Source organism: Anopheles cruzii, chromosome 3, assembly GCF_943734635.1.
Source record: "Anopheles cruzii chromosome 3, idAnoCruzAS_RS32_06, whole genome shotgun sequence".
In the NCBI taxonomy this organism is placed as follows: domain Eukaryota; kingdom Metazoa; phylum Arthropoda; class Insecta; order Diptera; family Culicidae; genus Anopheles; species Anopheles cruzii.
In genome coordinates this window covers 68,710,773-68,832,668 of record NC_069145.1, presented here as the reverse complement: position 1 = coordinate 68,832,668, position 121,896 = coordinate 68,710,773, and the positions used below count along the sequence as shown (strand labels likewise).

Sequence of the window (121,896 nt, the reverse complement as noted above, 5' to 3'; positions counted from 1 at the left end):
AGAACGCATAGTCAGGCTCGGAAATTCAAAGTCAAGTTCGAAAGTCAGTTCGATTCAAGTAGATTCAGAGTAGTTGAATTTCAAAAATTCAAACGGAGTAAAAAGAAAATTCATTCCGGTAGAAACGGTCGATTCGGAGACGTTGCTGCTCGCGAGCGAGCGATCAGGTGCTTTCCGGTTCCGCTCACGTGTATTACAGTTCTCGCGCGCTGTAACCCGTTCATCCTAGAGTGAATCGTGCGTGCGTCAGGTGCAACGCGGCCCGAGGTGGGTAGGGATCCCTGGATGCCGACGGAACGGCGAACGGGGAAAAAGGATGCTCCGTCCGTGCACCTTTATAGTTTTTATATTCGAGGCGTCGTCAGTTTTTCCGCCGCGCTCCGGTGGGTGGGCCAGAAAGTGAAACATAAAAAGATAGAAAAGAGGCTCCGTCTGTTCTCTTCTGTGAATCGCGAACGTTCTCGGGCTCTCGGTGTTTCAGCCGGTGATTACACCTTCCGACCGGCGGCCGGAAAAAGCGGAGCAGAGAAAAAGCGGAAAACCTGCCTCCGGGGTTCCGTTCTTCTCGGAAATCGTGCAAATTACCAGCGAACAGTCCCGAACGCCGGGCACGATCGATTGAAAGTTTTTCCTTCGGCTTTAGTTTTTTTTTATTTTCATCCCGCTTTAGGTGGCCTTTTTTTAGAATGCTCGCCGTCGCAGTTTTGTTTCCTCCTTTTAAACGTTCAACTTTTTAATTTGGAAGCCTTGGCTGGTGTCCGACCACTCCGGCACGGTCTTCGGGTACTCCACCCGGGGGCGATCGCGTTTGCGGGAGTTTTCCGGCTAATGGTGGCGGCGCTTTTTCGGGAACCATCACCGGTTGGGAGTATCAAAAGGATTCTGCCAGTGTTCGTCCGTGGAAGCCTGGTAGGGGCTGTAACTAGGGATTACATTTTTTATCCCCGTTTTTGTTGGCTTGGAAGTTTGTGTGGAAAATTCTCTACCGAGAACTGCGTTCATGGAAACCTCCCCGAATGTGGAGCCGGGTTGGAGAGCTTTTGCACGTTGCTCTAGAGTCTGTGTTGAGATAGACTTGATTTTTAATTGAGAGAAAATTTGGAAAACAAACAACAACTCCACTGCCAACAGTGGAGCCGTGCGGTTGCCGAAGCCGCCATTCCTTTTTTCTTGCATTATTTTAATTTTTGTGCTTCACCCTCCCGTTATCTATTGCAGGTCACGGTGCGTCGCCGGCCTAAGGAGAAGTACCGAAATCGATGTAAGAAAGGTGATCAAACAAACAAAGGAAGCAAATTTGCAAAAGTGAAAGTGCTGCGAGGCAACGAGGAGTCCTTCCGAGAAGTGGCATTCTTCGGAAACCATCCCCACGGCCGGGGATTGTAGTAGGAGGAAAGAAAAAGGGTTGCGGTCCCGAGTGCGTGCGTGGTGGTGCCCGGGTCACCCCCGGGGTGCGCCTCCAGGGGTGGTGGCCGTCCGTTTCTAGAGTTTTCACTAGTTCCGGTGTGGTGCGTTCGTTCGGTTGGCCGGTTCTTTTCGGGTGGCGGTCCGGTTGCTGTTTGTCTTGTTCCACGTGGCGATCACGCCCCGAACGGCAGTGCCTATGTGTGACCAGGGCGGGAAGCGGAAGAAAAAGGAAAAATTCCAGTACAACAAATCGATCATGGCCGCCACGAGCGTGGTGGTCCTCGATCGGGGCAACAACACGACCTGCACCATCAATTTGCATGGTAAGTGAAGAATTTCAATCTAACTGACGCAGGATTTCCACGGAAGCAGCTTGCCGGTCGATGTGATACCTAAGAAGAAGTAGAAGGGTTCGGAGATTTATATTTCTTGTTGGATTGTTTTTGCTGCCGATTATGGGGGTTTTAATTGTAAAATTCGTTAAATGAGGTTCAAGTAATTCTCCGTGAATACTTCAGTTCCAAGTCTAGTCTAGTTCGCGTTCTAGTGTCTGATGCAAGAAGGAAAAAAGTTATACCTTAGGCCAAGTGCCGGATACTATCGCTTTGAACAGCCTACAGACCACAGCCCCAGCGGCAGTTCTGCCACGTCGTTTCGATCCGGAAACTGCTCGCCTTCGGCGAGTTAACCTACTTGCGTCCCCGCTGCGTCTTACTGCGTTGGCCACACAGAGTCCCCGTCTGGGTTCTATTGCCACCGCCAAACGAGGTCGTCGTATGCACACACTCATCGGCGGCGGTGGCGGTTGCATTAATAATGAAATCGACGAAAAAAAGGACAGATTCCGAATGGATCCACATCTGGGGGCTTACATACGTCTGTCTGTGTGGTCGAGAAGTAGAAAAAAAATAAGAACACGAGCACAAACAACTAGCTTCAGTAACGCGTGTGTCGGTTTTTTCCCAATCGCCTCCAAATAACCGTCTGCTCCAGCAGCAGCCGATCGACCGTGGGCCGGGTAGCTACTATTTGCCTACCCTATGCTCCGGCGGGAAATCCGGAGCGCTCCGGCTGTCTGGCGGCAGGCGCACGTGGAGACGATGTCTGTGGCAGTGTTTGCAGTTCAACCGTGAACCGCATATTTTAGGGGACATCCCTCTTCCGAAAGCCCTTCCCTTTTCTTGCAGTTGTTTCATTTTCTAAGTATGGCCTGTCTGATGTCCAGTGGCCAAGTTTATATCTTCTTATTGAATAGCTTAAGAATCCTAAACAACACCGCTCAATCTAGTTTAGTTAATGCCAAACATAACAGTGGTGCTGATTTCTTCGGTTGGTGCGATCGTTTCGCGAAGCCCTTACCGTCAACCACCTCCGAGAGGCGCGTGATGCGTTAGTCATTGCACAAGACACCTTAGGCAGGTGGGGGGACTCACATTCACTTACGACACGAGCCTTAAGGTCCGTCCGCTCGCGGTCCAAAGTGCCCGAACCACCTTCACGGTGGGATGCTTACCTTGAAGGCGTGTGAATCGATTTCCTCTCGGTGGTGTGCCGCACGAAAATTGAACCGCCACGAACGTGGTGCACGCGAAGTGATTGCATTAGAAACGAGCAGCGAAACGGTACTGATGATGATGGCGGCGTCCGCAAGTGTTGGTCGCTCGGTGATGGTTAGCCTAAGGTTTTTGGTGCGCTCTTGATGCATCGTGGACAAAATAATAGTCAATAGTGGACAACATTAAAGAGAAACGATTTTTACTAGATTTACATGACCAAAAGTTGTAAGAGGCCGGCTAAGAATCGCTGGCCTCCGGGCGTACTCTGCGCCCCAGGTGCGTGGATGCTCGTGGGCATTCGTCTGGAGGTCGTTCCGTCTTCGAGTGCCGATCGCAGTCTTCTAGTGAACCAAAAAAAAACATCGAACGGAGTTTAGTTCGATGTTTTTTAAGAAAGGCAACTTACCATAAAAATGTTGCACTCGTTAGTTTATTATTTTACTTTGTCAGCATATGGGAGGGTAATTAAAAATATTGTTCCTTTTTGCGTCTAAAATGCACTATTATATAATAACGTTTGCTGAAAGTGCTGAAAAATACGCCAATACGCCAATAGCAATAGCAACACTTAGTAGAGGCCCTTTCGGGTTATGCCCTTGTTTATTACTGCCGACGGTTCACAAAATATTTGGCAGCCCACAATTTGCCGCCAACGCACCAATAAAGCGACACATCCGGTTTGCAAGCTCAGCATCAGCGGCGATCCCTCAGGGTCGGCACGCATTTGGTGGTTAACTCACCTCATTTTCGCTGACCCCAACCAGCAGGTTTGGCGTTTTTCGGAAGCCCCTTTGGCCGTTTTTCATGTGCTGTAATTTTGGTGTTTTTTTTGTTACCTCATCGATCGCGATCGGCTATGCTGTGGGGTTCGATCCTATCGGGCCCATGGCCACCGGGACGCGCCGGAATCGGGGTTTATTTTGAACTGTGCCAATAAAACCACAATAAGCAGCAGGAACAATGAAACGGGAAAAAAAACCACAAAATCGGGCCTCATCCAACGGGTGCATCTTTTTACGCGGCCGCCCCGTGCGCGGTGTCATGTTTTCAGTTCCGCGTGTCGAGTTTGCGATTCGCAAAGCTCAATGAAATGGCCTGTTGTTTGTTTTATTCTTTCTTGAGGGTGAAACAAAACAAAAAAAATATCGATGAATTATGCGAGTGACAAGATAATTGGCTCCTCCGGCTGCGAAACGTGGTCTACGGTCGGTCGGTCGGTTTTGCGCCGATCGGCAGTTGTTTGAAAACTTTTCGATGTACTGTATCGAATGATCGTACATCTGACTTTTTTTTGTACCTTCGATTCATACTTTTTTTCCTGGCAAGGCTGGCAGTTGGCAGCACACGACGCACTACAGGTGGCGGCATAGCGTTACAAAAAGTGTGTGTTGTTTTTTTTGACGCACCCGCGTTAGTTGTTATGCTTAGTACGGCGTTGTGCTGCGATAACGCTGGTGCAGGCTTTTTCGCGGTTTTTGGGCGTTTCAATTTGTGCCCAAAATTGGATAGTGTCACCCGAGCCGGGGGGGGTTGTATCGCGTGTTTCGGGTTTCCACGGAGTACTTCCTCGGAGTCCTTTCGTAGTCCCAAATGCGTAAACTATTCCCAAGTCGATCGCGCGGGTTGATGACCAACAACGTTGTTGACAGGAATCGGTTGGCTCGGTAGATTCGCGATCTGCGTGGTTGCGTTGCGTTGAACTAGAAACTCGGTGTTTGTGCGAATTTGTCCGTTCGGCTTCTATCACACTTTGGCCCCTTGAGCCCGAAGGTTGAGATCGCTTATCAGCTGGTGGATGGTGCATGCTGTTATCAGGAACGGTCGTCTCCGGTGTGGCATAATCAAGGGGCCGCGTTGCAAACAGTGTTTTACCAGCTGAAGTAGTCTGGTATTTGTTATGCACTCTTGCTGTGCTATAAAATTGAATCTTATTTAACGTGAAGATGATTTCAATTTAATTAATGTTCAGTTATGGCACTGTTTTTCGCCATTCATAAAACCAGAGGACTCAGAGTTGCATCTTCGCTATCTCTGGCTCCGCGTGGCTACATGATTAACGGCACCCGGAATTACTTCCGATAATGCAAACACGTAGAAGCAAATCAGCTTCTTTGACCACAGGATTTCATTTTTTTCTGCCCATACATCCGTACGATCACTTTGACCCACGAATGAGGGCGCGTGTCACTTCTTGTCCGGTCAGGCTAGATCCGGACTTTTTTTCTGTTCGAATCGACGGATTTTTGGGGTGCTCGAAACGTGACTATGGCCACACTTATGGCACGAACCATGTGGCGTGCATCGGTCGCTTATCAATGTCGGTTCACAGTTGAATATGCTGCTTGATTACGCTTTCGGGAGGGTGACATTGAAAGTGTGTTCCATGAACGGCATGTAATATTCATCTCATATTGACAACGCTATGGCTGATTGTTTCAACACAACTGAAGCGGCTGTTGGTGAAGTCATAAGACTAAACCGAGTTAAGCAACAGCGTGGGGAAGTTTTCGTGGGTTTGATTGATTATTAGCAAATGTTTGAGCAGTAGCTTGTCGAGGCAGCACCGAAATGGCCAAGCTCTTCTTTGGCAAACTGAGATAAGCAAACTTGGCGACACTGGAGTTGCTCATTGCAGCAAGTTGTGAAATAGGTTGGCCATGTAAGCTTCTCGTTATGCTCATGCTCCCTTTATTGATTATCATTGACTTTAAATGTTCTACGAATTGGTTGGCTGAAAAGAAGTCAACTACAGTATGCAGTTCGGGTGCTATTAGTTGTGGTTGTCAGTGATTAACGGAGAACTTGTCGATCCTTTGGTCGGTTGAGCACGTGGTTTTGTTTAGACGTCAATTTGATTGCGTGAATGTACAATTTCACTAAACGCACCCGGATTCGGACTCCGCGGAAAGGTTACCGGAAAGGTTTGCCAAAAAATGGGACTCTTTCTGTTCGGCGCAGTCTTCCGTTCATCGTCGTTCGCGGTCGACCAGCATCTTTTCTTTCTAATTTCGGTGCAAAATTCGCTTCTTCCTTCTTCCTTCTTTTTCCGGCGGTCTGCGAGACCCGCAGGGCGTTCCATTTCTTTGCGTGCACGATAGGGAAAAAAAACTTGGCCGCGCAAAAAACTTTCCAGCCATTCGGTGATGGAGTTCCGACGGGTGCCGTTGGAAGGTTGTGGGGTACGCTTTTTTTTGCTTCTTCGTACTCCTTTCGCCTATGCTTGAGAAGCGGGTGGTGGCGGTGGTGCACTTTCGCCGCCGCGCAAAGTTCGCGTTTTGCGCGGCAACCACCTCGCGGACCTCCACCCCGAGACACGGGGGACGGGGTTTCGGGTTCCACAGCCTCGGGGAGCCGCCAAACCGTGCGGGGTGAGCAGGATAAATTAGTTGGACCCGAATTCGGGGACCCTCGTTTTGCAAGTTTTTCACCAATCTCGTCCGCGCCCGCGATCCGCGCGTGCTGCCGTCCAACCCCCACGACCCTTGGGCGATACGGAAAAAATTAGGCAGAACGCCACAAGACTCCCGCCGCCGCCGCCGCCGCCGGAGCCTGCCTTCCTCTCCCGACCCTCCGGACTGTGGTTAATAATTTCGCCAACTTTCACGCAGCTGCCGCACCGCGCCGCCGATTTCTATGGTCAGTCCGCTGTTCCGGGAGGTAGCACCGCTTTTTTGCCCCACGCCTCGCCAATGCTCAACCTCACTGTTTCGGTTGAATGATCATTGAGTGAGCAAAAAGAAAAAGCAACAAAAATGGCACAGAACGGCGCGTCCGGCCCATCATCCCCCGATCGCCCGTGAGACCCAGCACACCTCCGGGCCGAGCCGATACCTTTTCTGGAAAGATGTTGTTTTTTAGAAAATGGCCACGGGCGGGTGTGTGGAACAAGAATCGAATCGGCCGCCGTGCCGTGCCGTGGAGTGGAAAAAAGAACTCCAAAAATTGGCACACATTTCGGAACCGCAAGACACACTCTCAGAGGGGTCCATCCCGAACCTGCCGGGACCGAAGGCGAATAGGCGCGAGGGCCAAGCAAAACAAACATACTGACCGGCCTGACCTGGCCGAGCAGGTTTTTTTCGGGTGCAAATTTTAATCGTCCCCTAGAGTTTGGCGCGCTTCGAAGGTTGTCATAGGAGAGCGTTCTGGTCCCAAGCCCCGGCCCCCCGTAAGGGGTAAGAAGGAAGCAAGCTTTTGGCGGTTCGCAATTTTCGTTTTATCCTTCGGCCGCTTTCGCTAACGGTACGGAGGCCATAAATTGTGGGCTTTGGCTTGGGCCATGGACGGTGCATCGTTTGCATCCTCTTGACGGGTTTGCCGAATCGATTTCTAGGCTAATTCGGGTTTGGATGTGACCAGCGCTCACCTCCGTTCTCTGATTTACTGAACTAAAGCATAGTAGAAGAGGTTTTGAGCTATATTTAGGACAGCTGTTTGTTAAGGACGTTTGACGGTTTCGGGAGTATCGGCTCCACCTTAATTCTTTAAGTTATTCCCGAGTTCTCTAGTCTCTTAATTATTAACCATCAATAGCGGGCACAATCGTTCCCGTTGGCAGAGTAGTCGAAAACGCTCGTCGTTGTTATGCAGGTGGCCATTTGCGCCTGTAAAAACACACCGTTACAGAAAGCCACAGAGATTTACATTGTCTTTGGTGCTCTTCGACCGTTTTGGTGCTTGGCACCTTAAAAAGGACTATTTAGGACCCCAAATCTAATCTTCTCGCGACTAGTGACAAAGTATGCGACTTGTCGTGACGTAGCACAGACACACTCCCCGAAATGACGCGAAACGGTGCATGTCAAACACGGAGCGCGTGTTGCTGGATCGTCACCGATCGCGTTTGGCATTGAAAAAAGCCAGCGGCGCAGCGATCGTGCCCGCGGTGACCGCGGCCTATTGTTGCCCTTCGGCGACCCTCGATCGCTCGTGCGCTGGTGTTGGTGGCTTGCGGTGACGATCGAGAGAGATACAGTAGAGTCGATTGGCCGTGTCGCCGTGGCCGTGTAGTAGTAACACGGCGCGCTCTGCAGGCTACGAACTACGATCGTGCGACGCGATGGGGTTCACCTCGCCCCAACAACACACTTGATCCAAGGCGCGACTACCGACCGTCAGCGCCAAGACGCGATCCGTATGTGCACGGGGTAAACAGAAGGGGGGCGGCACCGGTGCCGGATGAAGACGGATTAGCAAACGGCACACAATTTGACGCTGGTATGGTGGCTGCTGCTCTCGGCGACGCGATGAAGTGGGGGAAAAAGTGAAGGTGTTTTTTGGCTATTTGCTCTCGGTAATGTTTGCCCGGCACGGGGCAGTTTACAACACCTCTCGCCCCTCGAAGACTGAACGATGATTAACAATTGAAAAGTACGCAATTGGCTGCCGGCGGCGATCGAATATGTATGCGAGGCTTGGTGAGTGGCTGCAGTGGGGGGGTACCGGTGACACTGCTGCGCATTTGCCGCGAATGATGGACACTCTGGAAGACAGCATCTCGACGATGAAATATCTTGAAATGTTCGTTTTAGTTAAAATATCTCTTCACAAATGTTTTTGTAAAATTAACCTCCAATTAACCTTAAGGATAGTACTTTGCGTAGTAGAGTCCCAGAAAGGCATCCCGAAAATTATAATTGTCGTCGAACTAGTCTGCACTGTAGTCTGCAACTCCTTACGCAATTCTGTTTACAGGAAGATTCCCTCAAAGCCTTAGACATTGGCCGAGCTAGGGAAGGACGGCGTTGCAAAATGCACGCACAGATGAGTTCTTTTGTTGGTCTTGCAACCTCATCAACACCGACGCATGTCAACGGCGACACCGCCCGGTGACAGGCAGCAGGAGCGCAACGGACACGCATCGCTTGCGCCTCGTCGCGTGCACTGCAAATACGATCTGTTGTTTGCCACACACCGCACAACGATCAACGAGCTCCGCAGTGAAAATGTGGCTTTTGAAGGTCGTTCCGTTCGCTTGCGTCCGTGCATTGGTTCGTTGTTTTTTTTAACCACCACCACCACCCATCTACATGGAGCATGTCATTGGGCAAACGCAGTTTTCGGCGCAGGCTCTAGGAGATTTGGCACACGAATTCGACCGCTGCTGTGGAGGAACGGCCACACTAACCACACCGATGCATGGGGTTCGTGTGGGTTTCGAGTCGTGGCCTCCCCGCATCATAGGGGTCTGCCTTCGGATCACATGAGATGCAGGTGGAACTCGCTTACTTTTGGTCTTCGCTAATTTGAAAAGTGCTGGGAACGAGGGAAGGTCAGCCGTTGTAATATGTCATGTCAAATAGAATGTGTTTCATGTTTCACCCTATGAACTTTACACGATGACTTGAGTGGGTTAATAGTTCAATCGTCCAATTGAGAAGTAACAGAAACAGGAATGGCGAATTGAACCATCAAAAAGAGAACCGAGAAAGCAGAACCACAGCCGATTACTTAATGAGTTAATTATTGGCGGCCACATTCCAGCCTCTCTGACGTTCCATCGAGTAATGCATTTTCCGGATACGTTTCATTTGACACAGCCACCCAAAGCAAAGGGTGCAACGCTTGGAATGCCCGGGTCCTGCTTCATCCTGCCAATGCCACTCCGATGGGGACCAAGTTGAGCGGCATTAATGAATTAATTATGCTGCGGCGTCTTCCATTCTTCGTGGTGTTACATTCGTTTTTCAAGGTTTTTTTCGTGTGTTTGTGTGCACTTCTCTCACGGCTCGGCTAACGCCACTGTTTTTAATTGTTCCGGATGGTGGAAGGCTTGGTGTTGATTGAAGACGACATTGTGACATCACCCAGTATAGCCCGGCGTACGGGTTTTTGGTGTTTTTGATTTCGTAAACGATGCGAGCTGCGAACGAAACACGGTGACTGCTTCCGGTCGGTCCTTTACGATCGTGGCAGATCGTTTGGGTTGATCGTTTTCATTTCTTAACGCCAGCTCTGTTGGAACGGAAGTTCCGCATACTTCCGGATTCTTCGACCAACTTAGGCAGGCACACTATTGAACAATTATATTTAAATTTTTTGTTATCGTTAGCGTCATTTTCAGATTTTCCTTTCAAATAGTAATGTTGTGCTTCTTTCTTTCAGGGGCTACCGTGGTGTCCTGGCGAGTAAACAATCAGGAGCAACTGTTTGTCAGGTAAGCGATGGGAAGTTTCAGCTTTTTGTCCCCTAAGCTGCTAGCCGGGATCTCAAAGCTCAAAGCATAGGAGATTTTTAAGTAAAACTGAACCGAAATACTATCCTTTATGAGACGCCATTTTCACTTAAGCGATTGTCTCTTTTCTTTTTGTCGAGCTGTGTCACTATTACTTCAAATAGATGCGTTAAATACCGGTCTCGTTTTTAGTAGTGCTCCGGCCTGGGCTTGGCTAGCGAAAGCTTAGTGGAACAAAAAAGTATCCAACATGCACATCCGCATTCGACACCCCGTGGCACACGGACACGCCATGGGCGGACATTTCGAGGTGGTTTTAATTATTCTAATGGGTTCCGAGCGCCATCCGCGGGTCCGCCGAAAAACCGCTTTCTCCACAGACCGCAGACCGCGTGGAGTGGAGTAGTAGGTAGGACCTTCGGACCGGCCATGGACTGATTTGCCAACCGGAAGTTTTGTTCCTGCAACGCTGTTGTATGTTTCGTTTTGTCTCGTTTTTGTAGTCTTCAAGAATTGGGTGGATCGCCGTTTTTTTCTGGGTTTCGTTACTCCACCCATAAAGATTCGGAACGGCTGACCCAAGACTGTCAAGCGGTGGCTTTTTTGTGGGTGGATGACAATTTTCGCTGGAATGTCCACATCTGGGCGTTGGGTGCGTTTGTTTGTTTTCATGTTAACACACTCGGCACATTTTTGTTTTGCGTTTTGCGGAAGTCGCGGCTCCTGTGCCAAACATTCCAGGCCACCACACACGCAATTTTCCGGAACCGTCAGACCGAAATTTATCAAGAAGTCCGTGTCATGTTCGTGGCGAGGCGAGATGATCTTGCGATCTGCGTTTAGGCCCTGCCTTCATTAAAGGTTTTGGGATTGTTGATGGGCATGGATGGATGGACATCAAATTGAAATCAAATTTGCTGCCAATTTGTCTATCATATCGTAGCCGTGGAATGAAATGACCACAAATTTAAACTAAGAAGCCTTCGAATCAGTTTCGTGTTCATAATTTGCTCAGCGATCGATCGAAACAACGGGGAAATAAATCAATAGATTAACTGCAGCGCGAAGCCCAGCGATGAGAGGCACAATGCAGTAAACTAAATGTTTAATATACTAGTTCTGTCTCCTTATTCGTCCTCGTATCTCTATTCTCGCTCTCTCTCACTCTCGTTCTCGCGGTTCAAAATTTCGCTCAATTTTTCTAGCCTCATGCATATGTGTTGGTGGACTGGCCACAAAAAAGTGAGAAACAACAGAAAAACTCGCACATCGAGTTATGTATCGCTATTTATGCTTCCCGGGTGCCAACGGTGGCCACCACAGCGCGCGGGGCACGCACTCTCGCAGGACACGCAGCCCCACAACCGAGCCGAGACCGATACAGGAGGGGAATGGGGAAATTAGTTAGAGAGAAATGGGACACACACACGCACCGCCGGGTGGCTGTGGGTGGCGTGATTTTTCATCCGCTTTCCACGACTCGCGCGCCCGCACCCCTTTGCGTGTGTGTCCCTTTCGTTTTTTTTTCACCGTCCCGGAACCAAAAGGATTCGGATTGCGGACCACCAGCCCCGGGAGAGATATTCATCGTCAGCAGAGCGACCTCGGGCGGGCGGGGAGGGTCCTAGTCGGATGCCGGAAGCGATGAAGGGATGAAACAGTATCCGGTGGCCATTGCCTGGCCGTGTTGCGTACGGTCGTCCCCCGCTTTTTTCGTCCTCTACCGTCCGTTGGGGAGATAGTCATTGGTGTTCTAACCACACGAATGGGGCCGACTGTTGGGTTGGGTGGATCTGGTTCTCTGGATGGCGCTCTGGACGTTGAACTGTGCCAAATGATCGCACGGTTGATGTAGTTCCCGCTCATGTTTCGTGTGCCCAGCAGCCGCCGGCCCCCCCAGTGCCTTGTGCCGTGCATATTTCAGCGTATGTAAACTTTGAGTTTAGCAGCCGCTCTGTGCCAGGCTGCGGTATCCGTGGTTACTATTTTTTCCTGCTCCTGCCGGTTTAGGGATGGGTGGGTTTTTTTGTGTCCCTGCCTGGCCTGATCGGGTTCGGGTTGGTTTGGTCACTCTGCACCTCCTCCGGTTCCGGGCATAGGGCTTCCGGGCGGGCTCGAGGACACGATTGTTTTATGGGACAAAAAAAGGCGGAGGCAGGCAGCATTCTCTGGTCCGGCTCGGTTGGAGTATTAAAAACAAAGGCAGACCAGAATTGCATTCCACGGAAATGGCTTTCCCAATCATGATGCGAATTCAAATCACGATTCGCATCCCGTGTGCCGTGGGTCCGTAGTGTGGCCGGACGGACACGGACTGGTAAAAAATAATGAAAAATTGCCCAAATCTTTTATCGTGCTGCACTTTTGGAGCGGTGAACGCCAAGACTGGTCTGGTGCGCCCAGTGAGTGTGATGCTAGTAATCTGTATTCCACTATTTAAGCTAGTTTTAGCAGTACACAAATGTAGTAAATCATTTAAAAGTACATAATCAATTTGAAATTCTAATTTATTTCCCCAAATGTTCCACTGGAATGGCTCAAGCGATGCACATGCAATTTATGCAGATTTAATTTGCTTTCCATTAAAATACATTTCATGTACGGCACTAATAGCGGCAAGTTTTTGTTTCTGCCATTCTTTCGCCTACCATCGTCACTATTTTTTCACCCGCAACACTCTAGCGACATAAGTGTGGCGAACCGCGCACCGGGTCCATGTTTCACCGGGTGGGTTCACCGGGGTTATGTGCATTGTTTCCTGATCCTTTTTTTTCATGCCGGAGAGCTAACCTTTTTTTTGTTGCTGCCCCGTGGGAGCTTGCACACGGCACAAATACTAAAACCGCGACGCAGGACGCACCGCGGGTAACGGTCAGCGATAAAGGCTCCGGGTGCGGCATGTGTGTGATACGTGATTAAATAGATTTTGATTGTGGTTGACGTGCATATATTTACTAACGTCCGCACACAGTTCCAGGGGTCCAATCAGCTATGTTAAAACTGTATTTTTTTTGTTTTGGCGAACACTATATCGGCAAAAAAATGTGAACACCACCATTTTGGTTGCACCCGTGGCAAGCAGCAGTCAGCGTCAGCGAAAGAGAGAGAGAGAGAGAACGCTGGAATGTTTTTTTGTAATGCTCAGGATAGTTTTTGAAGCATAGTTTCAGGATAAAGTTGTTCATAACATATTGATTTTATTCCCATGGTTGGTGGTGCACTGGTCACCGGTGCTGTCCGCCGGCACTGGCTCGGGGTGATGATTTGATGCTGATTGGTGGGATATAAGGTCTGATTACATTACTCATTAAAATTACCATGATTGTTTTTTGTGAATAAATAATGCTGTTGAAATTGTTCCGGGAAGGATTCACACGGATATTGATTAAAAATTGCCAAAGTCGTGTTTGACGGATTGTCAGAGATGGAAAGATAGGACTAGTAAGTCCTATACTGTTACGTGATACACTTTTCAAACTATGATTTACTAAATATTGAATTTCGCTTTATGCTTCAAACGGTGTGACGATGCTTGAAGCCAATTAAAGGTCTATTCTCAATTTCCAACGATCCGAGTTTAGTGCGATTCTCTGTAAGGGGAATCCGGCCAGAACTACGCTGACGTTCGAAGGCTTTGGCTGCATTATCGAAGTGTAACCGCTTTTAGAGCCATTACCCGAAATAGTTGAGTTAGTTTTTCGCTGCCACTCGTTTTATTACTTCAAAAACGATAGCCAAGTTTGCAAACTTTAAATAAATCCGGAAAGCGGACACACTCTAACCTGGCGCGCTGCGCCTGCTTCCGAGTCCAGTAAAGCGTGCAGAGAAAACTGCGTCCCGATGGGACTTGCAGAAACACTGCGCCAACGAGGACGGCCAACCAACCGGGGAGGAAGCTGTGAGTGAAACTGCAGTAGAATTGGAGCGAAAGGAGAACGCCATCACGTCCGCCACCGTCGCCGTGCGCACACCGTCTCACGATGTCCACTGGCGGAGTGTAAAACGCGGCCATAAAAACCGGGCGCTGCCGGGAGCCCTGGTTCGGCCGCAACCGACCACCTCCAGCCTGGGAGCTTTCAACGTGCTGAAAAGAGGAAGCATTTTTCTGTGTGCCCACTCGGTCCGGGTTTCCATGGTTTGGCCAATTTTTTGCTCTCCTTCTTCCCATTCTTCCCAAGTTCCCGGTACGCGTGTTCCTTCGGCGGTGGGAAATGAGCTGAAAGCACCAGGACGAGGCCCGCCGGCCTCGTAGCTAGCGCGCTACGGGCAGAGAAACTAGCGTCATAACGATGGCCAAATGAAAAAAAACTCGGGACTATGAGCGAAAAAGGACACACAGGACCCAACCCAACGTGAAACGCGTTGGCTCGGGCGAACGGGCGACGCACGTTGCAGCGGGTCGCTTGTGGGGCCTACGAGTGGTGGAGTCCCGCAGCCGCCAGGTCTGTCATCGTTGAGCGTTTTTCCCATTTTCTCGATTCCCTCGCAACTTTGGGCGCCATTTAAGTTTCCATTTTCTGCAACAACTTCGCCGTCATTTTTTCGCCGCCCGTCGCACCGCTCGCTTCATTTTGCGTGGCGCAGGTCCTTCGGGCTCGACGCGACGCAGGGTTCGGGCCTTTGAAGCCGCCCGCCGTCGCATAGTGGCAGCGCACCGGCCCGGTTCGTTCGGTATCAGCGTTTTGGCATTTTTTCGGATTTTTCTCGTTAGTGCGCAAAGCGGAAGAAGAATGCAAACGCTGTGTGCGGGATGAAAAATGCAACTCGCAGGAAAACTTTAGATGAAATCGAGTTTTTGTACCTCACGGATCGTGCCGCGGCCCTGCCGAAAGTTTTCGGGGCTGCTAAGGCTTGTTGGCGCCCAACCGGCGTGTGCTGCTGAGGTGCGTTCGGGAACCACGCCGTTGGTAGACACATGGCAGGTTCCAAAATCGACATTTCAGAGTGCATTTGTGTCGAAGTTTTGTGAAGAATTCAGCTTAATTAGTAATAGGAAAATAAATAATCGAACGACAACCGATTTTTAACCGATTATCTTACTGTAATGTTGCCTGCACTGTAAAGCCTTTCTAAACTATTTCATCAAAATACGGTCGTTATCACCTTCAAACTTGAATGACTTCGTCTCGTGGACGTTTTTTGCTAGCTAGCATACCAGGTGTGCCTTCTGAGTGGCGGCAACATGACGCGTGTCGCCATTTTTTTCTTCCTTTACTCCGCGGCGATCGGTAACCTTCGGTGTGGCAGAAACTGGCGACGTGCGTTCTGTTTCACAAAAGTTGAAATTGATTTTTCGTTCTTTGTCGTTGCTCCTGCCGCCAAAATGCAAACATTTCTGGAAGCCGGTTTTCGCGCCAGACAGAAGCCCGATCTCGTCTCTCGGAACGGAGGCGGAGCAATGTGGTCCTGATCGAAAGATATCATAAAATGTCGGGTGAGATTAGAAGTTTCCAGAACCGCGTGAAAAGGGCGGTTTTTTTTGCGAGCGCCAGCTCGTATTGAAGCAGTTCCTCGATAATACCGAGAAACCGATGGAGTCACCTGGTGCTTCACGATGTAGAACTGCGTTGCACATGGCTGCGAGTCTTCTTCCCTTTTCTACGAGTTGTGACTAATGTCTAATGGCTTAGTGCAAACGCAAGACATGTGATTGCGTATAGTGTATTAAAAGCATACAAATATGTGTTTATTATTCTTTCTACGAAATTTTTGTTCCGATACCTGCGAAGAAAACTTACTTCGCCCTGGTGCCTGAGGTGGTAAGTTTGCCACGTTCTACCACCGCTGAACGATTCATAGCCGAGGACCAGGAGCATATCGTTACGGACGCCTCGTTGCCGTGTCTCTAGTCGCAAGCTAAGTCAACACCGTGTTTGAAACGTATGCTTCAAAGGAACCACAAATTACGCTATGACGGTGATGATGATGTTGATGGCCACCGGGGGGCTAGTTATTGGTTTGATACGTCACTGCCGCTCGACTCGTTGATGACGGTGCAGAAAAGCTACGCGCCGAAGGTCCGATGATGAACGATGGTCGATTGTGCAACGGTGACCAAGGGCGCACCAAGCGTTTGCGGATAATTCGTTTCTATTTTATTGTAAACTCCATTCTTTTATGGCATTTAGAAGCCTTGCACCTTATATGAAAAATATGAAATTCACAAATGAGCACCATTTTATGAACCATTATTTCCGGCCAATTGAGCTGGTTAGGAAGGGCTTGTTGTCGGTAAATTGCAATCTACAGGCTACAGGTATTGGCCAACCGGTACAGGCCTTGGTCCTCAAAGGACGGACGAGTTAATTTCTTCTGGTCCAACTGATCCTCAAGTGGCCCTGGCGATGGCGAGTCACCGCTCTAACGATGTCAGCTCGGGCTTTAGCCTCTCTCCGTTTGCTTTCGAAAATTCTCGGTAGAGAGAAAACAGGACGAACGTCGTCGTGATGATGCAACGGGGCGAGCTACCGGTTGGGCGACTCCGGGAAAACTTTTGCGCGCCACCGACGAGTGCGGCCTGGCGAAAAAATCCTGAAAGACGGTTCGTTACGAGTTTCGTGGCGTTGCCCGCGGTGGCAAGCGCACAAGAAGCGCATCCTTGCGACAACACCGTGATGGCTGCATTTTTTTCGGCTTCTTCGTTGATGTCCTCGACAGTTTTAGGAGCGTCGTAAGGTTGCCGCCACATCACACGCCGGCGGCCAGAACCGATGAGCTTCGCGTAGCGAGTGTAGACTGCAAGAGGTTCCCAGGTCAAGGTGGTGGGTCACTGCTGTGGCGCAGGCCGTGCCACCGGAAGCGACGTGCATGCGGGAGGCCAGAAATGTGGGACATAAAGGGGGTGGGCATCAACCACGCTGGTGGTGGCGGTGGCGGCGTCTGGGTTGAAGAAGGCTTCCATTGCGTTAGAAATGCCGGTGGCGAACCACCAGACGAACGCAAGACCCGCGGAGAAAGGATAAACGAAGGAGCCCGAGAAGCAGACCAAGAAAGGGCGAAAAAAAACGGGTACATAAAAGGACAGGCAGGCCAAAAAAGTTTCGCATAACACCACGAGCTACTGCGGAAGCTCCGATCGAAAGTTGCGAGCGAGCATCCGAGAATGGGCCACGATCTAGATGCGGAGTTTGTGTGGCCCGCGGAAAAAAGGAGCTCCAACATGGCGACGTCCCGTGTCCTTTCCTTTCTGCTCCAGCTGCTGCGGCCGTCGCCCCAGCCGAAAGAAGTACCGCGCGCGACGAGTCAAGAACTTTTGGGCGACCAACATAAAACAAAAAGCGCAAAAACAAAACCGCCACAAGAGCCAGCCCGCTTTAGATGGGTCCCTGTTTTAGCGAACGGGCTAACGAAGGAGCGCCCCCAAAGCGCGACGCTTTGCCACCTAAAGGATGTAAGGAGCGGTTCTGTTCTCTTTTGCGTCGGGTCGTTCCCTTTTTTTGTCGCCCCTTCGGTGCGTTCGGACGGATATTTTGCAACATCGGTCGATGCTGCGCTTTCGGGTACCGAAAGCGGGTGACGCTCGGGCGGCAGCGGACGGCCGCCTTTTCTCTTCGGGGCCCGTTTTTGTTTTGTTCCGCTCGCTTTGTTCGCCCGCGGACTGCACGTGGACTTTGGTGAAAAACGGAACCGCTTTGTTGTGCTGCTTCGTGTTTTTTGTTTGGTGTGGCATCCTTTGAGACGATCGTTTGTCTTCGGATGATAGATCGTTCGACTTTTTTTTTCTTCGGCCCATACTCCAATTTCTTTTACTTAATTTTTGTTCGAAAATTGTCTTATCCTTAAACCATCTTGGTTTGCTGGTTATGTTTGGTCGCTTCCTTCTTTTTCACTTGTTTTAGACACTGTTATGGGTGCACTTTTGTTTACAATTCAGTTTTTAACTTTTTTGCTACTTATGAGTCTATTATATGGAGCATAAAAAATCCTAATAATTACAGACCTTTGCGCCCTCGCATGTTCCTCGAAATCGATAAACATCGCCCTCTGATCGGACACTCGCACAGGATCGACTTTCGTAATTAACGTCCCTGCTTTTTCAGGAGTGCCCTTTGTTGTTCCACTCTGCAAAAGAAAATGCCCTCAACACTATTTGCATTAAACACTTTCAAGCAGACAACAATGCGTTTCCCCAAAAAAGGCCCCCGATCTGATATCTGCCGACGGTGCCGGGAAAAATGGGTCGATGGAAACGGTTCTTCCTTTCTTCCATTTCTGGGGGACGAAAATCCAATTCCCTATGGGAAAGTCAGTCGAAGTGTGAGGTGTGTGTGTGTGTGTGTGTATCCAAGTATTTAAGACTTAATGTTGCCTTAATGATTAATGTTGCACTTGCGCTTCGCGAAGTGAAGGTCCAGTGTGGTCCAGCGGAAAGGGCGGAGTGAGGAAAAAAAGCCGACGCCGACCGACCGACGATTTGTGAAGCGTGGATCCCTTTGAAGGCGACATTACGGGGTCGGGTCCGGATAAAAAAAAGCCTGCTAATTAAATATTAAACATTAACATTTTCCTTCCCGGGAATCGGGTGTAACTTATTTGTAGCTTTTTGTACATGTTTCGGTGTATCTTAAGTTATTTGTTCTTTTTTATTCCTAGGTCGGGCCGGGGCCGGGCGTAGTTTGATTGCGACCGGGACGCGCGATGGTCCGACTTTTCTGCCGTTTGAATAATTACTTAGCCGAAGGAGCAAAAACGAACGAAGGGGACTAATAGCTTGTTGCACCGCGCACATCTTTTGGGCGATGGGTCGGTCACTCAAGAAACAGAAAGGACTGAAATTTAAATGCAAAAACAACAAACTGAACCGTGTTAAATCCTCATTCGACACAGTACTCGCTCGGCCCGCTTGTACTCCAAAAGATAAGAATCCTTTTTTACAGGGCGAAAGTGCATCCATTTGATCTTTCTCCATGCTTCGCAACAATGTATGCAACGACTCCAGCCGTATAATTGTGGCCAGTTTTGCGAATTGATTCGTTTTTGTTGGTGTCGCTTGCCACCATCAAAAGTGCGGAGGTCGTTTTAATGCAATGAAGCTTCTCTCCGCATGGAGGCTCGAGTGCGGTATGCTGCTGCTGCGTCCACCCGTGCCCGAGAACGTCCAGCTGTCTGTCAATCAATCAATAGTAGCTTTCGGAGAGCCTAAGGGACTTTTTTTTGCCCTGTTATGTCTATCGGTCCGGTGCGCAAAGCGGACTTATGCTGCACCCTTATGCTGCTGCTGTCGCCGCTACGGAATGGCATTTCATTCAGCGTTCTGTGTGTACCTTAATGGAGCGGCGACCTCTCTTCCCGGGTGCGTTTCGAATAAAAACTTCCAGCGTTCGGTGCTTCTTTTTTGTCGTGAGCTTAAAATTAAAACCGTAGATTGATGTTTGCGCGCCATTCCCAAAAAATTCTATGCGCACCACCGCCTTCCATCGTCCTCTGCGGACCGACCCCAAATAGGGTTTTGGCAGGAGGAACAGCGATTTTGGGTACAACACCACCACGCCAGGCTTCGAGAACTGATTGGGCAAACGGCAATCGAACGGCTCTTTCGGCGTCCTTCTGCCTTTTCTTTCTAAGATGGTGGCCGCCGCCACAGTCACGTTGACAATGCCCTCTCTCGGTGGTGTTGGACGGTCCATCGTCTGCTGAGACACACGGAACCAATGTTCCGTTGGTGCGTAGCGTCTTCCGACTGTTTGACGTTATAATTGGGCCAATCGCAGTGTGATGCTCGGTTGTTGCTGGGCTTTGGATTCGGATGAAGTAATTCGGAATTTTTTGGCAAACGGCAAGCCATAAAAAGAGGTATTTTTAGTCTTCATCTCTCTCTCTCATGCTCCTTGTTTGCTCCTTTTCGGTCGATCGTTGGATGGCCTCTGTTTGGGAGTCGAACGTTGAAGCTTTTGAAGGCTTTCAATCGATTGCTAAATGAATGAATGACACGATTGACGGTCGATGGGAGGATGTGGTTGATGTGTATAAATAAAAGCACGTTGCCATGTGGGCAAGTGATTGCGTGGGAAACTTTTATCCACAAAACCTTCGTCGACGTCGCTTTGAACGCTACTTCGTATACGGTTGTTAACAATTGAACGTTGCGTAGGGTTGTTAACCTGATGCGTATGGTTGTTAACAATTGAACGATTTTAACGTTAACAATAGAAAGCATCCGTGGATTTGTATAGCAAACAAAGGCACAAGGCTACCTTGTTTTCCACAACAGGATAGTTAAATTGCATTGTTCTTTTTTATTATTCGAATATTTTAGTTCATTGAGTATTGAGGATTGCAGTTAAATATCTTGTTTCAATTTAACTAAAGTATTCTCTTTGTTGTGCCATTTCGCGCACGTGTCCTTATGGAGACGCCTGATACTTGATGCATTTGTTTGTCACGTCCTCGGTGCTCCGTTTTCCCATGGAAATTGTGGGACGATGAACTTAGGGCTGAATTGTCCACCGGGGACTTGAGACGTCGGCTGCGCCCAGACGGTGGGCCCAACAACAGCCTCCGTTAGCACGATGTGTTGATTCGAAACTCAGCTGGTTGTAATTCGCCGCTGCCGCCGCGCCATCGTGCAAGATGATACTTTTCGTGGAAATTGCCGCCGCGTCGAGAGCGCACACATACACACACACACACACAAACTGTTGATTGTCCGCGAACACGTGGCGACCACGTCGTCCTGCAAAAGGATTGCACCGTGTTGTGGCCTTTGTGTTGCGTGTTCGATCGTTTTCGTGCGAAAGCCGGTCGGTACTTTCACCAACCACCGCCCACCGGCTTCAGGCTGCGTCACAGTTTTCTACGAATCCCGGCGGACGTTCCGTGCGCGAAAATTTGATAAAGAAAAACCAGCATTTTAGTCTTTCGCTGGAATCGGCGCTTGGTGCCAGCACCTTTTTTGTGCATCTTTCTTGGGATTTTATTTTTTCATCAATCCTTTGACACGGCCTTAGCCGGTACTGTTCGGCGAATGAATAAAGAAACGACAGCTCCGAACAACTTCATCGAGTGAAGCGGTTCACGTGAAAAAGAGAGTCCGGTAGTTTTTCACACGTGTCCGCGTGTTCAAAAACTACGGAAGATTACAGCCAAACACACGGACGGCACCAGGAGTCTTTCATTTGCTGGGTTTCCCCCTGTTGGGGTTTAGGAAACGGCCCCTTTAAAATTTCTTCTCTTAATTGCTCCCTCAATATCCTTGTCGCCAAATTTTTACAACACCCGAACGGGTACCTTCTTGGAATCCACGAACGGTGGCCAAAAGGCCGAGAAAAGAATCGTCTAGCAAGTGAACATAATTCTGCGTTCCTCCCGAGTTCCGATTTACATGGCCACAGTGAAAGCCATGCTTCCGGCTTTTCGATTTTTCGTCTTCCTGCCCTTCATAAGTGTGGCGCCCCCGCGGAGTATGCTTCTGGGGCGCTCCCGCTTGACCGACATTTGCCGGTGCCGGTAGTGAATCACACAGTTTGTCCGGCTCAAAATAGAAACAAAACGAAGCACCACACACACACATACACACACACGGACGCGCAAAAAGACCCGCCGGAAGAGAGAGAGCGAGAGAGTCCGCGGGCTTAAATCGCGACAGAATTCCCATTCAAGGTCGTCGCCCACAAACGGTGGACGCGAGACGCGGTTGTTTTGCATTTGTTTGCGTATTGACGGCGGCGTCTTCGGAGACACGACGCCCATTTTGAAATGGTTTTATTTTGAGCACAATTCTTCCAACGATCGGTCTTGTTCTTCTCCCTCGCGTCAACTGGGGCGCGTTCCCACGACGGCACACAGAGGCACAATCGTTTTCGGTTTCGCGCTTTTTGCGCGGTCTCTTCGTGCTGCTCGTCCTTTTTGGGTTCCCGCCAGCTTCCAGCTCAGTGGTGTAGTACCGTTAGGTGATTTTGTTTTCGCTTTCCTTGCACCTTCCGAAAGAGCGCGTAGGAGCGAGGCGAAGCTTCTTGGCGTTCCTTTTGCTGTTGTGGTCCTATTTTAAGACAAGCTTCACCGTTCGGTTTTGTTTTCTTGACTTTGCTTGGCTCGTTATTGTTTTAGATCTATTGCCTTTGAAGCAAGGAGATGAAAATCAAACGACAACGTTCTAAAATATTACGAAAACCAAGCGAACATTTAATTACTTCGTTTTCTCTAGGACTTGAACAAAGCTATTAGGGAAGTTATAAAAAATATTGATGACTTATTAAACTTTTCGGTTAATTTCGATTTGATTCTTCTGGGGGCAGTCTGATCGCACCGGAGGCGGCTGAAATGAATGTCTGCATCATGAATCATCGGTGTGCATATCCGTTTCCGCACTTCGACCCACAAGGAAGTTGTTTTTAGACGCAAACACATACACTCACACACACTACTGTACACCGCCGTGGGCTGTCAAGTTTTTGTTTATGTTCCCGCCTCCTGTGAGGGGCTCATCAAACGCTGACGTTTCTCTCGCGTGATCGCGCATCGCAGCATCAGCAGCAGTCGTCAGGCCGTGGTCGATATTCGCTCCACACGGATTGCTGCACGCTTTTCGCGATTATCCTTGGCCGGGGGAAAGGCCAACAAACTCCCGGCGGCTCCAGCAGAGCGGGATCGAGACTTTTTTTACGGTCCGCAGACATCCATCCGCCGTCGGCGTGGCGGTTGAGTCTTTGCTCTTCCGGCGGTGCCGGTTTGTGTGTGTGTGTGTTGTGGCCACTGTCATCCTGGTCCTGGTGTGCTGCTTCTGTCCTGGCGGTAGGAAGCACTGTGGCGCGATTCGCGACCCGCCATACTGTCATTTCCATGAGGAGCGTCCCAACCAGTCTTATGCTGTGTCCGTTGGATGCTTTTATGGGTTCAAAAAATGTGAACAGACAGAGAGAATGAAAGAGAGAGAGGTGTGGCTCAGGAACCCGGGGCAGGACCTGCCGTAGTTGTAATCATAAAAAGCTAAACAAAAACCGAATCATCAGCATCTCCACAGCATCAGCGGCAGCAACACGACGATGTTCGTTCGCCAATGCCCGTCTTCCCGGCCGTTGGCCACGTCGACCGCTTCCTCACTTCCCGGTTCTGTGGCCGCCGGTTGGAGTCCGCGTTCGCCGCGGCATACGAAGTGCTGTTTCCCGCCGTTTCCAAAGACCAGCATAGCTTCGTGTAGCTCTCTCCTTCTCTCACACCGATCGGATCGGTTCCGTTAGGGAGGTTTTTGCTCTCCACGCGCATTTGTCTCCTCCGGCCAGTTGATGGCGAATGAGCTTCGGGAGCTTTTTGCGTGCACGCCCGTTAGAGTCCTGGCACGGGAATGGAGCAGACACAGCCAGACGGAATGGCCGGGTGAGACTGGCGGAGATTTCGCTGTCGGTGTGTGTGTGTCGCCACCAACGCCATTGTGCCGGTCTTTAGCTGGCTATCCCTTCGGCAGCCGGGATCCTTGTGTGGGTCAGTTTGCGTCGTGTGCGACTCTTGCTAGAGAAGGGACCTGCGATTGGCGCGAACGGCGGCGGCGGCGGCGACGGCGGTCGGTTAACGTCAAAGCGGAGATGAATGATGCAACGTTCGGTTAAAACAAAAGTCAGTTTTTTATTTCGTGGCAGGACAACACGCGGAAGAAAATTTGATTAAATAATCTTTTCATCAGTCTTTAGGCTTCTTACCTGTCTTTCAAGGACATTCTTCCTTCTAAGTCATCGAGTATGCTTTGTGATTATTCGTTAACAGCTCTTGTCGTTGTTTTAAAATTTCATCTTTTAAGGTATAAAAGGTATCTGTTCAAATGTTAAGGATTCAAAGTTACATATTCATATTACAAAGTTCATATTACAAGCAAGCTTAACTTTAAATAAAAATAAAGTGCTGTAAGATAGTTTATGGTTCAAATGCTGTAAAACAAAATACTGTCTAAGATTTTCAATAATTTTGAAAATGCTAATCGAAGACGATAGAGATCGTTTGGTCGTTGGACAGTTTATAGCTTCATATACATCTGTGTCTATTATTATTTTAAGCGTCTCAGGAATAAACGGTCATTTTATCGAGCCCAATTCTACGGCCCTCTGTAATCGGTAGAAGCAGAATTTGATGCTTTCGCGGCGTAGAGTTTCTCACTCTACAGTGGCCGGCGGCGACAGCGGCATCGTTAGGATCCGACGTTTTTCTGTCTATTTACTACATAATTCGATCCTTTCGGTTTCTCTCCTTCTTGCACTCTAGCTCCGTCCTTTGCTCTCCTCATTTCACCAACGTCCCTTTGAAACACTCGGCTTGCGGAACTCACGGAACGCTAGACAGAGGAACGGAACGAAAAAATGCCCGTGTTTCAGCGGAGAAGCTCAGACCACTTTTTTCGGCTTCTCGCGCGCGGCATTCGCCTTCTGCTGCTGTTGCTGCACCCCAAAAAACGCGTATCCTTCGCCCGAAACCCGGCTTCCGCTTTCGTTATCTTTGGGGCCCGACACCAACACCAAGCCGGGTCCGAGCACGGTCGGGGAAAAGCCCATCGGAGAGAGAAGGTCCTCTATTGCGCATGAGCCACCTTTTCGTGTCTCCGGCTTCTGCACCCACCGGCTGCGGCGGCGGCCGATGTTTGTTTTTTCATGCAGCCCTTTTGGCATTCATTTTCTCCACACAATATCGGCGGGCGCCGCCGGCCACCGGAAGAGGTCGGGTGGGTGGGATGAATTTTTGTGTTTTTATGCACGTGGTGATCCCCCGGCCCCCGGTTCCGGGACCGGACACCCGCTATCCGGTCGCGCCTGGTCCTTTTCAGTGGCGGCGACTAGAGGCGAGAGCGACACAGAAGCGTTACGTGTAAGGCTGATAAATTAGCGGAGGTTTCGTCGTGCGTTTTCATGCTTTCATGAGGCATTTGGTTGAATTCTTTTCGTTAAATCCGGGTCGTCGTTGGCATCTATGGCATCCCTCGCCAATAATGTGCTACTCAGAACAATAATGTAATCGCTCTGTTAGACATTTAGTCTATTTCTAATCTATTTAATAGACAAAACTAAATTACCATTTTTATTTCTCATTTACGTGGACTTTAAAAGATTAAAAAATAAAATGAACCAATCCAAAAAGGGAACCACAATAATGCTGTTCTGAATCTACTAGAAGCAGAAGGAATCGTTCGATGGCTTTAATAATGTGCTGGTCAGAGAAATTTTCCGTGTTGAATAACTGAACCTTTTGAGCTCGAAATGTTAAGCATCGTTGCATGTATAAGTAAATTAAAATATAACAGTATATTTTGCTCTTTTCAAAGATTTATTCGGTGTCAGTGCCGTAGTGAGTTGGGTATTCTCACGCGATGGAAGCATCTCATCTGATTCTCATCATGGATCCATCTGATCGTCGCCTTGCTCAATAAACGATGGCGTTGCTGCAACAGAGTTATGTGGGTTGCATCGTTTGAGCGTGATCAGTGATCATTACCAATACACAATACACACTACACATACACATTCAACATTGGTTCGAATGCATTGCGCGCTTTCTACGATCGGTCCCGGCAAAACCGAATCCAATTCTGCTTGGTTGTGTTGTTTTTCTTTCAACCCACTCCGTAACTCGGTCACTCTCGGAACGTATCAATCCGGTCCCGGGCACGGGGTGGGCAGGGCACGGTCATTACTCACCCGATCCCCGATTGACTCGTGGGCCGGCGCCCCCCCGTCCCCCCCCCGTCCCCCGCCCCGACCGAGGCATTTGTTTTTCAACGCAGGCGACGCAGGCAAGACCCCGGACAAAATCGGGCCAGCGCAAAAACGGAACGAAACGACGGAAAGAGCAAAAAAAAAGTCAAGTCGAGACCCGAATGAAACGGCGGTCCCAGTTGCTGCGGAGATGAAGTTTGCCTCGACGGAAGAAGGGTAGGGTGCCACACCAGAAAGGGGCGGCGAAGGCAGACTCTGGCGTCACCGGCGGCGGCGGCTGTTGCGTGCAGAAAAACGCTTCCCATCCCCGCCGGTGGCCTGCCTCTCGCGTGGCGCCGCCGCGGCCAGCTTCTCTCGGCAGTTCTGTTTTGGTTTTTATGCACGTGCTGTCCCCGAAAACCCGGCAAATCCAGCGAAAGAGCCGTACATAGCCGTCGTCGTCGTCGTTGTCGTGGTGGTGTGGTGCCGGTTTTTATGCTCCTTCTCTCGTGCTCGGATCCTGGCGGCGGGTTGCCTTAGCTCTGCCTCTTTCACTGAGAGAGAGAGCGGGATTTCAAGCTCTCTCGTCCGGCTCGTCCATTAAGCGTTTTTCATCATGTGCTTTTTCTGCACACTTTCTATACAAACCGCGCCCCGATCTCGCGTGGCCCCCTCCTGGACCCGGTGACCCACCCACACGGGCCGTCGGTGAGTGTATGCGGCGATTGGTGATCACCACCACAGACGCGAAGTGTGTACATAAACCGCGAGCCACGTCAGACGCGCCATGTTGCTGCTGGACCCGGAAAAAGGACGAGTTGTTGGAAGGGTGGTTGGTTGGTTGGTTGGGTGAAGGCCGATGCGCCAAGTGGGTGACGAGCACGTGTACGCTCGGAAACGGACTCTCTCTCTCGCTTTCTGACGCGGCCGACACAGGAAAGAACGACACGACACACACGTTCCGGGCACAAACCACATGTTTTAGCGTCGGTTAATTTATGGCACTTGGGTGACTTGACGTTTCGGGCGGGAAACAACAGCGCGGCGCCCGGGGTTGGGTCGCCCTGTACGTGTGCGTGTTGCGTGTCAGTCAGCGGACTTTGGCGCGACCGGGAATGGAACCGGAATGAGAAAAAATGCGCGAAAAATGAACCACATACGCCTCGGAGGTGAACTCTTCGACCAAGAATTGTGCACTCGTTATTTTTTGGGGGCCCACCGTGAAAAACAACCCTTTTCATACGCTCTTTTATGCGTCGACACCGAAAAGTGATTTCTTATGATTTTTAGGGATTAATAAAAATGTTTTTCGAGCGCTCGAAATCAACATCCGATTGCTCAGCTGCTACGTGCGAAATTAGGTTACCGATTCTCGAAACACAGCACAGCAGCACCCCGCCCTTTTTCGTCCTCCGGGATACTTGTCCTCCTCCGAGATATTTTGGTTCTTGCGAATCAATTACTCGCAGCATACTCGCTTAGCCATTTGTTCCAGGATTGGGTCTGATCCTTCTTCGAGATCCAGATCGATGGAACTTTTACTGTCTGGGTGGCCGTGAATTCTTTTGAGCCAATCGGAAAACAAAGTTCTCGAGAAGGGCACAGGCAATGTGCGTTCTCGAAGTGTTGGCGTCGGAATGACACATACGCATGGTCCTTCGATTTGCTTCCGTTTCCGTGTAACCGCCTAGCACGAGCAGGGCCGATTAATTATTCATTGCCGCTGCATTCGGATCGACGTTGATCGCGTGAATGAAATCAGACTTCGTGATCAGACCCCGGGTCACGTGCCAAAAGTTTGTGACCCGGATCGGGGTAATGAATTAATTTAACAAATCTCCCGCCACGACCGATCGGGTCACGTCTCGTATGCGTGTCTGTGCTGCTGGTGGGCCAATTTGCAATCCGCGCCCGCAGCAACAAACAACAATCTAACCCACCCCGTTCTTGACGCGGTGGCCTTTCTCCGGTGCTCTTAACGACCTACCCTCTGCGAGCCTCCGGTGGGTCACAAAGGTTGCTGTTGGTGAACGTCGCCGCGAAACCTTGCCCCCCTTTTTTCGGTCCGTACTTTGCTTGCTCTCGTTAACCCGCATCACCTGCGGTGCTGGTGATTCAAGGGGTTGCTGGCACATGTTGCTGGTGGTGGGCGCTCTTGAGCCGTTGAAGCCCCGGTGGTGTAGGGTCAAGTGTACTCCAACGTCCAGGTCGCGAGTCATTTGAAGCTTATTTGGACTTGCCAGTTTCCCATCGGTTATTACCGAATTTGTTTGCGTTCTTCACTATCATTGCTCCAAGACTACTCAGCGCCAACGTGCGGCAATTGGAAGCCATTTACGAGTAGCAACGGCTTTCATAGAGAAGGACATCTGGTATAAGAGCCAAACTAATGTTTTTATGATTGCTAGGTATGCATCGCTATCTAATAATGGTTTGAACAATTCATTCGGTGGCTAATCGAACGATGGAAAAAGTAAATAGTAACCAACGCCATCCTTTATTGGAACATAACCGTGGTGGTATATTGAGCACGATTTCAAAACGAAGAGTGATTGCCAGTCATGATCGATTGTTGGAAAAATACCCTAAAACAGAGAACAGGAATGTCTCTTGGTGGATCGCTGCGAGTATTGTGCCTTTTAGTTCTACTGATCGCCTTGAAAAGCGATCGCCTTAAGCGCGAGAGACAGAACAAATTTACTAATGTTTATTGGTTGTACCGCCAAAGGGATGAATTATTGACTTCTATTCTTCATATTCGCTTAGCTTGAAGTTTGATGTCTACACAATCCCAAAAAAAACTGGGAAGGGGCCCTGCCAAGGAATCGTTTTATCTTTCGTACGATCAACGAAGGGCGCCATCCACCGCGCTCGGTTTCTCCCAAGGAATGAAGTGACCCGAAATTGTTGTGTCTGCCGAATCTACAGGACGGTGGCCAAAATGTGCCCTCTTCCAACTGACCCTAATGAGCCAAACGTTTAGGTGTGGTTTTTTGGAGTCTCACAGTGTAATTTTTGGCGCGCAAAGAGAGTGTGTGTGTCGAATGTGAAGGGAGTAAGCAATTATTCGTTAGAAAGACAAAACTTTCGACAAAAGTGGGTCAATTGGTTAGCTTTGAAAAACTTCACATTTCCCTAACCCTTCGTTAACAGTGGGGGGCAAAAAACAACCATTCTGATAACGGTAGTAAGGCCGTTTTTTTAAATCCTTACACTTGCTGGTGAAAGCGGAATGTTGACGGTTTTAGTTTGACTACCACCGGGGAAGGATCACTCAGGATCGCGCACCGGCCATTGTGAGAGTATGGTTAGGGAATAAAACAAAGTCACGGAACTTGGCGCCGTGTAGACCAACGGTCCGGTCTCGTGGGTAGTAAATACGTTTATTTTTTTATTGTTTAAACATTTGTCTGCTTGCGGATGAGCGAGTGTCGGGTTTAGTTTTTGTTAACACAAACCAATTATTATTCATAAATCGTGGAAGGGTCCCAACGAATTGGAATTTGGACAGGGTCCGTCAAGCTTTCGGAGCCGCGCACCTCCCCCAGAACGGCTTAGAGCTGTTGGGTCAACCCGTTCCGTGTTTTTTTCTTCGGTTCACCCGTTTCGCCGTAACTAATCTTGGCGATCGTGTGTGTGTGTGTGGTGTTCAAGTGCGCCAGTGTGGCTCGATGACGAGTTTCTCCTTAATTCTCATTAGTCCTCGCGCCGCGAGAGTAATGCGCGTTTTTTGCGCTTTGTTTTCGGGCTCTTCATTTAATGTGGCTGTCGCCGTGAATGTTTCGCTTCATTTGTGGTTGACACGAAGCACGGGAATGATGAATAATGCCTTCATACACTTTTAAGGCGCAGTCGGTGTTAGTGGAATGGTGTTTTTTATGCATCATTAGAGGACCCGCAGAGGAAGAGGAAGAAGAGTGTGGTGCCGATCGCTGCTCTGGGTGCTGGAGGCGGACGCCAGGCGACGCTTTTAAGTGATAAAGTGGTAGAAGACGCAAAAAAGCGTTTACTATAAACTAAGCTTTTTATTCGTTTGCTGGTATGCGCGGTGCTAGGGGCAGCAACTTACAGCATGTTGTGTAGGGCGGTCTATCAAATGACGCATAGCTAACGGATGAAAGCAGGTTAAAGTTAATGGGTGTCGCAACGATGAAAGAACATATTAATTAGCAAAGTAATTCTTTTTTCAAATTGTCACAAGTAGCACAAACGCAGCCACCACAACGATAGCAACTTCATCCTCGAACAGTGTTGACATTATTAATGTTTCTGTATAGTACTTTATCACTTAGAAACCACTTTCTTCACCTGCTGGCCCATTTTCCTCTTTGCTGATGTTACACTTTCTTGAGCATATTTGCATATCACGATCGGCTTTGCGTAATCATTATGTTGATTTCTTTGTTTGAACTTACTCCGTTCCTCTGTTATCAAAGGAAAATCTTTGCAAAAAAACGCGCACATTAAAATGGGCAACGCTACTAGTAAAGTGGTAAAAGATGCATCCATCACCTGTCACTGTCCACGCTTCAGTCGTGTTCCGGCTATCGGTGCATTTGTCTTTGGTTCGACTTTCGAGGGTCTAATTGACCTTCCGCGCGCGCGCGCGCACATGGTCCCGCGCGCTTGCTGGCGGCGGGTGCGATAATTTATGTGGCATTTGCATCGACGGCCAACCCTGACTGACCCTTGAAGTTGCTCCATTTTTCTTTCCATCGCCTTCGGATTTTTTTGGCCGGGCTTTCCGTTAAAAAAGGATTTTTTATGTCCTGTGCTCGCTCCCCCCCAAAGATTGATTGCCTGTTTGTCCGTACCATGTGTGTGTGAGTGTCTGCGGATCGCATAATTGACGGTGCGTGGTGTCTCACCTAACGGTAGCGCCGGGTGCGCCTCGCCCGGGTGACCGTTAGTATCGGAAATACATGAATTTATAATCAATTCTCCGCCGGTGCCTTCGGGAGAATGTTCTCCCGTGAATCCCGCCCGCGTGACTGGCCCGCGTGGCTAATTTGAATCATGAGGCCGAAAGACGAAGGGCCGAAAGACGAATGAAAAAAACAAGAATAAGAACCGAAACGACGAACGTTAAATTATCGAGCGAGTGCCCCAACGGGAAGCGCCATTGGCGCGACATACGGCGTGGCGTGAAAAAAACACCAACCCCTGGCCCATGATGATGAGGTTGAGGAAATTAATGAACTCAGAAAAAAAAATCCTGCTACGTGCACCAAGATCACGACCGCCGGCTAAGGGTGAAGGTGATGCGGGAGTGCTGCAGAAGACCCTCGGTGAAAAAATAGGAAACTTTTCCAGCTTCACCCGCTCTCTCGATTCGGAAGGCGAAAAAAATCCCCGCCACGCTACGGCCGGCGGAAGCAGACGGCGCGGGCCCTGGCAACGACGGCGACGACGACCGCAAAAGAGCCAACCGTTGACGGCTGGCCGGCCGGTAACTCGATAATTGATTGCTGAAAAAAAGTAATTAACTATCGCGCCAGCCCGTTCATTACCATACGACGATGACGGACGGTCACTTCCCGCTGAGCGCACCCTTTCGGTGTTGGGTGTTACGCCTGATCCGTCACGGGGGAGCCAACGGCACTCGACGCGAGGGATTTGTCTATGATCATCCCGCCCCGTTCGAGGTCCGAGCTCAGCTGCGTAACGCAAGGGTCCTCCTAGCACCGTTACGGGGCACGCGATCGGCTCACCGACAGGCGCACCGGAGGCAGCTGCTACCCGAGTGCCGTGCCGAGCTTGTAATTTGGTGCCTCCGACCGCGAAGTACGGCCGGCGATCGTCGTGCCATGTTTTCGCCCGCTGTCGTTATCACTTCCGGTGATTTCACCAGCGCTGTCCTCCTTGCCGACGGTAAATGGACGAGAACAGGTGGCCAGCCGGAGAGGACACGATCGAAAGCGGGCGAGATGAATACAGACATCATCGAGCGACACGGGCATATAGTTGCTGTACGCACTTCCGGTCGTCTCGCTGTTTCAAGGTTGCTGATCGCTGATCCGTGGTCGCAGGACCCAGCTGGTCGCGCAGCCGTTTTAATTGATAACGAAATTACACAACGCGAGGATGGACAAGCTTTCGAATTTTGAAGTTGGTCAGAATGGCCGTTATTTTCGAGTGAGATGATCCTTTCTGCTAGGCACGTACGACCGTGGGCTAATTATCGATCTCGCGCTCACCGAAAAGGCAAAAAAGGGAACCCCAGCTGTACTTTGAAGTAATGCCGTATTCTAATGATCCGATCACGCGGTGCCGACCGTTTGATGAGGGAGCGCGGCGCAGCATCACTTTCGAAATGGTTCAACGGCGCCGGATACGCCGTTAGCGAATTCGATTAACTCGCCGTTCGCCTGCCTTTTTGCCGGTGCGACGGTGTGGTTCGGTGTGCGCGAAATCGGTACCACAAGTCGCCCGGAACCCGGGAGAGATCTCCAGGTTTTTTTTGCTTCCGTCAGAAAGAGTTATTGCCCTTTTAGCGAGGCGATACCTCTTAAGCGTTTGCACTGCTCGGCGGATTGTGGCTAGTTGAGCGATGGGCTATCGATGGGCTAAATGGCTGGGTTTTTTGGCTGCTGTTAGGCCAAAAGTTGGGTGCGATTTCTTTGCAGTAATTTCTTTACTTTTCTTGTTTCAAACGGCCGTTGAGGAACATATTTATAAATTTTTAAAGCAATTGTTATGTTTAACACACAATGTTCATCTCATGAATCTTTCCTTCTCTCACTCCTAATCAACATACTTGTCTCCCCTCTTTCTCTTCTACAGCAAACTGGCCGTTTTCGACGGGAAAAAGGCGATCCGCGGTGGCATTCCATTCGTTTTTCGTAAGCATCGCTGCTCCGAATCGTCGTAAAATCGAGTTCGATTAATCATAGGTTTTTGCATTTCAGCACAATTTGGCCCGTGGAACTTTGGGCCCCAGCATGGGTTTGCGCGCGTCGTCCGGTGGACACTCGAACGGGCGCCGGAACGGTTGCCAAGCGGTGACGTCGAAGCCGTCTTTAGTCTGATGGACAACGAAATTACCCGGTCGATGTGGAACTATTCGTAAGTGTACGGAAAAGGGCATAAAACGGGAGGCACGAGGCAGGCCGCGTTTGAATTCCGATTTCGTTTCTCGGATCGTAGCTTTCGCATCACCTATCGACTAATCCTGCGCGAGAAGGAACTACACTTTCACATCGGTGTCTACAACCCGAGTAAAGAGATGACCTTCTCCTTTAACCTGCTGCTGCACACCTACCTGAAGGTGCCGGACGTGCGCCGATGTCAAATTACGGGACTCCACGGTTGTACATTTATCGATAAGGTAGGTCAGCCAACGTCGTCGTCCGATGAGTCAGTGCGGTTCTTAATTCCGGTATGTATCTGCCGGCAGACACGGGACGGTGCAATCTACCAGGAGGGCCGCGATGCGGTGACAATCAACGAGTGGACGGACCGGATCTACCAGCACACACCCCAGGAGCACATCATCACGAACGTGGTGTCAGGGCGGAAGATGCGCCTCCAGAAGTACAACTTTCCCGACACCGTCGTGTGGAACCCGTGGATGGAGAAGGCGCGCGAGTGCCAGGACTTTGGCGACGACGAGTACCCGAACATGATCTGCGTTGAGGCGGGTCACGTGTCAACGCCGGTTATTCTACTGCCAGGCACCGCGTTCGAGGCGTCGCAAATACTTCAGGTACGGTTTGCCGTTGGTTTCACGTTTGGCATGATTGTGTCTAAACTGTAATGTTCTTGGGTTTCCCATTTTAGGTCATGTGAGTAGAAACCCCGGGAGGTGCTGTGACCCGCAGTAAAGGTTCCTCCCGAGCAAAATCCAAAAAGAATCAACAACAGCAGCAGCAACAGCAACCGCCGCAACCGCAGCAACAGCCACAGCAGTCGTCGCAACAACAGCCACAGCCGACTCAACCAAGTCAGACGCAAAACAGCCAACAGCAACAGCAACAGCAACAGCAGCAGCAACAACAACAGCAGCAGCAACAGCAGCAACAGCAACAGCAGCAACAGCAGCAACTCCAGCAGCAGCAACAGCAGCTGGCCACGAACGCTGCGGCGCTGTGGCAGATGCCGGCGGCTGCTGCGGCTGCCGCGGCTTGCTGGAACAACTATGCCAACTTTCCAACGGCCGGCGTGCTGGCCTTCAAGATGCCACCGTCCTGCGGGGGTCTTTGTGGCCCGTCAACTAACTGTGAGCTGTGCTCGTTAAACACCAACTAAATGCCGTCCAGTCGTTGTCCGGCATGATGCGCTCCGGTGTGGCGCTAGTAAGGTTGTGTTTCTTTTTTACTCCGCAAACCAAACATGGCTTGCGATGGTCTCAACTGGCGAGCATACGGGAGGTGTGGTTTGGGTGGTCAACCCATCACGCACACAAACCTCTACACGTGAGCTCGCTCAGTTGAGAATAGGATTTTGCTCAAGAAAGTGTCAATCAAAGGGTTTTTCGTTCATAATTACTACACTCTATGTTAAGTTTAATTTGTAATTTATAAACCACTTAGGTACGATAAAGCGTCGCCACAGTTTACCTAGAGCATGTAGGGCGGTGTGGTAGACAAAAATTTAGTAAAACACAGGTAAACACCTGTTTTAAACATTTTAACAATAAACCATGCAAGTGTAATCAAAAGCCGCTAAGGCAGCTGATAGGGATGAGTGAAAGGCGTATAGATAGTGGCATAATATTTTGTTTGCTAAAGAAGGTGTCAGTGGAGAGCCACTCGAAGTAAAAGTACCAGACGAACGAATGGGTGATTACTGATTACGTGCTAGTGTTAATAGACGATAATAATTGCTGAATCGTATCGCAAAAACGATTGAAGACTTACAGAACAAGGGGGCCCCCCGACGTTGGTAGGTAAACGGAGGCAACGAATCTAGGGATGAATACTGTTTGCATGATTTGCCAGAAAACTAATCGAAATGTGACGCCGAAGCGCAGTGATGAGATGAGTGTTATGGAAGCGAAGAGCGAGCGAGCGACGATAATTTAATTTTAATGTAAAACAAAAACAATCGGTGCATAAATGGGCAATGGGAGGCTGCTGGTGTTAGGTAGTAGATAGATTTTTAAAATTTTCTTATACATATTTTGTTTTCCATCGATTTTTATCATTAGTGACTGTACGAATAAGTTCTCGCTTCGGTCAAACCGCCAAATTTATTCAAAGGAACGTACTCGTTTTCAGTTTTAGCGTAAAAGTTTACCAAAATTGGTTAAATGGTTAAATTCTACAGTTCATCGGCAGCTTTGTTGTATCAGCGTAACGAAAGATGATGGATTTTTATTACTTTCTAAAAACAGCAAATATTTGTTTCTAAAAATATCCGAAGATTTGGGAATGCGTGAAGCATTGTCGCGAAGCGAAGAAGATTTGGGTCATTCGGTCGGGGTCGTCAATTTTAAACACGAGAGCAGCTAGATAAAAAGTAGATATTGTTCTCGCGCGGTGTGATAAACTGTTGACATGAAATGGAGTTTCTTTTGAAATGATTCAATCATTCGATTACAAGATCGTTGATTTCAGGCAAGTGTACTTTTTACATCAGTCCTTGGCAAAATTCAAACTGAGGCGTAGCTAATGTTGGACTGCGTCTTTCTATCTCTTCAATTGATACTTACATTCTTATGTCCAACGCATTTCTGTCGAGTGTGTCGTTGGGCGATCGGTAAAATAGGGCACCGAAATAAAATGAACCGAGAAAAGAAGTTTAAACTAAAAAATATTCGTAGCGTATCGACATAACGTATACGAATGGTCGGTAATGGGACGTTTTTTAAATCAGTTTGCAGATATAATTGCCAACCTCGTGACGACGGCCAGCTGAATTTGAAATTGAATTTGTTGATTTTTCCGCCGGCATTCGATACTGTTGTTTTTCTAGCTCATGATCCGTTGTACTTTGTACTAACAAATAAACACTTTTTGGACAATTATAAATATTTTGGCAAACGACTGTAAATACTTTGTAAATCACTTTGTACTTCCAAACTGGCACATGAGGCTGAAAAATTCGTTGGATTGGAAGTCCTTAAGGATATAGGTTTTCCAGCACCAAGCGCCAGCCTTGGAGGTAATTGGTACGTAGATTGACGGATCCATCGGCACACTGTTATCGCATTTTTGTTTAGAGTTCGCCGAAACAAAAACTATCACGAAGAGAAACAGAAATTCATAATAAATGGTTTGAAAAACCGTAACTGCCTTTCCAAAAATGCATTCTGCTGCATGGGCAACGGCGCGACGTTGACTGTCAAACGGTAGTGACAGCTGAAGGTGGAATTTTCTCGAACGAGCCACAAAAGCATCACAAAAGCAAAAGAGTGCGTAGTGGCCGTATTCGTCGTTTGTTCATCGTTACCGAGGCCTCAATCAATTCATAATCGCGGCAAAAACCTTTACCTAGCGGCGTTCGCAAGTTTAAATTTAAAGTACATATCGAACAGCATCAGTTGGCTGCGTCGCAAGTTTGGAACAGTGTTTGGTGGCGCAGTGTGTTCTCGGATCATCATCCTCGCAAAGGCTGCACAGCCCGAAAATGACGCGTAAGTACCTTTCGGTGGGAATGAAACGGAACCAAATTGAGCGAAAAGCATAAACAAAAACACGTCCAACAATGCTGGAACGCAGGCTAATGGTCACTTCTTTGGGCGGTGCAGGTACATCTCTCCGTTGCGTGGGTTAGGGAAAGCGGCGGCCCGCCTACGACGTAATGTGTGTTGCACTCAAAAGGCAGATGATAAGGAAGATGCTCCCTCTTATGTCAGCGCAGGTGAAAGCATCGTTTTATAAACCGGATTTTGGGGATCACGTCATGGGAGCGCCGTGTTGACTTACAGCCTCCGAGCGGCGCATTAATAGGGTCTTAATGCCATTCGAACGATCCCATACCTATTAATAGCACTCCCCGCATATTGCGTTTTTCGGCTGTGAGTTTTGTGAGCCTGCCACATTTCTGTGCCTTTAATTGGGCCGTATTGGTGGTATCTGCAATGTCCGATCGGCGGCATTCTTTTGAAGTGTGATAAGCGATGGCCTATGCGATATGCAATGTAACAAAAGATCGCGTGTGAAGTCAGTGTTACCAGCAGTCCTATCAACAAGTGATAGGAAAACAGCGCTGAAGATGGAGAAACAGTTCATTTTGGAATTCATTCGCGTTTATCGTTCGCTTCCGGCCCTGTGGGACGTGCGAAACAAAGATTATCTTAATCGAACTAAAAAACATAATCAGTACGAGGTGCTGATCAAGAAGTATCGCGAAACGTACCCGGAGGCCAACAAGCAAGATGTTATTCGAAAAGTCAATACGTTGCGTACGCAGTTCCGGAAAGAAGTCAAGCGACTGCAGGATGCTGCTAGAGAGGATTGGGACGAGGATGAGGATGTCAGGCCAAAGCTGTGGTACTTTGAAGAACTGAGTTTTCTTCGAAATTTATCGTCAGACGACCATTTATCGGTTCGGAGCGACACGATTGATCTACGGAGGAACGAAGAAAGTGGAAACGCAACTGCAACAGACGATAACGCAGTAAGTAGGTTCTCGGACGTTGCTATCAACGAGCAACAAGCCAACGCGGAGGGTTAACGCACGACGGGGTAGTGTAATTTGGAATACTATTTTCTTGCCAGGAACCAGAGCGACATTTTATGAATGACGAGGAGGAACTAGCGGAAGATCCGAATGTTGGGTTGGCTGCAGTAGCTTGCAAGCACCATCAGCAACAGCCAGGGCACAGCGAGGCAATAGCTGCATCGTGGGCAGCCGAACTCCGGACTATGGATCCACGACAACGATTGTTTGCAAAAAAAGCGATCAATGACGTTCTATTCGAGGGACAAATGGGGACCTTACACCGCAATTCGGTGGAAATTAACGCCGGACAGACGCCCTTTGCTTAGTTCTACAGCAAAAGTCCCCAGAAAGACACGTATTTCTAGATTGCCAATGTTTGAACACAGAGGGCATGGTTAAATGAAATAAATTTCTCTAACTAACCATCGATCTGTATCAATTGTGGTCTCCCGATGCACTGTGCGTTGCAGGACGTGTTTTGGTAAATGTTTATGCTTTATGTTTCGTATCATGTTCCGTGAGTGTCCCTTCGTTGCGTATATTACTTGGATTTGACTTAAATTATGTCCCGTTTTCTTTCTCTGCAGGTGGCAACCAGCGTGAATTGGCGCGTGCGAAGAACCAGAAGAAGAATGGTGACAAACCAAAGTCGCGGGAAGACGGATTGTCTCACGAACAACGCAAGCAACGGTAAGCCGACGGCGACAGAAAACGATTCCTTCGCTCTTTTTCTGCGGACATTGAACTGTGTGCATTACTTTCATCGTTTCGTATTGCTATTTGTTGGTATCCGTTCCAGTGATGCAGATATAATGCGACAAAAGCAACAAAAAAAAGAAGGCCCGGAAGCCGGTGCTCAGGCGGTCAAAAGTTAATGATCGCCCTGTTGCCGGATGCTAAAGTAGAAATCGAAGCCAATGCGCAGCACACCTACCGTATATACCGCACTCTCGCAGCGATGTTCAGACCACAGTTATCCTGCCGTTTCCCCACGCCACCGTCATGACCCAATACTGTCTTCGCGATCACAATCCTCTCGGGTGGCGCGTCACATTGTTTCCCTTGCTTTGGCATAACGCTTGAGTAAGGGGCCCTTGAAAAGATAATGAAGCCATATGGCCACTTTCGGACACATGAGCAATATTGCAGCAGTTGAACATTTTGTTAAAGATCGAATGCCACACGGCTGCTCCTTGGACAACTCCACCTGACTCTTCCCAATCGGGCTTAGTAACACAAGCTATCGGTTCGGTTGCAGGACTACAAGATTTATCTCTACCGCGGTCCCAAGAGACGCCAGAGAACCACAACGAGTACGGGATGCGTTTGGTGCGTTGCACAGTCAGCACATTAATGTGAAACAACAAACCGCAGCCACGGGAAACGGAAACACGTTATTTTAGAGGATAAGTTCAATTTTAACTATTATTATTATTAACGATGCTTTATTTCTGTGTACTGCTTTTTATAACTAATTTTTGAATGTGTTCCGGAAAAACGACACAACCTTACGAGGCGGTAAGAGTTGCATCAACAGCAAGCAGCAGAACCATTATTGCAAAGAAGATTGCCTTTTTGTCCATATAACAGCAGTAATTGTGTGTAGGAAAAGCGTCCGCCACTCTTATCGATGATGTACGCGAGAAGCGTGAGAAAAAGGGACATAATTTCAGAGAATACAACGCAGTTCAACGATGTAACGACGCACTTGACTAATTTACTGCGTATTCAATGTGAAAGAAACATCTCAACAGCATCCGAAAGAAGTGCAACTCGCAGGGCTCAATGGCAGCGGATGCTGTGGCGTCAATATTCTCCACCCTTTATACGCCGGATTGACGCACACGACAATTTTTCTACTGAATGGATGTAATTTCCATTGTTTTTTATTTGAGATATGAGTAAACAAATCGAAACAGTCACCAAGTTGTTTGTAAACAAGACAAATTAACGTTATTTCAATTACTCCGTGGAAAACATTCTCTCATAAGTTCGTCCGCTGTTTCTTATATTTTACCGCGTGTGGCAATTGTTGCTGCTCAGCAATCAGTCCATTTTGTTATGTTACTGCACGAATCTATCAAACCTACACACTACCCACACCGCAAGATTGTAAATCCGAAGAAAAGGAACAAACTTAAAAGATAAAATTGAGCAAAATAGGCAAACAAGTTGAACAGAACCTTTACATGTACGCGTCTCGCTGCGCGTAACGATTAATGTTGCGACAAGCGCATTTAAACCCAAGCTTGGATACAGGATTAGAGACCCGTTAAGTGCAACTTAAGAACTAAACCAAGTACGAACTGACGCGCAGTTTTACTATCACATATCAGATGTGTGCGGCTTGGATTGCCGATATGCACGGCACGTTACATGGCACTTTCCTTCGGTGCAGAAGTAGCTTCCTCTTTCCGCTGTAATTTGCACCGGTACGCCTCGGTCATGTCGCGCAGTGCTTCCCCGAACAAAGACTTCAGCAGCTCGTCCGTGATTCGATCTTTCACTTCGACCTCTTCTCGATCGAAGTTCGTCCAGTGTGCATCGTCGTCGTGCATCTCCTCGGCAAGGATCTCGTCCACCTGGTCACGCTTTCGTTTCCCTGCGCACGCACCGTTTGCGTACACCAACGGAACCGTGGCGCACTGATGCAGAAGCTGCTGCTGCTGCTGTTGCTGTTGTTGGTGTATCTGCTGCTGATGGTAATGGTGAAGGTGGTGGTGCTGCTGGTGGTGCTGAAGATGATGGAGCCACTGCTGCTGGTACTGCAGCGGGTTCAGCGCTTGCACCAGACTGTGATGGTGGTGCTGCTGCTGTTGTTCCTCGTTGAGAATGCGCTTTACCTTGCGCCGCAGATAATCCCTTAGACAGCCTAGTTTATCCGGAGGGTTGTAGAACGCCAGAGGGCGTTTATCGTGGGTCAGGGCGCGAAAAGAAACGGTCGGTTCGGGTGGCCTCAGGTCTCGGAACAGTTCGTTGCACATGTCGAGCGTAAGCTTTTCGTACACGTTCGTCACGTGATCGGAGCATAACTGTTCGGCCGGCAAGCGCTGATGGTACAGCTCTTCGAGCCGTTCATCGATCAGCTCGTCGAGGCGTGTCTCCGGAGGGAAGAGTAACGCTAGCGGACTTCCGTTGGCGGGTGGAATGTAGGGTGGCGGAGGTTTGTTGGGAATCTCGCGAAAGAATCCGACCTGCTGCTCGAGCACCTTTATTTCCTGCTCGATCCGAAGCTCTTGACGACGCAGCACTTCCGCCTCGTGATGATGACTGATGATGTCAGGCATTCGGACGGCAGGCGGTGCAATAAGAGATGACCCACTATTGACGGGAAGAAGAGCATGAGCGGGGGGATAGTCACGGGCGACACTGGCGCCACTACCGGAGATGGAAACTGCCCCGATCGTACGATCAGGGATCATCGTTTTCGATCGAATCATGACCTCCATCTTGGCCGGTTGGAGATCAATCGACACATTATTGACCACTAAAACATTATTTGTGCCATCTTCCCCCTTGCTATGGCGGTGATTTGAGGTTTCCGACAGTGTCGCTTCACTATCTTCATCCGTTTCATCATCGTCATCGTCGCCATCGTCATCAGAATGGTCCTCTTCGAAGGACGTTGGCGTTTCACTTGAGCTGACATGTTGCTCCAATTTATGCACAATCTTGGACGTTGTTGGTGGCGGGGCCGGGATTGGTTGTGGAGGCGGCGGTGTCGTTGGTGATCGCATCAACGGTGTCCGTTCGAACGATTCGCTCAACTCTTCGAGCTCATCGTGTAGCGTGACCAAACGCTTCTCAAGTTCCGACGCGGACGAGCCGGGCGATGATCGATCACGGAATGTCCGTATCTCTCGCTCCTCTTCAGCGACATCCTCGTTCCTTTCTTCGATCGCATCAACCGTTTCTGGTTCGAGTATTTCTTCGTTGATGGCTTCGATGGCCATCGTAGGTGTGACGGTTGAAGGTGTCGTGGCGGTCGAAACACATTCGCCGCCACTGCTTCCGGTGGCTTCTTCCAACGATTGCACCATCGATTCGCTCAGACTACTGCGGAAACTTTGTGTAACCAGCTCCTGTTCACTCTCGACCTCAGGATGTTCCTCTTGCGCCATGTTTCTTTGCAGTTCGTACATCACACTACTCGATCGATCGCTACCGTCACGTTGATCTTCCTCTGAAATAAGAAACGAAGCCGTGGCGTTCAGCAGGGCCGGCGGTAACGACATGTCCTCGAGCAGCGGTTGAGTGTGCTCACCCTCAACAACCGACCGCTCTTCAAACGTCGTCGAGTAGCTTTCACTCTGAACGACTGCATCGTCCCCGGGGGATTCCTCCTGCGAACCGAAATCAGCCGTTTGATAGGCCGTCTCTTCGAGCGTATGAAATTCCACCGATCCCGTGCTTCGCCGGCTCTCCGGTGACCAGCTTTTGACCGTAGACGAAAGAAGCTCGCCGCTCTTTGGACCTTCCGCAGCGGGGATCTCTTCTTCCTCTCTGAGCGACTCTTCCGGAATATTCCGGGGCTCACTCGTTTCTGTTTTGTCCGATGAAGATAGAGCGTCACCAACGTCCACTTGAGGAGCAGAAAGAGACGGCTTAGATTCGACACCTTCTTCAGGAGGTTCTCCCACACGCTCAAGCCTATCCTCATCAGCAACAATCGCGCAGGGGGACACGTTTCCTAACGCACTGGTGTTGGTGATCGAGGGGATCGCTCTCGTCTCGGCTTGGATCGTCGCAAGACTGCTGTTGGTCACGTTCGATTCGTCCAGCAGGGTACCGTTCCGTGGTTCCTCTCCCGGGCGGAGGCTCCCCAGTACCCATCGTTTTGCATCCTCGTAAAGGACCTCCAGCATGGAACGAGTGACGCGATAGCTTCGCTCGATCTCGTACCGTTGCGTTTTTAAGCCCGTCAACCGACGCCACAACCGGTTCAACTTTTTCCCATCCAGCATGACCACTTCTTCTTCTTCCGTCTCGCCCTGTTCTGGCTGATCCGGTGTTCCGGTGTTACGATTCACCTGCGCCGATGGAATGCTATGCAGCGTTTCCAGACTTTTCTCAATGCTACGCATTCGCGCCTCGATCGACGGACCGCTTGAAGTTGGGTGGCTTTTGTGGTGTGCGCCCTTTCCGAGTAGCTTACGATCGTTGTACGCGCGTAGTTTCTCTTCGACGGCCAGCAGATCTGCTTCCTCGCGTTCAAGCTTCCGGTGCCACTCGAGCAGCCGCCGTACGTGATCCTTGCGCTTGTGCAGTTCTTCCTCTCGGCGCAGGAGAATGCTAAGTAGTGGAAATAGAATGGTGTGTAATAAGGCACATGAATGTTACCAGTGCTCGGAGATGATGGGCTCAACTTACTCTTCCAAGCGCTCGTTGGGCTCGAGTTCCCTACCACGGATGGCAATGTGTATCGAATTGCTGGTGGTTGTCGTGCCCGCGATTCTTTGCTTCCGTTGCGGACTGTTTCCGAGTCGGCGGGAATGATGATGATGCGATTGCAACCCGCTGGATGCTTTACGAAGGGCCAGTGAAGTTGAATCGACCGCAGGGGGCGAAGAGCAGTAGGAACTGAGTTTGCTGTTCATGTTCTTAGCTGTTAACGGTGATCGACCGGAGCGTAGGGTCGTGTTGTTCGTTGAATCGGCGGACGATTTGGAGATCGTGCTGGTGATTTGGATAAGATGATATCAGAGTTTTTTCCCAAGGATCAACAATATGGCAATCTTACCGATTCAGTTCCTCACGTTCCTTCTCGAGGCGCACCAGAATGGCTCGTTGCTTCTTTTTGATGCCTGAAATGTGTTCGGTTTGGCCCCGCTCTCGATAACGTTGCTTCTGTAGCTCCAACCACGCCAGCTGTCCCTTGGCTCGGTTAAGTAGTGCCTTTTGCTTCGATTGGACACGCGAAATCAAATGTTCCTCTCTGCTGCGCTCGCTGTGGATCAGTTGATCGTACTACAGAGAAAACGGACAGTGCGATAACGATTAGTGCGAGCTGTTTCAATGTCTCTCTCCATGAAAATACACACCCATCCGATCGACGAGTAGCTAAGATTCGTTTCCGATACCGTCGTGGACAGGATCGATACTTCCAGATCCGTTCGGTTGAAGATCGTTGCCAGCAGATCGCTCCCGAGCGTCGTATCGCCGATCGATGCCTTCCTGAATCCTGGAGGTGATGGTTTTTCCATCAAAACGGCCGCACCCGGCACGAAGTTTTCCTTCAGTTTTCGTTCAACTGCTTCTTCCGAGTGGTTCAAGAAGAACGAACGCTCCTCGCCATCGATGGCGATCGAGTGAATTTCCTCCCCAATGCTGCTCTCAGCACCGGCGGCATTGGAATCAGAGCCTTCCTTTTCGTTTTTGTGATTCGCATTGCGATCACTCTTGTCCTGGGTATGGCCACTGCCCGACATTTGCCCACGGCGCAAACTCTCCTCGAACGATGGAAGATATTCTTCCGCCACCGTAGGTATATTGTTGTTGGCCGTATTATTGTGGCTGTTGTCGGAGTGACCGGACGAGCGTGAATCGAACTCACTCGAGTTGTTATTGGCCGTTGTTGGTTTCGAATCCGATTCCCGCCGATCGGTGACACTGTGGGAAGAGGTGGCCGAACTGCTGTGCGACGGATTTGAGCTTGTCCCATCACCCGAACCGGTAGGTGAAGCGGAGGGTGAAGTGGATGAGCTCGATTCTGACGATGATGATGATGACGATGGGGATGAAAAGGAGGACACTGTTGGGGACTTTTTCTTCGGCGTCTCCAATCCGGTTTGGCTTTGCTGCTCGAAATCGTCACTGTAATGCGATGCTGTCGTGGCAGACGGTGATGGAAACGCCATGACACTGGAGAGTGCTTTGCGGGCTTGTGGTACCGCCTCCGATGTGCCTTCGATCCCGGACGGCGGCACGGTCAGCGGTGCTGAGGTTTGTGTCATTTCGTCACGAATTTTAAGGATTTCTTGTGGCATCGCTACGGGCCGCTGCGGTGAAGGTGGCTTTTGGAGGGCTGAATAAAGTTGCTGGTTGACTTCGATTACGTGCGTAAGGCTACGATTGAACGCATCCAACATTCGCTGATAGTCGAGCTCGCGCTGTGTACGATCGGATGTCTCCGGAAGTCCAGGAGGTTGTGGTGGTGGCGGCATAAGGCGCACCCGCTCTTCTACATGTTTGTTCTCCTGGCGACGCGGCGATCGGGAAACATCCGACACGGCCGGAGTTGTAATTACTCTCAGACTGGCAATCTGTTCGATCGAAAGAGGACTCACGGGAGCGTTTACCGTTGCTGGAGGATCGATGCGAGCCGGAAACATTTCAATCTTGGTGCTACTAAACAACGGTGGCAGTGGCAGTGCAACGTCCGACTTAATCGAGCTGATTTCGGACGATGTGTTAAATTCACCGTTCCCCGAAATGTTTGTCGAAATGAGCGACGGCTCATTGTGGACCATCGGAACAGGCTTAACTTCTGTTAGTTTCTGCGCGATCCTGGGTACGCCATGAATTACATCCAAGTAGGCATTGGTACGAGCGTTAACCTCTTCCTGTTTTTCGGTTGACGGCTTCATGGTCCGATTTTTCGCCTCTTCCTCTGCCCGCACATTGCGCACCGCTTCCAGCTTCTTTCGTACGGCCACGATGAACGGATAGGGGTCCGGCTGTCGGAGTGATTGCTTCAGCCAGGGAGGAATACTTTTGATCGAATGATGGGACTGGTGAAGATCGTGCTCTTGCAAAGCGTCAACTTTTCTTCCTTCATCCTCCCTTCCGATTGATGACGGTGCTGCCGGAGGAACTAGCGTCACGTCTGGCACTTCGAGCTTTAGTTCTTTTTCCGCCTCGTTGAGCGGTTTCCCGACATCTCTGTCTTCGTCGTTGATAACAATTAGCTTAGCGTTCACCATCGTCGTAGGCCGTGGTCGCATAGAAAAGGCATTAGAGGTAGGTCCCATCAGAGCAAGCGCCTGAGTCTGAGGATTTTTTAACGGACTGAAGGGAAGAATATCTTCCAGGAGCACATTGTCCGGTTTGCGTAGGATGCCAATTTTTTGGCCCACCGTAGCCGGTCGACTTGTGAGCGTAACTGAAGATGATGATGTTTGGGCTGAACTGGGGCGCGGCTTCCCAACCCGTACCGGATCCCGTGTGACGGACTGACTGCTAACCGATGAACGTTTCAGAACGCTCTCTGGAACCGATTTGTCAACCGGTAGCGGTTTTACCTTTGTCGGTGCTTTGTGGGAACTCTTTTCACCCACCTTTGGTTCGTCGCCGACACTTACTAGACGTAGGGAAGGAGTTGAGGAGAACTTTCGCATCGTCGGTGGTTTAGCGGTGGCCGGTCTAGGAGCGGTTTGAGTGGGTTGTGGTTTGCCGGTTGGTTTGGGAGGCGCTTGATCTCTTGTGTCTTTCGGGATGCAGGAAGCAGACCGTGTTCGTGCCTTTTGAAGATTTTTCTTCACCAGAGTATGTGAACTCTTTCGTAAGTTTTCTAGTCGCTGTTTGATAAGATCCTTTTCGGTCATTGGCAGGCCACCTGATGCTGATGCTGGTGGGTCTTTCTTCTCTTGGCGCCGTTTAGCCTGTTGCTCCCGGATGAATTCGCGCGCCCGTACAGGATCGTACGATTTTTCCTTCTTTTTCGCACACTCGTTGGCTGTTGAACGAGTGTTGGTTGCCGGCAGTGGGTGCTTTGGGCGGAGAGGTTTCATTGGTGGTCCTGGTTTAGAGGTGGCAGTCTGTTCGTTGTTACGTGATTCTAAGGTAAAATTACTCGTTTCAACGGGATTGTCAGTCGGCTTGTGAGCAATTTCTTTCAAAACTGCTAAAGCAGCCTTAGCGGGTTCCTTTGGCTTCACCGTTTCCATTAGCAACGATTGCCGAGTTGCTGGAATCGGGCGAACGCTTGAAACATCGACTTCGTTCACAGCACGCTGCGTTGCATTTGCGGCCGTCGGCTCCACAATGGTTTGGGGTTGAATTTTGGTTGCAGATAAGGAAGCTTTACTGGCCACTCGTGTTTTCAGTTCCGCGATGGCGATTCTGCTATCCGAGTCCGAGCTTCCCAGTGACCCAGTGAGCCGTGTGACTACGACTGCCGGCGACGGTGGCGGTGTTTTGTTCTCCTTGAAGCTATCCCGGAGCAAGTCGTGTGCTTCGGAAGTCGTCGTGCGTTCCTCTTTCCGGAGTTTCGCTCCCGACGGATCGATCGGAATGATCCGATATGGCGGAGCGATAATGGTGTCCTCGTGCGTGGCTGGTATGTTTCGATTTTCCATAAGCACGTTGTGATTCTTGATCGAATGTTTCGTATTTATTTCGGTGCCGGTATCATGAGCGTGACCGGTGCAAAGAACCGGCGCTGCTAAAGTCTGTAGCGAATGGATGATGATGCCCGGTGCTTTCGGTTGTCGTTTCGGGCTACCAGGTGGTGTTTTGAGCACCAGCTTTGTGATTTGCATCGTACCAGCATTATGATTATTAACCGTGGCTTTCTCGTGTTGACGGCGGGGCGATAAGGATTGCGAAACGATCTGCACCGCCGTGCGCCGGAAAGCCGGCAGAATGGTGTCATCCGCCGAAGGAAGTTTGCCGACGGGTTGGGATTGCGTTCTAGTCGACTCGATCGAAAATGTCGCCGAATCACGATCATCCGTAGGGGCGGCATCCATGGTGTATCGAATGGCAGGTAGTTTACGGGACCCCAATGTCGCTATGCTTTCTGCAGTATAGCATCAAATAGTAAAATGCACCCTAAAACAACAAATTTTTAAACCATCAAATCTGCCTTCAGCGCTGAACCATTAATCTTTTGCCAAATTCTCCGCTTGCTGCTACGGGGTCGTTGGCCGTGATGGCGTCGTGGCGGCATTTGTCCTGTTTTATGCTGGAATTTGGTGCCGCTGTGGTAACGCGTTTAGCAACTGCCAATGATCGGACAAACTAACGAAGGTGTTTTCATGTTTTGCACTGTATTTTGCACTATCACCGGCTGTAAAAATCACTGTCCGTTTACACGCGTTCACGACGCCGAGGTTTTGCGGTTTTCTGTTGTGGCTGTTTAACCTACAGTTCGTTACCACGACAACGGTTGGCGTTCAGAGCACAAACGGCCATTGGGAAGTTCGCGTTTGCGGGGTCCCGGCCAAAAAAACAGGTTTTTGACGTTTCGATGCCGTTACACGCGTTACGGGCGTTACTCATGATGGGCGCGATCTTACTAACCCTTGGAGTGGTAGCGATTTTGTTGCAGCCACGAATTGGGAAATTTTGAATCATTCGGCAGTGAGCATTGATGAGAAATAGCAAAACAAGTAATTTTCGCAAAAAACGCCGTAAATGTAATGCTTTACCCCTGTTAGTTTTTATCTGACAACACGGAACCTGCCACCGCAGGTAGGGGCGTTGTGCCTTGATTCGGCACGATAACGTGTCGGGCTCCCATAAAATGAGCCAATATTTAATTCTGTGGTCGAAATTGGTTACATTTAATCTCACCCAGAAAGGCACTGGTCCGACGAATGCACGTCAACCGAGAGAGGGAAGAAAAGGAAAAGCCAGTGATGCAAGGCACCAGATTTAGGGCGAACCTCTTCGTTCGCTTTCAATTTGCCTAGCCACAGCCGGCCGGCCTCATCAAGCCAACTTCTAATTTCATTCAAAAACATGCTCGCGTGTCCGACCACCGTTCCGTCGGTCGGTGGTGTGGCTTGTCGTGGGTATGAATCATATTCCGACGATCAGCCACATCAGTCACGTACTATCTTCATTATGCGCAAAACTTGCGAATCGTCCAGACAGACTCTAGGTCGTGGCAAGTTCCTAGAAGTCCGCACCGGTTCGCGGTGGCTCTCTAGTTTTTTTTTGTCGGAAGGAATAGGTCAGCTATCTCATCGCTCTGCGTGACCCAGATATTTGCTGGTCTACCGCTGGTCTGCGTTTGGCGTGTCCGATCTGCGTGACGATCGGCGATCATGCTCTGTCACGTGTGCAGAAAGAATTTCATTATCCCTGGTCAGGGTCGTGTGATTTAATAATGTTTTACTTTCTCGCCACGTTCTCATGGGGGTCCCTGTTTTGCTTCGGTTCGGGCCGACTCTAATCGCATCATACCGATCGGGTCAGTTCGTTTAATGTCAGCACGCATTGCTCCTGGTCCCTCGTCCAGCCTGGTAGCGCGCATTGCACAAGATTGATGCGGGGCCACCGAGTGACCCAACGTAAGCGTTCATTATCTTTCCCTTCGGTCGTTTCCAAGCAGAAGGCGTTTCGCATGGATAACAAGTTGAGTCGAGTTTAGTCTGACGCTAAGTAAGCTTTCCAACGGCATCTCTTTCGCCCTGATGGGCCTACGGTGAGGGCTGACAACCGAGAGACCTTCGGGGCGTCACACGGACTGTCCGCGGTACGCCATGGGTTGCCCCCGTTCTAAGTTGACAGCACCGGCCAATCACCACGACACGACAGGCTAGAACGGAAGCAACAAAACCAAAACCAAATCAACCGGCCCACCGAACCGGCCACGGTGTCCGGAGTAAAGCGCCTCCACGGAGGGCCGCGCGGTCCTAACCTCAAACAACTTCGGCTGCAACACGCTGTTGAGCGAGGGGAAACTCTGTTACAGTTAAAATGCAAAATTGAATTTTAATTAAACGATATCCACCGGTGTAATGGCTGCTTGCCGGCAACGGCAGCACCGTGGGCCGTGCGTGCCGCCGTGTGACAGTTGCAAAGCCGTCGTGTCGCCACGTAAAACCACGGACTAATCGAGAAATTATGAACGCCTCGGAGATCGGGCCCCGCCAGATATGTCGATAATTAACAAGATGCGATTTGCGGGGACGTTTGTGGCTCTGAGGCTCTGCCGCGGCTACCATGCTTCAAGCGAGGACTTATGATTATTTTGTGCCCAACATTGTATTGCGCCCTGCGTCGGAATTGGCTGTTGCTAATTAAAGGAGTCTTCTCCGGAGTGCCACACGGCGGCGTAATGAGACGACGATGGCTAAGATAGGGCTGCGTTGAAGGTCTCGTCTGGCCGATTTAGGGGCGATCCTTTCAATTGCCTGTTGGTGGCGTTTTCCTTGATCATGAACCTAAGGTGAGGAGTTAAAAAGACTTTTAATTTGCTGCAATATTTTCACAAAGCGACACCAAAATTGGGGCTTCACTTTTTGATTCGATTAACTCAAACGACGTTGTTGCGGTGTGCTTTTAATTACCCTCTAAGCGCCTGTCGTTGCTGAAAAATGTTCACTCCGCTCGCCCAATCTTTACCGCTAACCTTTGTATAATATTTTCCCAGCCTCGATCGCGGGCCTCGCCGAGAGCATAAATTATGCTGTGCTGATTTTGTTTCGCGCCGCCTTACCTTTCATTGTCGCTCGGTCCCAAGTGGTAACGACTTAATATTTCTTTTTATTATCATTTTTACCCATAGCTGCCCTGGGGTGCCCTGGGTCAGTACCGAACGATTTGGACCGTGGGGCGCCAACGAGAGGGAAGCTCGAAAAATGCGTCCACCGCACAAACCTCGCTGCGGCACGCAATGTCGCAATGGGCGGAATGGTGTTTTTTCGGGGGTGGAGTAGCCTTTTTTGGAGCCTCTCGGACTCGGACCGGAAAACGCCAAATCCAGCGTAACGCCCGGCCACGGGTGAATGAAAACTTTGTGCCAACCGCGTTTCGAACGGTGCGAAGGTTAAACGTAATGGTTTCTCGAAGGGTAACCAAAAGTTAACCGCAAACCCAATTGTCTTACGCCGTCGAAGGTCTCCCGAGTCTGCTGGAGAGAGACGGAGACGTAGAGAGAACTCGGCAAACAATTGTGTGTCGGCCGGTTCGGACGGCGTGCTTTCGTTTGTTAAATAGGCGCTGTTTGTTTTGTCGTACCGCAAACAGTTTGGTGTTGGGGAAGGCTCGTCGCATAACTGGAGCATATTATGTAAGCGCGATCTCTAGTTAGCCAGCGCGATCTCTGGTATTTATCACCTAAACGCTCGTCAGGGTCCTGAAGGTAATGGGAAGACGATGTCCATTGGTCAATGCAACGCCATCGAAATAAAGTAAAAATGTGTCATTTTCATTGATGTCCTGCTTGAGTCTGGCATGCATTACAGTTTTTGATTTTCCTTTGCATTGGCATCTACCGTTAAAGGGTGTTAAATCATTAGAAGCGATTTACCGGTTAATTTTCACTGATTTATTTGCGTTGCGTTCTGTTAGTCATGAGCCAAGGAAGCCAATAGGAATGAGTTTAATGTGACCCATATTTTAGTTTGAGTAGAAAATTACCCTTTCTGCTTCGCTTAGGAATGTAGTCCTTCCTAAATTCAAACTAGATAATTAGATAAGTGTCACAAAAAAACCGCACCGTACAATCATTTCTTTGCGACCCTCGTAAGAAGCAAAGTGGCCAAACTTAATGAGGGTTCGAGGTTTTGCGGAGCAAATGGTTAACCGACCGCAACTACCTCAACGGGTATTCTTTCGAAAAAACCGAGCAACGAGCCCTTGGGCGCATTGGTTCACGGCACCACCCAGACGAGTCCACGGATCTCCGGTGCCTTGGCAGACCAACGGACAACCTTTTTGAGAGCTCGGTGTGCGAAAAATGTTAATCGTTTACCGCCATGGCCGTTTTCTGCGACTAGCGCCAAACAGCATTCAACTCGGGAGCTGAAGAATGTTTACTGGTAACCACGAAACGGTGACCCTGCCCGGAAGCGAGCTCGACCTTCCCCAACTTCCCAATCGTGGAACTGGTGGGTCCATGGTTCGGGCTCAGGATCGTCGCGTTGCATAAACGTCTTGTGTCCTAAAGATATGTTTCGCTTCCCCGGGGCCACCTTTTCAAGAGCAGGACACGCGATCAATCAACGCGCCACAACACGGCGGGTGCCATTTGAAAATGTAACTAAAAGTCCCAACCTTTTTCGAGCGAAACGGGCCCCCAAGTATGTGACCCAAACCGTAAAATGGCACCGCCACACCGTGGTTCGGGATGCGATGCGTGCGCGCAACATAAGTTGCCGTCGGCTCGATTAGCCGCTCCCCACGCAGGACGTCGGTTTGGACGTCTTCACGCACACTTTGTGGCAACGGTGGAGCCTAGACATTTGCACCGTACGTTGCACTGGGTGGACACTTTATCGGACAGCGCACAATAAATTACGAAAATGCTCGCCCGGGACGAGCCAGCGTTAAATGTGAAGCATGGCGACCAATTACCACGCCAGCGTTGATGGTATTTAAAACGCAGCGCAGCAGCTCGGCAAGCTCGGTTGCTGCTGGTGGCCCAAAAGGGCGATAAATTCCGCCGGGTGGTGGGATCTCGGTGCGATCGATCGCAGATGGCCGCATAAATGCTAGCGCGTCACCCCGTGCGCTTCCGGATAAGTTATGAAGGTAATTAATTTTAAGATTATTATCACTCGCCATCGTGCCAAGAGCGCTGACCGCGGCTCGCGGAGCGGACATTACGTTCGAGCGATTTTGGGCCAGTAGGCTAAGTGGGTTTCCAGACACCACCTTCGACGCCCCCTCGGGGGGTCCAAATTGATCTAAAATGAAGAAAAATGATCCACCGACCGTGATTCGTTTCAATTGTTCATCAGAAATCGCCAGCATCCCCACATCGGCAGCCTTGTCTTTGGTGCCGAAGGCTGTTCGGGGGTGCTTCATCCGTAATGATGGATCTTCGCAGGCCGAGGCACCTCGGAAAGTGTTTGATTTACGCTGCATTGTTAGGTTAGCTCTCTGCCCATGGCGGTAACCCTTATCCGACGGCGACCGTAATCGGTTATGATCAGGAATTTCAAAACCATCCAGGTGTTCGAGAGGCGCACTCGATGGGAAGCTGGGCTCGTTCTGCGTTGGTGATCTCATGGAAACGAAACTATTCTGCTTCCCAGCCCAAAAGGCCCAACTCACCGCCGCTAGCTGCCGGTCTGTAACATCGTTTGATTAATTGATTACATGAACTACTTTCGATGTGAATTTCAATACAACAAACTCAAAATTGTACCAAAAGCGTCGCGAACGCTCGGGTGAGATCCAATCGATTGAAGCCTTTCAAACATTTAATTTCATAAAGATTGTTGCAAATACGCCCAAACGGTTTATCGAAATTATACTGTCATAATCTCAAAGATCGTTTGGCTGGTGTTGCTCGTACCACCCAAATGCTTCCTGTTGGGCTGCTCTGCCGGAACGGCATTTCAGTCTTGAAATGGAACCAACCGGAGGCCTCCTGGCTACCGTTTTCGCATCGACATGTCGCGTCAACGGAGCAAGCGTTTATCTCACCGCCACCTTTTACGTGGCACGTCGCCGCAATTAAAGGTCGCGGTCTTATCGCATCCGCGACCGGCTCATCCACCACCGTCTTGACCGATGATTTATGTGGCCTTTTGTCGGCGTTCAAGGATTCCGACAGCTTCGGCGGTCTTCGCATTTTTCGCGCGACGGAAATTTCCTTGGAACCCGAGATGACCATTAGAGGCTTCGTGGCGATGGCGGTGGCGGCGACGACGGGTGCCATCACAATGCTAATGCTGCTCCATAACCGTAGCCACCCACGAAAGAAGGCTGGGCTTCCCATTGTTTGTCGCGCGGACTGTCACCGCACCGTTCCGGAATCGAGAGAGGTCGAGTGAAAGACGTTTGACAACGAAAGGTGTTTGATTTTTTTTTTGCAAAACGGAACTCCGTTTGATTGATTCGACGACCATCCGGCAGCGAACCGTGACCGGCGAATGGTTGGTTTCATTTTTTTAAACAAAATGATTCATTAATCTATTTGTTGTCCGATGGAAAAATGCGATTCACTGGCGGCAAATAAAAATCACGCGCCAAGCTAAGCATGGCCACAGGAGGCATTCTGAATGGAGCCATTCCCACGGTTGTCAATGTTCTGGGCGGAATAAATAATGGCAGAGTTCACTTTTGTGAAACTTGTTCGAACCAGTTGCAGAGAATCGTGCTCAGTTATGTATTTAAAAAAAACGTTTTTGTAGTTATTGGAAAGCCCCAACCGTTGTATGAAGGTGCACCAAAATATGTCATTTCAGAATGTTGAATCTTTTAAGTAGAAGAAAGACAATCGAATTTTGCTAACGGTGATCTGCATTAAAATATTATAAGAATAGAAATGGAAAAAATGCTACAAAACCACAACCTGCGCATAGGAATGCTTCATTATCACCCACATTTTAGGTGTTGCTAAATTCTTTCGACTGTCACCAAAATGCTAACGATGGTTGCCGAACACACAACCTAATCCAAATACCTAGAAACCGCATTTCACCGGATGCCTCACAAAAACATATTTTGCATTCTTTCTCCAAATAACCGGCGCCCCGATTCAACGTCGCAGAGCTGTTGGCAATTGCACGTTGGTCTGCCCGAAGATGGTACCAGTTGGCACCTTTCAGCGCTCCGCGAAAGGTCAGTGTGTCAAAACGATAAATAATGGGCCCGCTCCGACTGCGACTTCGGACTGCATACGGTATCGGAGCCGACCAGGTTCGGCAGTTTCGTTTCATTCCAAATGATGCTCCTAACATCTTCACCGCGTATAGTGACATCAGTCAAACGGTCAGGCATTTCGTGTGCAACTTTCGCCGTAATAATCGATAGACCGTCGTTAGGTGGGTCGTTTGAGACGGGGTCAATCGAATTCACTGCGGCCACGGTGTGGAACTGCTAGGCTGCCTTTAATCAGATTGCCTTTCCTAATTTAAACCGGCCCGTTTGGAAGCTGACCTTCGTATTGATGAGTGCAATAATATGTCAGGCTCCGAGTTATCAACTCTCCAATTAATAAAACGCAATCGAATAATCTCTCTCTCTGTCTCCTTTTCTCTGTTATGGGAGAATTAGTGGGACGATTTGAAGTTGAAGGAGTCTCGGATCTGGTACGAGACCCCCTCTGGATCCCTCGGTTTCTGCTGCAGGTGTGCCGGAGAAGTGTGACTTTCATTCAAAATCAATATCGTCCGCGGCTGACACGAAAGAAGGCGGCGAGCATCATAAATCCATTCGATGTCGGTGTCGAAGTGCCAAAGGATTACCATTCGGAATTGGTTTATTTTCACTCGGGGCTCCGGTGCATACATTAGTGAGGTGGACAAGATTTATGCTGGGGTCCGCTCACCACATAGCTACATTTTTTTTTTCGAGCGCCATTTCTATTGTTTCGATCGAGTTAGATACGCATTTGTCACCAGCGCTAACGCCGGGTGACTTACAAGGAGCCAAATTGTCTTCCGGTTGGCGCTCGCTTCGATGCTGAATTTATTGTCGCATATGTTATGGTTTTTCGTTGTGTTATTTTTTGACCACACACACGCACACACCGAACTGGCACCCGGTTGTTTGATAACGGTTAAAGATGTTTCGTCTACGGTCCCGGGCCAGCGGAACTCAAAACGAAAGCATTTACGATGGACTCGTAGGACTTGTTCGAAATTTTCGATGTGGATTATCCGGTTTCGGGTTACTTTAGTGCTGTCATCGGACATAAATAATGTATAAATATATGCGGTGATAAAAGAGAATTTTCCCCTTTTGCAATTGTAACACAATAATTATAGCTTTCGTTCGAGATTTACCAACGGCCCGCGTAAGGTGTGATTAATGCCCACCGAACGGAACGTCAACTGCTGTAATGGTCCGTTGAAAAGGCTGCGCCACTTTATTGCTACCGGAAGTGTTGACGACCGGAGTGGCATTACATAATGCGAGGAACTGCCTCCGGTCAACAGCGCACCGTGCCATGCTCCGGATTCAATGTCACTTCGATGTGAAGGTGCGTTCCCTCTCACTTTCGGTGCACACAGCACAGCCCACACGGTATAAGGTTCTAGGGTACAAACATTCTCGATCCACATTTGGTGTCCCTATAACTTGGTTTCGATTTTATAGACAGTAGCCGATCCTTGACTGGGTTGGCCAAAAGAACCCTCGATAAGCGGTGGTGCCGTTCGGTTCGGAAGGTTCTCGAGCGAGTCCTTGACAATCGAACGCCACCCGGCCCGAGCAGACGGCCGTTCTTGGCCTTCTTGCATACGGCTAGCCGGGGAGGGCTACAAGAACAGAACGGAAGGTGGCTAACCTTCTGCAACTTGCTGTTGGTCCTGTCAAGAAACAAGAAACGTTCTTTGGTGGCCACGTGATGTTGTTGATGTTTCGTTCTTTCGTTCCGCTCAAGGCAACGGTATCGGTAAAGGCTTTTGGTGTGCCAAGGTTCTTAATTGGCTTTCGGATTTGCGGCGTATTTTCGGAACGAAAAAGTCCTCTCTTTACCGGATTCTGGCCAGATTGCCTTCTAAAAGTCAGAACGATCAGGTTCGTGCGATTCCGTGTAACATTTGCATTTCCGTTTCAGGCGTACATCGATTTTTCTTACCTTCGGGTTCGGGTTCGGGTTTGATAAAAAAACACGTACGCAGAAAGGTGGATAAGATAATAAATTGGTTGCCATTGGGCAACACTAATCTGACATATGTAGCGCACGATAGTACTTTGCTGCCGCCCGCGGTCGCCTGGCCTGCACTGGCCTGGACAGCTGCCTGGTCGGGCGGCACGTTTTATCTGCAAAATGTATGACTATTTCGAAAGGGCTTCCAGTGCTTTTGCGTAGGAAGCTTGCCGAGTGAACCAGATGCTCAAGCGCGATTAGGTCGATCCAGCTCATTTACTCGTTTGCAACTCTATGTTTTCGAATGCGTACATTTGCACAATTTCGAAGTGGCAAACGAGAGGAACGAAAACGCTCTAGAGTCAAAGTCCAACGACTCTGAGGCTAATCAAAGTACGATCAGATACATCCTGCGCACTAACGCGTCCATTATTCGGCAAATTGTTTGGCTCGTAATTGGCTCCATTGGCCATTTTTCTCCATTTGATGTTTAGTGTTAGTTCAGTTCTAGCTACTATTTTTTACCATAATATGGACTAAGCACCTATCCATTAAACAATTGCTTCGTGGCGTTTTGCAACAACTCTGTTTTTGCGGTCAACTATTTATCAACTTTCAGCAAAAACTACGTTTCCATAAAATAGTGTACAAAAAATACCAAACGATAAGAATGCGAAGAAACCGCTCGAAAGCCAAACCATTTCGTCGGCAACGGCAACGGCACTTTCATAACGATGCATCGATGGCACCCAGAAGATATGTGAAGCCCCAACGGCTCATCAGCAGAAACAATCGAACGCTGCAATACGCAGCTGCCACCGATCGCATTTGTGCGCTCACTTAATTAACCACATACCCACACACCTACGGGTGCGCTCGTGCCAGTGTGAAACACTTTGGGGTGGCCCTAAGGCAGTCCGTCCCACCGAATGGCCCGAACCCGAACGCATCGAATGCAACGGCTGATTGAGGCCTGCGCGTAACAATCGCCGGGCGGGATTTGGTTGCGGTTTGTTTTGTGACTCCTCTCCCTTTGGGCCCCAACTCATCTGGCTGGCTTAGGTTAGGGCAAGAATGCACCGAAGAAGCGCTCGCCCATGTGTGTGTGTTGGCCTGGGGAATGTAGAATTGCATAATTTGTGTGCCGCGGCTGTTGTGTGTAGTAACGCACCTGGTTCTCCATTTCCATCACGCGGGTTTTCCATTTTCTCTTCTGCGACTCGGTTCTGCATTTCTTCTGCATTTTATTCGGCTCATTCACACACACACGAAAGTGGCCACTCCGCGTGCGGCTCGTGTTTTATGCGGGGGGAGAAGACACCCCACCCGTCGGTGAAAAATCGAAACCGAAACAGGGTGGCCTGCTTTGCGATCTCGTGTCTCGTGTTGCATCTATGCGCTGGCCAAAGGAAAACACTGACAGAGAAAACAGATATAAACAAACGCGAAAAGTAGCGAAAAGGAAAGCAAAAAAAAAGAAAAACTCCCAAACCAAACGTTGATTATACAATTTTACCTCCGTTGCCTCGATCGCGACCAATCACGTGAAGCGCAGCCCAATTCCCAGCCCAGATGCCGTGTCGGGGTGCGTTTGGAGGTGCAATGATGCATTTCGCTGCCCCGGGGATTTGCTTAAACATAGTTTTTATCTCTCTCTCTCCGTCTCGTTCTCTCTTTCGTTTCACGGCACGGGCGCCAAAGGGTGCATATTTGGCGTTTCACTGATTTTGGAATGCTCCAACTTCACAGCGTGTCGATCGTCCGCCCGAGAAAGCTCAGGCTAAGCTTTCGCAACATCAGTGTTCCCTGGCGCTCGAGGCAGAGAGAGAGAGAGAGAGCGAGCGATAAGGAGCGCCATTAGAATGGTGTAGTGGACCGGTCGGGTCACGCACCGGTATCGTCAACGAAAACGGGACGGGTCTTTCTGGGGACGATCGAATGCACCTTTGACCGCACACGGCACACCGTCAGCCCTTAGATAGTGCGGGCTGAAAAGGCGGAAATCTTTCCGAGACGCATCGGTGACGCCACCGGAATGCAGTCACGAGCACGCGAAATGCGTTCGCTGCAGGTGAAAGGGGTCACCGGGAATGCAGGATTATGTCCATTTTGGCCATTCTAATGCCGAGCCGGGAATTGTGGGTTCAGAAAAGACAAGTTTGTTAGTAAAAAAACGTGACTCTCGAAACGCTTGGAAGACTGTTCATCGCGGAAATGGTGTCGATCTAGTGCAGAGCATTAGCGGTTTTCCCCCTTTTTTTGTGCGTTGATTATAATTTTACGTTCACAGTTTGTTGGTCAATTAAAACGGCCGTTGATCATGGGAAACGTGACACCAGCGCTCCGTACAAAGTAAGCCAATTCTGTACGCTGTGCGGTGTCCACGTCGCGACGTCGCTTCCAGTTCCGTGTTCCAGTTTTCCCACCAAAGTAATTAGTGAGTTGATGAAACAATTATCCGTGTGTTGGGTACATCATAAAACGATAAACCTGGAAACCCGGATCTTGTGCCGTCGCTTGAGACGCATTAACTTGTCGTGGGAAAAAACCCGGAAGGATAAACGTTGGCCCTGCTTTTGAAATGACGACTCAATTTTCGATTGGAGCATCACATTTTTTTTTGGCAAAGAACCACCGGAAGCTATCAGGCTCCAAAGGAATGGTTTTTCCATTTGCGTCCAGTGTTCTAATTCATTTTTTCATACAAATGACCTCTGAAAAGTGATCCCGTAACCGTGCTTTGTAAACAATTTGTTAGGTTGGTGTCAGGTTTTGTACGATCGAAGGTATCGCATGGTTGCATGAGATCGATACTGCGCACCGAAAAGAGGTAAATGAGATGGATCGACCCCATATTTTTGCAGCTCCCCTTTCGGTTGGTAGTTATCCAATCAGAGATACATATGAATCTAAATATTGGCTCAACACGCCTCGAGAGTGGTTGTTGCTCCAATTAGTGCTTGATCGTCGTTGCCCAACGAATGGCGTGACAGTGAAGAAGTGGTGCGTGTGAATCGCACCGGATCCGCAAGAAAGCACAGAGTAAATAAACCGTCAACCCCGGGCTGTCGGGTAATTGTTACAAATTGCATGCCGATGGCAGTTGAATTCAATTTTTGCATGATTGGTCCGACCGAGGAAGGCGAGGGCGAAGTTCTCGTGACCACGGCCGCTAAACGGTTGGCCCCCCCTGTCAACGTGTGTTGTGCACGAGCCGTGCCGGAATTGGTTTAGCGCACACAACACGCAACCGCACCCGCCGCTCCACACGCGTTCAGCGACTTTCGATCGGCTTCTCGCGGATCGCGGATCAGTGGACGCGCTGCGCTGATACGCGTCACTACGCGGTCCGCGTAAAAAGATAATTTATCGCGAATCAAATGGAGAGTGCCCGCCACGGTCCGGGCCGGCCACCCTCTGCCGTTGACGGCCTCGCCTTTCAAGCTGACAACAAAGTTGCAGGACGTCGTGCGGTCTCGCAACCGCCGTCGCAAAGTGGTTCGCAGAATTTAAGCGTCATTCACAGACGTCCAATTGCAGGCGTTTAGGCGGCATCACTTTGCCCAGGAGATGGCGCACCAGATGGCAGCCGCCGCCGCCGCTGCCAAATCGGCCGAGCTGGCTGCAGGTGAATGAACAAGTCCTTAGCGGTGTTTATTTTTCCGCCACCACGAACATGGATGTGGGCTGACAGGGCCGGGAATGTAAGTTAAGTTTGTAGCTGCATTTCCTATTACGCCGGAGAGAAAGTGTTTAGTACAGTGAAATACTGAAATTATGGGTTGCGATGGAGATTGTGAGTTACGGATGAAGGAATATTGATTTTAATAATTTTAAAGGTTTATTTCTTTTTAGGATATTTTATCTCATACATTGTTTAGTTGTGCCTAGCTCAAGTGCAATTCAAACAAGTGTCAAAGCACTGTCAGAGCCCATTTTGAGGCAGAATCGAATCTTGAAACACTTCACTTACCTCGCCAACTGGTCCATAGTCCATGGAAAAGGACCAACGCAACCACAAATTCGACTAATTCAACCTTTTTAACATCGACGGCGCCACACGTCGATCCGATTGCACACTTCTGGCCACTGCAACTATGTGCCAGTGTGCAATTCATGCGAATTATGGCTCATTAGTGCGTGCCTTATCTTTCTGGGGCAACTAGCGGCCAACAACCGAATGCAAGCAAAAGCCGCACCGGCGCAAAACCGTACGATCAGAATGGGAGATTTCTCAAGAGAAATTTGCTGCCACACGTTCGTACGTTCGTGCGTGCACCGCGTGCGTGAGTTCGATTTTTGGGGCTCGGTTTTCGAAATTCTTCTCCCGCGCAACCGGCAGAACGCTGGCCTGTGCCTTAAATTGGGAATGCATGGCATGGTTTGCATGTTGACTTCTTACCAATTTGCCCACGAATGGGAGCCGCGGGGCCGTGCTTGTCCGATCAGATCTAATCTCGCGCACGCTGCACTAAGTAGAGTGGCCGTGGGGCTATGATTTTCCTTCGAATGCTTCTTGGTTGTCTTGAAGACAGAGAGAGAGAAAGATAGAGCAAACACTTTAGAAACGCACACATCGCGTGGCGGGGGGGCTTCGTCTTAATCCCACGCCACCCCGCCACGGTCCCACGATGGATCACGAGATCGACAACCGGTAGGCGATCGCAACGTGAAACCATCTTAAAGAGGTCCTCCGATCTAACAGACACTCAATTTTGTGATTGCGAAAAATGGTTGAACCAATTTCACGGCGGTTGTGCGGCTCAGCGACTCAGCCGTCCCGTTCGAGTGGATTGCGGGGCTGAGTTCTGTTTGTTTTTTTTTCCTTCCCCACTCTCCGACGGCCTCCGTACGGTAACGTGCCGCGCGTATGTTAGCATGCTACAGGGTTGACTAATTAGCGCCGGGTGTTGCTAGCGCGGGAGTGCAGATAAGCAGGGCTGCCAGCGTGCATTGGGCAACGGCGACGGACGGCGACGTGAAAGCTGGTCCGCGCAATCAGCGGTTATCAGTGGTGATCGTTGACAGCTGATTGTGTCACCGGCAGCGAGGGGTGCCATGAACCACAGGGCAGTAATTAGTAGGAAAAGCCGGAGACACAGAGAAAGCGCCTCCGGAAAGAAAAGTTCTCATAGTAATTATGGGTTGCTCTCGATGGGCGACGTAGTTGGGTGTAGGCTTGACGCAACGCGCACGCTGCGGGGAAATCAATCAAGTGCAGATCGGCGAGAACTCCGGGTGGTTTTGTCGATTACGAAAGCACAGCAGCGATGCGATGGACAGCAAAGGACACGCTTGTTAACATTCCGTTCTATTGTGCCTCAAATTATATGGTGATTAGAAATCGGGTGCCTTTATGAGCACTAATGGAACTGGCACTGCAATCGAGGACACATTTCCACTATCGATCATTAGGCGGTCGTTCTTTATCTTATGTGATTTTTAATTTGGTGCGCTAATTAACATTCTGCACAAAATTATCTGCGGCTTGAGCGTGACGTAAATTTACATAACTTACGGTTACCTTTGTGTTGCAATTTCGTGTATGACACGATTCGTGTGTGTGTGTGTTTTGCATCAAAACACACTCCATCCGTGGACGGGCAAGGTTAATTTAATTAGTGAAGATTTCGTTGGGAAAATAGTATCGGGAGCAGATAAGAGGTTCGAAACGTAACCACCGCGTGCATGCAAGGTGCAGTATCGGATAATTGGCTAATTTGCGGCATCAAATCGATTTGTTAACCGCACAGCGTGCACGATCCGTGGGAACACTTCCCTTCGCAAGCAACGCCAAACTGTTCACAAATGAAGTCGTACTATTGTAGTGATAACTGATTGTGCATACGTGGTATCTTTGGGAAAAAATGTTCACAAATTGTGCCTCTTATTTGTTTCCTTCACCAAATTGTGTTTGAAGTATGTTGTTTGAACAAACATTTTTGCATATCTTTCGCGTAATCTTTGCCGTTCCAGTCGTTTGCAGCAAATCACGGTCCATTAATTTAATGACTGGGTTCATTATCATGTCCGAGAAAGAATAAACAACGAACCAAGGTTGATTTTGGTTCGATATTAAGAAAACAAAACGGTTTCGAGCGCAAACATTCCTGTCGCAACGGGGCCTGGCACGGCTTGCGGTCGGCTTGGCCATTAAGCTAGTTCCGTTTCGGGGCAACTGTTCTCGTTTGTTTTACTTGACCGTGGAGCGTGGTCTGTTCGGTTTCGACGAAGAAAAAGAAAATAATGATTAAAGGTTTCCAGCAAGCGCGAAGGTGATGCATTTCGCTGCCCTCAGCAGTGTGTAAAGCAAGTCGCACATTAACGGTCGCCCCGGACGTCTTTATTATCAGCCACTCGACGATGATGCCTTTTTAATGCTAAACATAAAAAAACGGAACACGAAATGTGTCGACAGCCAGCACACAGGAGAAAGATGTTCGATCGCGAGGCAATGCTACATTATCGACCTCACGAACATCGATGGCCAAAAGCATTGTTTTTTTTCTGCTGTGTTTTGATTTTCGTATGCCCCCTGTAGCGAGGGCCACGGCAGGTAACTGTGGGGCCGCAAAACGTGCCCTGCGTGCTGGGGAAAGAAAAATGAACCCCCTACGAACGGTATCATTTCTTTTATGCTCCTCCACCTGCCAGGCCGTGCAAGCGGAGGGTCCCAATTACCGGAAATTATGGTGCGATTTGCCGAGGAGATGGCCGTTGGAGGTTTTTTTCCGCTGTCGTTATCGCTCAGTTCTTCACGTACGTTCACCGAAAAATTCTCAACCCGCAGATTGAATCGCATTAATTTCGGTGGTTGCTTTGGAGCTTTGGAAATGTACGGCACAGAATGTTTCAAGGGTGGCCACCGCTTTGTTACCATTAATTATACAATTTTAAACAAATTTTTAAAAGGAACCACTCACACAGAGTGCACCCGAAGTGAAGGGACTCCTTGTTGGTGCGGTACGACCGTTAAAAAAGCACGAAAGACTTTAAGCGACGAACCTCGGATGCTTTCGGAATTCTAGGCTCTGCAATGGAAGCATCGCACCGGCTTTGCCTCGGGCACGGGAGAATGTACGGTTGCTAAGTGCTTGGCTAGGCTTGGTCCAGGGACGACAGGTTCTGGATTATTCGGCAGGTCCGATAAAATAGGGAAAAATACATAAATAAAACAACGTCGTGGGTAACACACTTTTTTTGGTGCCGTGCATAGCAACGCGAGGGGAATATGTTTGGGCTATTATGACTTGCATTCTGGACGCATGCTTCAGATGGTCTGAGTTCTGAGAAGTGCGAGTTTTTTAATGGTAAACAATTTTATGATTTATTTATCGGGATAAGTGCTCCAACTTTTCCCATTAGTCTTGCCTTTGGTATAATCCTTTCATCTCGTGGCTGAAAACATATTAAATACCTACGGCCAAACGACCGCTCTGCTCCAGATTCACGCGAGCGGTACCATTTTGGCAAACAAATGATGTGGTCACTTCAGCTTTTTGGTGGGTCAGGAAAGTAACAAAACCGGATCAATTCGGCGAGGCTGTTGGGCGGTTTGGCGCATTGTGCAACGGCACCGTGCCCTTTCTTCGGTGCCGAATGTGACCGGTGCTTGTGATGTGCGCCTCATTTGCTCACCACATGTTCCGTTCATCCAATTATGCAAGTGCTCGGGTGCCTCGGCTGGGGCGGCTTTGGGTTATGGCAGCAGCCCACGTTGTTAACGTGGGCCCTTGCCCGTGATCCTTTGAGGGGCCCGCGTAGCATCGTGCACTGTCGCGTAGCGCAGGGCAGAAAGTGGGAAATTGGAAAGTAGTTTCAAAATATGGGTTACCGCGCGGCACTCCGGCACTCCAGAATGTGCAGGTTGGGTTGGGCGCCCGCGGTTCGGTGCCGTATATGGTTTGGTACAGCCTCGCGACAAGTTCAACAACAGGCAGGACGATTCTGCCTCTTACTTCTCGCGAAATCACGTTCTGGACCACCGCTTTAATCATTTCATCTCTGACATTTAGTGTTGTGCAAAAAATGCTCGAGAAATTTCGGTCCGAGCACTTCGGAAGGGAAAAGTTGTCCAACTCCGGGACGGTAGTTTACCTTCTCCAAAAAGAACGTAAACCGAAGCGGTTGCATAAATCGCAAAACGGGTTCGGTGCTGCTTGCATAATGCGCTTCACTCACGCTGGCAGGTGTCGTACTGCCATCTGTCTGACCCCTGCGATTGTAATCCGATTATAAAAAATCGATCGAATTCGGGACCCAAGATTTTAAAGGGTCTTCAACTAATTGTACCAACTCATTTCCCACATTCATCTGCCGGCAGCAGGAAATCCCTGTAAGTAATGCGTCGTTCACAACCACGCCATTGTGTGCCGGTGATAAACATCGATGACTAATATGTGCTACCCAGCTTCCGGATTACATCGGTCATTCCCTCGAGGTTCGAGGGCTACCAATGGGCTCCAATGGGGGGCCCAAAGTGGTGCCCAAAAAAAGCGCTGCGGTCCCACCGCTGTGTGAAAATTAGTGACAATGAAAAAGTGAAAATATGTTAATGGTTACCGGTGCGCCGTAAGCTGACAGATGGCTGACTTTAGGTTGGGCCGCCTCTGGCGTCAGTTTCAGCACCCGAAAACATGCCATCGTCACGTCCCCCGATCGTCGGGTGCGTAAGGGTGCGCGTGAGCTGATCAGCTTTTCCGCCTTTTCCCTACGCCGATAATGGTCAAACGCCCGGTCGGGTTGTTGTTTCGCGACAAATTTTGTTTTCTCACCATGGCATTATTTTTTTAGAAAGGGCCGCCGTACCTCGTAAAACCGTTGCGCAATGGCACGGCCGAGCTGTCAAGCTGGCGCTGGTTCCCTCGTCACACTGGCAGGAATTTCCTCATTATGCTCCATTATGCTGCCGAGATGAATTAGACATTTATCTTGCCGCGCGGCATGATCTGTTGGTCGGTCGACCAAGAGGGACCAGCAATTGCTCACTGCTCGGCGAGATTCGTCGCATCTTGGAGTGATGTACGAGGAGAAAGAACTTCCGCCGGTTTGTGGCATGTTGCATTGCACACTCGGTAACGGCTTCCGGCGAGAACTATGGTTTGCTTGCAGCCAAACGAAGGCATCTTCATCGAAAAAGTCTCCATCAATCTGATTGAATTAAAGGTGCAAAAAAGGCTTACCGAAACCGACATCGGACGCGCCTCATTCGCGTAACGCTGACGGTCAGATAACATCGTTCGCTCGCGCTTGACATAATACTTTTCCTGCCCACCCGTCGGCGGTGGCATTTCGTTTGCATCTCGCATTTGCCCCTGAGCGATGCCGCGCCACGGCGCACTGTTTCCGGCCGGGGGTTTGCGAAAACTGACTGGGCGCGCTTGGAAGTTGGCCAAAGGTTCACGACCGGGCGCCGAGTGCGTGTGTTGGGGGGCCGAAAATGATGCCATGTGAGGTTCGGGCAGATTGATCACTGACACCCGGCTGACAGGGCTTTAAGTTGGCGGAATCGGCACAAAAAAATCTGCAACTTTCACGGGCTTTCGGGGTTTGGCAAAAACTGTGAAATAGAAATGAAGAAGGAAGAAGCCTGGCGAATACCACCTTCGAACGAAATCATCGCCCGGTTGATTGATGGGTGGTGTCTTACCGCCGCCGATTATTTCCACCGAGGGGTGAGTGTTGACAATCGTTTTGCCCCGAAACCGATGCCGAGGGCGGTTTTGTTTTGCCAAATTGTTATTAATTTTTGCATTGTAAGACTTTCAGCTTCTTCGTGAACTTTGCACGGGAAGCGTTAGCGGCTTACAGAGATTATGTTTGGTCACACCTGCGACGCGATTAACATCATGCTCGTCATCCGGACCCCCCCCTGACAAGGTAGCAGATCGATGGGTGGCGGTGTGCGATAAAGGTGTTCCGGCATTGAGGATCATTCATTACCACATTTTCTTTCGCCGTTCTCTGAGGGTTAGGATTGAAAAGTAAAATGATGAATTGGGGCTTGTTGTGGCTTTCGTAAACTTCGCCAAATTGATGATTCACAACAGTACATTGTACACTTTCCCAGGAGTATTTTCATTCGAGAACTTATGGTCGATTGTTTTTGTTCTGTAGAGTAAACGATCGATCGCGAAGACTCATAAATCATTCCAGACCATAGAATTCACACTTTAAGGCAGCTACGATAGCTATGCTTTGATGTCGCTTTACAAAAATTACTTAAATAATATTAAAAACTGAAAGCGATTTACATTTTCTGAGCAGATTGAGAAAGGCATTTAAATTTGAGAGATAAATAATCAAAAAAAAATCAGAAACACGATGCTTACGAACAAAAGGCAAGATAATCTTAAGCACCTTCAACAAGCCTGTGATTACTTAACACTTGAAGGTTATATTTACTTTTATACTTAAACATGGTTTATGACCCTTGTCGCTTTTTCTTCTCACTGCATTCATAATTTTCTCGTTCCGTTCCGTGTAATGAGGGTCAAGAAACACATTTTTCCTCGCTCGCTCCGGGGACCTACGCTGTCGGGGAAAGAACAACAACAATGACGAACAATTTGCTCCTTATTCTGTGCTCCGTCAGCTTCGTCTTTCGGGTGCGGTGCATTTTGTTCGTCTTTCTTTCAGCCCCACGTCCTCGGCGGCGGTGGCGTGCATTTTACTCGCGGGTCACGTGCATCGCGATAGTGGGCTCTGGGGCGAGCGACAATTAAAAGCGGCATTCCGAAAGGTTACGGTGTTACAGTTTTTCGCCACCGTCCACCGCTAATGAAGTGCCTTCGCCGAGATCAGGCCTTGATATTTATCGATAAGCTGCCCTTAACTGTACACTGTGTGCTACGAGAACGAAAGTGGCAAGAATGGGCTGGATGGATGTCGCCGGACCGTTGCATAATTGCACGATCATCATGCATAGTTTAAAGGTTCGCAGGCAGGCAGACAGGTACTCACGACCTGTCGGCTAGTTTGTCACCCGAAGTGCCGTGCCCGGGGGAGGTTCATTTAATGCCTCATCCTTCACCGTTCGATCCAAAGTGGTGGAGGTGGCTCTGTTGCCGGCGGGCGATCACCAAAAATGGCCAATAATTTCGTCGCCGATTAGTGTCTCGCGTGGGAACGCAAGTGGCGTACTATTCCATTTAAGTGCTTCCCCGTTAATGGGTTGGTTTTATGTGCACTCAAACAGGAAGAGTAGATTCAGGAAGCGATAGTGCAACCATTAACCATACGCCGCTGCAAAGTGTTCACCGAAATGGCAATTGCCGAGTGTTTTTGTGTGCAGATATTTAATGTCAGATCGTAAATGTTGACAAAATGCACAAATGGGCCCTACTGCAAGGCAGCTGATGGACAGACAGTCAAGATTGGCAACATCAGCCACGTTGTCTTGTTTTCGGTTGCAACTGGGTGTAATTAAATTTGTTGTTTGCCGAAGTAAATGTTTAAATGAACTGTTTTCATCAAGTTTACATCAAGTCCGCCGAGAAAATAGGTCGAAGAAACTCACCACCGATACGAAGCGGCCATTCCACGTCGGTTGTATAATCCCGGCTCGGCCACTTCGTGCCGGTTTCCCAGAAGTAGAAGTTCCCGGTGTTGAAATTTGATCCAATTTCACCGAAAGCATCGACCGGGGCAGAAAATGCGCTTACCGCCGTCACGTGACGGCCTTATGCCTCGCTTTTCTCTAGGGCACCTCCTGCATTTCAACGTCTCACATTAGGCCGCTGCCGCCTGTCGATGGGCTCTGCTCGGCGCGACGTAGATTTATCGTGTCGATAAGAAAGTAGATTGATTTGTTTATCAAAGTTATGTCAACGACAAATTAAGTTTTACTGCTTTCTTTTTCCCTGGCTGTGTGTGTGTGTTTGGGTGTGATAGGCATTAGCTTTTTATTGCCTCCGTTCGCTGTGCGCTCTATTTCGCGCGATGCTCGGAGCTTCGACCAAGCTTCGGTCATGGTTTGCGAGAAGTGGCAAAGCGGAGCCACAGCCGGCGCCGTCTGCAAGCGCTGCGTACGTTTCATTTATCTCATCGGCATACTTGCGAGAGTCATGTAACTTGCGAGGGGATGGAAAATGTCCCAATTTCTTGTTCAGTTCGAGTTCGAGTTGGTGTACAGTTACACCCCAGTTAGTACACGGAGTGCGGAGTGCTTTCGTATGATTTTGCTCAATAACAAATTCGTACGCAATCCGTAAATGCTTGAAATGTTTTCAACAAACACACCTCGGAATGTCACGAAATCGGGACTACGAAAGTCGCTTGCTGCGGCTGAAATGGGCCACAGTGCCCGGTGCTTGAATTGATTTCATTTGAAGCGCCAATGAAGCGCCGCCAGTGGAAGATTGCGTTTTCAGAGCGTAGCGTACGAAAGACTGCCTGCCGTAGGCCGCGACGCAAGCGACGAACCCGGCGCTCGAATGGATGGAAGGTTTTTCGGGTGTTGTTCGTTCGCGCTGGGGAGCCCACGGTGTCGTTTGCGGTTGGCGGGTTCGAGTGCGCCAGTGACACCGTTTGCAATGGATCTAGTTTAAAGATACTTCAATGGATGCGATAATCTCATTAGCGTCGATTGCACTTACCGCTTGCGCTGATATTCGGTTGTGTAATGGCCGTTGGGGAATTAAATAATATCAAGCAATTTGCTAGCCAAACCGTGAGTATCGTAAAAAATTGCCCGAAATTTCGGCGGGACAGCCAAATTAAGGGTCGCCCGTTTTCGCTCGTTGCCCAATTGTGTAACACTGAACCTAAATACTGTTGCCTGCCTGGGTAAACTTTTGATAAATAATTTTATTTCACTCCTGTGTAAGGTCTTTCCGACTGCCCAGCCGACGGCTGCGAAACGAAGTGGTTTTGCTTCAAAGACACGGCCGACGACGTGGTAACATTCCTAGCCATCGTCACAGCTCCACCGAGACAACCGTTCGCCTTCGTTAGGACGGGACGGAGCTTGTCGTCCCGCACGGGCAGGAAGTTATAACTCACCGAATCAAACCGCCGGCCAGAAGCGTTGCCTGTCAGCTCGGCGACGGCCACACCGATCGACGGTGACCAACAATCGACCCGCGCGACGTCAAAGCTCACATCGCTGTGATCGAGTTTCGAAGTAGAACCACTTTGTTGCGGTGCACCGACGCTACCGACACCTCCGGCACCCGCCGGCCGACAACGTGGCTACATTAGCGGCACCGTGCGGGCTTAGCCTTAGCTTAGGGCCAGAAGCTTCGGTTAAGCCCCGCGCCCCGAATGAAGGGCGCAGCATGCGGCGTGGATGGCGGCCGGCAAATATGCGTACGTCTGTCGAAACAGCACAGCGCCTCAGGATATGGCGATTAGTTTTTGTTAACTTTATTTCATTTTAATTACGCTACTCTCGGAGCTGCTGCTCACAGGCCAACCTACTTTTGCTTCTATCTACCTAGGCTCTCCGTTTCGTTCGCACCCTGTTCAGTTTCCTTGGTGTCTATGTTTTTAAAGAAAGGAAAAAAAAATGAGAACCAAATTGCATCGAGGGACCCGATCGAGGGTCTCCGATTGCTCGGCGGTGGTCAGCGAGAGGAAAATAAAATCATTTCATCAGCAGCGAACGATTGCGACTCTGACTCAGCGGTAGAAGCGTTGGGCTTTGATATCATATGCTCAAAGTCGGTGAAAATTATGCAATCCATCTACTTGACGATGATGGAGCATGATTAGCGCTCCGAATGTGCGCTGCGGCTAACGGAGGCACCAACAGGTGCTTAATACTCACACCAACATCGCCCGAATATTGGTCCGTTTCGGTGAAGGTTTATGATTCGTTTTTAGTGCGATTAAAGTTTAATTAATCGTTTGTTTGTATTATTTCCAAATCGCATCGAATCATCCCCCGAAGGGACTGCGGAACGAATCAATTTCCGTTCGCTTGTCGTTGACCTATGTTTTATCACTCCCTCGTAATCGGATCTGATCATCTTGCGTGCCGGGAGGGCTGGGGCGATGAGCTTATGGCTTACGGGGGTACCTTGACGAAGGTTAGACAGGTCGACTGGTGCATAAAACATGCTCATCAGTGACGAACAGGGTGATCACTTTTGCGGCGCGCCTTGTAGAGGACGAAGATTTCTCTATCGACATAGTCGATCTTTTCGGCGGCACAGCATCAGCGACACGGCAACATGACAGCCCGCGACCTGGAACTGTGTTGGTGACAATTAAAACTGATAACACTATTTCATTGTGCGCCGATCGTTGCCTCGCAAAGCTTAGTGAAGCTTATGCTCGTTCTTCGGAGGTAAACATTTTGTTTTAACAATTTATTCAGCCAAAAGTTCTTTCAGTTCGGCCAAATGGAGTGTTTTGGTTCATATTCACTAATGTGTCGGCACCTCTTTTATTCCGACTTAATACGGAGATGAATGCTAAGTTACGCACTGTTTAGGGTTCGAGTCGAAACACAGGCACCAATTTGCATTCTAATTTATGCTAAACGGTGTTGAATTTATCAGAATCAACAGTGATTGCGGCGGACAGAAAGCAGAGATCACACTCTCACGCGAAGGATTAAACACTAAAACTATCGAAGCATCGATGGGCGCGTCCGTCTTAATGAGTAGCAACTGAAAAGACTGTTTAAAAGCGGCGGCGAAACGAACCTTCAACCTTGCTCGTGTACTGATTTTTTGAACTTCTTTTGCTAACTTAATTTATGCAATGGTCAGTCGAGGGCAGGCATTCCGAAAGGAATCCATTAAATGGCCCTTACTTTGGGCTGTAAAAATAAAACCCGGCCAGTGACTAGAAATAGTATAAAACAACGTTAGCAACATTGACCGCTCGACCGATGGTAAGGACGATAATGGGATCCTTCGCTCCTTGGGAAGGATAATGCTTTCGGTTGGTTGCGCCGTGCTGTAATTGCGAGCCGTGCCTCTTGCCGGGGTTATCGATCGTGCCAAAGTGAAAGGAAGTGAAACAAAGAAAAAAAAACTATGATCCCAACATTCCAATGATATGTAATTCCGAGTTCGATTGTTTCTGCGGATTTTTTTACGTTTTATGACCGACCGAACGAGGCGTAATTGTTTCGCAGCGCAGCGCCGCAGTGAAAGTAATTTTGTGCCAAGTCAACATGCTTTAAGACGCAAAATGTACGGATCACGCTTGAAGGAACACCGAAGCAACAATAAAAAAATAAAACTAAAAACAGGTACATCACATCCTTTCCTGGTTGCCTTTTGGGCATTTTGGCCACCTCGGTGCGGGCGCGCTCTCGAGGAAAGCATCACGACGCCGTGCAACGCTTCGAGCCGAGTTCAGCCAAGTTCGATAATTATAGGGTTCGAGAACGCATTCGCTTTCCTTCGGTGCGAACGGAGCTTTCGGAAGGATGAAACCGTGCTTCGAAGCGGACTCCGGGTGTGTGGCCCTGCGGTAACTGACCACTAAGCCGGCTTTCCTTCCTTTTTCCGGCACCACAAACCGACCGTTCGGTCGTGTTTTCCCGTCTGTATACAACGTATCCGCCTGCCAACGGAGTACTGTACCCTAGGCGGCGGCAGCAACCTCACGGAAGGAATGTCTGGGAGTCTTCTTCCTTGGATTAAAAAAAAAGGAATTTAGCAAACCATATCGCACATTAATCGATCGATCGAACTGCTGGGGTGGTGCCGACAGAACCGCACGGCTGCTCGGACTCGAGCCCGGTTGATGCGAGTTTTGTTCGAGCATAATTGTGTGGCGATCATTACAACCGAAGCACATCGTACTTCTGCATTTTTATGGTTTCTTCACATCGTAAACCTGGTGGTCCGTGACCGACGGAGGCGGTGCCCAGTTGCGTCGTGTTAATCGTTAATCATAACATGCATCGTGCATACATAACGTGTGTTGAGTTTCGGGATTGGCGCTGGGTCGGTAGCCTCTGGCTCTGGTTAGGAAGCGGATGGGTCGCACTTTGGGTGAATCACGCGGTGCGATTAAAGAAAGCAATCATGGAGTTAGCGAATCATCAACGATTACGCTCATGTTAAATCGTTCAAAATTACAGCAAACATGAGCGGCCAAAGATTATAAATTTGTGGATTCGTCAATATTAAATTGGTACGTTTTTCGTCCATTATTTTTCTATTTATCTTATAAAATGTAGATTTTATGTTACACAAAAATATAATTAAAATATCAATTTGTATAGTCTTTCAGTTCGATGAAATCATTTTAAATAATGTTACCTAGGCTTAAAATGACCAAGGCCATATAATAACCCACCTTCAGGCTATTTGAAAGGGGTATTTGTGCCAACCAGCATGCATCACAGTGAGAACACCTGTGAAGAATGCCTTTTCCTACCAAACCCGGGCCGAGTTGTAACTGTTCCAGGCTCGAATACCCAGCAGGCAGAAAGCCACCATCGCGCTGGACCGCTGGGCGCTGTCGCGATCATTTTTATGATGCATAAATTCGTAAAACCACAGAACACTGGTTTCGGTACGAGCACCACCGGTCAGACAATGTATAGCTCCGATGCTGGGCGGGCCAGCATGACGAATGGTTCGCCACATGCGCCGCTCGGTTTTGCTATCTTTCGTTGCACTTTACGCTGCACACATTGTGCTAGTCTCGCTTGGGGTGCTTTGAATTCGATGCGGGCACGCATGACGTGCCAAACGAAGGTTGGATCTTATGCTGGGAAACCGAGAGACCTTCTCTAAACCGCCGCTCGCCAGTGAGTGCAGCTGAAAGAAGAAAAGTATCTCCTTCAGTAGCGAGATGATACGAGCTCCTGAAAGCGTAGTTTAATTTTGTCCGGATTTTCTGTCAATTCACGTACCACCACCCAATTGATCGGGGGTTCGTATCGACCTCGGTGGTGGCGCGCCGGTGATATAAACCACACCGGGAGCAATTTGGGCATGAAGCGAAGAAAACGAAAAATCCTTCACTTCGCGACGAGGACTGCTGGCCTTCACGGGTCGGCACCGGTACCTAAATGGCGGGCGTGATAAAAATCTATAGCCGATTCGAATCGTCTTGGCCCCGTGGCCGAGAGGAAATTGCGTGTCGTGATTGTCACAGTGGCCCCCCAACTCAACCCGCTTTATGTTTTTGTCGTTTGTGGACGTGTAATTTTGGGCCAATGATTCGCCAATTTCTTGCGCTACCCCAAAAGAAAGTTACGGACATCAGCACCGGGCCAGGCAGGCAGGCAGGGAAAATCCTGTGACGCACACCCGGCCGCGTGTTGATGGCCGCGTTATAAAGATTGAAAATCAAAAACCAACCATTCGCCACTTCGCGACCGCTACTTTATTGAACGCAAACGGCCACCGGTGACGCAATTCGCAACGACGACGCCACGCAACGGTTCATCGTCAGGTGTCCGGAATGGTCGCACTGATTGCGGCATTCCTTTCGTCTTCGGTTCTTTATATGGGCCAACCGGGGAGCTAGCATAGGTTTTCTGTTTTTTTTTCGTATGCGCCACAAGACCACTTTGCGGAAACTGGACCGTCGCTCGCTGGCCACATCCTTTGGCAAGTTTTTAGTGCACTGACCACTTTTTATGGTTTTATGCTTTAAATACCCTATAATTGTGCTTATCCGAGTTTTTCACTCCGAACCACGGTCCAGAATGTGCGGTGGTTATCTAATCCTTTGGCGAGTTGCGATGCCTTTCGGGCGGAACATTCATTCATTGAAGAGAATAATAATTTACGGTGTTGCTGAAGATTCAAATCTTATCAATCCCTAGAATCGTGACGGGACACTTTCGCGCGATCTTTCGTGGAAAACGATTGAACGATGTGCTACAAATGTGTGCATTTGCTACAAATTCAACCGAGGACTCGGCCCTCGGTTCCGTGGCAGATGTTATCAACACCGCAAGCGTCAGCTGGCGTAGCCCATCAGAAACGATGGCGAAAAGGGTGGTAATTTATTGCACACACCCAGGTGAGTGGCGTAGGTGTCAGCCAGGTGCGTGCAGAGATCGTTTCCCTCGATTAGAGCTGCGCGCGGGCGCTGGAATCGAACGCCAAATCCGCACGCCTACACCGGGCGAAATCCATAACCACCCGATTTATGGTACGCCACACCACCGCTAAGGGGAAAAAAAGCAAACCACACCCGATGTCCAGCGGCATGATCCATCATTGCGCCAACGAACGGGCCGCCGGTGCGCGCGTACGGTACGTGCCAATTGCGGATTCGCCATGAAAACGGCTCCGCTGGGCGCTCGCTTTCGGCCACGCTTGACCACGCGTACCAACCGCGAACGGTAACCGAAAAACGCCCGCCACGGGAAGGCAGCAAGAAAAGAAATGTTTTAAAACCCAACCTACTCCAAAACAAAAAAAAACGACGAAACAACGTCTCAACGCCAAAGGCTACTTGCGGCCCGCGGCGCGCTGTGTGTAGCAATCAGCGATGGTCACCAGAGAGTTTCGACGGTTGAACATTTTATTAATTAAAATTAGATAACCAACCGAACAGCATTGCAAATCAATTATGGGTGTTATTTCTCCTTTTCTCCGCTGCTGAACGAAAACATTGCGGAGGAACTAAAGAAGAAAAAAAAGAGCGACCGTTGGACATCTCGCGCCCAACCCGGGCTGCAGTTAGGGGCGCAAAGTAAAATGGCGTGACTGATCGGCGACGATCGTGAAGCGAGGGTTGCGGCGGACAACAGCATGTTCAACACTACAATGTAACAAATTGGACGCTGGGTTGGGTGCCAAAACTTTAAACCGGTCGCTTTCGGCACCGTGGCCGGTGCCGGTGACAAAGCATGATCGGTAATGTTTTAATCAGCGTCCCATTTTTCACACTGATTTGCCGGCCGAAAAATGCACGAACAAACTGTCTATGTCGATGCTGCCAACCGGCCGACGAGTACATAACACCACGATCCAACCGAGAGTCCTGGGCACAGGTCGAGCGTCATACGGATTGGGTGCGGTTTTATTCTCTTCTCAACGGTGGTGGTCAAGCCAAATATTTTTACCGAATAAATTGTCACCGTAGTGCCGACGTTACGGTGCGGACATTGACAAACAATTACAGTTCACGCCGGTGTCATAACATTACGCACCGAGCGCACGGAGTGATTAATGGGGTTTTCGGGAATTTTTCACTGCCATCCGAAGCGCCATTTCGAGGCGAGTCGCGTAACACAATGTAATGTGCTGGTGAAGCGCAAAATGGAGCCAAACCAAGAATTGCTCCGTTCTTTCTGCGTCCTTTTAATGATAAACGCGTCTGGTCGGGTTCGGCCATACTTTCAACCTCCTAACAGCCCGTTTGTAGTGAGAACTTTCTCCTTCGGTGTGGCCTGCACTGCAGGCTCTTTATTCCCCCCAGTTTGGCGGTTCCGTGCCGCGAAACCCGCTTGCGCTTGCGTTGGGGTGGATGGGAAAAGTGAAGCAGAAACAGCAACTCATCGGTAGCGGGTTCGCTGGCGAGATGGATTCTTTTATAGAAATGGCTTCATTTTTCTGCACCGCAGCACGCTTTTTGCCCGGAGTTTTTTGTTTTTTGTTTAAATCTTCACACTCTGCTGCGGAGTTTCTCTGGCCCAGCGCCTGCTCTCCAATAATCGGTTTGTTCGTTCCGCATCTGCAACAAGTTGGCCACCGCAGCGCCGGGTTCGTCGCTTACACTTTCGCGCAACGCTTGTGTGATGCGCCCGGATCGTGCCGGAAAGCGTCGCTGATGGACGCAGACGGATGCGCTAGGCCGTGTGTGCTTAACGTTTCCTCTTCGCTTATTAGTTTATGTTTTATGCTTGCAATCCGGCCGCCACCCCCCCGTTCGGCGGCGCGAGCGCTCGTTATCACTCGTCATCGCCGCGCTCACATGACACTCTTTGGCTCCTTGGTATGTCACGTGTTTCGGCCGTCCCCTTCCGGGTAGGCGCCAAAAGAGCGTGGGGAAAAAGGGTTGCTGGGCCGTGGCAAAGGTCACCAGGCAGCATTCACGGTGGCCCCCGGGTGGCGTCAAGCCCGGGGAGCCAGTCAGATGACTTTCTTTTCGTGTGGGAGCTGTCCCGGGGCTCCGCATAGGGGCTCCGGGTTTTTGTTTTGCGTCTCGTCAGCGCTCGCCATTTTTTCACCCCTTTTCGCCGCAGTAGGTGATTACTATTATTACGTAAATAAATAATAAGTGTAAAAAGGGTTCTCGTGCGGGAGACGCGCCACAAATGAAATCGGCCGGCCGGCTTTCGGGGGCCATCCGTCATCGGCATCGTTACCACGTCGCGTGTGTTTCACGATGGTGGAAATGAGTTTTCACCTTTTTCCACTCAATCCGGCTTTGTTTCGTCTCGTCATTTGTTTTGCCTGATGCGGCAAAAGCAATAGAAGCACACCGGGAGACGCGCCACAGTGGTTGTGGAGAGGTTTCGGATGGTTTGTCGCTAGCAATAACTCGCGGATCCCGGTGAAACCGGGGCTGCGAAATCTCCGGTGTACGCGGCACTCTTTGCTTCACTTACCCGGCGGTCATAAACTGTGCGGTCCATTGCGCAACCGTCGTGGCGTCAACCGAACTTTGGGAGGTCGCGAAACGAAACACGCTCTCTCTGGCGTCCGTGGCTAGAAATGGACTGCGAAGCAGGATTGCGCACGGCATGTCGCGGACTAATCAGTTTTTCGCGCACGCAACGCTCCGCTTCCGCGTCCAATCATTCACGGGGCACGGCCCACTCCAGAGGATTCGAACGGGTTTTGCACAGGCTAGGCTAGGTGCAGATGGTTTTCGTTTTCCTAAAATAACCGATGCCGTTTGGAACAAATGTAGCGAGGCGCTTGAAAAAGGGAGTAAAATGGATAAAAGAATCGTACCGAGTGGCACAGAAGTTGATAACACTTTGGGCCAAGTACGAGCTAAGCAGGTGTTAGGCAATGATGCAACACTTACTATTGGTGGTCATTCGAAGCAGCAACCAGCATCTGTTTTTATTGGGAATCTTTTGTGACGTGAGGTTTGTTTTGTTACTATTTTTGTCACGTTTTGGCAATACTCTTGACTGGATTAAACCATCTAAGCCTTTTTGTCAGTGAAGAACACAACAATTCCTTAAACAATTAGAGGCTAATTTAAGACTTTTCCCTATCGATGCTATGGAGAAAAAAGCTCAAATACGACCATTATTGTAAGAGTGGCCCGCTCACTATGAACCGATCCCACGTTAGACACGAAAAGTTTGATTCTTCGTGCACAACCGCAAACCGATCGTATTGATCTCCAAGCTTAGGCCCAACGTAAATTTCTCACCTCGCCAGGCCGGCGGCCCGGGTGTTAAGAATGGTTGTTGCTGCAAATTGGATCGCCGATCTAACGATCCGGAAAAATTGAATGGAACGCGAAAGGTTATGCTCGCACGACTGCCGCGCAGCAGCATGGGCCTGGCGGACTCATGTGAACCAGCTTCGGTCGCTTATCTTAATGGGATCTATCTGTTATTGTTGTACTGCTGGCGGCACACTGGACCGGCGGCGCGGCCCAGTGGTTTGGTCTGGACCACTGGGGCCACTTTCACTAACAGACCGGCCGAAAGTGACCGGGCGTGTGCGTGCCGTTGTTACGCGGGCGCGAGCGCCGCGGCCGGCCGACAGAACGACGCACCGTTGCGTCACTGGCACGCAGCACGCAGAAAAGTTATTGCGGCCTGTTGACAGCTACTCCACCTTCGCGACGCCATCCGTCATCCCTCGGGGGTGTCCTTGTGCGGAGTGTGCGGGTCGACCGTAAGGATTTGGGCTTATTAACACGTCAGAAAGGGGACCAAATCCTGATCGATCCTCGGAACGGTCTCGAGGCGGCCTTTCGGGGGGAGGTTCGAAGTGCGAAACCGAAACCGATCAGTGTGCGCTCTCTCTCTTTTTCTCTCCAGTAACCCGGTGGTCCAGGTGCCCACCGGTTCCGGTCCACACGTTGAGCCAACGTTTGCGGATAGAAATCTCATTTCGGGACCACATTAATCATGTCGCGATGGCGCTTGATGTGCGCGGTGTCCGTCGAAACATCGAAGCGTCCGTCCGTTCGCTTATCACGGATCTTATCTCACAGCGAGCGATTATGCTTCTGGCCGGCCGGTCAATCCGCCGGACCGCCAAACCTGATACCGCTGGACCCCGAACCGTACCGGCCAAGCCAAGCCCGGTGCTCCGGTGGTCTCGGCGCGGTTCAAGGTGGCCGCCTCGCAGCGCAATTTCCACTTCGCGTTGTTGCGCTTTTTTTTGGGCGTCTTTCTTTCGCTTCTCTCCACACGCGTCACGCGAAATGAGAAAGGGAGAAGCATCATACATAATCAATCATCGGCGCGAAAGTGACTCCGTGTGACACACCGCCGCCGCCGTCGGACCTGTAATGGAGAAGGCCCAATTTGACCCAACGGCCAGGATGAAGGGTGAAAAAAGGAGTTCAAAATGCGCCTCCGGAAAGTGCCAAAATCCCGGTTCCTGGTTCCTGGAACCGAGTTGACGCACTGCAAACGCAGCCCGTCGAAACCAACCCCTAATCGGTCGGACCCACCGTGGCGGCGTTCCTGGTGTGGCCTTTCGGGTAAGCATAGTGAATCATTTGGTAAATCGTAATAAAAATCCACCTTTCTCAAGGAATGACCCCCCAAGAGGGGAACGGGGTCCTATGGAAGAACCGTTGCGTTGTGCAGTGCACGCTTTCGGGCGAAAGGTAAATAAACGAAACGATCGTTGCAGCAGGTTTTCGGGAGGCAAAAAATAATAACAGTTCTTCCGAACGAACAACTTTATCATTAAGCTCAAGTTCGTCATGGCCAGCGGATTGGCTTACGAGGTACGACTTTCGAAGGGTTCAGCAGGATCGCTCGTTGCTCTGCTTCAGGAAGCCGAAAGGATCTTAATTAGCCGAAGTCTACTTCGTTGCATTTTGGAAGTGCTTCGCTGATGGTAAATTGTTCAATAATGGATTGATCTTATTTGACTATTTTTGGGTTATGTCACCCGTTTGTCGATGCACAGCATCTGTTGTTTACTATTTTTCCTCTATTAAAAGTAATTAGTATGTGGGAAAAAAAATATAATTAGTAAAGTTCTTATGTTCTAATAGCGAAAAGTATTGCATTTTTACTATACGCGACTCGCCGATTGGCGGTCCACGCAATCAGTTCATTACTGATTTATTCCTATCCAAACTGCCAAACCGGCGGCGGATCACGCAAAGGGAAACATGCCACAAGCCGCCTGGCCATCTCCCCACCGTGCGTGCGTGCGTGCGAAGAAAGCATGAAATATGCTGGCGGAGTGTAGTGTTTTTCTGCACTTTCTTCGTGTGTGCACTTTAAAGCGCTTCAACAAGGAAACCGAAGAAGGATAGGAAGGTGTGCAGGAAGATCCCGCATGTTGGGGCTTCTTTCGAGCTTTGCCCAAGCCCGTGGTGGACGAGCGGGGAGGGCGGCGGCCCCGTCTCGCGGTTTTGGTTCGCTTGAGCTCCGGTTGCTGATTGTTGGATGTCGTGTTTTTCGAGCAGTCGCTTCTGAGGGTGGATGCTTGAGCGGGTTGATGGAAGGCTCCCGGTGGTACTCGTAAGCGCTGCGTTGGCAATGTTGGACGATGTTGGCAGACTGCGGAGAGGAGAGCGGAGCAGGGCTTTGATTTCGAGGGACGACCGGCTCAAGTGGCTTAATGGTCATTAAGAAGATATTAAGGTAAAAGTGCCGACGACCATGGCGGCGGTTCGATCCGCGATCGGTCCGTGCCTCGCGAGGATATTACGTGTTTGATTTTGGAAAGCTAATGAAAAGTATAGTAATGCAGACCACGCACTCACACGCACAACAACACGTTCGGGAGGGCACTGGCGTGAAACAATACGGCTTGCGGCAAGTGTGGCCCGGTCCGACTTAGTAATTGTTGGATCGTGAATAACTTCTTAGCTGTTGGCATTAATCGAAACTGGGAGTCCGTCGCCGTCCGTAACACGGTCTAGTGGATCGATTTTTGCAGCGTTTGCAGCCTTTTTAAATTTCGCATGAGAACGGTCGGTTAAGTAATGATCCACTATCCGTGAGAGCCGAACGTGCTATCCTCCTTAACCTGCGCGGTCCTGCGGTGTTGGCCGAATTGCGTTGACGTCTTAAGCCGGTATTAGCAGCGTGATCGTGAACCGCGAGCCACTATCTGAGTCTGAGTGTTAACATCCATCATAAGGTGAATCAGGATCGGCACGGGGTTACGAAAGCGACAAGAATGGAAATGAATTCAGCCAGAGTCTAGACTATCTTGTCTTCGTTAGGGATACAAGACGTTGCATGAATTGATTTCCAATCGGTTTTGCTGAACCGGCCGTTAACGTCAACGTCTTCGTTTTTTTTTTACACCTTTTTATATTCTCCTTCGTTGACGATCAATCTTGCTCTTGGGTTTTAATGTAAAAAAGTACATGCATATCAATATTTATTGGTATTCTTCTAAAATTTATTTTAAACTTAACCCTGATTCTAATTAAAAAAACGACCAATTCTGAGTCAGCAAATTATCAATATGAGGTGATGTCCTTGTTTTACGTCGCTCAAATTAGAACACTCCACCTCACCCAATTCTGCAATGCGATTGAACTCCCCGGCAGTGGATTGCACCCAATTCTGTCTCCATTTCTGCCCACTCACTTACAGCGCTCGCTGGGACATCGCTTGCACTTTCGTTTGAAAGTGAGATCGAGCAGCAAGAGCTTCGGCCGCGAGAGAGTGGTGAGAGAGAACCGGCTCCAGCCTCCCGTGAGATGGCGAGATCAGTCGATATTCAACCAGCGAACGAAAGTGAGAGCGTCTAGCGCGCGATCCTCACGATCGTGTCTCACTCGCGAGAGCTATGCCGCGGTCGCGTACGATCGCTTGAGCGAGCTCGCCGAGTCCACTCATTCGGCTCGCGATAGCATAAAATTCGCATAAATGCGCGCGCGGTGCGATCGCAACCGAGCGGGGCTTCGGGTCGCTTTCGTGTCGCGGGCCCACCGAAGAGTTTGGCGCGCGAGCCGCGCACAGAAATCGCTGAACCACGGTTCGAATCGGTCGCGGTGTCGCGTGAAGCTGCACTGTGTTTTACAAGCTGATCGCGAGAGCGCGTTCGCCCACCCATAGGGCCTACCCCGGGGGCTACATATAGGCTCACGGCACAGCACAAAATTCGTCTAACCGAAGTAGGTAGCGGTACGCCCGCAGTGCGCCTGAGAGTATCGACTGTTTTGCGTGAATCTAAACAAAATTCTCACGTCCGTCCGTACGTTGAATTGTTTGAATCGTTTTCAAAGGCCACACAGGGCTCTTGTGGACGGTGCGTGTGCGTTCCCGAGTCCGCGTGAGCCGTTTCAGTGCCATTGCCTCTTTCGGTCGGTGGCCGACAGTGAAGTGATTTCGAACCCCGCAAGGAGTGTGCCGTGGCACGAGTGACACGTTGTGACGGTTTTCATTAAAAGTGTGTGCTTTAAGAACCGAATCACCGAATTGATAAGAGCACACCCCGTGGACATCGGTGCACTGTTTTAGGCCCATCCCAAAAACCCAGCTGGGCCGGTGAAGAGACCAACAACGACAGCAAAAGGCCCACCGCGGCCCAACGTTTGTATGTTTCGGAGTTATGCTCCTCCGCCACGCGGGTAATTAATTAATTATCCAATTTTGTTACCAAACACCCGACTGCAATGTGGCCTCCCCCCGCGGTGCCGCATATATTTATTAGTTCGGAAATCTATTGGCCACGGCCACGCTTCGCTACTTCCCGGCGGGCGGCCCAGCCGAAGGTGATTTATCTTTTCTTCCCTTCCCGGCTATCGGCGCACGGTGGCGTAACAAGCGGCGCGGCGCCTTTTTTGCCGGTGACAGGATTTCCGACTCTATTTTGCACAAGTCCACCCCGGTCGAACCGGACGGAAGGAAACGAAATGCGAGTTTCGCACGCGAAGTGTGTTTGGTGGTTCGTGGTTTTGGTCGTTGTTTTTTGCGCTCGCTTGGCTTTGTGCGTTTCACCGAACGTCAACCGGCCATCGATCGATCGTCGATAATGATGATAATGCTGCTGCTGCTGCTGCTGCTGAGGGGGTTTGTTTATTTTTCGTCCCACCGTCGGCGGGGTTGACATCGCCGAGCCGGGACCGTGCGTAGACCGTGGCCGTTTCCGTGGTCGCACAGGTCGCGGGGTTGTCACGAGCGACGATCGATCGTAGACGAAACGCAAAATAGAAAGTGCCGCCTGACTTTCGGCCGCGTGTGCGTGTGTGGCGGTTTTTTTTTTGTGTCCCTCCCTATTGGCCACGCTGCAAGTAACCGCCAAACTTTGCCAATGCCATCGCCAGTCGGGTGGGATTGTGTCTTCTAATTTGAACGGCCGGACTCAACGTGTTTGTTTTTTGTTGATCGACACACAACGGCATAAACCCAATGGCAAGGATAACAAGTGCTCATAACTCGACCATCACCGACCGGTCGCTTCCGATCGGTTTCCGTTCGTGAAGCGATTAAATGATTTCTAATGAAGGTTTCCGCGCTGGCAAAAATCCCCGGCAGAGGTGTGACTTGTGATTGCGGACTTTGGAACGTGTGGAAGCTCGACTTATGGAACACGAAAATGCGAGTGAACTTTGTGAGGTGTTAGTGCGCTATTTTTTAACTGACAGCCTGCAATAGTCCGAGCCACTGTTATCTCGCAATATCGGGCACGGGGTTCTGGTGCAACGTGAACACTCGCCCTGATTCTGTGCGGGCAGCAAGTGCCCGGCAGCGATGCAGTTGGGCCAAAAGGCTGCGACGATTTATTGACGCACTGATATTTATGGTCAAAGCTGTCAATGTCACAATCACCGGAGTGGTGCCAATCAAGAGCGTGCCAGAACGAGAGAGAGAGAGAGAGACCAGGCCAGCAAGGAGGCTGATGGAGAGCTGCTCTGCTGCTGTGGGGCCGGTTAGTTCGCCAAGATTGCAACCGAGCCGATCCGTGCTCAGCTGACATTTTGAGAAAAGAGTTTCTCGTGCGGTTGGTGCTGGTTGGTAGTGTGCGTGGTGTGCGCCAAGAACTTTGCTCCAGTTCTACGGGTTTATTTGTGGCAAGGTTTCGACATGAACAGGGATTAATTACGCGCTTTTTTGATTTACGGTGGCTCCGAAAGGGCTGACTAGCGCTTTTTGATTGATGTTTTTTTGAGTTGCATCCACAACATAGCGACATGCTGCAACAAGCCTTAGCCGAAAGCTTCGCCAACGGGATGGGATTCCATTGTTTTCGTATCGCCTCTGGTTGGGTGTAGATGTGAGACTGACTCACTGAGCAGCATCTTGCTCGTAATCTTGGCGTCTGACACACAGACACTGGCAGCTGCTCCGGCGGAGACGCTTCGTCTGATCGATGGGCTGGGTTTTGGGCAACGGCGACGGTGCCGCGTCTCAAGGATAGTGAGTTAACGGAAGCGTGGCGGCGCGTAAATCATACGCGCATTGGCAGTGACCTTTAAAAGGGTGTGCGCGGCACCGGGCACCACGGATCAAGTGACACCATGCGAGAAGAGACATGGGAAATGGACGAAGCAAACGGGGCACGGAAAGCGTGCCGAAAGCGTACAAGAAAAATCACCACGCTCCCCGCGAACATGAAACGTTTTGCATAAAGCTGTACGTGTGGTGCGTGTGAATTAAGTGTGGTGTGTGCGCGCGCGCGGGAAGGACACTGGATGATGCGACGCGATGAAGATATTGTGCTGTAATTTCTTTCATTACATTGCCCCTTGACCGTTGTGTCGCGGGGCGGCTGGGCAAAATATGGCTTTATTCTCTCCTTTGAGGTCTTTTGATTCGTTCGTTTGTTTTTGCTAAATTGATGCAACTTAGGTATGTTTAAATGTCATTTTGAAAGAACCCAAAGTTCACTTTGATCACCAAGTATCGATTGTTGGTTAATCGAAAGAAGCGTTCAGAATAATCGATCTCGGTTAGCTCGTAAGCCATATAGCATCTGTAAACCTGCATTAACACATCGTCATCAACATCATCTGTGAGCTCCGATCACCCAATAGCGATCATCAAATCGAAACGCAGAAGTGAAAATGGTCGCAGATTGGGACGAAAAGTGCCCGTAAGCTTCTTTCGTTTATACTACACTCGATGCATGTTATGTTGGTGAAAAAAATGATCTTGGGAATTTCGCTAATGCATTTCATAGTACTTTTTGAAGGCGAAGGTGTTCTGAAACGACGGGCACCTCATTCATTCAGTTTCCATTCCCGTAGTCAGCCGATCCGTTGTTATGAATTTGCATTGAAGCTAATTGTTCTCAATTAACAGTCGGTCAGCTGGTTTGACGGTGTTTCATTCGCGTACTCGCTTTGCGCATGTTTTGAAAAGCATAACGGATTGGGGTGCATCAGCCACAATGCCACGGAACGGTGGTTCAGGGCTACACGCAGCATACGCACCGGACGGGGTGGGGACCTGCGGCATTAACTGCGTACTCCAATTTCACTGCCACCGGCGCCTAGCATTTACGGTTCGGGCACCTTCAATTGGCCATCGGCGGTGGTTAGTTGAACTCGGGTGGAATGCTGACGATTTCACGGCCATCTTCACGGCCCTCGGCTCGGCACACAATCGTATCGCCCAAATTGCACCGACAGACCCAGGGGCCATTTGGGGGTGTCAATTTCGCGTCGACTTTTATTGACAGTTCGGACTGACTCGGCTGGCCCCGGCTGGTTCGATGATGATGGCATGGCTTTGGCCAAAGTCATTAACCGGTGCACTTGCTGGCGGGACACGCCAAGGTGTTTGGGGTGCAAAAGGCCCCGGCCCTCCCCCGAGAGCTTGAATCATCGGCCCAATAAAGCCATTAGCGAACGGATCGGAACAGTTCAATTTCACCCTCGCCGCGAAGCCAACGAAATGAAAGGGGTGAATTTATTTATTGGAAGGTTTTAACGGGTTCTCCGTTACTAATGACGGTGATTTGCGCCCATCCGGTGACATTCGTCGCGAGGCTAGAGTCATTGAAGGCGGCATGAAGAAAACACAATCGCCTTTTTGTGACCGGCTGAGGCAACGCTTTCAGGTGCTACTTACCTCATGTTACGGTGCTTTTAGCGCCTCAAGGGCGTATATTTTTTCAAACTAAATTGGACACCTGACAGCGTTTCGGCAAAGAAAAGGGGAGTTAGCAGCCCGAGATAGTGCTCGTTTCGGGGCAACACCTCAACTAAGCGGTCTCATGTCCACCGCTGCTTTTAGATCTAAATTTATAAATATTTATTATTCATCAAATGTATTTATGGAACGATTTCCATAACCGCTCGTCAAGGCTCAAACGTTTGCAGCTGTCATTTCCATCCGATCTGCTATCACTAATTTCAAGAACTTGAATCGACAGAACTCTGATAAGAACATTGGTGGGGACAGGTGGACAGTGTCGGTCTTATGCAAATTAATTCATTTTGTGTGTGCTTTTTTTTTCCTAATGATTCGCAGTTATCTTTCTACAAAGTGTATCAAATTACTTTCGAGTTCGTGACTAGAGGCTGCTGAAGGAAACGGAATTTCGTTGTCGTTCTTTGGGAATCGGGCGTCGATTGCTTGCGGGCTCGTATCGAATCTGCGCTACCGTGCCGTGTTGTGTGTGAGTGGTTGTGCGAGTGTTAGTTAGGTGTGAGTGTGTGTGGGGTGGTAGAGAAGAGTTAGCATAGATACACCCGCGACCCAACCTTCAATACCCGCGAGAGACCGCTCAGCAACCCGCGATGGCCTTTCGGAGGGCCAGCTTCTTTTGTTTGGGGGTGCTGCTGCTGTATTTGGCCGCAGCACTGGCGGCCGGAACTTCCGCCACCAGCACCGGAGGGGCCGCCCAGGTACGGGGACGCTCCAGCAACCCGTCACCAAGGTTGCCCCGAACCAGCGCCAGCCAGCTGTCCGCACAGAACAATGTCACGACGTCGCGCGGTCCGCCGGCCAAGAATTTGACCAGCAATGCTACCGCCAGTTCCCAGATGGCCGCCCAGGGTCGTGGTAATTACAGAACAAGGTAAGCTGATTTTGATTTATTTAACTGCTCGAGAACAAACGAATTAACGCTCCTACAAACGCCCATCGTCGTCGCCGGGGTTTGTCCCCAATTTTAACGCACCGAATTATGACAAGCTATGATTGGCCTTCTAATTTTACCAATCCACGACACTTTAGTGATAAATTTGCAATTGCAAAAACGGTTCTGTTCGATCGGTTAATGGTCGAATTTTTTACACACGTGCTACAAACTGACAAGTTGTTTCGAAAAAGGTCAAAAGGTATATTGGAGGCCAGCGCTGTAATTAGAGTGTTTCGGCCACATTCGATCAATCATTTTGGTTCCGTGTCGAATCGATGTGCAACGTTTTTTGCACTAACGGCCGAAGGACACTGATACCGTACGGTTTTATTGTGCCATAAACGCTCGTTGTTGCGTAAAATACACTGCATCAAACATTTTCACTGTCAATATGCTTTTAAAAGATGAGACGATATTATATTTGTTTGGGAAAATGCAAAAAAGGGATCCGTTTTGCGCCGCGCATTCTGCCACTGAGCCGTTTAAACGAAGGAAAAAAAAGCGCGCTACTCATTTTTAATGGGCACCAGGTTCAGCAGGTTGGTCCGCAGGAACCCGCTGGTGTTTGGCCCGCCCGGTGGGATGTCAAACTGCCAGATCCGTTGCGTTGATGATTGGAAACATAAATTCAACCGCGCGTGCAACAGCACACCGAAAGAGAGTGTAGAGTGTGTCGATCATCTTCAAATTCGCTACGATAGGTCAAAGTTAATCCTGCCGGCGATCGTAACAGCTCGGACCACAGATTGACTGCGCGAATCGTAATCGGCGGCTTCGGGGGAGACGGTTCTTGCGTGACGGGATTTTTCGATTTGACTACGTTTTACGTTTTTTGCCGCTCTTTCGATGGCCGTGGCTCTTTGGCAATAGATCACGCGAACTTTTACCGGTAGCATCGGACCACGTTGCGGCGCCTGGTGGATTGGCGTTTGCGTTGGTGCTTTAATCGGTCAGCAACAGGTTGCCGATGTGATGGATTGAAAAGTTTGCTTAAAACCGCTGAACAAAAAAAAAGACACGAAATACTCATATTCGCAACACATAGCCCAAAGCGACACGTTGGCATCCGTGTCGGGGGCCGAAAGTGGTTTCACCATCACTCAAATTAATGACATTTAACTTAAGTATTTCAGTGTTTGGAGTTGAAGATTTGTTTTCCTTTTCTTCAAATTACTACCCGTAAGGTGCCTTAGAAGGCGTCTTGGTTGCCTAGCGAACGAAGTTAAAATTTTCGATCCGCCACCGCTTAGAAGACAAGGGTTCGTCGCTGTCCGGGCTGCGGTGCGATGCGTTGAAGTCTTTTGTCATTTCTAAATTGCTAATTATTTTCTCACGTTTCGCCGGCCAATGTTTGAAAAGAGTGAGGCAGAAAAGAGAAAGAGAAAGAGCAGTAGAGAGATCGCTCTTCCTCTGTGGAGTTCGTAGAAAAGATAGACAGTTAACGACCTCGGCGGCGTTTAATCCTGTAGCCACCAACAGCAACCAACTTGCGCACTTTCCAACTTGCATGGACGCCTGCAGTGGGGCTCCCTCTCTCTCTCTCTCTCTCTCTCTCTCTCTCTCTCTCTCTCTCTGTTCAACCATTTTATGCGTATTATCACATCTTTCACTCATTCTTTGTTTGGCTCTAGTCCTTGCCACAGAAACAGGTTGCAAGCGTGTCCACAGCGGAAACCGATAGCCCTCGATGGTGAACGAAACGCATGTGTCATCTAGCATTAGCCGCTCTTGGCTGGGCTTTCGCAAAAAACCGGGAGGCTTACGTGTGTAACGCAACATACGCTGGCTTCCGATCGCCGGTAGCAGTGCCTTAATCGAACCACCACCGGACCACCTCCGTGTTGCGTTCGGAAATCGAAGAGTTGCGAGCACTCTCCCCAAAACACATGCAACGCACGGATTTCCAACCTTTCGTCGTACACGCCATGCCGATGCTGTCGAAGTTGCTAAGAGAACGAGAGAGAGAGAGAGAGATTGGAAGAAAATAGAAAATAAAGAAAAGAGCGGCCAATCTAACATACTCGCGGCGGCGGAGCCTGAACAAGTTTCCGCCAGCATCCAGCACGCAGGCGAGTGGGCAAACCCGAGACCCGAGTGATCAACAAACTCGTTGACAATCTCTGCAGATTCGGTGTGCGCCTCGGTGCGCCAAACCGGAGTCTGGTCGCGGTCGTCGTCGTCGTCACTGTGTTAGGAGCCCGGTGCTGTTGCGCTGTCTTTCAACCACTTCTCTCGTCTCTCTTGCTCACCCGCTTCAGCCATTGACTCGTAGCGCGGTGTGGCCTACCGCTTCGCCGGTGTGGCAACGCATAGCAACCTGACATCACAGCCCGATTCGGGCGAGTGATAAATCTCTCGCCAGGGCAAAGATCGTCCACTTCGGTCCGTCGTTTTGTTGCCTCGGGTCAAAACTTTTACGATGACCTAACGCGTGCATCACTAGCTCGTGGAAAAAGGACTCAAAGTGCTCACGCTCAGCGGGCGGTTTCAAAGACTGCGAAATCGTAAGAAATGCTCTCCCCCAAAAGATCCTGAGGCTCTGTTTCTGGGCTACCCAGTCCGAGTTGGCCAATGCAAGGAATTGATTGCAAATAAATCGAAAGGTCAACGATGAACGATATTAGACAGTGCGTGCTGGTAGTGGAAAGATTTATATTCTTTAGGTGTTTTGATTCGTAGAAAGACTCGGTTTAAAATTGTTTCGAAAAATGATGTATTGGAGGGAACTACTAACTCGTTTTAGCATCGACCGTGGGCATAATAAAAGCACCATTTATGGCGGCAAAGGCTTTGCCGACCAGAGATTGTATCCTCAGACACTGAATATGGCACATTATTGCGAGCTCACGCAAGAGACTATTAAGAAAGGATCTCCGTGCGCTTATCTTAAGCCCGTACTGAGCAACGCTGTCGAAGCCCCTTGATACGGAGCGATTGCATAAATAGATCGCCCAGCACCCAGTTCCTTCCAGGCGAAGGTCGCGCCGGATGGGTGGAACTAGTTGTCCTTGCCGACGTCGGTTGTTGCGTGCATGGCTGAGGTAATGGACGGTGTGCAACTACACGGCCCAGCCAGCCTCCCTGGCTGGCGGTTGGAGGCTGGATCAAGATTAATTTTTGCCGGCCGTCGTGCCGTTCGCGAGCTGATTCGAGCTTTTTTCTTACCTCACCGTTACCGAACCAGGGTGAGGGCCGCGTTCTAGAACTTCCGAAACGTCGTTCTCGTCCTCTCTCTTTGTAGAGCACCACAGAGTGACAGAGTGCGGCAAGTTTCGTCGATAAAAAGTAACTCCAATCACCGGACCGAGTGAAATGAAGGACTTACTTTCAATGGAACGGAAGATATCGTTCTGTGTCTGCTTTTGATTTTATTCTGCTAAAAATGCTGCATTTACGGGAAGCAATCAGGGCCAGCCAATATTTTACTGTGTTGCCAGACGGCTATACTGCTGCAACCTTTCACAAAAAAACCGGGGATTCCGCCAGAAAACTAGAAGCCTAAGCCTGCGCTGGAACAGAACGCTTCGTAGTACGCACAACCTTGACCTATCAAGCTGACGAGACAAAACTAGTCGCGTTCTGTCATCTGTTGTCTCCTACGCACGAATGAACAAAAACACAACAGAGCATCCTTTGCTGTTGTGCCAAACAAAACGTGCCAAACCTTTCAGCGAATGGAATTTGCCTTTATCAATCGGAACTCATGCTGTGAGCCTCGTGGCACCGGAGATGCAAATTAGAAGTCGTTGATTGACCAGCAAAGAGTCGGACGCAGAGGTGGGTCCATCGTAAAGTTCCGCCGGCAGCGTGGCGTGGTGCTCGAAACGGGCAAAGAATCGAAAACCAGATCATCCTATAATTCAGAGCCATTAATTGCCGTAAAGGCCGGAACGCTGCGTCGTTCTCTCGAAGGAGGTGTTCTACCGCCGGTTTGGGCGTTCGAAGCGTGAGAGAGAAGCGTGGTTCGTAGCACCGAATTCGAATGCAAATTTCAAACAAACTCGTGGGGGTTGACCAGTAACCCCGGGCCGGACAGCGCTACATGTGTACGCGCAACCTTTGGCACCGCAGGTTGCTCGCGATGTGCTGTGAGTCACGGGTTGTTTGGCATTTTGGATGGTGATCTTTGACCTACGGGTTGATTTATTCAAAAAGTTCTAGAATGTCACCATGAACACGAATCGTTGGCGCAAGTAAACAACGCATGTCTATTGTGGTCCAAGTTGATATCTTTTTTTTGTCAATCCGGGTGTTTCCCATGCTCATGATATCAGTAACAACCAGGATAATAACCTGTAGCTCACCGGTTCTAACGAACGATTCAGGAACCTTAATCCGGAATCCGCGATCTTCTCAGATTACGGTCTCTGTATGGCCGGCAACGTGCAGAAGATCAGCCCAACATGCTCACCACACCGGGAAGGGGTGGTTTGATGAGGTTTGGTGCCGCTTTTTCATGTTGGCCCGTTTTGCATTTCAAAATGTTAATCTAATACAGCTGACGATGGCGTTTCGGAAGACGGGCGTGTTCGGTAGTGGGCAAAGTTGTAAAAACGCAGACACCGCACGCTCACCAGCACGATCGCGGCGAGTCTTGCGGTGTCTCGGGTCGTCGGCGTAAAATGCCGAAGAAAAACAAACCATGAACTTTATGTGCAACCCAGCGGCCCCGCCGGTTGCCCGAAAGATGCTGCGCGACAGGTCGAACGAGTTTGATCCTAATCCTTTGCTCTTTGTCCGTCCGGAGGCTTCGCGAGGCGGAATTTCGTTTGTTTACCGACCGCGCGTAGAAAGTCGCCCATCCGCTGAGGACACTTAACACCGTGCGCGTGTAGGTTGTGGATGTGGATGTAGCCCAATCAGTGGGCCACCTCGTGAACCCGTGCCAAATGGTTCGGCCGGTGATCGGTGTGGAGCTTTTATTGCTGCTCTCTTCGCGGTCGCGGTGCGATATCGCAACGAGCCGCATTCGGGTTTTTTTTGGAGCTTCACCGCGAACGTGATCGTTCCTTTGCTTTATCTCTCTCTTGTGGGATCTCTCGCTCTCTGTTTCGCTCACCTTATGATCGGTGCCTTAGGCGATCCTTCAAACGGTTGCAAGTGTCGCGGTTGCCATTCACTTGCCCAACGCACACTCACTTCCCGTCACGCTTATCCCAGTTATTTGGCTGGGAAATTGATTAAATTTGACAACGTGAAGCGAATGTTTGACCTTCGTTCAAAAAACAAATACACCAACTTGCGTCACGACTCGTGCTCGCACTGTTCCGCTCATTTTTGCACTCTCGCCTATTAGTTTTGACTTTTTTATGCTTGCCCGATCGACAGCGACTATAAGTACATAATTGCGTTAGCATAAGCATATCGAGGGACACGTTTGACTCATACGCAACTTGTGCTCGTCATAGCCTAGATGGAACATGAAAGTGGACGTTCAAGGATTGGTCTAATCATTCAAGTACAGCAAAAGCGGCTCTCTAACGGCATACCAGAAGCGATGAGCTACAATAACCTTTCGGGCATGCTTTTCGGTCGTTTGATTACACAGCATTGCTCCACCACCAGCGTAACGGTATTCACATTAGATGGAAAATTCATCGAAAACGTGCGTGTGTGTGTGTGTGGGACGGCAAGAAAAAAACATTGGTCAACCCAATGTGGCCAACCGCCCAGCTGCAGTGCGAATGCAAACGTCCAAAAGCGCGAATCGTAATCGATTCGTTGCAGAACCAATGTGGCGGTATGTGGCCAACGAAACAATTGCACGTGGGGCTGAGTGGGGGGGAGGGACCGTGGCGAAAACCAATGCCAATCCCAAATGCGCACAATCGCAGGAACTCGCCGGTGCCGGCGGCGTGCGGCGATCAGAATCGCAACAATATATTAGCACTCGCCACATCTCAACATTGTCTCGGGCGGCGGTTGCCAAATCGCAATCAAGATTGCTGACCGTTGCCAAACGCATCCTCGCCTCCGACCTCCGTCGCGGTCGTCCGTGGAAATGCTGGCGGGCGAGCGCCTGCGTCACTGACACTATCTTTCAAAATCACTCGGCCCCAATCGACACCCCCCGTCTAATTGAGTGGGCAAACCCTTCAACACCTTCTTGACGGCCGTTTCATCCCTCTCGGAGGGGCAGCCTTCCGGAGGAAGTCCGCATTTTCCGAAGGCACCTCAGAGAGAGAGAGGCGAAAAACCAGCAATCTGCTTTGGCGAAAACCGTGAATCACGCGTCTCACGATCAAGATCAAGCTAATGGTCGCCGTGCACCGTCGACTAACGTTGGCTCTAAATGTACGATCCGTCCGACTCGAGACGGTACGTCACGCGGCGTAGAACGGCATCATCAGGCAGCCAGCCGGCACGGGATCCGGACCGGAAGATGGGGTTAGATAAAAATTAGCAACGGCGCGAAACGAAACGGCGCCGTCTGGTAGGGCCGTTTGGCGCTTCCTTCGCTTTCGAAAGGGCACAGCTTCCTTTCGGCCGGCTGCGGTCGGCGGGAAATCGTGCTGAAATCTTACCTCATTGGTACCCCGAGGCCCGGGAAACGGTGGTCGCAATGGTTCGTGGTGCAACAGCCGTTTGCTTTTCCGATCTCGGGCCAATATGCAGACATCACATTGTTTTAGGCGCTCGCTGCTCGGCGCGTTTTCCTTCAGCTCGAGCACAGAGTGAGGGCTGCGTTAGGACGCGGACGCTTGCTGGTGGAGTTGGCCGACGTTCGAGGGCATCCCATCTACGGTCTTAATTGTGTAAGCTCCCTTGAACAAAACCGGCAGAACGCAAAACCGTCTGCCGAACCCGTCGCTTCAATTGTGAGCGGACTCTAATCGGTTTATGATCATTGCGATAATCTCTCAAGTTCATCGGTGCCGAAGAACTGCGCGGCAAGCAAGAAGATCGACATTCGTAGGCGTTAAAGGGCTGTGGGCGGGTTTGGGTTCTCACCTCAGCGAGTCCGTGGTGGGCTCTAATGGCGTGTTGATGACGAGTCGGCCAGCTGTTGATGATGATGAGCCTCGGCAAGGGGCGCGCTTCAGCGACGCAGACCATCACTCAAGCGCGGGCTCGATCGTAAATCGTGATTTATGAGACCTACCAACATGATGCGCGGCAGGTACGAGCATCCCTGGATACTCTAATGAGCCCTCCGGGTAATGGCCACAGATCGCTGCGTTCTAAAGGATTTGCTGGCCCATTTCAACCGCTAGACATTCGAATCACACCCTGACGGTGAGTAATTGCCCTTCGATTGTGTTCTCGTGATCAGTCAGTGTGCATAATCGATCACCAACCATCACCGGGAAGCGGATTAACATACGCAATTTGCCAGCGGCAGTGCTGTTCGTTCGGAAATGGTCGTGGAAAGCCTATCGGCATGGCCAAGGCCGGAACGTAAATCATTGCGATGCGATCCGCGGAGAAGCGACGGAACTAAGTTCTGTGGCGTCCAATCTCCGGAGTGGAACAGGTTTTTTCTGGCTTCGAGAATTCAAAGCAGGAAATGTTGGGTGTTGTATGAGGAATTGGTCTGGCACGTAGCTTATCTTACTATCTTCTTCGCTGCCGGTGGAATCTTTGGGAGGTGCATGTCATCGTCTTCATATGGCAGCGTTTTGGCATTTTTTTAGTCGTAAGAAAAATATCCTCTCATAGATTTCGGTTTGTTCTTACGTCATATGTGGCCATGTCAGTTACAAAGGCATCGTCTACATCGTAGCTTCCTTATATCTTAACGAACGAAAAGCAAATGGAAAACAAATGGCCAACACCGATAGAGACGTAAAATATTCTAACTAATTAATTACGGTCCCCGTGAAAAGAGAGGTCCATGGAGATCTTTTTTGTATGGCACTCTCTGGCAGTCCTTGTGTCAAGAAGATGATGATGGTTGTCTATTAGGGTGGTAACTGCCAGTATTCTAATTAATCTATAGATTTTTTTTTAGAGAACTATACACCAAGATTTGAAGTAAACAATATAAAATCATGGTGGAGTTCTCTCTAAGCTCTTCATGGCTTAATGGTCCACCAAGAACCGAGGGCTCGCTCGCTCGCTCAGGAAGACCCACCACAAGTTAATGGACCCATTTGTAGCCACCATTCGCCTCCGAGACTGGCATTCATTAAACCGAAACGATACCGAAATGATGCCGCTTGTCACGCTTGACGCTAGTTTTCCGGCACCAGCCGGCCAGCACTCCAGGAAGTCATTATTTTGCAGATTGTAAGCTATTCTCGCCCTGCGGGCATTCGACTTTCGTCCGGAACGGAGGAAGATGCCACCATCGTCACTGCCAGCGCAACGGGCGACTCTAACGTCGACCCATAAGTCATTTGATCCCGGGGTCCGACCCGGTGCAGTCGGAAGGGTTTGGATAAAGCTTCTGCTCACAATCTTCCAACAACAGCGCGAAATCGGTACCCCATTAGGGGGATTGAGAGTGAGAGAGGGCCGTTATGCGGCCATCAAGGCTACCGGTCGCAAACGGGGCTGTTCTGTTAACGTAATTTTACGAGCACAATCGGCACATTCTTCAAACAAAACAGGAACGGATCATTGGCTTGTTTTACGTAACTCCACGCGGTTGCCGGTCGGTAGCTAATTTGGGCAAATTTAATGAATACTTTTATTATTCTCGACGCTCGATGCCATTACGCGATGCAACGGTGGAAGCTAAGCTCCACAACCCTTCGGCCCGACCCGGTATGCTTTTTGTTCCTTTGCAATCCTCTGCAATGGCTGCCAAACAGAGCTGCGCCCTTTCGCGGTCGCAGCGGCGTTATAGTCGCAAAACAAATGCGCGATCAATCTTACGATCGCGGCACAGCAGTGGTCGATCATGTCTTGATGCAGGGGCTATCAGGACGTCAGCTTCGCCGAGATCTGAGGATCTCGATCGCGCACCACAAACCACAGATCTTGCAGAGCGCGGTTCCGTGCGGTGGCCCGATCGGGCCCCCCGAGTGCCTCAAAGCTACCACTCGGTCCGATTTCAAGATAAATGGCGATCTATTTATTTTTTGCGCCGCTGTTATCTGACGCGTTGAGAGAAGAGAAGAGAGAGAGAGAGAGAGAGAGAGAGAGAGAGAGAGAGCGAGAATTGGCAGGACCCGATACCGAATACTCTTTGATTAATGCTTGTCAAGCGTCGGCCAGCCAACCCTACGGGCGCTGCAGCATGGCACCTGCACCTGCGCCAGGACCCTACACCTCGGTCCGATTTTCGCCGACCTGGAAATCACAAGATTGAGCACCGATCAACCGTCTGTCACGTCTGTGTGTGGTGGTGCGGTTGCTCGCACACGACCGATGGGGTGGTGCGAGGCCACCTGCCATCTTCGAGGTCCGCCCCGTTGGCCCCGAAGTCGGCTTGTTGGGTGTGCAAGTGTGCAGAAAAGTGGTTAGACAGCGCAACATAAGACGCCTGGGACGCTTTGGTGGTGCCGCAGGGGCAGGAAACGGTGAAACTGGTTCAGGCACCGGCACCGCGAGCTTTTGGCGCTATTAGGTCACGATAGTGGCTGGCGCGGCGAAGGAAGTGTGATCACGTGTCGGGTCACCCCGTTTCAGGCGGGCCTCGAGAGTTCTGTCCAAAGTTTAGGACAAAAGCATAAATTGGCTATCGGCGGGTGGCAAGGCTTAGTGACGGAGCGAGAGAGAGAAAGAGAGCGAGATAAGCATAGCTTATGCAATGGCACCGCCTGCCGGGCTGGAGTTTGTCCGAAGGGAGTTTGACCCTCTTTTGCTGCCGATCGGACGGCAGCCATTCGATGGCATTCCACCGTGAGATTGGTGCAGATTGATTTGTGATGGCTGCCGGCTCCGGTGGCAGGTCCGCACTAGTTTCCTCCGCGGGTGGTTCCATTTTTGGCTTCCATTCGAAGGAACCACCGCGATCGGCCGGCAAATGCACCGGCGGCACGGACGCCGACCGCCTGCACTGCCGCATTCATACGTAACGCTGCAGCTAATCGATTTATCACTTCGCCATTTGTCGCGGATGCCGTTCAATATGTGTGTGTGTGTGTGTGTGTTTTGCGATTAGGAAAGCGAACAAGATGACCATCTCCAGTTCGTGTCCATCGGTGGCTCGACGTCCGTGGTCCGTTCTCAGCGGCCGCTCGTGGACAAGGGCTCCTGAAGTGGCTCCCCAAAAGGAAGCCACCAGCGGACCACCATCGTGGAAGCGGTGACCATTTTCCCGGAAAGGAGATGTCACAAAATGGGCTTTTGTTGATTCGCGTGTTTCATCGTTTCGATGGGTCGATTCGTTACGATTCACTTGCTGCCCCGCATTTTAAGCGTTTTGTCCTCGCAACATGAACGGTATTGAATTGAATTATTTCTTGCTCAATTCAATCCAAAGCTCGTGTTGGATAACAAAACATGGCCCCAAAACTCGAGCTTTCCGTTGGAAAATCATCTAATTCTGCTCTTCTGTCAATTTTTCTTCGCAGGTAAGACCCTAACGGAGCCACGCGTAACGCAGCAGCTGAGCATCTTGCAGCGAGCACTTTTACCAATCTACCGCTTCAAAGCCTGCGCCCTTGATCGGGTAATGGTAAATTGCGTCTAATACTTTAATGAACCTTATAATTTTGCGATCAAATAATCGAAAGTACAGTCACCACCGCCAGACCGCCGACGCTCCATTTGCCAATAATGGTCAATTATTGCACGCGTGCACGAGAACGGATCTCGCCATTCCGGTGCGCCGCAACCGGCATTATGCTTATGCTAACGCCAACGGTGCGCATACGCGCGTTTATGTGGCCCGGACGACAACGGTGGCATGCCCTTGGCTTTTCCATATACTCCGGCCGCCCGGTCGGTGGTAAATTATGGTGCACTTTTAGAAGCTGTTCTTGACGGCTCAGCAAATGTGCGCAACCGATTGCCGATTTAAATGTCGCTCGAAAGGTTATTCAACCTTTCCCGCCACCGGGGACGACGCATTTCGCTAGATCGGAACCTCGACAAAAAAACCGGTAGCCAGAGAGGATGGGCCATTAGAATTAATGGATTATTGTTTCGCGGTCTGGAGAAACATAATGCGCGGCGTTCATTTTGCGTCCTCGCCACCGCAAGAACATATGTTTTTGGTCAACTGGCATTTCCTTTCAGAACGATCAAAGCGAATGACGCCAAAGGCCCCCGGGGCGGGTTCGTCGTCGGAGCATAGAAATCTATTGATTTGAATTTGTGAAGACACACGCCTCACGCGGTCAGTGGGTCAAACGCAGGCCACAGTGGTCTGGTTTAGGTTGGCCATTGACCCACGCATTCGGAGAGGACCATCGGGGGATGAAAAACATAAAAAAGGAGGCCCGTTGATGCAACGGGACGGTGATGGGACGATCTTCAGCTCCACGGGTCGAAGGTGTCACGTGCCTCGGCTTGGGTTGTAACATACTTTTGACGCAGCAGACGAGCGATAGGAGCGATGGTGATGATGAGCGCCGCTGCCTCGGCGACAGTTACGAGCATAATCGTTCGACCGAAACTTGTTTTCCCAATCGATTGCACCCGGTCCGGCGGGCGGCAAGCATTAGGGCGGGCGCAACCTTGAAAGCGAAAGTGGCGCACCGCGAACCGCATCGATTCCCTTCACTTGCCAGTGTCGTATTTTTCGATGCGCCCCGGGGGGTATCGAGTCGCTCTACGGGCGCGGGTTTCGAAACAAACATTAAAAAGAGACAAACAGAGAAAGAGAGTGAGAGAGGGAGAAAGGGGGTAATGGAAACAAATATTTATCTGGCGCAAGCATTGCTATCAAATGATCCGTGGCCAGCGCAGCACCCATGTTGGAGGCCGGCTAGGGTCAGTGGCAACGACCGTCCCACCCACTAGGGCGAAACAAAAAAAAAGGTACGTACACAAACCGCCGAGGCCCACCATATTACGGTCGGTGGCCTAGGTCGCTACCACCTCGGAGGGTAGCGCCCAACAAGTTCACACGTAATCATACGGCTCGAAACAATACGATCGATCTCGGTCACGACGACGATTGACGGCCGAGTGACCGAACGGAGAGAAAAGGGCCTCGAAGAGGGGTGATCGCGCGCGGCGAGAAGCCGACATTAGCTCGGCTTGGCTCGGCTTGGCCGTGCCGGCGAGCCTTAGATTGGGGACTCGATTTTAAAGTTAAATTCCTAGCCAACGCCGTTGGGCAACGCCAAAGGCTGCAAAATAAACAAAAGACTGAAAAGCTAACCGAAAACCAAGCGACGAACCTCCGAATGGGTGATGCGACCGGCCGGTGATTTTGGCCAAAACGGGGTCATTGGGGCTCGATCGAGAATTGGGCAAGCGGCAAACGGATAGTAGCATTCAACTAAAGACCGCTTTTTTTCTTGCATTCATCAAATGATATGAGCAATTAAACGGTACACTTTCGCTTTGTATTTTATTTTATGAGCCTTAAGATAATAATGGCTTCAGGCTCACAGGTCGGTTCCGCCGATTAAGGTGTCGCAAAAAAGGCAAATATTGACGCCAGCATGTGGCGCGTTTTATGTGCGAACGGTAACGGTTCCACTGATTACAGGGGCTCGCTCGGTTGGTAATGGTAACTTGCAATCCGCCCGGAGCCACCCCTGAGCCAGTTGATCACCAAGTTCTGCTGCTGAAAATGGAAAGTGTCCTTCGCTTTGGGCGGCCTGCTTTTGTCACAGCCGAAACCAAAACTTTATCGAAGTCGTTCCTTCTTAACAGAGCACCGAGAAAGAGAATTTAATCCACCGTCAGCTGTTAAGAAGTCAAGAAGGGCATGCACAAAAGCGATCGTGACAGTTACTGCCTACAGTTACTGTGGTTCAGCATGCGAGATCTACCTTATCAGCCCACGGTCATCCCGTTGGATCGATGCATCGTGTGCAATTAAAATTAATTAATATGGAGCATCTGAAGGACGTCGCCGTCGATCGAGTTTTCCATTTTTTTTGGTGCCTCACGCTTATTGTCTCCGCTTATTGGCAACGGATAACAGCACTCAGGCCGTAGTGGCAACCACAAAAGCATAGCGTTGCAAAGCGTGGGGTGCTGCAAAAGTGCCGGTATCGATTGGCGAACGGTAAACCGGGGGCAGCAGTAAGATTGACTTTCGATTTTTACGAGCGCAACAGTAAAAATGTGGTCACGCTACACAGCAATGCAAAATTGCAACCTGCTGACGCTGACGACAGGACACTTCGTTACCGTTTCAATGTCAACTTGACTTTCGCAGGAATTTTTGGCGCGATCGCCGAAAAAAAACGCAGCGCCCCATGACGCTATTCCTTTAATGGCGATCGGGGCACAATCAGGCGGTGCCACGGCTGCCAGAACTGGCACACAGGGTAGCCCACAAGAAAGTCCAACAATTGGCCGAAAACACTGCAGAGCACCACGGTGCGGCATGAAAGCTTTCGATTGTTGTACTCACGTTCGCGCGTCAGGTGGCATCAGCCTTGAAGCTCGTTCTCGGGCCGTCCGTCGGTTCGTTGGGTTGGCAACGGGAAGGGTGGTTAGGGGGGATACTAATTTACGACACCAAATGGGTGACAAAGACAGAGAGAAGAAGAGAACCTTCCGAAACGCTAGGCGAATGGAACGAACGCCACGCCTCATCAGAAAAGTGTAGCAGAATGGAGCTACCCGGGCTCCAAACATCTGTGCTGTGGGCCTGTGAGTGAAGGTTTGTTGGCATTTGGTTGCTTTTCTTTCACTGCTCGAAAAGCAAAAGGCGTTGGCCATGGGACGCCGCCAATTGGTAGAAACAAAGCCACGCTCCACGCAAAAGAAAACACAACGCAAATGCAATTTAAAACCTCCGAGTCACTGTTACTTCGGTTCGGCGCACTGGCGCTGCAGCGTGCCCAATTAAGGATATCGCCACCGATGGTGGTCTACTTTTCGGTGGGACCCAAAACCAATCAAAAGCTGCGCGTGAGAAGTGCCGTATCATGTTGCTCGTTTGGAAACGAATCGGGCGGTTTGTTGGTTTGCCTCGCGAAAGACCATCCGCGGGCGAAGGCAAGGACTTCTTGTGGACGATGCAGGACGATCGTTCAATGATCTTTATGATGCAACATAAAAATCAAATTTATATCGGAATTCATTGTCATTTTTGGATGCAAAGTTTCATAGTTTGAAGTTTTCTCTCCGTTCGGAATGTTTTAAAAACATTAAACATTCTATTAATGATCCCGACCCAAAGTTTTCTTCTACTGCAAAAGCTCGAGCAAGACTTTTCAAAACCATCCGGGACGTCGTTACGTGTTCCAAAAAAGGTGATTCACTGTTCATTTTTTTGGTAACCTAATTCTTCACACTCGGTGACAGCTTCGGAAGCTCAATCATTCGCCACCTTTTATGTTGCCGATCTCAAGGTTCGTAGGACTGTGTCCTCGTTGTGAGTAAATATTTGGAGAACACTTTTCTCCCTGTTAATCTCTTATTTTGTCCACCTTTTTGGGTGATTCTTTTGTGACATGGGAGGATGAAAAATGGCTTTTTAATGTGCCTGTGTGCTCGATGTCTTCATTTGCGCCCGGCCACAGCTTGGATTGGGCTTTCTTTGCTGTGCGACCGTTTCAGTTGCCGCCCGGAGCTGTGGCTATTGATGGTTGTCGCTTTGAAGCCTTTAAAGCAGCTTGACTGTCGGGTCATTCCGGTGACATTCGGCTGTAAGCTGCCTTGCCACGCGTTCGAACAAGTTTTTACGAATGATCAACGCCGCGCAGCTCAAGTGAGCTTAAGGTTTCATACACAACGTCATTTCACCGCATTTTTTTTTTGGTGGGTTGCAATAAACCATTTGACGCTTTGAATGGGCTCCCGCTTTCCCTTTTCATTAAGCTTCGAAGATCGAGACGATCGTCTTGCGCGTGGCGCTTGTTACGCCCGTTTGCGTTAATTATTTTTTAACAATGTGCCACAATGTGAACTCGCGTCTCTCCATTTATCAAACGCGCAGCAAGAGTTACGCAATGGGCACAAACTTTTGAGGGTGATTTCTTCGACGCATCGTTTTTCGTGTTGGGGCAGGCGAAAGTGGCGTTTAACTGTGTTGCTCTTTCCCTCGAGTAGATAGCTTGTGGAGATGAGTGGTACCTTCCCAGAAGGATCGAAACGACGTGTATCCTATTCGGATCAACCTTCAACATTGGGCACATCGATCAAATTACCCGTCATACTTGATTATGCTTCCGTCCACACACGAACTGTGTAGTGTCAACGTTTTGTAGAATCAACAGTTTATGGCGTTGAGTCAACTAACACACACCACGTTTTCTGTGCGTTTTCCACGCGCCGCGGCACGCGGGCACAGAAGTGAACAACCTCTGAGGCTGAGTGGCGCATATTGAACCACTTTTTATCGATTCATCAATCAACGACGGCGAAGCCATTAGGGCCGTGATCGTGTTCTGCCGCCCGCTGCTCATAACATGGTACCACTTGTCATGCCGCTCGTGTCACTCATGCGCAATATGCGCCCGTCAGCCTTGCCGCCTTGCGCTCGATCTAAGATCGATCTAGATCCACTTCGCTTCGCCCGGTTCGTGCTACGCAGTTCCGCAGCATTACATGGAAAACACGCATACACGCAGCGAAAAACATCTAAATAGCAATCAAATACGTCTCAAGTTGCTCTCCGCGGTTGCATCACAGCGTGCGTGCGTGCGTGCGTACCGGCGTGAGTATTCCTAGCCGTTCATTCACGGGGCCATGCATTCTTGGCGCTCCCCTCCGCGCAAAGCGAAACGAAGAACTTCAACGCAACGCCAATGTGTGCCAAGCGACGAACCTGCGTTCAGTCTTTGCAGTAACCGCACACGTTGCCGCGTGTGATCATTTACACAATTCGGCCGGCACCGAGATTGCATTGCGGAAAATGCTCGATAAAGCCACCGCCGGGTTACCGTTAATACGTTTCCCGGCCCGAGTGAGTGGGCATGTTGCGGAGGCCTGGAGCAAACTCAAGAAGCATTCGGTGCCTAAAGACGTTCAATTTTGTAATTATTTCGAATCGGCAAAACGGCCACCTGGCTGGCTCGGCCCCTTCGGCAGCCGGGGTCTTCCCTCGAGCCGTTCGTTAGCTTCGCAACCGCCCGCCGCCGCCATCGTCACCGAACCGGTTGAACTTTTAATTGATCACTTGATGAATGCGCCACAATTCATTCCTTCTCGCGCGTCCTAACGAGCTTCGCGCAGACGCAGACTTTGCGTACTCCGGCAGAAACACAGGCACAGGCTCGTTAAACGACACTCGGTCGGATCCCGCAGTCGCGTTTATGTCACTCGTCCCTACCGTCGAAAGCCCGCGTCAAACGGGTGCCGTTTTCGGCGCTATCGAATTTAGTTGTTCGTCGACGATGAGCTATGATGACATTTGATTTTCGGTGCCCCGTACCATCTTGGGCTTCTTCTTCCATCCGTGGGTCGTCTCCGTTTGTGGCGAAAGCCCGCCAACGTTTGCATTGCTCGGTTCGCTGAAGTGGCCGGTGGTTTGGGAGATGGTGCAGTGCAGCAAGTGCATGACATTTACCGAGGCTGACCCCAGGGAGGGCACCTCACTGGCCCAGCCCAGAGCGAACTTGACCGAGCTTCTGTCGTTTGCGTGTTTGTGTGTAGGTTTTCTCGTTTCGGTGCCGCGCTTGAAAAGTGTTCGAAAGTGAAATAAATCGCTCCGCGACCTTGGTGGCGAAGCTGAATACGTAGCTAAATTGACGTTGAACTTACACTTTTCGAGGGAATGACATTTCGGGACACTATCGCCGGACCCGTGTGCTCGTGAAGCAGACGGTTGACGGTTTGCGAAAAAGTTGTTAGAACCGCGATGAGATCATAAAGGTATTTGGAGGTTGTTTTCTTGTCGCGTTTGGTGCTTCACAGAGAGGAGGATGTAGTAGGATCCCACTTTCGGTAGGTTGAGCAAGAATTTCAGATCTATTGCCAAAGGACCCACTTCCTAGTGATCGGATTTTTTTCGCACCTTTTTCGCCTTTTCGATTGGGTTCCCCGCCGAGGTCTAGTAGGTTGAATGAAACTGGAATTGGAGCTTTTAATAAATCGACGCTATTAGAGCCTGACCACTTGGCCACTTCAGAGCAACCGCGTCGAGCACTGCGTCGCTAGCGATGGCAGTAAAATTTCGCTCCACGAACCACATTTGACCGCCGCGTGTTGCCAAAAGATACCGAAAGTTGACAGGTCACAAAACAGGCACTGACCCAAGGACGTTAGCATGTTATTTGTGAGCGCGTGTGTGAGTGCAGGCTATCACGGGCTATCATTTTTCATTCGCTGGCAAATCGCTTTGCACACTGGGGTCGATTTTTTATTTACTTTACACTCACCAACACACACACACACTAACCAAGCGCGCAAGTGTCCGACCACGAAAAGGAGTCCGGGCGGGTCAAATAAAATTTTACACACGTCCACGCACGCGTTCACCGCTCACGGATTTGATTTTGTATGCAAATTTTGGCTTCTTCACGCGTTGGCACGCGGTTGGCGCGATTTGATAATGCTTCTGCGTGCAGCACCAATAACATCAACATCAGCACCATCATCATCATCACCGGCAAACGGCAACAATGGCAATGCCACCCCGCTCCACCCGCCACGGAGTGATCATTGGAATCGATTAAAATCCACCCAATCCGGCCAAAGCTTCGTTATCTAACGCACGCGCTGTAATCCATCATTAATTTATTGTTTCACAATCCACCGGGTGTTATCGATTCCGTTTTCTTATCGCCACCGGCACCATCGGTCCCTATCGGTCTTCCAGTTTGCCGATGGTTACGCGGCGTGATACGGAAAATGCCGCCAGACGTCGTCGTTCGGAGATACCTCCACCAAATTTCGTATCTCGTTGGGTTTGCTTACGCATAGCGATGGTGCTTCTGGTTTTTTTGCGCCTCTCGCGCGCCTTCCAATTTTGGTAGCCATGTTTGATTATGTTTTGTCTCATTTTGGATTGCCTTTTTCCAAATATTTCTAATCGTTTGCCGGTGCGTGTTGAGTCTCTGCGGCTGATGGCGCTATTAGAAAGTCGCTGATTGTTTTCTTTTCACCCGTTTACTGTTCTCTATTGTTTTTCAATATATACATAGAGAGGATGGTTCTACACATTTTGGATTTACCCGTGTACGCGACGCACGATCACAAAAGCCACTCACGATCGACCGATTACATCACAATGTCATTCGATCGCGATGCAGAATGCATTTATGAACGCATTTAAAATTTGTGACTTTCAAGCATTAAAAAATAAATTGAACAGCACCAAACAGATTACCAAATGCGTAATAAATTCCATCAAAATAAATTATGTTCCCATCGCGGGCCCGCGGGCCAGTGTGACAAAGTGAAGTAATAAACGACATGATGCGATGGCGGTGTGCAACACAATGCTGCGGGACGTTGGGGTCACTCGGGAAGCCCTGTGAGCTTCAGTTTTTCCACCCGGCAAACCGTGCCGTCCCCTTCGGACAGGGCCGATAACGATGGCGTCCATTTCATCACGGGGAGTTATCGGGCCGACGACGTTTGAATTGATGATCCAATAAAGTTATTAATAAATACCGTGCCACCTTCGTTAGGTTCCGTTCCGTCCGTCCGTTAGGTGGTAGATCATTTTTCGTTTCCACTCGGGACAACCGATCGCTAGGCCGCGTTTCGGTCGCTCCCTGTGTGATATCACCGGGGCCATCAAACCGAAATCACCTTCGAAATGGCATTTTACGGATTGGTTTTCGATGCGGCAGCACTTTGGGTTTCTTCCCACCGTTAGGGGCCGGCCGTTGATACGAGCATGTGGTAATGTGCGAAATCATAAAACAAGCGATCGGTTTCATTCGCGTCGATGACGCATTATGTTGGATTGGTTTTGAATTTATCACATGCTGCGGGAGCGCGCCCGTGTGCGGGAGCGTACATCCTGTTGACGGTGGCACGGCCTGCGGGCCTACGGTTTTATGGTTTGGGCCCGGAGAAATTTGGCTGTGGGATATAAAACAGGACCATTTGCTTACTAACAACTTTTTAAACGGTTCTTGAGGTGGGCAATAATTTTTGTATAATTTGAATAAACTATGAATAAAATCGCGGGCCACACGCTGAAATTTGTTACCAAAAAGTTGTTTCACGATGGAGGAAAAAATTTCCCATCCGCCACATAATAATGTTATGTGTACAAAAAATGCAACAGAAAACAATAAAGCAATAAATAAATAAATTAGCAGTTTCACTTCGCTCGAAGTTGACAGGCTTCGGAAAACAGAATCATTAAATATTTATTAATTACCACAAACGTACCGAAATAGCTGAGCCGATGCGTATTGACATGCTGCACCGATCGCAAGCAGCAACACTCGCGCAGTAAAACAGTTCCAAAACGGGAACTGACGTCGGTTGCGCGCGCATAAAACACATTTCTCCGACCGCACGCAGCGAAACTGCGGGTTGCGTTATCAGGCGTTCGTGTACGGCACTGATGTTGCGTTTCGCACGGACGGCAACATCCGTGCCTAGGCCGTGGCGTAAGCTCGCACCGCTGCACCGGTTGAGCCTTTGGCCTGATTTTGGGCCGGGCTCAGTACACGTCGCTGTTTGGGTCATTCGTTTTTTTCCATCACTGTCGCGCGGTCGCGGTGAAAGACCGGAGGGACCGGAGCGGCTGCGGAACGGAGTGCGGAAATGGTGGGAGAAAGTAGACGGCCAAACGTTAACAACGGACCGGGCCGCCTGATTTCGTGGCAGGCCCATAAACGCCGACACTCCCGACGGGTATGTTGCTCCATAAATGATGCAAAACCTCCAGCAGCCCATTTCGAGCGCAAAGTGCAAATGAGTTTAGTGTCGTGATGCCCTCCCGGGGGGGGGGGGGCAACATTGCGAGCCGACGGAGAACATTTTACCGGGCGCGAATGATAAACTCCGTTCGAATCATATTTTGCGCAATGGCGCACATTCGCTTATGGTGCGCCGATTCTGAGTGCCGCTTGGTTGCATAAGAGGGCACACAATGTAATGAGGGCTTTTGAGGACCAAAGTCATCACTCTGATGGTCATCGCATTGATGCTTTAAGCAGTGCCTTAATGTTGACACACCTGTTGGGCCGGATATCTTCTTCGGCTGGACTAATAATCGTCACGATAAGGAACTCGATGATCGTTAAAAAACCCGAAACTGACGAGAAGACGAACGCCAACATTTAAATCAACTTCGTGAGGGGCGATGATTCAACGACAAACGTCTTGGTCCGCTTTATGTAACCCCATCAGCCTCCGGGAGGTACTTGTCCCACACTAGTGCCCGCCGGGCGCCCGCCACGGCCCTAATGAACGCAAAGTGCTAGATTGAAACCAGATTGACAGGCTCGTAATCAATTTTTCAACGGCACTAATCCACCACATCTCCTCGTCTTAATGGGCCCCGGCGTGGCCGGTATTGTGTGGAAATTGGAAAATAGCGGTTCCCTAATTGATTCCATTTTCCGTTCCTCGGGCTGCGGCTGCACTTCAAAATCCTCTGCTCCCCGATGATGGGGCTCCGACCGGGCCCGGACATGGTTGGGTAATGATCGCCGCGCGCAGAGATCTCCGCCTTCGAGATGGCAATTGTGTGACACACCCGTGAAGGTGAGACGCTGGGCAGCTTTTCACTTTCCACCGTCGTCGTCGTCGTCGTCGGGGCCACTCAACTTCCCCGTTTATGGATCACCCGCTTTTTGCGGCGTGTGTGCAATCTCCGAATTGCTTTCCGAACAATATTTGCCGCGACGAAACAACGATTCAAAAGCGCGTTAAACGCTGTGGTTGTGTGAACACTAGAGCAAACATGTGTGTGCCGGCACCAGCCGGGGCAGGTGTTAAATGTGAAGTGTGAAAGCCGAAGGCGCTCGGCCAAACGCCATGCTTCGGTACCGCCAATTGTATGCTTTCGTTCGCGCGCCACCCCAATCGGTCGTGGGGCCGGTTTGCTTAGTTCCGTACAATTGAGAGCCGGATGGTGATGGACGGGCGCCCGGCTTTTTTGTCGGGATTGGTCCGAATCTTGGCGGTCCGAACTTCACCGTGGCCCGGCCGTGTGTCAAAGGCCGAAGGTCGCCCGCGGTACTAGGGCTAGAGCGTCAGAGACGAGTGACGGGTAATTTTTCACCTGTGGCCACACAAACGGGTCATTTGTTGGCGACTGCGCAAAAATGCCGCTGGCCGTCAATTTTGGGCACCCGACGGACTGACCGCCGTTTGAGCTTGTGGGGTTGTGTACAGTCGAACAATGCAGCAATAAAGCCGTTTTGCATGCCCGAGACCGGTGAATGGGCGTTCGTTTGTTTGTTTGATGAATGCCTTTTTATCCGCCCAAAGCTATGCTAATGGTGTACGGGAAAGGTCCGCTACCTCACGAATTTTGTCGGGTGAAAATAAAACAAATTGTTCTTTTCTTCGGTTCGGTACTATTTGGCAGCCATTGCCACCGGCGCTGATGGAATGCGGGGCTCTTGTGTGGATTTGGGTATTTTTTCTCCTCCCGGGAGGTTCGTCGCTTGCCGTCACGATCAAGTCTTTTGTATGGCAGACCACCAGAATGGGTCTGTGAAACGTGCAGCGAAAAATATGCAAAACTTATGGAATTGTCTTGCTCCTTGATCGTGCGTGCGTGTGCTGGAGATTATTTTCAAACGCGCAGTCGTCGCGAGAAATCGGACTCGGAATCCGTAGCGGCAGGTTTCGAGCTGGACCGAGAAGCCGAGCCGTTCGTAGTAAAGTACCGTCGAAGGTAAAGACCCGGGATTGGGTAACACTTTTTGCACCTTCGTATGTGCTTTAATTTTTATTGACTTTCGGTATTGGCTGTCACTGGCCCGGTGGTCGGTGCCCGGGCGTGGAAACCCGCAGCTCTCGGACGGTGTGGTGTCGTGTCGTAACCGCACCATTGGTGCGATTGGACTGGACCACATGATCATAATGAATCGATAACTGACCGACTGACTGACTGACTGACTGACTGGCTGGCCAGCTGGTGGCAGGCAATGACTGCGCGAAACTGCTCCACCGTGGCTGCCGAGGGAGCATAAAATACGACGCCAAAAGGAAACACACCGAGAAACCCACACAAACACACGCTGCACGAGTGCCCAAAAGTTGTTGGTCGGAGAAAAATCGACCGGCTGTCCGGTCGCTCGCTCGCTCGCTTTTCCCCACCACCCGCGGCACGGAGTGCGGAAATATGAAAATCGAGCGATTGCGTCACGCAGGTTGCGGCGCCCCAACAACTCCTCTGGTCACTGCCTTTTTGTGCGGGTCGCCAGGCAGCGTTTGATAGATTGAGAGGCACTGGGTTGTCGGTGATCGGTCGGTGAAAACTGATACCACCACGTGTCATGAGGACGAGCGGTCGGTGGAAAATTTGTTCGCCGTCCACGACGCCGTCGCCGGTGAACGATGGCATTTTCTTCGACGCAAAGCGGGAAGCGATTGGAAAACTCGCCAGTCAGTCAGTCAGTAGGTCGCTGGGTGGGTGGGAGGCTGGTCCGATGTCCATCGGAAAGCGGGCGACGTAACCCAGATTATGCAGCATCCCAGCAGAGAGCGAGAGAGAGATGCTGGACCGTGTATGGACGCATTTCTGTTCCGTTATTATCGGCGTATTGTTGTCGATTGGCTCGCTTGGTTGGTTGTCGCTTCAGTCGCTTTGACAGCCTTCAAGAGAGTCCCTCATTTGATCCTATTATACCGATTCTTCTTGTTCACGTGTTCACTCTGGCATACGGAAGCGCAAAAGCTGCGCTTCAACTGCACCGAACGATGCAACCGAGGAAGGAATTGAAATTTGAGATGCGCTCGGTGCGGCCTTGTACGGGAAGAGAAAGCAAACCAAACCCGATAACCAGCAGCAGCAGCAGCCCGATGACCAATGGCCCGCTTCCGGGGATATTTGTTATGTTTTCTACATCTCCGAGCCGGCCGAGCCGATCGATTTTGTCCCATAAGGAAGGAAAATCGAACAGAAAAACGGCAATGTGCAACATATGCACCGCATGGCGCAGCACGGAGCGTGAGACAAAGCGGCCAATACGCGCCCGGTATCGGTTTAACCGGCGGGCTTAGAGCGGAGAGCCCTTTTCAGATAGCAACTTCATTCGGCTAGCAGCAAACGGGGCAGCATGTGGCGTTGCCGTTGGTCGGGCTGCAAGTTACATAATGTCCCGCTCGTGTCTATGATGTGTACCTGGCCGATCTAAGCCCGCGGTGGGACACTGACGGTTTCAGGAGCAGATCAATCGGTAGCACCGGTTGTCCACTTGACGGCTTTCGGTATGCCCGAACATTGCTCGCTTTGCTTGTGTTTCGCTAATCCCAAAATCGAACCCCACCGAGAATGGGTCCCGTGATGGGCGTGCTCATAAATTTGAATAATTACGAAATCTATACCGTATCAACCGCCTTCCCCACCCGCACTGTCTCAATCGGTGTGTTTGTGTTTTTCTTCTCCCCCAAAACAATGTGTCCGTAACGCGAGTGTGGGAACAACGTGGACGCGTTGGCCAACCATCAAATCCAGCAGCAGCAGCAGCAGCCGTGCTCGTATGCTACATTTATGCTGATGCTGCCGCGGCGATGCTGGATACACTTTGTGCGAAGGCGTGCGCGCTTGACAGGGGGCGCCCGTGCCTGTCGAAACCACCGCCCGATGGAGTTTTCCGTTGCGCGAAACAATGTAATCACTTTGTGCCACATGTGTGAAGGGACGGCAAGTAGCCTCTGCTGCTGCCGGCTGCCAGCTGGCGAGGTGATAAGTGTTTACCGTTTGTCGAGTGCGGCTTCGCTTTTCGGAGTACGTCTTGGCTCGGAAAATGGATTATGTAAATCGGCATCAACGCGGAGGCGGTGGGCTGGGAAAATTAATCCGTTAGCTGCGGGGCGAGATTTGGCTTAAATGGCGCGTGTCGCGTGTTGCTGAAATATCGGAACGGCGCACGGAATTCGCACGGGCCGCGGAAACTAAATCGCAAAACAATCCCCAAGAACCGCAAGTTCTGATCGTACGTGATTTCAACATCATAGCACACTTTTCGATTCGTGGTCGGCGGTGGCCGCACAAATTTTGGACTTCCGAATAAGCACGCTCGACCACCGGGCCTGTGTCGGGCCCGGTGGTCGGGATTTCTAATTAAAACTATTTGAGAACAATCTTTGGCGTAATTTACATTCACCTACAGTCACGCCATCGTGGCCACCCAGGCGCTACCGCTGTTCGTACTCACCACCAGCGAACTCAGAAGCGGCTAGGAGTATAAATCTTTTTGCTCGGCCACACCAATGAGGGACCTCGCGGCCGTCGCCACTGTTACTAGATGACATAAGCTTGTGACGCTGATCGCTGATTTTACGACGCTTTCCGATCGGCCCAAGCACCAAGAACAACAAGGCGCCTACGAGCGTGTGTAAAGTGCTCCAGTGCGCGTTCCGATCGCCGATTCGCCGAGGTGACCCTCGGTTTCGTGACGAGACAAGATTAACGGAGCCGCGGTGTCCACTTTGCTACCGAATGGGCCCCCTGGTCCGGGCCGGACTCCACCCATTAGACGCCGATAAACCGAGAACCGAGACGGGAATTCATTCGCCGGCAGCAGGTGGTGGAGTTGCCGCTAAGGTCAGGGCGGGAAAAATCTCCAGTGCTCACCAGAGGGCACTTGAAGGGTTGTTGCTTGCGCGTTCGGCGCGTTCTCGATCGTGCAGCAAGCGCCCGGTGATACGATCAAGGCAACCTGGCCGGGCCGGGCAACAATTCTGTCTATTTCGATTGAACAATCTTCCATTCGTGGCACAAACTACTTGGAACAGGAAATGGTTGTTTAAATGCATCCCCAATTAAAGGACAATTATGCCCGGCAAATGGTAGCGGTTGGAAAATTATTTCGAAACCGAGTAGATCACGCCACCGGACGCCAACGAGCCACAGTAAACCCCCATGCCCCCATGTATGAGTCTGTCTCATTAATTATCCTTCCACGATCGACCCCAATACACAGGGGGGGCGGGCTAGGACGAGGGCAGGTCAGCGTGCGGCAACAAGCTGCGAACAAGCACCGATCGGACATTAAAACGTGATATATAGGGCGTGTGAACCAGTGCAGTTCAATTCGGTGGACCTTCTACGGGTCCCGGGGGAAGCCAGTGGACATTCGGTTTGGGGAGCCTACGCCGTGACTCTCCAGCCGTCGGTAAGACGTGTGTAGGTGTTTTGGGGCTGGGTTAATTAAATAATGGCCTGATTTTATGCTGATCTTTGGGGCGTATATAGCACTTTTGGCGTGTCGAATCGATTTGAAGTGAATGGTGGCCGTTTCAAGCTGCCTTAATGTCTCAATGATGTTCGTGGATCGATGAATAATCGACACAACGGTACGAGTGACTCACGTCATTGTGCGATTGGTTTGATATTGATTATTTCAATACTGCGGAGCCACTGAAAAGGCTTCCTGGGAACTGATGATACGGAAGCAAATATTCAAAATGTTGATACGAAATTATTGTGCCTTAAACCAACGACACATTAGTACCTCCGGTGATGCGCAATAGTATGGCCAAATAGGCAGCCGAAAGCCCGATTCTCTCCAAACACACCCATTAACAGGTTGGCGTCACTGCCAACCGTTGCCACAGTATTCTCGGCGACGTTCTCCGAGAAATGCTAAGCAAACGCGGCGGCGATTGACCGTTGAAACACTGCGAATAAATTACCGAAACGCGTTTGGATTATCCGGGAGACGAAATACGTTTTCGCGCGCAACAACCCAGTTTTGGGTCCAGTTTTCTGAACCTGGAACACAACCTGTTCTCACGGGAAAACGATAAACTCGTGGCCGATTCTGGATTCTTCTGTTCGCCCGAAAATCGGGATCTGCATTAGCATTAGATACACCTCCTTAGTGCGAAGAAGACGAGCGAAACGAACGACGTGCTTAACCTTGACGTTAACCTTTCGACTGTTGACCTCTCGCTGGAACTGCGGAGGAACCAAGCTGGGGATTTTGCGTTTCAAGCATCTTCAACAGTGCGACCCGACGAGTTGCGCACCGCTAGGTTCGCCTAGAAAGTTTCCTTCGTTCGGCGATGCGGCGATGTTCCTTCTCCCGAATGCCAGAATGATGATTTGATTGTGTGCCATAAATCTTGGCATATATTAACGCACAACGCACAACAACGCTACGACTTTTCAGTCGAAAGCCACACAAAGATCGCCCATATGGCCTTTGCTTGCTCTCGGTTGGGTGTAAAACGAATTAGTGATTAGAATCGGCAGTCAAAACAGCATTTAGGAGGGATTATCTAATTCCGCAGCTTGTTTCAATCTTTTCCAACCAGTATTTTCTGGACGGCCAAGCAACCTGCCGACGGTTGGCAGAAGTTTCGAACAAAGATCGAACCTAGTGTACCGCCCATCGGCACCGCCTTGGGCGCTTACAACTGGTAGAATGTGTCCAGTCCGAGTGCCGTGTGTGGCGCAATCTAACTACATCTTGTCGTGTGTCGGCAAAGACGAAGGAAAAGCAAAAGGTTCCACCACTCTGCATAAGACGCCGATCCGTGCGCCGAGATCCGTGCGCTGTTCTCGTGCCCGGCATCCGGACGACCTTCAGGCCGGGAATTTGCAACGGATCGATCGATCTACGGGCGGCCTTAGTGGTGTGTCATGCGAAAGCAAAAACTAGATCAAATGGATTCGCTCTGACGGTGGTGGTCCAGCTGGTTGTGAGATTACTTTTCTGTCTTCTAGCCTGCTCTATCAGCTACGAGGCGAAAGGGCTGGGCCGCTTATTTCATGCGCTATTAGTGCCATTTGTTATGCAAGGAACCGGAAGAGTTCAGTAGAGAGTTACTCAAACACGGAACAGGCAGTATCAATAAAGTGAATTTTAAATTGATCGGTAGGTTCTGACCAAGAACCCTCTAAACCTTCCTGATAATTGTGTCTCGAGCCGGTTTCCTGTGTCTGTAATTTTTAGTCACATATTTTACAGTTCAAACAGCGCTGTCGGTGCCCCAATTGATTCGGAATGTCAGATAGTTGGTTGATTAAAAAGGATCACAGAGACCCATTCATCCGGTCAGCCATCAACACAAAGCAACATTATTGCGCGCCCGCCAGAAGCTTGTCGCTTCTTTGTGCGAATTCATTAATCTTCAACGGCCCTTAGCCCGGTGCTGTTTTGGCGCACGAGTGCACGAGCCGATGCCGGTGAATGTGAATAGAATGAATGGAATGGCTAATTGAACCGTCGGCGTCGGCTGGGGGCCTGGCTGGCTGGCTGGCGTCCGAGATGCTGCAATTCAAATAAATCATCTCCATTCCGGCACCGGCACGCCAGGCTGCATCACACTTACTGTCTTCCGCTGGCAGCGCCGCAATCTGAGCCACCATCAGCGAGTGGCAGCCACGCCGTCGCTACCGGTCGGTGCATTGTATGCAATGCATCCGGGCAGCAATTATGCTGCTGCTGCTGCTGCTTGCCGCGAATGAAGTCATGAAATCCTGCCCGTCGCGCGTGGAGATCCGATGGATCCGATACGGTACTTTGTGGGGTCAGCGGAAGTGTGAAAAGAGGCTAAAGTTACCTCCGGAGGCCCGGTACAGGTTGTTGTTGCAAACGAGGTCTCAGATCCGGGGAAGAACCGCTTCGTCGATGGACATATGGTAACGGAAAATCTGTGCAACGAATTCAATGATCGCCTCGCCTGCACCAACAATCGCCATCGTTCGAATCGATTATTCCGAAAAGGATCTCTGGCCGGTGAGTAGCCGAACCGAACGCGAGTCAGTTGTTAAATGTCACGTGTCCTTTAGAGTCTTATTTTTTTCTTTCGCACACCAATCACCTTGGGTTGAATCGCCCCGATCGGTGGGTTTGGGTAAAAAATCGCCACTTTGAACTCCGCCATTGGGTAACCGTGTGTCAGTCACATTTCGGCATTTTTGGGGGGCGGCACCGGTGTCCGGCAGGCAGCATTAAGCTCACCGTTTAATTAGCAGATGAGTCTCGTTGGCAGATGAGCGTCCACTCCTTTCTCTGTGTGGGCTATTGACCAACACACCGATTGGATGGTTGGTTCGATTTATGGCTTATAGCGCCAAAACGGTGCCAAAGATGTCGGCTAAACGGTCCTAACCGTGTTCGGTGGTGAAGAAAAGAAACGCATATAATTGGCATGCTTGCACCCGAAGTATGCCAACGGGCGGCGAGGACGCGGCCACCGCAAGTTGCATCGGTTGCGTAACGCTCATTCACACACGTATGGAAATACAAACACACTAACCGTTAACCTGTGGCTCGGCCAAAAAGTATCACAAAATGTGCCGCTTTTTGCTTCCTTGTGAAAGGTTTCACAGGATTCGACGGCTGAGATGTTGGCACACGTCCCCGCCATTTTTCAGTTCTTTTTTGTGTGTGCCTCAAAATTTATCCATCAATTTTTCGACTGTTTTGCAATTTTCTTCAACCAATTTTCGCAAGCCTTTTTCCCAACCCAACTGAACCAACGTTTTATCACAGTATTTCTATCGTTTCCAAGCATCTACCGCTTTATTGGCCACGATAGTACAACAATACGGGGGTCATAAAATGTTTATCGTAGTGCAATTTTGTTCCTCGCATTCACTTTGCGCGCACCGGATCGGATTGCTCCACCGGATCCCAAACACCATATGGTCGAATCGCAGTGTTGTGAAGTGTGTGTGTGGTTTTTTGTGGTTCTCCTTTGGCAGCTTTCAGTTCCGATTCCAACTCTCTTCCCAAGGTCGACGGGTTTGCCGTTTTTGGCGAGTTTCGGGCGAAAAAGACATACTTGTTACCTTTGACCTTGGATTTGATTACGATATCGTGGTCGTGTGACCTTTGGGTCGGGGGGTGTTTCGAGTGCCACTTTTCGGCACTGGCACCCAGTGACACCCGAACATCGCTCCGAAGCGAAACAGGAAGTTTTCGGGCAGTAAATGTCGATCAGATAACCAATAAAGCCGCACGGGGAATGGTTTCATGAGCGCGAGCGATGTCACATGATCTTGAAGTTAAACTAGCCCAGGGTTCGCCCACGAATGGATCGCCATTCTAAGAACGACATTTAGAATGCTATGAAATAATGTTTTTAAAAAGGAAAACCCACAAATTAGTGGCAACCGAAAGAACGATCGTGAATGACATCCTGAATGTTAAACAACCTTACCGACAGTATTTAACCTACCAGTATACAGAAAACACTGACTCACAGCTTCAAAAATACAACAATATTCTAGAACACTGTGGAAAAGTCGACAAAGTTCTACCCACAAAAAGCGGAAACAAGCTAATCCCAATCCAGAACAGTTCACTTCCGCGTTCGGTTCCGGTGAAACTCCATCTGCTCTCTCCGTTTCCGACACGGACGCCCTGGAGGAAAACTACAAAAGCGATACATACGGCATAAGCTGCCAAATGCCTTTGGGCAGCGTAACGGTTCCCCATTATTTAGATACATTTCATAACGCGCAGCCCACGACGTCGTTTGTTCGTCTTTTCCCGTTTGACTATCGCACCGATCCCCGGTTTTCCCGACCACAAAAGGGTTCTCTATCATCTCCATATTTAGCATCGCAGCGCCGACTGCGCGGAGATTGCCATTTTGTTTCAACCGAGCTCCCATTTCACGTAACCGCCCGGCCCGGGGAGAAGCTTGATAAATTGTCGTCTATCAACGGAGTTACGTTGGCGTCGGCTCTTTGCTTTGATTTCCATCCCCTCGGCTCGGCCATCCCCTCCCCTCGGCTGGCCAGCCAGCCGTTGGGAAAATTATATGATCGTTGGATATCATCCGAAAAAGGTCGGAGATCTCGATTCCACCATAAGCGGTCGGTCGGTCGGGAAAAGAATACCGGCCATCTGCGAGGGGCCGGCACAACAATTGTTGCGATTTGACGGAAAACCGGAGGAATTTAAATTGATGCCGACGCGAGCCAGCAATTTTTCAGTTCAAATGTCAAATAAATAAGAGGAGCCTCCAAAACGGCGAAGGGGCACCAGCGAAAGGGATCGGGGACCGATGACCGCCGCATGGCCAGAAAAGGGAATCAACTTGATAGGTGGTGGTCGTCGGCGGTACCAAGTACCAGCAAGAGAACCATACTTTCAGATTGTCTGCGGAGAGCGCGTGCGGCGGCAGCACTGTTTCGTGACCCTCTTGACATGATGGAACTGTTTTTAATGAGAGGTGGCCGCCTCGCTTAGATAGGTCACGACGGCGGCGGCCGGTGGTGGTGGTGGCCCTTCTAACAAGTTCTTATTTTAATTTTGATCATTATTTTGCCCGAGAGAGGCCCCCGTCAGGTGGTGGCCCCATTCACTCCGATTTACGTTTCGTTCCACAGCTTCTTCATCTTCGCAGCTTATCAACTGCATCTTCAGCCTTTGGCGCAGCGCCTCTTCACGTCGGCGGCCGCTTGTCTTTTCGCTGAACTTTTCGATACAACTTCCAAAGATGAAAGCAAAATGTGACTACTTTTGTGGCCTCTGCACCGGCCGGCAAGGGCAAAGAAGCAAACAGCGACCTCTCAGCGTGTGCCGTTTCAAGCACGTTCTTCACGGTGCACGGTAGCGTCTTCTTCGTCGGTTAGACAAATGTTTTGTTTGCCTTCCCCGGACCCTGGCCGTATCGTATCGAAAGTCTGTTAATAACAAATTATGTGTAATTTTTCACTCAGTTCGCGTGCGGTTCTTTTACGGAGCGCGAGACGCGACGCGATTGATTTTCACGTTTCCACGCTTCGCGGAACGTTACTATCGAATTGGTAGGTCGCAGATTCTTCGTGGAGGACCACCTTGATGGTGCGGCTTTACCTGAACACATCATCACCTGGCCCGTCATAATCGCACGGAGCACATCTTCACGCAAGATGCCAAACACTTGCGCTGCGCTCGGGCAACGTACGCTTAAAGTTCAAGCAGACCGGCGCGGTCGTCCCGAGTACTCGAGACGATCTCAGCACGAGACCGTCCGTTCGCCGAATCATCACGGGTCTCCGGTGAGGCTTTGCGCAAGCCACCACGGTCGCTCCGATGAGTTCGGGGACAATTAACGATAAATTATGCTCCACATGAACATAACTTAACCGATGCGTCGCCGGACCCGGCCGGACATCGGTCGGGTCAAAGTGTGCCATCGCGGCAGGCGGACGAATGGTCCGCCTCCGGCCGCCGGTCGAAGCGAAAGGTCTTTGGAGAATTTTTGCTGATTTCGTCTAATTAATGCTAGCGCAACGGTACGCACGGCCTCAAAGGTCACGTGCGAAATGAACCTTCTGCGTTGCGGAAACTTTGGTACGTTGTCGTCCTCAACATTTACACGCGCCACCGTCTGGATAGAATGACGAAAGAACGGCGGCTGAATCTAGAGAGAACTCTAGATTGCTCCAAAGCCAACGCACAATTATAGCGCCGATTCCATAGTCAAGGACTACCTGTCATCAGAGCATTCGCTTTGCTGACATTCACCAGAAAATTCCATTTATGCTCGATTTATTCATTCTTTAAGACGTTGCCCTCGAGAACGATTCTGAACCGAAAGCCCAAAGGCCGGCCCATGAGAACATGAAAAACCAAGTCTACGAGTACACGAGTAATTCGTTCTGTTCTATTGATAGCTCTTAATTGAAACGTCCAAGATTGTGCGTTTCGTTCTGTGACGATGACATTTATGATGATTGCTTCCTGGTCTTAAGCGATGTTTAAGTCAATCGCATTGAAATGGATGGTTCCTTGTTTCATGCTTTGCGTGATTTTGATAAAAAATGATTGTAAAATTCCACAAACTTGCTTCGTGAGTTGTTCATTTACATCCGTCATCGCTAGCTTGAGCATTATCTCATTTAAAGACAAAGAAACGGCTGATAGATAATCCATCCACTTGAGCTGCGCAGTATTGTTCACGGATTGAGGTTATCGGGGCCCGTCAATTTGACCAACCAATTACAAGCGGCCATTGTTTCGCACACGGTTGAACGGTCCCGCGGGTGTCCTTCAACTGTCTGGCTGGTTCCACAAATTCTCCCGACCGCCAGCCGCATAATTGACCGCTAAAGATACCATTTAAAACATCTCATCTTCATCCGATAATCTTCGCGCGATAATTCGACGCCCTGCGGGCAGTGTTCGGCTCTAAGCCCTCGGCTTTAAAGAATAGTCACCAGCCGGCAGATTCTCGTTTCCCTCTGCGATCTCACGCTGCAAAGCGTGCCAAGATCGGCATTTGCTGATCACGCGCCGTTGGGTAGCTTGGGCCCCCAGCATCAGCGCCAGCATTCCGCGCTCGCGCGTGCGAAGCTGCGTGTCCCGACGCAAAAGGGTTAATTTAATTAATCTTGCGCACGGTGGTGGAGCCTCTGAAGAGAAGATGACGCTTCGCGGACAGTTCGACTACTTCGCACCATCGGCCGACGTAATTACTCATCGCTCGCGTAGCCGCGGAGCGCGGAGAGAGCGTTGAGACACGCGCAACGACGTCACGACGGTCCGCCCGGGTCTAAACTGAAGCGCGAATGGCATTTCAACTACCCGGTTCGAAATCGAATACGCCACGGTTCCGTTTGCTGGCTGCGGATTTTTACTGCAAGCCTGGGGTTGCCTGTGGCCTGTGTTTCATCGCATCGCGGCTCGGGTTCGGTTCGCTTGTTTATGCTCCGCTAACGGTCGTTCATCATCGTCGACAGACCGGCATCGTCCGCGGGGATGTGATTATCGACGCGTAATCAATTGAGGGACACTAATCGCGCGTGGGGATGCTTTCCGGATTTGCGTGGCACGGTTGATGCCACGCGATAATGTATCCGCTCCGGGTTAATGGGGGAACCGCTTTCGGCCCCCGGAATGGTACCGATTTCGTAACGATGAGTGACGCAATGATGCGCAAACTGTATGCAAATGTTTTTAATGAATCTAATTGATTGCCTCGCTTCAACGGAGGAACAATTGATATGTTATCGCTCAGCCTCAGCAAGCGATATTTAGCGTCTCAAAGGTTCTGTAAAGTAAACAATGATACAATCAGCATCGAACGAGCTGCTCAAGTAAACCAACCTCGCGCATGCTTTTATGTCCAACAGAAGAAGCTTAATTATGTGAATTCTATAACCAAATTTATTCAATGCCCATTCAATAAATCGACGCGGACTTCCTTACTTGGCCAAATAGCGAGATTTGTTAGTCATCCCTAAAACCCACCAGCGTCTAAGGTTGTTGATAATTAACCACAAAATCCGTCCTTATTTTATTGCTTGTTTATGGAAGATACACTTAACGACACGCACAAGAAAGTGGCGAACGCCGAATGAGGATATGGGGGTCCAAGGTGTGCCGTTGTTGCCAAGGTTGACCGGTTTGTCATCTAAGCTTCACGAACAGAATCCGAATCCAAGCCGATGTCTACACCCAAAGATGGCATGTTTGTGTTGCTCAAGATTTATGCTAAAAAATCACGTAAAAAGGGGTGTTACAGAAGAGTTGGTGATTTTGCGTACGATTGGCGATCGACGTCTTGAACAGTGTCCCGCGGGCGCCTGCCGTTGCGAAAGAGGAATGTAAGAACTGACAGACGTCTTTTATGCGTTATCGAAAATCGGTTTACTCTCGATTTCCGCAACGCCGTTTATCGGTCTTTAGTTGCGCCCAATTTCGTCACAGCTTTGGGTTGCGGTTACGTCGGTGGGGCCGGGGTTTGTGGCCGTCGGCGACGACATTCGAGTTTTATGTCCATCATTTCCGTTTCCCTGCGAAAGGTGTGTAATTTTGGGGCCACAAGAAGTAGGGAAAGGGGTTCCCATTACAGACGATCGCCGAGTGAGTGAAAAATGAAACGTTTTAAATTGACGCTTATCGGCGGCTCGGTTCAAGATGAAGCTGCACCACCGAATCGTAATGTCCGGGAATTAAGAGCATTAAAATGCCGTTCGAAAACAAAATCGCACTCATAAAAGCACTTTCTTTCAGGGAAGAGTTGGTCGGAGATGGCGTAATGTAGAATGTGCTATCAGAAGTGATACTAATTTGGCTTTATCCCGGTCTTATCTTTACAGGTAAGCGTCTCGCGAGCGATTTCATCTTCCAGAAACGCGGACCCCACAAACAATCAGAACGCTTCGCCACGGTGCGTTTACGTAAGAAAAATGCTCCACTTATGCTGGGGGCCAACCAAGACCATTACCGCGATCGACTTATGCGCGCGTGATCGTGAACCCTTGCGGGAAGAGTCCGTTTCATCGGTTGAGCAATCGAGGGTTTATTAAATTTGCTTCATAAATAGATCAGCCGGCCCCGACTACGGCTACGGACCAGCGGATCAGCTGATCGGCCCGCAAACTGGGTCAATTTTTCAATCGGATCATACCGACCACAAATGAGACCCGCACTAATGAGATGGGACAGCGTTGTGGGGCCGTCGTAGTGATCTGCAACCAGCCCCCCCGCCAGTTGGCTGGCCAGTTTTCGTGTTCCAACAGCGACCGGTGGGCGGCTGTACAATTTTCCGTCCGCGTCCCTTTCAGAGCGCCAGTTCCAGTTTTTCAACCGTTTCCATTCACCAATGGCCCATTTTGGTTGCCGGGAGACTATCAATTTCAACGGCATCTACGGTGCAGCCGATCTCCAAAGGTAGCCTGTCGAAGATCGTGAGCTCACGCTTCCAGTTCGATCTTCCGAGACACGACCGAACGAATGCATCGCGCCGAGTGGGCTTCTGTGAGCCGCGCTCGTTGATGGCGCAACCGACGGTGGCGTGCGGACTCCGTTCCATACGCACCGCGGGAAAGATGGCGGCATTTTCCCGGCCGTTCGAATTATGGGAAAATCGCTCCACGCGGCTGGCGCGGATAGATTAATGCTTAACACAATTTGAGGCCCCCCAAACAACGACGACAGTGAAACGAGGCCACTGGGGCAAGTGGCCCCTGTTGCGCGAAAGTGGCGCGTGCTGCCCGTAAGTACAGCGTAAGAAGTTTGGGTTCCGGGCCGTTCACCGCCGAGGCACACCGAGCCGGGTGACAAGATTTCTGCCATCTGCCGCTTGCCATCCGGCTGGTGGTGGCTGGTCCAGCAAAACCGTAAATAGGGGTAGCACCAGAATACCCGAGCCCGACGTCAAGTCAGCCCGCGCATGCGTGCCGTTCTTGCGTATGCCCTTTTCGCGCGCGCTGGAAGTTGCGGACCGGGGCCGATTTTGCGAAATTGGAGCAGTTAATTAATAATTATACACACCTTTATTAGTCGCGACGGTAATCGGTCCAGTGAGACATTAACCACCACCACCGCCAACCCGACCGCCGTTTGGCCCTTTCGGGTCGGTTTTTGCAACAGTGTGCACCGCAGCACCAGCACCAGCTCTCGCGATACCCGGGTGGCCACGGGTTCGTCGCTTGACGTCGCGCTCGAGTCGCTGGTGCCGCCGCCGGCCGCAGCGCTAACGACGCGGTCAATTTGGCCGGAACGCCAATGGGAGGAGGGCCAGAGAGGGCCGCTTCTAGTCGCCAGATCGCCGGCGAAGCCTTTTTTCGCCCAGTAGCAGTAATTTTTCGACGGTGTGTTGATTGATTGAAGGACGTGTCGTGTGGTTTTTCTGCGTTTCGTGTGCGTTTCGCACTGACCGTTGGGTTAATTGCACCGGGGGACAGCATAAAATGTTACAAAAGTACGTCGCTTAGTACGATCACTAGGATCTCATGGAGTGCTTCTAACGCACGCTAGGGAATTCAAAGTGGAACTTTCAGACAGGACACTCCCGAAAGATCGGACCATTCGGTAAACATTGTTCCATATGTTAATTTTGCGACGACCAGAACCACCACGGACTGGTGGTAATTTCTGTTTTGCTTTTCAATGCCAACGCCACCGCCAACAGACCTGCATTACATAATGGCCACGGTGCTGCGGCCCCGGCAATGCCATGTTTGGTGCCATGCGCCAAAATGCTATCACCCGAATCGTTTTAATTGCTG

The 121,896-nt window shown here is 50.1% G+C and overlaps 3 protein-coding genes across 3 annotated transcripts; 2 read left to right on the top strand and 1 right to left on the bottom strand.

The window, feature by feature from the left end:
* The first annotated feature begins 792 nt into the window (after positions 1-792).
* LOC128270857 (uncharacterized) lies at positions 793-34,307 on the top strand. Its single transcript, XM_053008284.1, has 9 exons — positions 793-909; positions 1,219-1,730; positions 10,068-10,119; positions 32,529-32,587; positions 32,654-32,810; positions 32,892-33,072; positions 33,142-33,450; positions 33,525-33,529; positions 34,277-34,307. The coding sequence occupies exons 2-9, from the start codon at positions 1,604-1,606 to the stop codon at positions 34,305-34,307; spliced, it is 921 nt and encodes a 306-aa protein (XP_052864244.1). The 5' UTR covers positions 793-909; positions 1,219-1,603.
* A 2,007-nt stretch (positions 34,308-36,314) lies between these two features.
* On the top strand, positions 36,315-39,052 carry LOC128272157 (small EDRK-rich factor 2). The gene is made up of 3 exons (XM_053009912.1): positions 36,315-36,321; positions 37,940-38,042; positions 38,152-39,052. The coding sequence occupies exons 1-3, from the start codon at positions 36,315-36,317 to the stop codon at positions 38,225-38,227; spliced, it is 186 nt and encodes a 61-aa protein (XP_052865872.1). The 3' UTR covers positions 38,228-39,052.
* A 631-nt stretch (positions 39,053-39,683) lies between these two features.
* On the bottom strand, positions 39,684-47,041 carry LOC128270856 (uncharacterized). The gene is made up of 7 exons (XM_053008283.1): positions 46,378-47,041; positions 43,394-46,089; positions 43,093-43,319; positions 42,723-43,028; positions 42,052-42,644; positions 41,021-41,895; positions 39,684-40,963 (listed from the first exon to the last, which is right to left on the bottom strand). The coding sequence occupies exons 1-7, from the start codon at positions 47,039-47,041 to the stop codon at positions 39,725-39,727; spliced, it is 6,600 nt and encodes a 2,199-aa protein (XP_052864243.1). The 3' UTR covers positions 39,684-39,724.
* Between the last annotated feature and the right edge of the window lie 74,855 nt (positions 47,042-121,896).

What these genes read in the sequence shown, in the direction of transcription:
- LOC128272157 (XM_053009912.1), top strand. An exon ending in CACGAACAACGCAAGCAACG is followed by an intron (nt 38,043 to 38,151) that starts GTAAGCCGACGG and finishes TATCCGTTCCAG; the next exon opens with TGATGCAGATATAATGCGAC.
- LOC128270856 (XM_053008283.1), bottom strand. Translation starts at nt 47,041, where the DNA reads ATGGATGCCGCCCCTACGGATGATCGTGATTCGGCGACATTTTCGATC. An exon ending in GCTACTCGTCGATCGGATGG is followed by an intron (nt 43,320 to 43,393) that starts GTGTGTATTTTC and finishes TTTTCTCTGTAG; the next exon opens with TACGATCAACTGATCCACAG. An exon ending in CCCCTCGATCACCAACACCA is followed by an intron (nt 41,896 to 42,051) that starts GTGCGTTAGGAA and finishes CGGACAAAACAG; the next exon opens with AAACGAGTGAGCCCCGGAAT.
- LOC128270857 (XM_053008284.1), top strand. Translation starts at nt 1,604, where the DNA reads ATGTGTGACCAGGGCGGGAAGCGGAAGAAAAAGGAAAAATTCCAGTAC. An exon ending in CTGCACCATCAATTTGCATG is followed by an intron (nt 1,731 to 10,067) that starts GTAAGTGAAGAA and finishes TCTTTCTTTCAG; the next exon opens with GGGCTACCGTGGTGTCCTGG. An exon ending in CGGTCGATGTGGAACTATTC is followed by an intron (nt 32,811 to 32,891) that starts GTAAGTGTACGG and finishes CTCGGATCGTAG; the next exon opens with CTTTCGCATCACCTATCGAC.